This window comes from Leucoraja erinacea, chromosome 12, assembly GCF_028641065.1.
Source record: "Leucoraja erinacea ecotype New England chromosome 12, Leri_hhj_1, whole genome shotgun sequence".
NCBI lineage: Eukaryota > Metazoa > Chordata > Chondrichthyes > Rajiformes > Rajidae > Leucoraja > Leucoraja erinaceus.
In genome coordinates this window covers 55,781,010-55,925,188 of record NC_073388.1, presented here as the reverse complement: position 1 = coordinate 55,925,188, position 144,179 = coordinate 55,781,010, and the positions used below count along the sequence as shown (strand labels likewise).

The window sequence follows — 144,179 nt, the reverse complement described above, 5'->3', positions numbered from 1 at the left end:
TTTATATCTTCTGCCCAACAGGAAAGGGGATAAGAGAGAATGACTAGGGTGTGAATCATCCTTGAATATATTGGCTGCTTTTCTGATCCAGTCTCGATTGTCTGTGTTGGACTGGACTGCATCCACAGCTCTCTGCAACTTCATGGGGTCTCAGGAAGAAACCACAATAAATTGTTGCCGAGATTAATAGATCAATAGTTGTTGAGATAGCAAGGGATTTGATAGATCTGCGATTTGTGCAGGAAAATGGCTCTGAGCTGGATGATCAGGGCTGATTTCATTTAATCAGGAAGCAGCAGCTTTGCCTGAAACAGCTTTTTTATCTAATGCTCTGAGATGTTCACTGGTCCATCAATGACATAGAAACATAGAAAATAGGTGCAGGAGGAGGCCCTTCGGCCCTTCGAGCTAGCACTGCCATTCATTGGAATCATTGCCTGCCTTCTCCCCATATCCCTTGACTCCACTAGCCCCTAGAGCTCTATCTAACTCTCTCTTAAATCCATCCAGTGACTTGGCCTTCACTGCCCTCTGTGGCAGGGAATTCCATAAATTCACAATTCTCTGGGTGAAAAAGTTTTTTCTCACCTCAGTCTTAAATGACCTCCCCTGTATTCTAAGACTGTGGCTCCTGGTTCTGGACTCGCCCAACATTGGGAACATTTTTCCTGCATGTAGCTTGTCCAGTCCTTTTATAATTTTATATGTTTCTATAAGATCTCCCCTCATCCTTCTAAACTCCAGTGAAGACAAACCTAGTCTTTTCAATCTTTCCTCATATGACAGTCCCGCCATCCCAGGGATCAATCTCGTGAACCTACACTGCACTGCCTCAATCACAAGGATGTCCTTCCTCAAATTAGGAGACCAAAACTGTACACAATACCCCAGATGTGGTCTCGCCAGAGCCCAATACAACTGCAGAAGAACCTCTTTACTCCTGTACTGAAATCCTCTTGTTGTGAAGGTCAACATTCCATTAGCTTTCTTCACTGCCTGCTGTACCTGCACGCCAACTTTCAGTGATCGATGTACAAGGACGCCCAGTTCTCGCTGCACCTCCCCCTTACCTAACCTAACCCCATTGAGATAATAATCTGCCCCCTTGTTTTTGCCGCCAAAGTGGATAACCTCACATTTATCTATATTATACTGCATCTGCCACGCATCTGCACACTCACTCAACCTGTCCAGGGCACCCTGCAATCTCCTAACATCCTCTTCACAGTTCACACTGCCACCCAGCTTTGTGTCATCCGCAAACTTGCTAGTATTGCTCCTAATTCCCTCTTCCAAATCATTAATATATATGGTAAACAGTTACGCCACTGCCTGCCATTCTGAAAAGGACCCGTTCACTCCTACTCTTTGCTTCTGATCTGCCAACCAATTTTCAATCCACGTCAACACCCTACCCCCAATACCTGTCAATGACCTGTCAATGGGAATTGCTCCCTCCAATTTCCCTCTCTAAACCTACAAAGATCTCGCCCATCTCTGCTCTCCTCTTCCATTGCTCCAAGAAGAACTGCCTCAACTTCTATGTTTAACCCAGCAGCTGAAGTCCCTCACATAGACCACTGTCGACTCACCAGTCAACATTGCTATAAGCTGGAGACACAAGGAACTACAGATGCTGGTTAACAAAAAAAAAAACAGTTCTGGAGTAACTCAGAGGGCGGCATGGTGGCGCAGGGTTGGGTTGCTTCTTTACAGCGCAAGAGACCCAGGTTCGATCCTGACTACGGGTGCTGTCAGTACAGAGTTTGTATGCTCTCCCTGTGACTGCGTGGGTTTTCTCCGAGTGCTCAGGTTTCCTCCCACATTCCAAAGATGTACAAGGTTGTAACTTAATTGGCTTTAGTAAAAAAAATTGTATATTGTCCCTAGTGGTAGTGCTTGCTGGTCGGCGTGGACTCGGTGGGCTGAAGGGCCTGTTTCCGAGCTGTATCTCTAAATTCTAACGGGTCAGACAGCATCTCTGGAGAACTTGAATAGGTGACGTTTCAGTTTGGGACCCTCGGGTTTGACGAAGGGTCCCGACCTGAAACATCACGTCAACTATTCGCTGTTTATAAGCAGCAATGGTTTAATGATTATTTTTTCACTCTGAACGTTTTCAAATGCTGTACAATGTTGTCAAATATTACTCTGATTTCAATGGCATGAAAACTGAGCAGATTGCATATCATAGGCATTCTGATCTTTTAGTGCTACTCATTTGAATTCATTCCTTTGATGCATTAACAACGGAACACATGCCTCTGCAGACTAAAGAGCTTAAATCTGAAGCTCAGCATCAAATGACTTTATTATGATTCAGCTCATTCTGTTCACCAACCTTTACTGCTCAATCTGACATCGCCAACTATAAAGTAAAATGTCCCTGGGCACCATTTACTTGTTACCAAACAAAACTTACCTTCCAGCCACATAGATTATATGAGGGCAGGTGATCATAAGCTAAATAAAAGAGTCATACAGCATGTAAACAGGCCCCACGGCCCAATATTCATGCCAACTGAGATGCCCTATCTAAACTAGCTCCACGTGCACATTTGTCTCATATCACTCTAAATCCTTCTGATAATAGACAATAGACAATAGGTGCAGGAGTAGGCCATTCAGCCCTTTGAGCCAGCACCGCCATTCAATGTGATCATGGCTGATCATCCCCAATCAGTACCCTGTTCCTGCCTTCTCCCCATATCCCCTGACTCCACTATTTTTAAGAGCCTTATCTAGCTCTCTCTTGAAAGCATCCAGAGAACCTGCCTCCACTGCCCTCTGAGGCAGAGAATTCCACAGACTTACCACTCTCTGTGAGAAAAAGTGTTTCCTCGTCTCCGTTCTAAATGGCTTACTCCTTACCTCCTTACCAATCTACAAACCTGGCCAAGCGTCTTTTAAATGCTGCTGTAATACCTGCTTCAACTACCTCCTCTGGCAGCTCGTTCCATATATCCACCATCCTCTGAGTGAAAAAGTTGCCCCTCAGTTTTGTGTTAAATCTTGCCCCTCTCACCTGAAACATATCTCCTCTTATTTTTTTCTCCCACTCACTGGGTCAAAGACTCCGTGCATTCACCCTGTGAATTCCCCTTGTGATTTTATACACCTCTATAAGATCCCTCCCTCAGCCTCTTGCTTTCCAAGGAATAAAGTTCTAGCCTGCGCAACTTCAGCCCGTCAAATCTTGGTAACATAAATCGTCTCCGTATTCTTCACAACTCCTTCCCAGAACAGTGTCCAAAATTGAACACAATACTCCAAATATGGCCTCATCAACGTCTTATATAAATATCACGTTTGTCCCAACCTCTATACTCAATACTCTGACTGATGAAAGTCATTGAATCGAAAGTCTTCTTTACTACCATACCATCCTGTGATGTGACTTTCAAAGAGACTATGCTCTCCAATGCACCCCAGAGCCCTGACATTCACTGTGAAGGTTCTGCCCTGGTTTAACTTCCAAAAATGTAACACCTCGCACTTACCTGCATTGGACTCCATTACATCGAGTGATACAGCATGGAAACAGCTGTTGTCCACACTACCAATCAACCACCCAATTTACATCCTACAATGATCACATTTTATCCCTCCCAACATTCTCATGAACACGCTGCAAGATTCTACCACTCACCTACATACGATGGGTAACACACTGGTAAGAATCATTAGGAAACATCATTCGTAGGGCGGCACAGTGGCGCAATTGTAAGCTGCTGCCTCACTGCACCAGAGACCTGGGTTCAATCCTGACCTCGGGTGCTGTCTGGGTGGGGTATGCGCATACTCTCTGTGACAGGGTAGGTTTCCTCCAGGTGCTCCCGTTTCCTCCCATATCCCAAAGACGTGCAGGTTTGTAGGTTAATTGTTTTTTTTTTAAATTTGCTCCTAGTATGTAGGGAGCAAGGTACATTGAACTCATGTGAATGGGTGATGGTCGGCATGGACTAAGTGGGCTGAATGGCCTGTTTCCATGCTGTATCCCTAAACTAATCTAAACTAGGCATTTTTCCATAATCTCAAGATCACTTCTTGGTGAAGGTAGATATTGATGATAAAATTCATCCCTGCTTTTAATGCATTAGTTGAGAAACAGGGTACTTGGAGATCACAACTTCAGACCTGGTGCTGAAACTTATGATCTGCCTCTCTGCCCTCCTGTAAGCTTCTGAGACCATGACTACCTCAGGCATACCAATTACTAGGTCTTTAATTGTGTAGGCGATGCCGCCTTTCGGGTAGGTGGCGTTTCGACAGAGCGGCCATTCGGTAGTTTGCTTTTAGGTTACGCAGCTTTTCGGTTTGTTTGCTTTTAGGCGTCCGGCCCTTTCTGTTAGTTTGCATTTAGGCGTCCCATCCTTTCGGTTAGTAGGCGTTTCGTTTCCGTACTCTTTCGGTTTACTGGCGTTTCGGCCTTGTTTCCATTCGGTTCTTTGGCTTTGACTTCTTTGCTTCGGCCTCTCGTCTGTCGGCACCACGTCTGGGTACCGCTAAATATAAGCTGATCTTGCACTCAAGAAAAAATATTTTCAGTCATCAACAAACTAGAGAAGATGCATTACTTTGTTTTGGAAGAACTACAAATCATACCAATAATTGTTCCAAAGAAGTGTACACAGTCTCTCCTCATAACTTTATTTCTCCAAGCCCGGTAAAGCCTTGATAAATTGTGCCCTCTCCTGTGCTGCATGGCCCTGTGGTGCAACATAATGACCACCACTCTTCACAGTACACTGGTTGTGGCCTGAATAATGCCTGACTAACATCCGAGATCTGTGTTTCATCATGCTGGTTATCATCAGTACACAGTTTTTTTTTGTTTTGTTTTTTTTAAATCAAAAAATGCATTCAATTATTAAACAATAATATTTACACTACAATAAAACAAGCCAGAACCCACCACCATAAATACAATACAAACATACATCCATAATAAACTATTATACAATTATGATACAATCCTTATTGAGGATACATTCAACACCCTGTGGAGCCCAGCGGTCCCGGAACTCCCTCATGGTGCCCACCATCAGTACACAGTGGCTGTCTTAATTCTAAGGGACTGTATGATTCCTATCCAGATGAGCCAGATGTTTGATTTCAGCATGAGAGTACAAGATGACCATTGATCTTGTTTTGAGCTGTTGGTACTGTGATGGCCGTTTTGCTTTTGATGGAGTAAGTAGTGGTAAACTCTGAGGTTGGGGGGGTGGGGTGGAGACACAAATTGATGGGAATGTGGAGAGGATAAAATAGGTGTAGTCCGAATGGGTGCTTGATGCTCAGCATGGACTTTACAGAAGGCAATGTTCAGGCTAGCAGAGAAGCGGGTGAAAGACCAATTCCCCCTTTATGGACACAATACCACCTGATGTAGTACTTTAGACTTTAGACATACAGTGCAACAGACAACAGCTGTGTCTACCTTTAATTTAAACCAGCATCTGCAGTTATTTCCTACACACAGGGAAGAAATGGTTGACTCCATCGATCTCTCAACCTATTCACCAACAACATGGCTACAATGTTGAAGAAAATAATCACCGACCCGACTGGTACTCTTGAACAGATATTGCTCACTTCGCTGTATCACTGAATTACACTGAAGAGGTGAAAGGATGAACGAGGCATGGTGCGGGTGAATGTACACTATCTTTATCCCAGGGCTGGAGAATCAAGAAGTAACGGTTCAAGGTGATGCGGCGGTACATTGTGAGGGCCAAAGGGGATGTTGCTGTACTGCATGACTGCATGACTCCATGACTCAGAGACTGCTGCTGTCCTTTTATCGGTGCTCCATTGAGAGCATCCTAACATACTGTGTATGCGTGTGGTACACCAGCTGCACAGCGGCTCAGAGGAAAGCGCTCCAGAGGGCCATTGACAACGCCCAGAGGATTGTCGGCTGCCCTCTCCTTACCTTGGAGGACTTACACAGTTCCCGCTGCACCAAAAAAACCCAGAGTATCATAAAGGACATTTCCCACCCCGGACACTCCCTGTTTGAACTGTTGCCGTCAGGCAGACGGTACAGATCTACAAGGACAAGGACGAACAGACTAAAAAACAGTTTTTACCCCACTGCTATAAAGGCACTAAATGTAACCGCCAAGGAACGCAGGGGCGATACAGACTAAGGGACTGTGGTACACGGTGAAATCGACAGAAGGATGGAGGGTTGGGTGTGTATGCGTGCTTTGTTCGTGATATTTATTTAGTTGTTTATCTTTATTATTTTACCGTGTATGTATCGTTAGCTTTTAGAAATGTTTGAATGCTGCACTGACTGGCTGACATTTTAAATTTCGTTGTACATGGTCCATGTTACAATGACAATAAAGAAACTATTCTATTCTATTCTATTCTCTAACTCTATATGGCTGTGTAGTGAAGTCTTATTCTGCTTAATTACTCTGTTACAGATGGCTTTACAGTACTTAATGGGCACTGTGAAGAGTTTTACTCCATGTCTAATATGCATGAGAGTGTCTGGTGATGACCGTAGCCTAGAAATTACAATCCATTTGTTAACTGAATGTTGCTTAAGCATCAAGCTCATTAATCAATCATTTTGTCATTTATAGAAGTGCAGTAAAACTTGTGCTTTTAATGTCACTCAACAGACATCCAGTGAAACAGCTCATTTACTGGCTTGGATTTTTACTTGCGCTCTCCTGGCTGTGTGGCTGCCAGGCCCTTCATTCATGTGTGTTTGGTTGCCCATTAAAACTGGCAGGACATCTGACCATAGTTCCTAGACGGACTGGATGCACCCAAAGACACAATACAACCCTGGAGTTAAGCTTCTCCATTTAGATTTAATGTAAAATATAGCATTCACAAACAGATTTTTCACTTATTTGTACAGATGCTGCATGGTAACAGGTCCTATGGCTCACCAAGTCCGCACTGACCAGCGATCACCCATTCACACTACGTCAGAGGAAAGGTCCCGACCCGAAACGTCACGTCCATTTTCACCAGAGATGCTGCCTGACCTGCTGAGTTACTGCAGCTTTTTGTGTCTTTCACATTAAATATATGCTATCTTACTTTCTCATTCACTCCGTATACACCAGGGCCATTTACAGAGACCAATTAACCTACGAAGCCACATTTCAGGACGGTGGGGGGGGGGGGGGGGGGGCTGCGTGACGGCTGCCTTGCCAGCAGCATGTCCGTTATTTCTACTTTTTGGGGTTTTTTAGTGTCCAAATGTTTGTTTTCATGTCTCTCGGTGTGTCTTGGGTGGGGAGTGGTTAGGGGGGGGGGGGAGGCAAGGGGGGGAACCGCTTTTGGTCATCTCCTCCACGGAGAGGCAACTTTTTCCATGTCGCCTCCCTTGCGGCCTAATACAATGGATTAGAGCGGCCTTTCCCGGAGTCGGGCCCGGGTTTCAGCAGGCTATGGAGGGCTCCACAAAGACCATCGCTCCCAAGCATCTTTCTTGCAAATGGCCGGTCACTCACCAACAAGCTGGATGAGGTGAGGCTGTGGATCAACACCCAGCGATCCCTGAAAGACTGCTGTGTGCTGATCTTCATGGAGACCTGGCTCAGCGCGCTGGTTCCCGATGGGGCTGTGGACCTGACCAACCGGTCACTGCATCGTGCTGATAGAACAAAGGACCCCGGTAAGAGCAAGGGCGGCGGGCTCTGTATCTATATCAACAATGACTGGTGCACCAACCACACTGCAATAAAGAGCTACTATTCCACAGACCTGGAATACCTAGTGATTAAATGTGGGCCGTTTTACCTGCCTCTGTGGTTATCATCATGGCCATATACATCCCACCACAGGCTAATGCTAACCTAGCGCTAGCACAGCTGCACTCGGCCATCAGTAAGCAGCAGGATGCTCACCCCGACGGTGCCTTCATTGTTGCAGGGGACTTTAATCAGGTCGACCTACAAGCTGCTCGCCGCAAATTCCACCAGCATGTTCAGTGCCCTACCAGGGGCTCAAACACGCTGGATAAAGTGTACACCAACATCAAGGACGCTCACAGAGTTCTCCCCTGCCCATCCCTGGGACAATCCGATCACCTCTCACTGTTTCTACTGCCTGCATACAAACCCCTCATCCGCAAGACCAAACCTGCAATAAGGATGGTCAAAATATGGCCCGAGGACGGCACCCTACAACTCCAGGACTGCTTTGATCACACCGACTGGGACTTGTTTGTACAACAGGCTACCAGTGGTACAGAGGTAGACTTGGAGGAGTACACATCCACTGTGCTCTCTTACATCAACTGCTGTGTGGAGACTGTCACAGTGGACAAGCAAATAAAGATGTTCCCAAACCGGAAACCCTGGATGAACAAGGAGGTTCGGAAACTGCTAAGGGCACGCAACAATGCCATTAAATCCAGGGACACTTCTGCCTACAGTGCTGCCAGGTCAAACCTGGACAAAGGTATAAAAAAGGCCAAAGACATCCACAGGCAAAGGGTGGAAGACCACTTCAATACCGCGGACACCAGAAGCATGTGGCAGGGTGTCAGGGACATCACTGACTACAAGAGCAGCCCCGCCTGCCCCCACGGTGATATCACACTGGCCAACGAATTAAACACCTTCTTTGCCCGCTTCGAAACTGGCAACATCACCAGGAGTGGAATGACCATGGCCATGGTGGAGGGACAGGCCTTATCACTGAGCACTCAGGAGGTACAGTGCGCTCTGTGTAGGATCAATCCACGCAGAGTCAAAAGAGATGGGGGAGATATTGAACAATTTATTTTCTTCGGTATTCGCCAAGGAGAAGGATATTGAATTATGTGAGGTAAGGGAAACGAGTAGAGTAGCTATGGGTACTATGAGTTTCAAAGTAAAAGAACTACTGACACTTTTGAAAAATATAAAAGTGGATAAGTCTCCAGGTCCTGACAGGATATTCCCTAGGACATTGAGGGAAGTTAGTGTAGAAATAGCCGGGGCTATGACAGAAATATTTCAAATGTCATTAGAAACGGGAATAGTCCCCAAGGATTGGCGTACTGCGCATGTTGTTCCATTGTTTAAAAAGGGTTCTAAGAGTAAACCTAGCAATTATAGACCTGTTAGTTTGACTTCAGTGGTGGGCAAATTAATGGAAAAGATACTTAGAGATAATATATATAAGCATCTGGATAAACAGGGTCTGATTAGGAACAGTCAACATGGATTTGTGCCTGGAAGGTCATGTTTGACTAATCTTCTTGAATTTTTTGAAGAGGTTACTAGGGAAATTGACGAGGGTAAAGCAGTGGATGTTGTCTATATGGACTTTAGTAAGGCCTTTGACAAGGTTCCTCATGGAAGGTTGGTTAAGAAGGTTCAACTGTTGGGTATAAATGCAGGAGTAGCAAGATGGATTCAACAGGGGCTGAATGGGAGAAGCCAGAGAGTAATGGTGGATGGCTGTTTGTCGGGTTGGAGGCCGGTGACTAGTGGGGTGCCTCAGGGATCTGTGTTGGGTCCTTTGTTGTTTGTCATGTACATCAATGATCTGGATGAAGCGGTGGTAAATTGGATTAGTAAGTATGCAGATGATACCAAGATGTTGTGTTGTGTTGTGTTGTGGATAATGCAGAGGATTTCCAAAGTCTACAGAGCGATTTAGGCCATTTGGAAGAATGGGCTGAAAGATGGCAGATGGAGTTTAATGCTGATAAATGTGAGGTGCTACAGCTTGGCAGGACAAATCAAAATAGGACGTACATGGTAAATGGTAGGGAATTGAAGAATACAGTTGAACAGAGTGAGGGATCTGGGAATAACCGCTTAAATAGAGTTTCCATACACATCTAGAAGACTTCCAAATGCAAGAAAACTTACTGACTTTGTTTCATGGGTTGTTCAATTAATAATAATGAAAGCATGAATTCAAGATATATTGTTACACACAAGATGCATTAAGGGCCTGTCCCATTAATTGACTTTTTTGGCGACTTGCCGGCACCCATCATAGTCGCAGCAGGTCGGTGAAAAATTTCAAAATGTTGAAAATCCAGCGGCGACCAGCAAAACGTACGACTCTTTGGGCGACTACTCACGACCATACAGGCGTCACCCCGCGACATGTCCATACAGACAGCATCCGTAGTCAGGATTGAACCCTGGTCTCTGTTGCTCTCAGGCAGCAACTCCACTGCTGTGCCACTGTGCCGCCCGTATGGTCTAGTAGGAAGTAGTACAGTAATAGGAAGATGACGTGACTTAAAATATTCTCTGCAGGTCTTTATACAGAAAGAGCAAACAATCAAAACCTTAGTGGGGGATGTACATCAATCACTATTGCTGATTTGATCCATGTCTGGTTTTGCTATTTAGGACCCGATCCCTAATCCATGTTGGGTTTCCATCATGCCATCCTGTGGAATATAAGCAACCATACTTCCAGTTTAGAGCTATGACTTTGAGCCGACAGTACCTGGTGTTATGGTCTCAGTATGTATTCTAATTATTATGAAGTTCTATTGACTCAGTGTTAACAGTACTTTACACAGGGGAAATAATAGAGACCATTGATCGATTGAAAACTAGAAAGGAATAAGATCTGAAAATGCTGATTATGTTTAATATTAACGAGACACTTCATGGAGAAGGGATGCATCTCAGGTCATTGACAAACTTGGGGTTGAGAAGGCAGGAAAACTGACTTAATCTTCCAGTGTTTCCAAACTTTGAGGTAGGTGCCACAGCCTACAGATAGAGTGCTCAAAAGGAGATATAAGAATATACACATCTAACAACCTTAGGCTTTTACCTACAGCGCTGCTGATGCTCTTGGAAAGAAAAATCATGGAAAGAGAATAAGAGGCACTTAGAGGTGAAGTTTATTAGAGGGCTTTTAGGATACAATAATCAGAATGCACCAATGCTACAGTACAAAGTCAGCAGCACATTCAACCTGTTGTGTTTATGTCCCACCTGATCTTCCACGCTGTTAGCTTTGATGAAGATAGTGGTGACCAAGGGACACTGTGTGATTTGCGCTGCAACTCACGGTGAATTAGTGAAACTCAACCAGTAAAAGCTATTTTTAAAGAGAAGAAAGGAAAAGAATGACAGTAGCAAATTTCTTAAAGAAACGATTAATTGGGATCTTTGATGGAATTTTTTTCCACACAGAATGGTTGGAATCTGGAATGTGCTGGCCAAGTAAATGGAGGAAGCAGACACTACCATGGCTTTTAAGAAGCATCTAAACAAGTACTTGAATTGCAAAGGCACAGAAGACTATAGGACAAATGCTGGTAAATGGGACTAGTACAATACTATCTGCTGTTGGGTCTGGTTGTGGAGGGACAGGGACAGGCAATGTTTCGGATCAAGATCCTTCTTCATTCTGTCTATTTCCCTCCACTGATGCTGCCTGACCCACTGAGTTCCCCCAACGATTTGCTTTTTACTTAAGACATCTGCAGTCTCTTGGTGTCTCCAGATAAGTACAATGTTCAGTCTGAACATGGTGGGCAATTTCTGCAGTGCATGGTTCACCAGAGAAAACTGAATGCAGAGCACATTTCCATTTAAATCTGTTGAAAACTGTTTTCAACCACTTGGGTCTAATTTGTAGCAGCATTGAGCATTCTACACATATGTTTGGAAGATGCAGAGCAAACCTAGCCCTGAATATAATCTGTGCTACCTGGGTATATTTGATTAGACAACACTGAATTACTAGCAACCTTGCATCTGACCCAAGAGTGATTGATGGTAAAGAAGTGTGGGAAATAGGCGGGCTGCTTCCTCACCGTAATTCTTATGTCTTTTATTTCAGTTGGAGTAAAATAAGGCTTGGGGGCAGAGACTGAACCTAATACATTACAAACAGGACCCTTGCATCTAGCAGCCAGACTTTCATCCCATGAAGTCTGCAGTCTGGTCCCAGTGGTTTTAATGTTCCCTGAAACCAGATTAAAAAGCACTGCTGCAGAACTTCACAAATCTGTGCCAGCCTGTTACTGAATAAAACAAATAGGCTGATGGTGAAAGATGCACGACTGAAAGAAAGGAAAACTGCTCCTTATTTAAACAGCACATTTTGCACGTGCTGTCGAAGGAGTGATATGGTAAAAATCATTCATTATGCAAACATTGAGCACCAAAGAGATCAATGTTAGATCACTGAATCAAAGCCAAGAGGGCAAAGCGAGGGGAATGCTGGTACATTACAATGTGTTCAGATGCCATAGGAATGCCAAATAGTTTGGATATACCCTTATGTCTTGTGTGTGCATAACCTTCATTTTAAAAAATAGTACGGAACTATAGGCCAGTGAGCTTAACAGCTGTAGTTGGAAAGTTACCAGAGAGTATTCTGAGGGATAGGTTATACAGGCATTTGGATGGGCAAGGGCTGATCGGGGATAGTCAGCATGGTTTTGTACGTGGGAGATCGTATCTCACAAATCTGATTGAGTTTTTTGAAGACGTGACCAAAAAGGTTAATAAGGGCAGAGCTGTAGATGTTGAATACATGGACTTCAGTAAGGTGTTCAACAAGGTTCCGCATGGTAGGCTGCTCTGGAAGGTTAGATCGCATGGGATCCATGGAGAGGGCTGAATGGATAGCAAATTGGCTCCATGGAAGGAAGCAGAGGGCGATGGTGGAAGGTTGCTTCTCGGCCAGGAGGCCTGTGAATAGTGATGTGCCTCAGGGTTCAGTGTGACTGTTTGTCATCTACATCAATGGTTTGGATGAAAACATACAGGGCAAGATTAGCAAGTTTGCTGATGATACAAAAGTGGGTGGTTTTGCAGATAGTGAAGATGGTTGTGAAAGATTGCAGCAGGATCTTGATCGATTGGCCAGGTGGGCTGAGGAATGGTTGATGGAATTTAATACAGAGAGGTGTGAGGTGTTGCATTTTGGGATGTCTAACAAGGGCAGGACCTACACAATGAATGGTCGGCCTCTGGGAGGTGTTGCAGAGCAGAGGGATCTAGGAGTACAGGTGCATGGTTCCTTGAGTCGCAGGTAGATAAGGTGGTCAAAAAGGCTTTTGGCACATTGGCCTTCATCAGTCAGAGTATTGAGTGTAGAAGGTGGGAGGTCATGTTGCAGTTGTATAAGACGTTGGTGAGACCATATTTAGAGTATTGTGTTCAGTTCTGGGTACCATGTTAACCATATAACCATATAACAATTACAGCATGGAAACAGGCCATCTCGGCCCTACAAGTCCGTGCCGAACAATTATTTTCCCTTAGTCCCACCTGCCTGTACTCATACCATAACCCTCCATTCCCTTCTCATCCATATGCCTATCCAATTTATTTTTAAATGATACCAACGAACCTGCCTCCAACACTTCCACTGGAAGCTCATTCCACACCGCTACCACTCTCTGAGTAAAGAAGTTATAGGAAATATATTGTCAAGCTTGAAAGGGTTCAGAGAAGATTTACGAGAATGTTGTCAGAACGAGAGGGTGTGAGCTATAGGGAGAGGTTGATAGGCTGAGTCTCTATTCCTTGGAGCGCAGGAGGATGAGGGGTAATCTTATAGAGGTGTATAAAATCATGAGAAGAATAAATCGGGTAGATGTACAGAATCTCTTGCCCAGAGTAGGGGAATCGAGGACCATTGGACATAGGTTCAAGGTGAAGGGGAAAAGTTTTAATAGGAATCTGAGGAACATTTTCACACAAAGGGTGGTGGGTGGCTGGAACAAGCTGCCAGAGGAGGTTGTTGAGTCTAGTTAGACAGGTTTGGAGGGATATGGACCAAGCGCAGACAGGTGGGACTGGTGTAGCTGGGACATGTTGGCCGGTGTTGGTAATTTGGGCCGAAGGTCCTGTTTCCACACTGTACCACTCTATGACTCTATTCACAAATTTGGGACTTGGATCTATTGGGACCAGACCCTATAAGAACTCATCCTTAGTTATTTCATTAGTCTGCTTGCCTGTCTGCATAAACAGGCAGCATTGATCTGTAAAATGATATTTTGCTATATAATAAAAATGGATTTCACACACTTAAAAGGGACGGTGCTCTAGTGCAGATTTCATGCCAGTTTCAGTAGTGCATATCTCCCACAATAAGCACATCTTCTGTTCAGATTCAGATTCAGATTCAATTTTAATTGTCATTGTCAGTGTACAGTACAGAGACAACAAAGTGCATTTAGCATCTCCCTGGAAGAGCGACATAGCAATAGTCAATAGTCAATTTAATTGTCATTTGGACCCCTTGAGGTCCAAACGAAATGCTGTTTCTGCAGCCATACATTACAAACAAATAGACCCCAGACACAACATAATTTACATTTTACATAAACATCCATCACATTGCATGGAAGGCCAAAAAAAACGTATCTCTCCACTGCACTCTCCCCCCCCCCCGATGACAGAGTCAAAGTCAAAGCCCCCGGCTGGCGATGGCGATTGTCCCGCGGCCATTAAAGCCACGCCGGGTGGTGCGAGGTCGCACACCGGGTCTTGGTGTTAGAGCCCCCGGCGTGCGCTCGCAGAGTCCCGCGGCCATTCCAAGCCGCGCGTGATGTTAGGCCCCGCTCCAGGAGCTCTTCGACCCCGCAACTCGGGCGGGAGAAGTCGCCGTTGCAGGAGCCCTGAAAAGCGGTCTCCCTCCAGGGACCCGCGGGCTCCCGGTGCCGCCGTCCGCAGACCCGCAGTTGCAGCCTCCGAATCAGCAGCAGAAGCAGCAGCAGCAGCAGCAGCAGCAGCGCTCCACCACCGCTCCACCCGCTCCGGATTCGGCCAGCTCCGCGACGGTGAGGTGAGTCGGCACCAGAGTCCCCGGCTTCTTCTGTTGGAGGCCGCTCCTCATTGCAGCCCCAACGACAACTGAGACCCGACAAGAAAAGGTCGGGTCTCCAGTGCAGGGAGAGATTTAAAAATTACCCCCCCTCCCTCCCCCCCACCCCCACCCCCCCACACACACACACCCCAACAAAAAATAACAAAAACTACATAGAAACATAGACAAAAAATAATAAAAACGCGGACGGGCTGGAGAGGCCGCTGTTGACGAGTCGCGCCGCCTACCGGGAACAATCCTGACCTCGGGTGCTGTCCATGTGGAGCTTGTACTTTCTCCATGTGATAGCGTTAATTTTTCCTCTGTGTGCACATGATTTGAATAAATAATAATAAGTGTCCGGGGGGGGGGTGGTGATTGGCAGTCACCGAGGTACGTTGTTGAGTAGAGTGACAGCTGCCGGGAAGAAGCTGTTCCTCGACCTGCTGGTTCGGCAACGGAGAGACCTGTAGCGCCTCCCGGATGGTAGGAGGGTAAACAGTCCATGGTTGGGGTGAGAGCAGTCCTTGGCGATGCTGAGCGCCCTCCGCAGACAGCGCTTGCTTTGGACAGACTCAATGGAGTGGAGCGAGGAACCGGTGATGCATTGGGCAATTTTTACCACCCTCTGCAATTCTGTTAAGTTTAGTTTAGGGATACAGCATGGAAGTAGGCTGAGTCCATGCCAACCGTTAACCACCTGTTCACGATAGTTCTAGTAAACGTATTTCACATCTACTCATCTATAAACGAGGGGCAATTTAGAGAGATCAATTAACTTACAAAGCCACATGTATTTGGGATGTTGGAGGAAAATGGAGCACACAGAGGAAAAATTAACGCTATCACATGGAGAAAGTACAAGCTCCACACGGACAGCACCAGAGGTCAGGATTGTTCCCGATTGCTCCCGATGTTGGGGGAGCCCAGCATCAGGGGCCACAGTTTAAGAATAAGGAGTAAGCCATTTAGAACGGAGACGAGGAAACACTTTTTCTCACAGAGATTTGTGAGTCTGTGGAATTCTTTGCCTCAGAGCGGTGGAGGCCGGTTCTCTGGATACTTTCAAGAGAGAGCTAGATCGGGCTCTTAAAGATGGCGGAGTCAGGGGATATGGGGAGGAGGCAGGAACGGGGTACTGATTGGGGATGATCAGCCATGATCACATTGAATGGCGGTGCTGGCTCGAAGGGCCGAATGGCCTACTCCTGCACCTATTGTCTATTGAACTTGGGTCTCTGGTGCTGTGAGGCAAATGGCAAGCTGCTAAATGGTGAGCCATCTTACCATTTCAGTGCAACATTAAAGTCCCACTCTGTTTATTTACCATTGGTATGGTAAAGATGCATCCTCAACATTCTGCCATTAACTCAAATATTCCCCGAAAACAGTGAGACATGCTGAAAAACAAAAGGCAGAAAGAAAGGAACGTGAGACAGAGGGCAGTTTGGAGGGCACATGTATTGTAACCTTGAAAATTATTACACGCGATATTACAATTGGTATAAATGATCCTCTCCATTGATAATAATTTATGTGTGTTAAAACATTCAATTAAAAATATATAATATTAATCCAGAAAGTTCTAACCAAGCAAGCAAGAATGTAACTAAGCTAAAACAAGATAAAGTCCAAGGTAAATGAAAATCTAAAATAACCTGTAGTTGGTGGAAATCTGAACCAAATATAGAAAATATCTTTAGGCAGCATTTTTCATGGTCTTCAAAGTGATTTGTAACCACGATTCTCTTTCCACGGATGCTGCATAAGAGTTCCCAGCAACAATATCTTAATTACAAGGATAGAGTAAATGAAAATAAGACAGAAATGAGATGGAGATGGAGATATATTTTATGCAAGCAATTGACAAGAGATGACAGTCAAGGGAGTCAGGGTGAGAAGAAAATCTTTAGGTGTATTTTCATGCACTGTGTTTGTTGTTGACCTCACAGGTGACACAGTTTCCAAATGTTAATTTGGTCCCTGAGCATAAATGCATAAGATTTGCAGGAAGCCTATATATATATCAAATACGTAGAAGGTTGATGCATGATATTGACTTGAAATGTCAGGCCTCCTCTTCAGATTGTAGGTGGGCAAAACCTGAACACTTGTATTCAGTCCACCAAGACCTACTGAATCTCCCAGTTGCTAATCATTTTAACTCCTCTTCCTTTTCTGAGCTTGATGACCTGGGCCTCCTCCATTGCCAAAGCGAGGCCACACTCAAACTAGAGGAACAACACTTCGCATTCCACTCGGGCAGTTTAGAAACATAGAAACATAGAAACATAAAAAATAGGTGCAGGAGTAGGCCATTCGGCCCTTCGAGCCTGCACCGCCATTTGATATGATCATGGCTGATCATCCAACTCAGTATCCCATCCCATTTACAAACCAAAGGTTTTGTTTTAGTTTAGGGATACACCACGGAAACAGGCCCTTCAGCCCACTGAGTCTGCACTGACCAGCGATCACCCAGTACACCAACACTATCCTACACCCACTAGGAACAATTTTCAATTTTACCAATCCAATTAGCCTACAAACCTCAAGTCAAGTCAAGTCAAGTCAAGTTTATTTGTCACATACACATACGAGATGTGCAGTGAAATGAAAGTGGCAATGCTCGCGGACCTTTGTGCAAAAGACAAACAACAAAACAACCAAACAAATTATAAACACAATCATAACACACATATTCTTTTACATAATAAATAATAGAAGGAAAAACGTTCTGTAGAGTTAGAGAACCTTAGAGATCTTAGAGAACCTGTACATCTTTGGAGTGTGGGAGGAGACGGGAGCACCCGAAACATCACCTATTCTCCCCACAGGTCACGGGGAGAACGTGCAAACTCTGATAGGACAGCACCGCGTCAGGATTAAACCCAGGTCTCTGGTGCTGTAAGGCAGCAACTCTACCACTGTACCTGCTGGTATGAGCATTGAATTCTGCAATGTTAGGTAACAAAATCTCCTCCCTTTCTTCCTCCTCGCCTCCCTACCCTCCCTTTCCTCTTCCCCACCTGGCAACTATTTCTTCCCCCTCCTCCTCCCCTTCCACCTTCATTCCTTCCTCTCACTTCACAATTTGCAATTTTTCAATCTTTCAGTCTTTTCATCTCCAGCCTTTTCAACCATCTTCCTATCAAGAACTCTCCTCACATGCATCAACCTATTTCCTGCCAGGCTTTGGCCTGCTCTTTCTATCTTCCAGCTTTCTCCCCTCATCCCCTACAATCAATCTGAAGAAGGGTCCCGACCCGAAACATCACCTATTCACATTCTCCAGAGATGCTGCCTGACAGTTGAGTTACTGTTTTTTTCTGCCATATTTTCTATGAATTCCTGGAAATGCATGCTTCACTAGCAAGACCAAAATTAAATGGACAATAACATTATTGCAGAATATTCCTCTTGACTGCCATTCTTCCTTCTCCTCCCTTCCTTATCCACCCACCATGTTGGTGGATCTGAAGTCACAGATAGGTCAGGTCATGTAAGAATGCAGATATGCTTCCTCGAAGGACCTCGGTGAAGGAGATATGTTTTTGCAACAAGCCACTGTTACTGAGACCAGTTTTATTTGATTTCTTCAGGTTTTGTCCCAATTACTTTAACTTAAATCTCAAGCACATCAATGAGATATAGACTTAAGTCTTTGAATCAATGGTCCAGAACTGTGCTTGTCTGGCGACTAAAGGATGGATGTAGGTTCAACACCAGAGGTGAATCTCCACCTGTGGCCCACCAGATTAGATAAGAAGGGAGTCAGCAAGTTTTGGAGATCAGACATTTCTTCGATCTAGGTGTCCCTTCCCATAATATTGTAAAGCAGCTGGTGAAAGGGGCTGGAAATGATTACAGTCCCATTTCTGGAGGCTCACGCACATTGTGAGCCATGGAAACAATGTTCGGAAGAGAAAAGGAAAGCCTTATTCACTTCACCACTCAGACATGCGATTTGGCAAATTCTGAGAAGACCTGGATTGCTTCAACACTATTAAAAACGTCTCCATGAAAAAAAAAACAGGAAACCAGTGAAGCATTTATTGGAAACATGCTGAACATTTTGAAATGAACTTGGGGGAAAATCAGTACATAACTTTCATTTTGAGTCCAGGAGGCTCTGCGAGTGATACATGTTAGCAGCAGTCTGTGATATAATACGTGTCAAGACTTTTTGTAAATAGTGTGAAAGAGCATTGTATCTTCAGTATCTTGGTAAACAATTCCACCAATATTTATTTCCCAGTTACTATACAGTAATGATTTGTGGGTGACAAAAATAACTCAGCCGTTCTCTCTTTCATGTCCATAAACCCTAAGCCAAGGTAAAAATATGCTGAACTAAACTTGAAGGAACAAAACTATTTTTCTTCCAGCTTTGCTCTAACATGCCACGATGAATAAAACAAAAAGCTTGCCCTTATACACGGAGCTGAGACATGCAAAGTTAGTTAGCCACCAATGAAGTACTCTGCAAGTGTGGTCATTATTGAAATGCAGTCACTACTGTTAGTAACAGTCCCACAAACAGCCATGTGATTAAAATGTGGATTCAACATTCCAGGGATGTGACTTAAGGGATACAGATGACAGGGGTTATGGGGAGAAGGCAGGCACATGGGGTTAGGAGGAAGAGATAGATCAGCCATGATTGAAAGGTGGGGTAGACTTAATGGCCTGAATGGCCTAATTCTACTATTCTTTCTGATAAATATTTGTTAAGTCAAGTTTATTTGTCACATACATATACAAGATGTGCAGTGAAATGAAAGTGGCAATGCCAGCGGATTGTGCAAAAACTACAGAACAGAATAGAACAGAATCAGTGTTTACATATTAGAAACAAAAACAGCAATTTTAAAAAGACACCACACAACAGTAAATTAGTAAATTAGGCCCTGGTGAGATAAGAGTTTACAGTCCTGATGGCCTGTGGGAAGAAACTCCGTCTCAACTTCTCCGTTTTCACAGTGTGACAGCGGAGGTGCTTGCCTGATAGTAGCAGCTGGAACAGTCCGTTGCTGGGGGGGTAGGGGTCCCCCATAATGTTGCTGGCACTGGATCTGCACCATCTAATGTATAGTTCCTGCAGGGGGGCGAGTGACTCTGCAGAACGCACTACTGTCAGCAGAGCCTTCTTGTCCTAGCCAGAGCAATTCCCAAACCAGATGGTAATATTGCCGGCCAAGATGCTTTCCACAGCCCCTGAGTAGAAGCACTGGAGGATCCTCAGAGACACTGAATTTCCTCAATTGCCTGAGGTGGTAAAGGCGCTGTCTTGCCTTACTCACCAGTGCGGCAGTGTGTGATGTCCATGTCAGATCCTCTGTGATGTGGACTCCCAGGTATTTAAAGCAGCTCACCCTATCCACAATAGCTCCATTTATCTCCAGTGGCGTATACGTCCTCGGATGATGTGCCCATCTAAAGTTCACGATCGGTTCCTTAGTGTTTATGACATTCAAGAGGAGGCTGGTGTCCTGACACCAGAGTGCCAGATCAGCCACCTCCTCCCGGTAGGCCTTCTCAGGCCCACCACCACGGTGTCATCAGAAAACTTGATTATAGAGTTGGAGCTGAACCTAGCCACACAGTCATGTGTGTACAGGGAGTATTATTGGGGGCTGAGGACGCAACCCTGGGGCGATCCTGTGCTCAGGGTGAGGGTGTTCGATGTATTTCCTCCCATCATGACTACCTGGGGCCTGGCGGTGAGAAAGTCCAGGACCCAGGCACACAGGGGAGTGTTCAGTCCCAATTCCGGAAACTTCTCGGCCAGTCTGGTGGGGACTATCGTGTTGAAGGCTGAACTGAAGTCTATGAACAGCATCCTCACATAGCCCCCCTTCTGGCTGTCAAGGTGAGAGAGAGCGGTGTGCAGAACCTGGGAGACGGCATCGTCCGTGAATCTGTTCGGACGGTATGCGAATTGCTGCGGGTCCATGTTGCGAGGGAGGAAGGCACAGATGTGGTTCTTGATCAGCCTCTCGAAGTATTTCATGACTACCGAGGTGAGGGCCACCGGACAGTAGTCATTCAAACAAGCGGGAGAGGCATTTTTTGGTACCGGTACAATGATGGATTTTTTGAAGCAGGCAGGGACCACGGACTTGTCCAGGGAGAGGTTGAATATTGTAGTGAGCACCGGAGCTAGCTGCGTAGCACAAGACTTAAGTACTCGCCCCGAGATACCCGAGCTTTCCTCGTGTTCACCCGTGTCAGGGCCCTCCTCACGTTGTGCTCGGACAATGAGAATGTGTGCACATCCCCAGCGATGGACCTCCCTCCAGCTTCGTTAGCCTGTTTACTCGCCCCCCTGCAGGAACTATACATCAGATTGTGCAGATCCAGAGCCAGCAACATTATGGGCAAACCCTACCCCCCCAGCAACGGACTGTTCCAGCTGCTACAGTCACGCAAGCACGTCCGCTGTTACGCCGCGAAAACAGAGAGGTTGAGACGGAGTTTCTTCCCACAGGCCATCAGGACTGTAAACTCTTATCTCACCAGGGCCTAATTTACTAATTTACTGTTGTGTGGTGTCTTTTTTAAATTGCTGTTTTTGTTTCTAATATGTAAATACTGATTCTGTTCTATTCTGTTCTGTAGTTTTTGCACAAACCGCAGGCATTGTCACTTTCATTTCACTGCACATCTTGTATGTGTATGTGACAAATAAACAAATATGTGACAAGGTGGTGTCGTCGTTAGTCGGCAGACCTGGGGTGATGTTGCCCGTTTAGAATCGTGCGTAGAAAGAGTTCAGGTCATCAGCTAGGGAAGTGCCGGCACTTCCGGTTGAGGGGGGGGCTGCTCCGGTAGTTAGTTATAGTCCATAGCCCCTGCCACAGGCGTCTGGTGTCCTGCTGCTCCATCTGTGACTCCATCTTGTCCCTGTAGCTCCTTTTTGTGTCCTTCACCGCCCTTCGCAGTCGGTAGGACTCTACCTTGTAGATGTCCATATTTACGGATGCCAGGCCCGAGTTGTAAGCAGTGGTGCGAGCATTCAAGGCCACACGAATGGACCTGTCTACCCATGGTTTTTGATTGGGAAAGATGCTTACCCTTACCGTGGGGACAATGTTATCAGTTATTGTTGCATTGAAGTCTGTGACCGCTTCCGTGAACTCACTGACGTCACTTGAACTTGCTTGGAACATATTCCAGTCGACATCGCTCAGTGCATCTAGTAGCATGGCCTATGACTGGTCGGACCACCGCTTTACATCCCTCGTCACTGCCTCTTCCCGAACTATCTGTTGTTTATACTCCGGCAGCAGGAAAATGGCAGCGTGGTCAGATTTTCCAAAAGAATTGAGTGAAACAGCTTTGTAGGCTTTCCTGAACGGCGTGTAGCAGTGGTCCAAAGTTCTCTCCCCCCTGGTGGCACACGTGATGTGTTGGTAGAAGTTAGGCATGAGCTTTTTGAGATTTGATTTATTAAAATCTCCAGCCACCACCATAGCCGCTTCAGGGTTCTTGTTTTGGTGCCGAAATAACACATCGTGTAGGACCAATAGTGCCACGTCGGTGTCCGCATGCAGTAGAATGTAGACGGCTGTGATGATCATTGTAGATTGGTTATTGCATATGAACCAATCAGAGTAGTGTAGCATCATTAACTCCACCTTACTGTACACTTTATAACTTTACATTAGTCAGTCATGTTGGCGGTAGCAATGAAATAACAACCTACTTGTACAGCGGGCAGCGCTGGATTTGGAGCGCCGCGGAGCCTGGGATCGAGTTCGCCGGGGTCGGAGCCCCAACCGGCGCGGCCTGAGGACAACGAGTGCCCCGGTCTCCGGGCTCCGGGGAGGAGGCACCCGCTCCAGACTTTCCAAGCCGCTGAGGAATGTTTCACCTGACGCTGGAGTTCCATCTTCACGGCAAGAGGGCCCTGAAAATTATCGGATTGACTGCAAGGCCACAAATGGGCCCCGACCTCGGGTGTTTCACAGAGGAAGAGGACTTAACTCTCTGGTGCCTTTCCCCACAGTGGACATTTTTGATTCTGTTGTGGGGGGACGTTTGTGTTGAACTCTATAATGTGTTGTGTCCATTAATTTACTTTTTTAACCTTTTTCTATGGTTTGTATGAAAACTTATTATTTATTTTATGTAAAGCACTTTGGTGTCAATGCGAGTTGACTTAAAACGTGCTATATAAATAAAACTTACTTACTTACTTATTTAATGTACCGCTGCACTATATTTTATGATTAAAGATGATTTGAACTCCAGACCTGTGTCTGTTTAGTCATTTACAATCACTAAGCTGGACTCACAGGGAAGGTAGAATGGACAGCATGAGATTGTCAGATGCAAAACACCCAGGATTAAATCTCAATCAGTCTGAAGAAGGGTCTCGACCCGAAACGTCACCCATTCCTTCTCTCCAGAGATGCTGCCAGTCCCGCAGAGTTACTCCAACATTTTGTGTCCATCTTCGATTTAAACCAGCGTCTGCAGTTCCTTCCTGCACATTTTTCCCGCCTGTCCTGACTCACATGCTTTTCTCACTAAACCTCACAGTACTTGATGTGAATTAAGAGTGGAGATACCAACCAGCTTATCTCCTGCAATTCACTGTAACACCATATTCATTTGTAGGCATGATAATTCGGGTCAGCTAATTCAGCAAAAATCAGACACTGCATTCAGCTCATATGATTCAGTTGCACACTGATAAGTGGGTTTAGCAATTGTACAATCAAGGGAGAGCTATTAGCATCTAGTTTGGCAACTGATGGATATTTTCATATTGAGCTATTCTGAACTATTCTGAACCACCTGTCTGCAAAAGGCGTTCAGAAGTTAATGGACAACAACTAATTCACTCCATCACCCTGACCTATTACATGTTATCTGCTAAAGTTTATTGTAAAAGCAATTCAGGTTCCTGCGCTTGTTTTCACTTGGAAGAAACTGACAGGAAATTGGAAAGTGATTTATAAGAAGTACATTGAATAGAATGGCACAGATTGTAAAGAAAATGATATGATACTGATTATGAACTGTTTTGGGCTCTGGTGAGAGAACATCTGGAGTATTGTGTTCAAGAAGGAACTGCAGATGCTAGAAAATCGAAGGTACACAAAAAACTTGGAGAAACTCAGCGGGTGCAGCAGCATCTATGGAGCGAAGGAAAAAGTCAACGTTTCGGGCCGAAACCCTTCTTCAGACTGATGGGGGGGTGGGGCCGGGGAGAAGAAAGGAAAAAGGAGGAGGAGCCCGAAGGCTGGGGGGTGAGAGGAGACAGCAGGGAGACTGAGGAAGGGGAGGAGCCAGCAAGGACTAACAAAATTGGGAGAAATCAATGTTCATGCCCCCAGGATGCAGACTCCCCAAGCAGAATATGAAGTGCTGTTCCTCCAATTTCCGGTGTTGCTCGCTCTGGCCATGGAGGAGACCCAGGACAGAGAGGTCGGATTCGGAGTGAGAGGGGGAGTTGAAGTGCTAAGGAGTATTCTGGAGTATTGTGTACAGTTTTGGTCTCCTAATTTGAGGAAGGACATCTTTGTGATTGAGGCAGTGCAGCGTAGGTTCACGAGATTGATCCCTGGGATGGCTACCGTCATATGAGGAAAGATTGAAAAGACTACGCTTGTATTCACTGGAGTTTAGAAGGATGGGGGGGAACTTATAGAAACATATAAAATTATAAAACGACTGGACAAGCTAGATGCAGGAAAAAATTTCCCAATGTTGGGCGAGTCCAGAACCAGGGTCCACGCTTAGAATAAAGGGGAGGTCATTTAAGACAGAGGTGAGAAAAAACGTTTTCACCCAGAGAGTTGTGAATTTATGGAATTCCCTGCCACTGAGGGCAGTGGAGGCCAAATCACTGGATGGGTTTAAGATAGAGTTAGATAGAGCTCTAGGGGCTAGTGGAGTCAAGAGATATGGGGAAAAGGCAGGCACGGGTTATTGATAGGGGACGATCAGCCATGATCACAACGAATGGCGGTGCTGGCTCGAAGGGCCGAATGGCCTCCTATTTTCTATGTTTCTATGGATCTGGAAGGGCCTTCCAGACCAGGAAGAATCTGGAAAGATTATGAAGTTATCACTGCTGCAATCTGCGCTGGGTTGATGTGCCAATATTCTTGCAGTCTTATTTACCGAACAGAGTATAATTTTTGTGATGAAGTGCTCAACAAATGTTGTATGTTGTTTGCAAGCACATATTGACGCAAATCACATCAAAGTGAACAGCATCAAGTCACTTGTATTTAACCACAGCTAGTCTCCCAGCCCCGTTCCAAATCTCTGCTACTGCTATAAATAAGTAATGCATCAATCCTGATGCCCCAGTCACCCTACTCCTTTCCCCTCCTTTGTACACTCATCTCCCATCCAGGGTCTCCAATTTCTCTTTACTCCCCCCTTTCCACTCCCCCTGTCCCTTTCTAACTTATGCTTTACATTTCATTCCTCCACTTCTCTCCTTATCCAACATCCTTTTGTCTCCTTTTCATCTCCAGCCTTTGTCACTTATTCCACCCAACTGCTCATCATCCCCCAGCCACACCCAATGTATCTACCTATCGCTTGTCCTGGCTTTGTCCTGCATTATCTTGGGCTGGCACGGTAGTGCAGCTGGTAGAGCTGCTGCCTCACAGCATCAGAGACCTGGGTTCAATCCTGACCTCAGGTGCTGTCTGCGTGTGGCTTGCACGCTCTCCCTATGACCGCTGGGTTTCCTCTGGGTGCTCCAGTATCCTCCAACACCTCAAAGATATGTTGTTTAGTAGGTCCTTGTGTGGAGGGAGTGGATGAAAAATTGGGATAACATATAACTAGTATGAATAGATCATTGATGGTTGGTGTGGACTTCATGGGCCATGGGGCCTGTTTCCATGTGATGTCTAAACTAGACTAAATTTCTGATGAACTGTTCAGGAGATGAAATGTTATTTTTTTTCTTTTAACACAGATACTGCCTGACCTCCTGAGTGTTTCCAGCATTTTCTGTTTTTGTTTCAGATTTTCTTCAGCTTTTTTAAATGATTTTCATTTGTAATCTGCAAAGTCATACCTGTTGTTCCTCCTGGTCTCTAATCTAATTTGTTTTTAATTGATTTTATGATCATGCCTCATCTTTCTAGATCCTGAAACCTCTGGCAAAATTTGCTTTTATTTACTTTGGCAAATGTCATCATTTTACACATCAGAATAACTCACGTTCAACCTTAATTAATTATCACCTACTTTAAACTTTGCACTGCCAGTCCTGACAATAGTTACTCATGATTTCATCCCACAGGGTTGAAACTATAGGGATAGTCAATACTTTTGTTAGCATCTTCCAAAATTATTTCTGCAGATTGGAAGGTTGAAAATATAACCGTAGTATTTAAGAATGTACGAAGAGGAGTTGTAGATTGGTTAGCCAAATGCCAGTGGTGGGGAAGTGCTGGAGTCTTTAATTAGTTAAGTTTAGTTTCATTTAAAAATACAGTGTAGAAACTGGCCCTTCAGCCTACCCAGTCCACACTGACCAACGAACCCCGTACACCAGCACTATCCTACACATTAGGGACAATTTGTTAGTTTTACCAAAGTCAAATTAACATACAAACCTGTACGTGTTTGGAGTGTGGGAGGAAACCAGAGCACCCGGGGAAAACCCATGTGGTCACGGGGAGAACGTACAAACTCTGTACAGACATAGAAACATAGAAAATAGGTGCAGGAGGAGGCCATTCGGCCCCTTGAGCCAGCACCGCCATTCATTGTGATCATGGCTGATCGTCCCCTATCAATAACCCGTGCCTGCCTTCTCCCCATATCCCTTGACTCCACTAGCCCCTAGAGCTCTATCTAACTCTCTCTTAAATCCATCCATGTGACAGTAAAAGACCTTTGAAACCTTTGACACTCATAATCAGGATTGAACCCGGGTTTCTAGCACTAAGGCAGGAGCTCTACCATGCTTTAATGAAGGGTACAACATCAGAACACCTTGAAAAGAGTCATAGGATTGAACAGTGTCTGTATGGATTTATGAAAGGAAACTCATGTTTGACTTACTGGAGCTTTTTTGGGGGATGTGACCTTTGAAACATGTAATGAGGTGGATGTGGTATGATTAGTAAACTTGTGATATGACACGATAACTGGTGGTATGGATAGTTGCCTGAGGCTACAAGTAAGATATCGATCAGAATGAAAACTGGGCAGAGCATTGGAAGATGGAATTTAAAGTGGAAAAGTGCTAGGTGAAAGATAGGATAGGACATATACAGTAAAGGGTATTGAGGAATGTTGCTGAACAGAGAGACTAGGCAGCCTAAAGGGCCTGTCCCACTTAGGCGATTTTGTAGACGACTGCCGCCGACTGTCATCGTCATAGCAGGTCGCCGTAAAACCAGCGACTGGACCCCAACTACGATAATGGCGATGACAAGCTACAACAACCTACTACCTAGTCGACGTCAAGCTACGGCAAGCTACCGACAACCGGCAACCCATTAGGACGTCCACCTACGACCACACAGGCGACAACCTACGACAACCTACGTCCATCCGCGACAAGCTACGACAAGCTACGACAAGCTACGACCCTGTCGGCGACAACTGAAGACAATTCCGTCACTGGTACTTGTTGCTGGTTAACGTAGGTAGTTGCCAATGGAATTCACCAAAGTCAGCAACAGCGACAACTTACGTCACCTAGTGACAACCTACGTCAGGAGAAGTCAAGCTACGCTCATTGGCGTCAACCCACTGTTGCCGAAAATATTTGAACATGTTGAAAATTCAGCGGCGACCAGAAAGACACTACGACTCTTTGAGTGACTGAGGAGACGACTCACGACCCTTACAGGCGACACCCCGGCGACCATGTGGCGACAGCCTAGTCGCCTGTAGTCGCCTAAAAATAGCCTAAATAGCAGTCAGATAAAAAGTGAGATAGGCCCTGAAAGTTACAACACAGGTTGATAAGACGGTGGTCTAGACATACACTAGTCGTTTTTTTGACACAGACAAGTGTTGGGATTTACCTAGCCATTTTATAAACCACTGGTTAGGCTGAGAGTATTGTGTATAGTGCTGGTCGCCACTCTATAGGAAGGATATGATTTTACTGGAGAGAATGCAGAGAAGAATCACTGGATCTTTGTCTGGATTGGGGGACTTCAGTTATGGAGAGAGGAGATTGGATGAACTAGGCTGGGATTCCCTGTAGCAGAGGAGGCTGGGTGGTGATCTGATAGACTTATGTAAGATCAGGAGAGTCATAGATAGGGAGGATAGTCAACATCTGTTTCCCATGATAGGTGTTGTGTATTTGGGTGCATTTGGGTGTATTTGTGTATTTGGGTATCAGGTTTAAGGTGAGCAGAATGAACTTTCTAAGGGATCCAAGAGAAATTGTTCAACATAAGAGTTGGTGATATCTGGAACATGTCGCCAGAGGAGATAGTGGAATTTTACTTCGGAGTCACGTGAGTGACTACGTGAAGAACCCACCTCAGCACGCATGCGCGGCATTACGTTTCAGCAGGCAACAACGGCAGGCGGGAGTTAGGCTCTCCCGCTACAACCCTGAAAGGAAGCTAGGTAAGTCTTACCTTCAGGTCAACAGCGACTTGCATCTGTTTGTTGCTCCAGGAGGAGCAAAGCAGCAGAAGAAGCGGCCCCCGTTGGGCTCCGGGGAAGGAGTGTTCCGTTTCACGGAAGGGGGAGAGACGCCACCAGGACCGCACACGCTGCGGTCCACAGACAGGGAGCTGCACCGGGTTCCAGTCCAGACGCAAGCGACCCCCGTTGGACTCCGGGGAAGGAGTGTTCCGTTCGCGGAAAGGGGGAAAGATGCCACCAGGACCGCACGCGCTGTGGTCCACAGACAGGGAGCTGTGCCGGGTTCCAGTCCAGAGAACAACGGGAGTCAAGCGCTCCCGCTAAAGAACGGACCATCAGGTAAGTCTAATCTGAGGTCGGTTTAACTGGCAAAGGAGAGTTCTTTGCTTGTTCCAACAGCCAAGAAGAAAGAACAGAACAAGACTCTCCAAGAAACCTGTCCCCAGCTCGGCTCCAGCAGACAGGCGTCTCATCACAGGGGGACAGAGGGCGGTAGGACCGCCAACCCAGCGCTCCGCCATCCCCGACACCGAGCCGAGCCCAGTTCCACTAGCGCCTGAGCAGCGGTTCCAAAAAACCTTTCCAAGACAGGTAGCCATGAGGCGTTGGATTTATCACGCCACCCCTAAATTGCATTTACCCAAAGTGCCCGCCATTATTGGGGGATACATTGAGCAGCGCATTTAACCTAAATGTTTTTAAAAATGCATTTGATACCTTATGTCGGCTATCATGTCCACCTGCTCATTCCAGAAGGGCAGGGTAGTATGGCAAAACACCTGACCCTAATGTTCAACGGTATACCCCATAACTTCTCTAGTGAAGTCACAAACCTGCCCTCAATCTATGAAATTAATAGGATTATGAGAATGCCGACCTCGCAAGCACAGATCCTGCTACCAGGCATTTTCCAAATCAGCCCTAAAAAACTGGACGAAGTGTTCAAACTATTCGGCACAAGAGGGCAGAGTCTGGAATGAGCACCACACAGAATACCAGACAGCAGTACCTCTCCGCGTCCACCAGCGGCGTCTACCCCAAGGTACTGGTGAAAGCTCGGGGCCTGCATGCCAAACCCGTAGGTTTTAGGCCACGGCCCAGAGCAGGCCCCAGGGAAAATGCGCCACCCCCCAACAAACATCATCCCTACAAGAATAAGGAACCAGAAACCAAAGAAAACAGCAATAAAGACAGATAAGTATTGTTCCTACCATCACATAAAGGTGAAGGGTTGTACTAACAAGGGGTGGGTGAATCACGCCTGGTTAGGAAGCTATCACTTTGGTAGTTATATACAATATCTTGCCCCCAATTTAGCAAGCACCCCAAGGGGTCTACCCTCCCGCGATGGTGAATGTCACACCATCATTGATAAACCACTTGAGTATTCACCAGGTATACCCATTCATGGGATTTGTAACTACTACCATGGAACCAAGGATACTTTATGGTAGACATCAACCTTGAAGATACATACTATTCAGTACCTTCTCATATAAGTTTCGGACACCGCAATTACCTAGTGTTATCATGGTATTATCGGCAGGAAGGATTATGGTTGTACTCTTCCACCTGTTTTGAGTAACATCTTATGTGTCCTGATGTGTTACTGAGCTTGTAATACTTAGTGCCAATGCAAATTGACTTAAACGTGTTATATATTAACTTACTTAATTCTAGTGAAGCATTTGCTCAGTAATCCACCAAATTTGCATGTTCGTTTATAAGTTAACAACATCACAGTGGTGGCATATACCAAACCACTTGGGCAGGGAACATCGATATTAGATGACAATTTATTAACAATTGGTAACCGTATGTCATCAAACATATTTGACCATCAGTAACCTCACCTATCAGGTGAGCTAAATACTGTAAACATACATTTAAACCAAAAATATTTGCTGAAATTATTAAGCAATATGGACACCAGATATCGATTCCTTATATCCACTCAAATCACTACGTATAAACTTACGTCACACGAAACCAATTCAAGGCAGCGGCAATGGAGACATTCCCACGTATTTAGGGGTGGGGGAAATCTAATCTCTAAATTCTCCTTTCCTTCTACCTCTTCAATAGGTACTACGGCTTCATCAGTCGGGTACTACGCAAATTACAGTGGACCAAGTCCACAGGCATGGTTCCCAGTGATCCTCGATATGGTCATTAAAAGAATTGCAAAATTGGGAAGACCACTGCTGTGTTTGGATCAGCAGCGCTATCAACCTGATGACAGCATTCCGTCGCATATCCTAAGGAATACCTGAGGAGCATCAAGAAATGGGACACTGTTTTTCCAAAACAGGAATTACACATTCAACTACAACAAAACTGTACTGGAGCTCCTGGCAGGTCTTCACCACAATGAAGGAAATGTTCTGTCAGCCTACTCAACTTGGGTACCGCTCACTGGTGATCAGATACAGGAGAGGTATATTCAATCCATTCCCCAGAAATAGGTACACCCAAATTGGGATGTCAGTGAAATCCTGACGTACCTTAGGGGATGATTACCAGCCAGGTCACTCACCCTGGAACAGCCTACCCTGAAGATGGACATGCTGGTGGCCTTACATCAACACAAAGAGCCAGTTCTCCCATCTACTGCGATGGGACAACATGGTTATGACACCAGATAGTGTCACATTCCCATTCAAGGGTTGGTCAAACAGAACAGACCAGGAACATCAGGTCCAGTCATGAAATTCCGGGCATACCCACCTGAACCACATTTTATGTGTCATGACCCACTCAGAGATCTACATCGACACAATAAGGAATACCGAGGGAGAAGAAAAAAGCCTTATGGGTCAGCCACAATAAACCTCTTGGTCGGGTGACGAGCTAAACTATCTCTAGTGGCTCAAGCAGGTACTGGGAGTTGCTGGAGAAAATAGTGACGTGTATAAGTCTTATTCCACCAGGACGGCTCCCACGTCAGTGACTAAGAGAATGGAAGAGCCTATGGACCTCATCCTGGCTACTGCAGGTTGGTCCAGGGAGTGTACATTCCAAACGTTTTTTAACAAACCACTGACAGAACCTGTATCGTTTGCAGAAAAAGAATCTGCAAAAAAATATATAATTTAAGCCCGGGGGAGCAATTGATCTTGTTGTTGTTAATAACACCATTATTGTTTTAAAAACAGATTCATGGTTGATCACGATAACACACTTCCTCCCTCGAATGACTTCGGCAGTGAGTGAAGTATGAACTGTGACACGGTTTGAAATCACAGAGCTTTGAAGTCTTCATGTAGTCACTCACGTGACTCCGAAGTAAAATAGTAAGATTAAACGAGAACTTACCAGTTCGAAGTTTGATCTGTATTTTATGAGGAGTTACGATGAGGGATTATGTGCCCTCCGTTCCCATCCTCATTATATAGATCAAACTAGCAAACTGATGTCTCCTTGTCTTTACTATGTTTACTTCAAATAACTGTGTCTATCTGTGATTCCACACCGCTGCTTTGAAGTATGCCGCGCATGCGCACTGAGGCGGGTTCTTCACGTAATCCCTCGTCGTAACTCCTCATAAAATACAGATCAAACTTCAAACTGGTAAGTTCTCGTTTAATCTTACTATTATTTATAATGATTACGTTCCAGAGGATTTTAGATAGACACATAAAAGTCATAGTGATACTGCACAGAAGCAGACACTTTGGCTGAAGGCAATTGACATGCTGGTTTTCTTCAGACTGAAGAAGGGTCTCGACCCAAAACGTCACCGATTCCTTCGCTCCATAGATGCTGCTTCACCCGCTGAGTTTCTCCAGCATTTTTATCTACCTTCGATTTTTTCAGCATCTGCATTTCCTTCTTAAACCCTCCATGTGATGGTACCTTTTAGATTTCTCACCTCTCATCCTTAGATTTTCATTCCCCTTCCCTGGGAAAAAACACTTTGTGTATTCACCTTATCTAAACCCCTCTTAATTTTGTACTGCTTTGTGAGATCGCCCCCTCAATCTCCTACTAAGTAACGACGTCTTAGCCTGCCCATCCTCTCCCTATAATTCAGGTCCATTGAGTCCTGGTGACATTCTTGTAAATATTTTCAGCTTTTTTCCCCAACAAAACTGCACAATAATCCAATGTGTCCTCTTGTAACATATTGTCCCAATGCCTGTACTCAATGCACTCATTGATGAAAATCAGCATGCCAGTTGCCTTCTTCACCACCCTGTCCACCTGTGGTGCCACCTTCAGGGAAGCATGTGCCTGTACTTCTAGGTCCTTCTGTTCAACAACCGAAGAACAGAACAGTCTTCCTCTGGTTTGACTTCGTAGAATGCAACACCTTTCATGTTGTTAAATTGTGCGCCATTTGCCATTCTTTGGCCCACTTATCCAACTGATCAAGATCCCACTGCAATAGACACAAAATGCTGGAGTAACTCAGCAGAACAGGCAGCATCTCCGGTAGGGTCGAGACCCTTCTTCAGACTGTAATTGTTTATTGCCTTCTTCAATGCCTATGATACCACCTGCTTCATTGTTACCTGCAAATCTACTAACCATGCCTTGTGCATTCTCACCTAAATAGTTGTTACAAATGGCGAGCAACAATGGGTCAGCTGAGAGCACACTGACTGGTGCTTCGAGGCTGGATTTGGCCCCCAGCAACGAAGAAGATAACAAAAAGTGGGGAACACTGGTAAATCCCAGGTAAAGCTTATGTCAATATTTCTGAAAGGGCCTCTAATGTCTTGCATAGCGTCCCACGATGTCCAAGGATATACTTTTAGTTTAGAGGTACAGCGCGGAAACAGGCCCTTCGGCCCACACCGACCAGCAATCTCCGCACATCAACACTATCCTATACACACTAGGGACAATTTACATTTATACCAAAGCAATTCACAAACAAACCTGTACGTCTTTGGAGTGTAGGAGGAAACTGAAGATCTCAGGAAAAACCCACGCAGGTCACAGGGAGAATATACAAATGCCGTACAGAGAGCACCCGTAGTCAGGATTGAACCCGGGCCTCTGGTGCTGTAAGGCAGCAGCTCTACCGCTGCACCACAGTACTGCCCTAAGCTACTTGGCCATGTCCTGGAGAATTATCTACCTCAATATGTATCATTTCTATATGGTTCAAGAAATCACAACTTATTTGCCTCAATTAATTAGTTTCCATGATCATCTTCTGGGTAAAACCTGATGAGAAGTATTCATCTTCCCTTAAAGCTGCAGCAGGTAGGAATGTTGTTGTTTGTCCCAGTGCATATGCCGATTAATCATAGGGAAATAAAGAACTGCAGATGCCGGCTTATACCAAACATGGACACAAAGTGCTCAAGTAACTCCAGTCTGTAGAAGGATCTCAACCTGAAACGTCACCCATCCTTTTTCTCCGGAGATGCTGCCTGACCCGCTGAGTTATTCCAGCACTTTGTGTCTACATTTAACAATTAATCATGTCTGAAGTCTGAAGAAGGGTTTCGGCCCGAAACGTGGCCTATTTTCTTCGCTCCATAGATGCTGCTGCACCCGCTGAATTTCTCCAGCAATTTTGTGTACCTTCGATCTTCCAGCATCTGCAGTTCTTTCTTGAACACTTTGTCCACTGCGATATCTCCTCAAGGTATGCCTACTTTGAAGAAGTTCTCCTCCTCTCTCCGGAGACAGTTTCACAACCTCCTCTCTAACTGCACACCCTCTGTGTTTGCTAGCGCTTGCTGTCTCCTCCCCTTCCTTAACCCTCGAGCATCTGCCCCGCCCTCGGGTCTCCTCCTCCCCTTTTTCCTTCCTTCTCCCCTCCCACCCCCCATCAGTCTGAAGAAGGGTTTCGGCCCGAAACGTTGCCTATTTTCTTCACTCCATAGATGCTGCTGCACCCGCTGAGTTTCTCCAGCAATTTTGTGTACCTAACAATTAATCATGTTTGTCGCTTCACTGTCTCTGGACAGGAATAATCTCACCCATCTCGACACATTGATGGCCATTTAATCTTTAAATCTATTCTCTCCCTAACTACATTTTATTCTAAATATACCAATAGAATCTCTTGTAATATTATTTTGCCTTGCCTGTCATATCCATCTCAAGTCCTCATTCTACCCTCCTGATTTCCCTCTTAAATGTCCCACTACACTTCTTATACTCAGCAAGGGATTTGCTTGGGCCTGACTGCCTAAATCTGATGTATACCGTCTTTTGTTTCCGAACCAGACCCCAACATATTCCACTAACCCTAAACGTGCCTTCACTCTAACAGGAACATGCTGTCTCTGCTAATGCTCGGAGTCAATCGATCTCTGCAAGTTCCCACCTCATGTCTCTAAAATTGCCCTAACCTGATGTAGGACCTTAACTTGTGGACCAATTTGATATGAATCTATTGGTGTTTAAAACTAGCCCAGGGATTAAAGCTTACAGTCTGAATGTGGGAAAAATGAATCAGCGTAGATAGGCAAAATGATTGGCATGGACTTGGAGCGCTGAAGGGTCTGTTGGGTTGTTATACGACTCAATGACTATAAGCTGTTACTGGTACATGTAGTGTACATGGATATGCAGAAGGCTTGTGATGAGGCCCTCAGCAAGGTAATAGCATGCAGAACTGGGGATGATATCTTGACGTGGAGAAGGAATTGGTTATATCTGACGAAAAGTAAAGAGATGGAATGTGGATTCTTTGCGTACTAGGTTGTGACTGGAGTGTTTCCGCAGGATCAGTGCTTTGACCCAGTATTGACTTTAGAGATTACAGTGTGGAAACAGGTCCTTCAGCGCACTGAGTCCATGCCGACCAGCGGTCACCCCTTACACCAGCACTATCCTACACACTGGGGACAATTTACAATTTACAGAAGCCAATTAACCTACAAACCTGTACGTCTTTGGAGTGTATGGAGGAATCTGGAGTACCTGGAGACAACCCAAGGGGTACCAGGGAGAACGTATAAACTCCATACAGACAGCAACACCCGTAGTCAGGATGGAACCCGGGTCTCTGGAACTACAGGGCAGCAACTCTTCCATTGACCACTGTGCTGCCCCAGTTATTCACAATATATATTGGCAATTTGACTGAAGGGACGAAACATAACATTTCCAAGTTTGCTGATTATACAGAAGTGGTTGGAATGATGAGAAGCAAGGAAGCTGATTAGGGGCTTAAAGAGATGATAGACAGGTTGAGTGTGTGTGTGTGGGGGAAGAACATGGAAGGTGCAACATAATGTGGAACAGTACAACGTTATATATACTTTTAATATATATAACAACAGAGTATTTTTTAAATGCCTACCCTCTTGAATGTAAAGTCCAGCACACTGTTGTTCTTCACAACATCCTGGCCAATTATTTGTGGTCTGCCATTAAAACCACTTTAACTGCTCACTATCATATCATTCGTGAGCCTTCCTGGACACGAATTAGGTATCATGGTCCACAAAACGACTTTACTTCAAGGTGAGGAAAGATTTAAGATGGTTTTCGGGCACGTTGAGGATAGTCTACATCTGTACCAGACTGCGGGACAAAGCTATAAAAGTGGATACAACTACAACTTGTGGAAGACATTTGGACAAATATATGGATTGGGGTTTAGAGGGCATTTGTGTCAAATGCAGGCAAACAGGACTAGCCCAAATGCAAACTTGGAGGTGAGTTGAAGTACCTGTTTCCATGCTGTATAGTTCTGCGACTATATATCTTCAAAAACATATTGCTGGATTTAAGCCACTTTTGAGGTTGGGAAAGTGCTACAGAAGTGTATCAGTGAAGAATACTCTAGTGACACAACTGATAAGAGCTGCTGCCTCACAGCGCCAGAGGCCCGGGTTTCGTCCTGACCTCGGGGTGCTGTCTGTGTGGAGTTTGCATTCTCCCCATGACTTTCCTCTGGGTGCACTGTTTTCCTCGCACGTGGTTTGTAAGTTAGATGGCAATGTGAGTGTCAGAAGTTGGTACCGAACGGGGAAATGCGCAGTGTAGAATTTGGGTCGGTGCAGACGGTCATGAAAGGGTTAAAGGAGGGTTTCTCACTGTTCAGCCAGGAGAAGGGGCGGGGAGATTTACATGCAAGCACTCAGGAATAACACAAGCCCCGGCTCCAATAATTGCACGGTTCCTGGACTGAATGGCTACACTATCCTGCAAACTGAAAGGTAAATTAAAAACTAGGAGCTAATGCACATCTCACTGCCGAATGAAAGAAACAGTGATTCAGTACAAATATATATATGGTTAAATATTTCACTTGTTACCTGGCAGGGAGGTTAAACAAGCAAACACGCAGAACTAAGAGAGACCCTCTTTTGATGGAAGTTTTGCACAGGTATATAAATATTATTTCTTCAAGTTACGAAATTTTATTTTTTTGTGAAGTAATTCCGAGATAGCGGCCTGGATGGACAAGCCCGGGCATGTTGGAAATGGTGCAAGTGCACGCATCCTAACTTATTCCTGATGCACTTTAGTAACTGTCCAGCAGCACAGTCTGCAGATTGGCAAGATTTAAAAAAATGGAATATACCATTAATCTCTCGCTGTTTTGCATAGCCGTGTGGTTTGTTAAATGACACAGGAGGTGTTGGTTTAATCCCCCCCACCCCCCTCCCCTTCACTTTTCCACGAGTGCGGTGGACAAGTCAGGACATGTCCCAAGACAGGGAGGGCAAAGCTCGTCGCTTATCTCACAGGCTTCAGGCGCTGAGATGCAATTGATGTGCCGCGTTGTGGCTTCAATATTTCTGAAAACTTGGGTCGAGCCACTGGATACCGCTTGGAGAAGAGTGGAGCAGGTTCTACTTGACCCAACTCCTTCCAGTAAATGTATGTAACTCCTTTCATTGAGCCGCACAGCAGCATCCTTGCACATTCTTTGGCAAGTGGTGTTTTACCCAGTTTGGTCTTTAAAATGATGTGGCTTTTCCCCTCTGCTCAAGTGTTGCCAATCTGTTTTTCATTTGTATAACAGCTAGCAATTATGTAGCATCTGTAACCTGGTGAAAGGTTTGGATGGAGGCTCTTGACAGCAGCTTTGGCAGGCAAAGTTTGATGCCAAAATGCATTAAGGGTCGCTAACTGAGGTGATCAAGAGTCTGACCAGATGCCAAGATGGTTGGTTTAGAGGGGCAATTTCACTGATTTTAAGGCTGATGTGAATTAGGTGAGTAATTCATCCGTTTCACATCACAATAGTAACTCCATCTCTGGAGACACAAGGGATTGTAGATGATGGACAGGTGAAGTTTCGGGTTGGGACAGATTGTGGTGGGGGTGGGGGTGGGGGAAGAGAAGGTTGGAAGAAAGGTGGGGCAGGACAAAGCCTGGTGAGTGATGGGTGGAAACAGGTGAAGTATGTTTTTGATAGATGGTTGAAAGAAGGCCTAAAGCCACATGGTGAAAGATAACAGTGGAGGCAAGTGCTGAGGACGCACAGGTGGCTGTGATAGTGAGTGTGGGTCAGAACACGGGCATAGAGCAGGAGAGTAGCAGGTATCACAGGAGGAGGAGGAGGTGGTTGGTGGGTTGGTGTCTCAGAACTCCCAGCAAAGAGAGGAGAGCTTTGAACTTTTGTCAACCAGCACCTGCAGTTCCTTGCAACTGCTTTTTACTGCTCCTGCAATTCCTTGTATTTGCTTCACTGCTCCACTGCGAAATCTCCTCAAGCTATGCTTACTTTGAAGTTGGCATACCTTGAGGAGATCTTGCAGTGGAGCAGTCAAGCATGGATGCAAGATATTTGCAGGTGCTGGTTGACAAACAAAAGTCACAAAGACAGACAGCCAGACAGACTGATTCCTGTGATGTCAGGACTGTCTTATGAAGAAAGACTGGATAGACTTGGTTTATACTCTCTAGAATTTAGGAGATTGAGAGGGGATCTTATAGAAACTTACAAAATTCTTAAGGGGTTGGACAGGCTAGATGCAGGAAGATTGTTCCTGATGTTAGGGAAGTCCAGGACAAGCGGTCACAGCTTAAGGATAAGGGGGAAATCCTTTAAAGCCGAGATGAGGAGAACTTTTTTCACACAGAGAGTGGTGAATCTCTGGAACTCTCTGCCACAGAGGGTAGTTGAGGCCAGTTCATTGGCTATATTTAAGAGGGAGTTAGATGTGGCTAAGGGGATCAGGGGGTATGGAGAGAAGGCAGGTACGGGATACTGAGTTGGATGATCAGCCATGATCATATTGAATGGCGGTGCAGGCTCGAAGGGCCGAATGGCCTACTCCTGCACCTAATTTCTATGTTTCTATGTTTCTAAAGTACTGGAGTAACTCGGTGGGTCTGGCAGCACCTCTGGAGACCATTGATTGACTGCCTATCAAATCCCTCCCTTCCTCCGTCACCTGTAGTTACTCCAACTATTTGTGACTTTTTTTCCATCTGTGGAGATCAAGTCTCCCAGTCAAACCTTACAAGGAAATGCAAAGGGTGAGTGGGAGCAGTATTTCGGGATGCAGGAGCCTGCAGCCATGATCCCAAGAGAACTGTTGCTGGGACTCGCAAGTACTGGCTTACTAACTGGTGATTAGCAGGAAACTTTGCTGTGATATCCTGTGGGATTCAGGGGAGGGACCTTGCTGCTCATAACTTGGGAGGAAACCCGAAAATAAAAAGTTGATATTTTCTTGGCTTTCTTGATTGTTATCTGACTATCAACTAGTCAGACATTTGAGTTTGGAGATGCAAGGGACAGCAGATGCTGGAATCATACCTGGGACACAAAGTGGTGGAGTAAATCAGGTCGTCTGAAGAAGGGTCCCGACCCAAAACCTTGCCTAAGCATGTCCCCCAGAGATGCTGCCTGATGCGCTGAGTTACTCCAGCGCTTTGTGACCCATGATTTTAATTTCTTGCTCTGTCACATCAGGCAGGTAGGGTTATAATTGACCAGTCTGACAGAGGAAAGGAACATTGGTTGGAATGCAATGATGCTTGTTATTAAATTCCATTAAAGACCATAATCCATGAAATAGCTAAGCCAAGAAAACACAACTGGTATCTGTGTAGAAAGTGTGCACCAAAACACATTCAAATGATGCAATACTTTGAAACCTCTTTTTAGACTTTTTATTTTGGCTTCATTTCTAAGTTTATGTATTGCTAGTTAACTGAAGCTAGTTCTCAGATATTTAACACAATGGGATTGTTTCCACTGGAGCAGACAAGAGCGTAATCAGCGTTAACATTCTTTTTGGGAACATCCAAGTAGATATTTTTTGTTTTGCATTTTCAATTACTCCAGGTGTATGTTTAAATATTGAGAACATTTCAAAAATGTTCAAACTGCATCAATTTTCAATCTCATGAAAGCTCGACAATCAAAATAGGTAATAACAATGATCGCAGGCTAAAGTGTGGTGCTTAAATTACTGGATCTGTAAATGAGAGACTTGCATTTGCAGTACAGAGACCCGAGTTGAAATCCCATCATAGCAGATGTGGAATTTTAAATTGGGTTTATAATGTGGTATTAAAAACAAACGTAGTTAATAGTAACGACAATCGGAAAACTACAAAAGTTTAGAAAGAAACGCCTTTCAAGAATGGAAATTGTCCATCATTCCTTAGGCCTAAATGGGCCTGCAGACCTATCAAAGACACTTAAAACTCCAAGTAAGCGAGGACAATTAGAATTGCCAATGCTTTCTGGTCTTACCATTGATGCTCAGGAACTAAAAGATGAATACGTTTGTACCTGACCTTAATTATTTCTTCAGCCAAATCCTCATTTTGGTTCATGTACATCGTGCTTCTAGTTCCTATCTGCCTGCCCTTTTACCCCCCCTTTTTTTACCATTACTACCTCACTGGCCAATGGAATGTATAAGACCCAATCTGTATGAGCATTTTGAGAGTTACATGCTGCATGTTAAAGCAAAATTAATGAAAATGCAAACTGAATAAATGAAAATTGAGTAATCAGCATGGAAACAGGCCCTTCAGCCCAACCCGTCCATGCTGATCAAGATACCCCATCAATGCTAATTCTATTTGCCCACATTTGGCCCATATCCCGCTATATCTTTTCCATCCATGTTCCTGTCCAAGTGTATCTGCCTCAACTACCTTCTCTGACAGCTCGTTTCATATACCTACCACCCTCTGAGTGAAAAAAAAAACCCCATCAGGTTTGCATTAAATCCTGCCCCTCTTATCTTGTTTTTGATTCACCCACCCTGGATAAAAGACTGTGCAGTCACCCTAAATATTCCCCTCATGGTTTTATGCACCTCTATACGATTCCCCCTCAGAATCCTGTGCTCCAAAGAATAAAGTCCTAGCCTCGCCAACCTCTCCCTATAGGTCAGGTCCTCAACTCCTGGTAACACCCCCCCAAAACATCCATGCACTCTTTCCAGATTCATGCCATCATTCCTACAGCATGGGTGATCAAAATTGAACACAGTACTCCACATTTGGCCTCACCAATGTCAATAGCTGTAACCCAATATCCAAATCAGTGCTGTGACTGATGAAGGCCAATGTACCAAAAGCCTTCTTGATCACCCTACTTGTGATACCACTTTCAGGGAACAATGTGCCAGTGCTCATAGATCCCTTTGCTCTACAACACTCCCTAGGGTCCTATCATTCACTGTGAAGAATAGTCCTTCCCTGGTTTGACTTCCCAAAATCCAACACCTGGCACTTATCTGCATTAAACTCCATGAGCCATTTCTCGGCACACTGACTCAGCTGATCAAGAACCAGCTGAAATGTTTGATAACTATCTTCACTGTCTACTATATCACCAGCTTTAGTGGTAGCAGTAAACATGCCAATCATGCCTTATACATCCTCATCCAAACCTCTCCCATCAGGCAAGATATACAGAAGTTTGAAAATAAATACCTCCAGTTCCGGGGACAATTTCTTCCCAGATATTAACAGGGAATTAAACTGTTCTCACCAACTGGAGAGTGGTCCTGTCCTCCCATCTACTCATTGGAGATCTTCAAACTATCTTTTATCGGATTTTACTGGACTTTGTTTTGTGCTAAAAGTTACACCCTTTAAACTGTATCTGATCACCAACTAGAGCAAAGTCCTCACCGACCATCTTTTGAGACCTCAGACTATTTATTTGCACTTTACTGGACTTTATCTTGCACTAAATGTTATTCTCTTTATCCTGTATCTGTACACTGTGGATGTCTTGATTGTAATCATGTATGTGTAGGAAAGAACTGCAGGTGATGGCTTAAATTGAAGGTAGACACAAAATAGTGGAGTAACTCAGTGGGGCAGGCAGTATTTCTGGAGAGAAGGAATGGGTGATGTTTCGGGTCAGTCTGAAGAAGAGTCTCGTCCCGAAATGTCACCCATTCCTTCTCTCCAGAGATTAGGGTTGCCAACTTTCTCACTCCCAAATAAGGGACAAAAAAAAAAGTCAAAATAAGGGACAAATTCCCGATGGCAATATGTTGGCCGACTCGGCTGTGGCTGGGTGAATGATAAGTGGGCCCCGGGTGCTGGACTGCACATAAAGCCCAGGTGGCAGGCCAGCTGAGGAGTTTTGGCCCAGGCCGCGTGCAAAATCTGGCACCCCGTCTAACTCATGAACCGATGTTCGGCCATGAGAAGGAGGGGTGGTGGGGTCAGCAGTAAGCGAAGGTCCAAAGGTCGGACAGCTGGCCGGGCTGCCGACCAATGGGGCCACGGGCGAGGCTGCGGCACTCCATGGGCTGCACTACGTCAGGACGGGCGAGACGGGGTCGGACGCGGCGCTCTGATCCGACAGTCCCCTCAGCCCGGGTAGTAGCAGTCAAATATGGGACAAGGGCGGTCCCGTATGGGACAAACCAATTTAGCCCAATATATGGGAAGTCCCAGCTAATACGGAACAGTTGGCAACCCTACCAGAGATGCTGCCTGTCCTGCTGAGTCACTCCAGCATTATGTGTCTACCTTGTAATCATGTATAGTCTTTTCGCTGACTGGATAGCACGAACCAAAAGCTTTTCACTGTACCTCAGTACATGTGACAATAATCCAAATGCCAATATATCGTGTCCATAAGAGTCCTCTCCAGTAACTTGCCTACCACAGACGTTCGGCTCACTGATCCATACTTCCTTGGGTTATCCTTGTAATCCTTCTTAAATAGAGGCGCAACATTAGCCATCTTCCCGTCATCCGCCACCTCACTTTTGACAATATGGAAAAATTGTGAGCAAAACAATTTTCTAGGTTGCCCTTTGGGTGAAATGATTCAGCTTTTATTGGTTTCGAGCAACATTTCCAGGTCCTCGGTATTTGTGGAGGTAAATAAGATTTTTTTAGATTGATTTAGGTGATGGCAAATTATCAATTCAATATTTTCATTGAGTACAAGGGAATGTTTTAGGAGGAATTTCCTTAAACAGCAGTTTGTTGAGGCAAGGGATTACTTCGCTACACAGCGTGGTTAAGGCTGTGTGATCCGCTTCTTAAGGGAAAATTAGATAAATATTGAAAACGGGAACAAACAGCATGGGAAAAGAGACCAAGGTGTATGTTAGTTTTGGAATGCTCTAGTTCTGTGTGAGAACTGACCAATGGATTAAAGGGCTTTTCCTTAGGAAATTCTTTGCAACCCCAATGTTTGTAAACCTAAATCTGTGCCGTGGGCTAAAAATAAATGATCTGAGGATACGTTTAGTTTGGGGAATCAGTGACAAATAATTTTTAAAAAGAACAGACTGGGAAGAGCTGATTTTAAGTAAGTTGGCAGTGTTTTTTTTCTTTTCTAACCATGGTTGGCACAGTGGCTCAGCTGATAGAGCTGCTGCCACACAGCACAAGCGACCTGGTTTCAATCCTGGCCTTGGGTGGTGCTGTCTGTGTGGAGTTTGCACGTTCCCTCCTGCACTGCAAAGACGTGCGGGTTTGTAGGTTAATTGGCCACTGTAACTTGATCCTCAGGAGTAGATGAAAAATGTGGAACCAGTGTGAGCGGGCGCTTGATGGTCAGCATGGATTTAGTGGGTCGAAGGGCCTGTTTCTATGCAGTATCTCCAGACGACACCATATTTTATGTACTACATTTAATTCAATTGGCAGCCATGTTCACCTGTAACAAATCTGCACAGAAAATGTACTTGAGTTTTCCTTTTGTCATGGGATTGAGTACTGTGGGTTAAATTCTACAGTGATGAATTTCTTTAGAAACGCCCAAAACAATGAAGTTTGCTTTCAAAATGTGTAGTTTGCAAAAGTATTGTATTTCCTTGTAGCCCTTCAAACGATGCCGTCATCCATCATCCACTCTATAGCAGATGTTATTCTCTCCATCCTCTCCCCTTCTCTGCAAATTTAACCACGCTTCATTTCCTGTTCTGAAGAATGGTCTTTGAGCTGAAATGTTAATTCTATTTCTCTGTTTCCAGCGTTTTCATTTCTTTTTATCAGCTGCGGTTGATTGTATTATCTGTTCTTGTCAGAGTAGCTCGGGTGGTCGAGATTTCCCCTCTGAATGATTTATCCTTTCCCTATTTCAGAGGCTTGTGCAGAAAAAACCATGTAAGGTTCTGAAGGAATTTTGCCCCCCCTGTCAGAGGTGATGCAAACCTATATTCTCTGTCCTCCCTTTATCTTTCAGCAATGTTGACTAAGAACCAGAGTAGAAATCTGTCTAGGAATCAAGAACTGGAGGACATAGGTTTAAGGTGAGAGGGGAAAGGTTCAATGGGCCAAAGGGCCATATATATTTACACAAAGGGTGGTGGTTATATGGAATGAGCTACCGAGCTAGTTGAGGCAGGTACTATCATAACGTTTAAAAAGCATTTGGATAGGATAGATCTAGAGGGATATATATGGGCCAAATGCAGGCAGGTGGAACTAGCTTTGATGGGGCATGTTGATCAACATTGGCAAGTTGGGCTGAAGTGCCTGTTTCCATAGAGTATGAATCTATGACTAAGTTGAACTTTCTTTTCTTGTGATCTTTTTATTCAACATTCAGGGGGGACCACATTTTACAACCCCACCCCTTTTCTCTGTGGGAGTGAGCCTCAAATAACCTCCATGATGGATTCCCAATGCTTGCACATTAATTTGTGCTGGAGCAGGTGTTTCCAGTCTATCCTGTCGGGCAAGGGCTTCCTTGCAACAATTTGGAAGCTTTAACTATTTCATCTGTCCTTTTCCAAAACTAACCTCAACTGTGCAATTATACTCAGTGCAATAATAATTAACTGAATTATAACCACTACCTGAAAGGTATTCTCCCACTGGTATTCCGTTTAGTAGCCCTGATTCATTTGGAGATACTGAATGCAGAATCCCTCACTCAGTTTCTTGACCCACACAACTTACTGCATAGAACATAGAGTGCAGGACAAACTCAGTGAGTGAGGTAGCAATGGTGGAGGGATTGGACGCTTTGGGATGTCGGGTTCCTTCTTCATATCATGTTGCAATTCTCTGCCATCTATGTATTTTGCATTGGTTAATATTAATGTAATTAAAATATCCCCACTCAGATAGAGACCTGGATATGTAGTGAATGGAGGGATGTGGATCATATGCAGGCAGAGGTGATTAGTTGAACTTGGCATCATTTTTGGCATGGTCTAGTGGGCCAAAGGGCCTGTTGCTGTGCTGCATTATTTTGTGTTCTGTATTACAATATGTTGTTTTGTGTGGAGGGGATTTATCCACAGTTTTTCTCTTTTTTCTCTCCTGTTTTGAGACACAGTACAGTCCTTGAGTGTCACAGACCGTCTTTTCTTTCTTCTATTCAATTCATAAAGCCTCACACTTCACTGAACGATCCTTCTGACTATCATTTTGTGCAGCAACTCTCATACTTTTTAACCAATATTGCCGTTTAATCCCCTTTTGTCTGAAAACTCTGTAATCAAGCTGGTTGTGTAGCTCTTCCTTCCCCACTTGAAATCATTATTCCATGAAGATTAAGAAATCTCCTTATAACTTATCTGTCAGTGCCTTCAGCTCATCTTCCTAATACACTATTCACTTTGCACAGACTCTAGTTTTCTAGTTGGTTTGATTTGCTTCACAAAATCGCAGGGCAGCAAAGGTTCTTCCATTGAATTTATTTCCTAAATCCCTGAAGTTTGCCTGGACTATGACCTTTGGTTGTTGACCCTTTCATGAGGATGAAATAGGGAGGGGGGGGGTGAGTGTAATTCATTGGATTGATCTGAGAGCTGTCATAGACTTGATAAGCTGAATATCATGATAACCTCACAATAAAGTTCTATATCATGAGACAATGGGAGAATAATATGAGAAGAATATTCTGCAACTGCTCAGTGATAAGTTCATGTCATGGGAGCAGAATTTGGCCATTTGGCCCATCAAGTCTACTCCGCCATTCAATCATGCCTGGTCTATCTTTCCATCTCAATCTCATTCTCCTGCTTTCTTCCCAAAATCTTCATTATTAAAGAACCTGCCAATCTCCGCTTTAAATATACTTGGGCATATAACAAGTGCTGGAGGAGCTCAGAAGGTCAGGTAGCATCTATGGAGGGATTGGACAGGTGACCCAAATACCTAATGATCTCCTTGACTCTGGCAGTTTGGAGGCACAAGCCATCCTGGAATCATGCTAGCTGTTGTGGAAATGCAAACCCCTCTTTCGCAATTGCCTTCAGTAATTCAATGAAAGAATCTTCTTTACCTTTTTAAGGTTGAACTTTTCATGATGAATCTGCTCTATGATCAATAACGACTAAAAATGTGTTTTGAAGATTATAGTGGAATCCTGGCTTACACAGTACAGGTATCCAGACTTCACTTAACTATTATGATCACTGATACTAGTGCGTGTCCACGATGCTCTTGGTAGATTAATGCTTGGCTATTACTGGGTGTGTACGTATATATGTACAAAAAAGTTCAATAACCCGGTGAAGGAGGGAAATAATCCAGTCAGCATCACAATACACCAAGGCTTCAAAGTTCTCCAATTATACATGAATAAAGAAATACCTGCTTAATACCAGGACACATTACAATGCTTTAGTGTATTACAATGCTTCATTTCCAATTCCAGATAAAACAATAATTGTGCTTGATTTGCAGGTTGAAAGACATAGAGATCAGGAAGGAGAGTTGGAAATGGGTCTGCTGTTCGAACTCCTTGTTTTCCTCAGTCTGGTATGTATTTGTAGTGTGCATATACCTCCACCAACAGTGGGTATCAAAAGGTGCGAAAATGGTCATGATGGAAGATGGTGATTCACATGGGTGCAGATCACTGGTTAACGGGTTGCAACAATCATGGACAGTTGTTCCGAGTGATGAAAGAATGGGTCGACTGGGCTTATATTCACTGGATTTTCGAAGGATGAGAGGATATCTTTTAGAAACATATAACATTTTTAAGGGATTGGACAGGCTAGATGCAGGAAAAATGTTCATGATGCTGGAAGAGTCCAGAACCAGGAGATCACAGTTTAAGAATAAGGGGGAGGCCATTTAGGACTAAGCTGAGAAAAAACGTTCTCACCCAAAGAGTTGTGAATCTGTGGAACTCTCTGCCACAGAAGGCAGTGGAGGCCAATTCACTGTACGTTTTCAAGAGAGAGTTATATTTAATGTTTTAGGGCTAACGGAATCAAGGGATATGGGGGGGAAAAGCCAGAACGGTTTATAGCCAGCCATGATTATAGTGAATGGTGGTGCTGGCACAAATGGCTGAATGGCCTACCCCTGCAACTATTTTCTATGATTCCATTAGTAAGTTTCAAAACCATGTCCACTCTGCAAGTTGATGGGATTCTGCAATGCATCAGATGACTAATACACATTTCACTGGCATTGTCCTTCAATATGACAGTGGCTAATCATCTGCACAGTCTTTGGCACCCCTTCAACTTATATGGTATGGAGTTTGCATTTGACTGGGAGCTTGCTTTTTATTGTCAGTTGGACCAAGATTCCTCTAAGTTGCAGATGGTGGAAAAACTGTGCAAATTGGAATAGAAAGGGATCTTGGTCATGTTCCAAAATGATTGACCAAATCCATTGGTTATGGTCCCAAAAACATACAGTCCAGGATAGAAAGAAATGTGATTAAGTAGGGAGAATGATTAGCTTGAAAAAAAAGCTGACAGCATTATCAGTTTCCCAAATTGGATTTATTTGCAGGCTTGGCAAATAAATTTGACAGTTCAGCAAACTATCTGTAATTAATCCCCACGCACTGGAACTCAAGACTACCAGACCATGAATACGTACATGGCACTGTATGCTTGACACCAAGTTAGAAAGTCAGCCCTGAAGATGGGCTGGCACTGTGAGTGGCACAGCGGTAGAGATGTTGCCTTACAATGCCATGGGCACAGGTTTGATCCTAACGATATAATATAACCATATAACAATATAACACTTACAGCACGGAAACAGGCCATCTCGGCCCTACAGGTCCGTGCCGAATGATAGGGGCTGTCTGTGCAGAGTTTGTGCATTCTCCTTGTGATCGCATTGGTTTTCTTTCAGGTATCCTACATTCCAAAGACTTGCAGGTTTCTAGGTAAATTAGCTTCTGTAAAATTGTCCCTAGTGTGTAGGATAGAATTAGTGGACGGGTGATCATTGGTCAGCGTGGACTCAGAAAGCCAAAGGGCCTGTTTCCACATTGTACCTCTTTAACTAAGCTAAAAGATCTTTCCGTCCTCATTGAGAAAATGACTTGAGTAAAGGTGTCTCCATATTCAAGCGGATATCCTTTTCAACAAAGAGACCACATATTGGGAAATTGCTCAGTATGTTCCAGAGCCCAATACATAGCTGAAATGGAATGTACATACATTTATGCAGCTCATTGTTGTCTATCTGGGATTCAGATCTAATCAATTACTTCTCTCTTATAGGGAAAGGTCAGTTCCAAGCTGCCCACGGTTGGATGTGACCAGCTCGTCAGTCTACCTGGTGAATGTTCACCTGCAGTTGGGAATAGACCTCTTCCCCCTGCTGATTGATAGCCATTTGGCGTAATAGGAGAGGGTTAAGAGGGAAAGTGGCACAGGTGGTAGAGCTGCTGCCTCACAGCGCCAGAGATGTGAGCTCCATCCTGACCTTGGGTACTGTCTGTGTGGAGTTTGCATATTCTCTCTGTGGTCAGATGGGTTTCTTCTGGATGCTCTGGTTTCCTCCCACATCCCAAAGTAGGTTAATTGGCCATGGAAAAATTGCCCCCAGCGTGTAGAGAGTGGTTGAGAAAACGGGTGATCAGTGGTCGATGTAGACTGGGTGTGCCGCAAGTCCTGTCTCCATGCTGTATCTCTAAAATTAAAACTAAGGTGTTGTCCTTTGTGTCATACTGAGTGGATAGACCATAGAATAGCACAGGTAGGCGCAAAATGCCAGAGTAACGGCGGGACAGGCGGCATCCGTGGAGAGAGGGTGACATTTCGGGTCGAGTCCCTTCTTCAGACTCAATAGCACAGCATAGAGCATGCCCTCCAGCCCACAACATCTAGGCTGAACTAGATGCTAACTTAAACTAATCTCTGCCTGCATGTGATCCATATCTCTCCAGTTGCTACACATCCATGTGCCTATCTAAAAATCTCATGCTATTATCGTGCCTACTCCACCATCAGCCCTGGCCCTCTAAGTACCCACCTTGTGTTTTAAAGAAAAAACGTACCCGCACATCTCATAGAGTGTTACAGTGTGGACACAGGCCCTTCAACCCAACTTGCCCACACCAGCCAACATGTCCCACCTGCCTACATTTGGCCCATTTCTCTCTAAGCCTGTCCTATCTATGTACCTGTCTAAATGTTTCTTAAACTTTGCGATAGTACCTGCCTCCTCTGGCAGCTTGTTCTGTACACCTGCCACCTGCATAGAAAAATTACCCCTCTGGTTCCTATCAAATCTTTTCCCCCTCACCTTAAACCTATGGTTTTCGATTTTACACTACATTGGGCGAGACACTCTGTGTCTGTGCATCTATTCGATCTATTCCTCTCATGATTTTGTGCTACATCTCTGTAAGATCACCCCTCATCCTCCTGTGCTCCAAGGAATAGAGTCCGAGACCTCTCAACCTCTCCCTATAGTTCAGTCCAGGCAACATCGTTGTAAATCTTCACTGCACCCTTTCCATCTTGCCAACATTTTTCCTATAACATGGTGCCCAGAACTGAACACAATACTCTAAATATGGCCTCACCAATGTCTCACACAACTGCAACATGACCTCCTAACTTCTACACTCAAAGCCTTTTTGACCACCGTATCTACCTGTGATGCCTCTTTCAAGGAACTAGACCTGTATTCCTAGATTCATGTGTTCTACAACACTTCTCTGGGCCTACCATTCACTGTGTAGATTCTGCCCACGTTAGAGTTCCCAAACTATAACACCGCACATTTCACTGTATTAGATTCCAACAACCATTCCTCGGCCCACCTGTCCAACCGATCAAGATCCGGCTGCAATCTTCACTAACTACAGTACTGCCCACCATACCATTCCTTTAAACTTTGCAACTCTCACCTTAGAGTTATATCCTAGACACTTTCTCCATGGGGAAATGCTTCTGACTGTATACCCTATCTATGCCTCTCATCATTTTATATACTTCTATCCCGTCTCTCCTCTACATTTAACATTCCATCGGAAAAATATATATATTTGTCCAACGTTTCCATGAGGTAGGTAACACGCCCTGGTCCAGGCAGCATTCTGGTAAACCTCCACTGCACCCTCTCCAAAGCATCCATATCCTTCGTGTAATGGGGCAACCGGAGCTGCACGCTATGGATTGTAAATGCTGTGTGGTCAGCTTTCTCAACCCTTGAGGAAGTGATTTTCGAGTGCTCCTCAACTCAGGAAACACAGTTTGTCATATTCCTCTATTACATAGAAACATAGAAAATAGGTGCAGGAGGAGGCCCCTTGAGCCTGCACTGCCAATTATTGTGATCATGGTTGATCATCCACAATTAGTGACCCGTGCCTGCCTTCTCCCCCTATCCCTTTATTCCGCTAGCCCCGAGAGCTCTATCTAGCTCTACTGTGGCAGAGAATTCCACAAATTCATAACCCTCTGGGTGAAAATGTTTTTTCTCATCTCAGTTTTAAATGGCCTCCCCTTTATTCTTAGTCTGGTCCCTGGTTCTGGACTCCCCAATCATTGGGAACATTTTTCATGCATCTATCTTGTCCAGTCCTTTTATAATTTTATACGTTTCTATAAGATCTCTCATCCTTCTAAATACCAGTGAATACAAGCCCAATTTTTCCAATCTTTCCTCATATGACAGTCCCGCCATCCCAGGGATCAATCTCGTGAACCTACGCTGCACTGCCTTAATCACAAGGATGTCCTTCCTCAAATTAGGAGACTCAAACGGCACACAATACTCTTGATGTGGTCTCACCAGGAGAACTGTTAGATTCTAACAGAATCTAACAGTTTTATACCCCACATACTATTGAGTCTCATAGGAAGGTTGAATGATTGGTCCATGTTGTGAAATGGCTATGATAACTGATGCTCTACAATACTGCACTATATTCTGCACTCTGTATCTTCCCCTTAGCTTAATCTTTTGTGCTTGAGCCTCACTTTTTTGTATTTATGTTTCCTATTATCGGATTTGATAGCTTTCAAAACAAAGCGTTTCACTGTATCCTGGTACATGTGACTATAATAAGCCCAAAGATAGCACCAGTGCCACCAGAGCTGAGAATACCGAGTGCAAAAGTCACTCAATGGGTCAAGCAGCATCTCTAGAGGACATGGATCAGCAGTGTTTTGGATATCCTTGTCCTCCAGAGATGCTGCCTGACCCGCTGAGTTAGATTAGCACTTTGTGTTGTCCAGATTCCAGCATCTTCAATTTAACCATATAACCATATAACAATTACAGCACGGAAACAGGCCATCTCGACCCTTCTAGTCCGTGCCGAACACATAATCTCCCCTAGTCCCATATACCTGCGCTCAGACCATAACCCTCCATTCCCTTCCCATCCATATAACTATCCAATTTATTTTTAAATGATAAAAACAAACCTGCCTCCACCACCTTCACTGGAAGCTCATTCCACACAGCTACCACTCTCTGAGTAAAGAAGTTCCCCCTCATGTTACCCCTAAACTTCAGTCCCTTAATTCTCATGTCATGTCCCCTTGTTTGAATCTTCCCTACTCTCAGTGGGAAAAGCTTTTCCACGTCAACTCTGTCTATCCCTCTCATCATTTTAAAAACCTCTATCAAGTCCCCCCTTAACCTTCTGCGCTCCAAAGAAAAAATTTCTTGTATCTCTTGGTCGGGAATGGCATTCCAAGTATTCCCCAGCCACGTTACACCCAGGCCTCATTTTATTCTACATGCACTATATCCTACTAGTGATAAGGTTTAGCAATGGAACACATTCCACAAAGTTTAAATGTAGACAAGGACTGGCTCCAGCATCTGAGACAAGTGTGCTGGATGACCCCAAACAGCCAGGATTTAAAATGGGGAGAACAGATGGGTTGTAAACTCACGATCCCAGGAGTGAAATCAGACTGTAAGCACTAAACGAGAAGATGTTCCATAAAGCATAAAACCGTGAAGAGAGCAAAAGATGGGATACTGAGTGCCAATTCTTCTTAGTAAATCATCAGTAAGGTTTGCTCAAAAAGGTTTACAGTGGTGTAAAACACAAATAACCTTGAACAACTGCCCAGTAACAGCTGGGGCCAGACTTTGTCTACATTTAAACGCTGTGGATTGTATCCCATTGCTAAGTCATAGCACCAGTAGGATATAGTGCAGGTAAAACAGATGTGGCCTGGGTGTAAATTTGCTGGGAATACCTGAAAACGCACACCTCCAGATTTATGAACAGTTTCTTCTCGGCTGTTATCGGGTAATTGATCCATCCTACCACAACTAGAGAGCAGTCCTAAACTACTATCTACCTCATTGAAGACCCTCTGAGCATTTTCCATCGGACTTTACTGGACTTTATCTTGCACTAAACATCATTCAAGTTATTCCCCTTATCATGTATCTGTACACTGTGGGTGGCTCGATTGTAATCATGTATTGTCTTTCCACTGACTGGTTAGCAGACAACAAAAGCTTTTCACTGTGCCTCGGTACACGTGCCAATAAACTAAACTAAAACTAAAAACTAACATTAGTATTTGCAGAGACAGTGCCAGTCGGTCCACAAGCTGAATGATAACCCTTCCAGCCCACTATAATACAGTCAATAGCATGAACTAGTCTTTGTAGAACAATACTGCAGTGTCTGTAAGCCTATTCATGTTGTTGCTTGCAAAGACAAATAACAAAGGGAGAGCTAGCAACGGGACATTCTTCATTGACGGTAGTAACTCCCAACCAAGCAGCAGTGTCTAATACAACAATGTATCATGCCAAACACAACACAAAAAGCTAGAGTAACTCAGTGGATCAGGCAGTATCTCTGGAGTAAAGGAATAGGTGATGTTGCGGGTCGAGACCCTTCTTCAGACTGAGAGTCAGAGTCAATTGTTATATGGTTATTTGGTTATATGAGAGGGAACCGAGAGATATGAAAAGGTACATACGTAGAACAAATTAATGACATGCAAAAAGACGGATGAAAGCCAGCAACCGTGATCAAGGAAAGGTGGAGCCCACAGTGGTCTATTGTTGGCTGTGGGAAAGGTGATAGCGAGTAATACAAACAGTGGAACTCAGCAGGACGACAGTGAAACAAGTACAACGACTAGGTGGAGGAGGGACGGAGAGAGAGGGGAATGCAAGGGTTACTTGAGGCTAGAGAATTCAATATTCATACCGCTGGCCAAAGTAAATATGAGGTGCTGTTCCTCCAATTTGTATTTGGCCTCATTCCTGACAGTGGAGGAGGCCCAGGACAGAAAGGTCCATGTGGGAATGGGGGGAGTTAAAGTGTTTGGCAACTGGGAGATTTGCGGTGGCCAAGGTACATGCTCTTCAAAATACCCCATATACCCTTCACTGCTTCCATTTTCGAAGGAACCAAATCCACTCAAACCATGAATAATTTCAACCAGTATAATGTGCGACATCTCATGTATACACTGTTGAAATGGGTTTCTTCCAAGATTTACTCAACCGCAATGGTGGACGAGTAATGGAATTCGCTATGGAAGCTTTCAATTCTGGGACATCACCTCCTCTTGTAGGCTGTGATCTACTCAGTGAGAGTTCCCCAGTGCCTCCCAACCAGCAATGACTGTATGTCAGAACCAATGGTACACAGTAAATAGACACAAAAAGCTGGAGTAACTCAGCAGGTCAGGCAAAATATCTGGAGAAAAGGAATAGGTGACGTTTTGGGTCGAGACCCTTCTTCAGTAAATTCTGTTTTTCCAGAACATGTTCTTGATTGCCATCTTCATGAGAGTCGGGCACACAAGTTGGGAGGTCATGTTGCAGTTGTACAAGACATTGGGGAGGCCACATGTAGAGTATTGTTCAATCTTGGTCCTGTTATGGGAAAGACCAAGAAGGGGAGGGGGTGCCGAGAAGATTTACGAGGATGTTGCCAGGAGTCTCTAGGGCGAGGTTGAGCAGACTGGGACTTTATCCCTTGGAGTGCAGGAGGATGATGGGTGATCTTATAGCGTTGTATAAGATCACAAGAGGAATATATTGGGTAAACGCCCAATCTTTTACCCAGATTAAGGGAATCAAGAACCAGAGGATATATGTTTAAGGTCGGGGGGGGAGGGGGGGGGGGGGGGGGGGGGGGGGGGGGGGGAAGATTTAATAGGAATCCGAGGGGCAACTTTTTTACACAAAGGGCGATGGGTATATGGAACAAGCTGCCAGAGGAATCGTTAACTACCACAATGTCATTAAAAATATATATTTGGATAGGTACATAGATATGATAGGTTTAAAGAGATATGGGTCAAACACATGCAGGTGAGACTAGTGTAGATGGGGCATGCTAGTCAATGTGGTCAAGTTGGGCCAAAGATCCTGTATCTGTGCGGTATGACTCTTAAGTTAAATGGTCCACATAAATCTTTTTGCTTCTGTTGTCCCAACTCATAATGTAGTTCCCAGCTCCCGGTTCTTCTACTATAGCTCCACGCTGTCATGTTGATGGTGCTGCATACTGAGGTGATGACAGCACACTCACAGTGTCTCCCCATCATCGCCATTTTTCCCAACCCGGTAACCTGAGCCACCTCTTCTGGCTTGTTTTCCTTCTCCAATCCTTCTGTATTGGACCTACCCACAGGCATCAACCCAGCTGCCCATCAGTAGGGGCAAATTGTGCAGTGAAGTTTGATCTTGTACATTAACAATGCCACGGACAGTTTGGACCCCTATAGGTGTAGGTTTATTATTGTCATGTGTTCCGAGGAAAGCCTTGCTTTGCCTGCTATCCAAACGGATCAGCTGTGCTACTGTTGCCGCCAGTAAATCTGGTCCTGGGCCCAATCTAAGCAAAGGAATGCCTCGTGTTAGTTTAGTGTCCCACACAATCGTTAGGTTTAGGTTTATTACTTTTTTTGTGTACAGTCTTGGGTAGAGCAGTTCCCAAAATAAGCTCTGATACAACCTGTCAGTATGCCTACTATGGTGCATCTGAAGAGGCTTGCAAAAGTCGGTGAAGACATGCCGATTTTCCTCAGTCTCCCAAGGAAGAAGAGGTGTTGGTCGGCCTTCCCGGCTGTTGTATCATTGTGGTTTGTCCATGACAGATTGTTAATATTAATGCTGAGGAACTTGAAACTTTTAACCATTTTCACTTCAGCATCATTGATGCTGACCGGGGCATGTACTCCACCATGCTTGAAGTCGTTAACTAGTTCCTTCATCTTGCTAATATTGATGGAGTGGTTATTGGCCTGATGGTGTTATTAGTTCTCTCTCTCCCCCTGTAGTCTGTCTTGTCATTGTTTGTGATCTGGTCCACTACAGTGGTGTAGTTTGCAAACTTGTAGATTGAGTCAGAGCCAAATTGGGCCCTATAGTTGTAAATGTAAAAGGAGTATAGAAGGGAACTGAGAACACATCCTTGTGGGGCATTGGGAATTATTGTGTTATCACCTTTCCTCGCTGACTGTGTTCTTTAGGTCAGAAAGTTGACGATCCAGTGGCTGAGGGACCTGCTGGTTCCTACGTCCAGGAGTTTGGAGATGAGTTTGGATGTGATTATGCAAGATAACCCTGGAGCCTGATCAGTCTCTGTGTGGTCTTCCCAAAGAAGAATCTGCTAAAATGTTATTTCCAGCATATTGCTCATTTATTTTTCATGCCCAGGATGGTGATTATTGCAACCTAGCTGGAATTGAGTTGGGAGTGATGAGCAGTAGATCCCTAAATGTATATGCTTAAGAGTTGGGTCACAATCATTCTAAATGTATAATGTGTTGGCTGTGCATTGAACCGGTGAATCACAAAATCCATGCCTGAAACAACTTCTCCCATGTGTTGAGGTCAGGTATTACAGAGGAGACTGAATATGTATCTGCTGAGTAAAAGTACAAAACAATCTGTGACCCATGACTCTCAAAATGTAAACTGACATTTATAAAGGAAGGAACAAGCACAATTTTATTGATCCTTTTGATGACATGGGAGAGGACTTCAATATATTGTCCATCTCTGGTCATCTCTGAACTGAGGAGGCTGATTAAGAGTTACGCACATTGGTGGGACTGGATCACGGGTCTGGCTGCGGAAGGGCAGCAGATATCCTTTCCTGAAGGACATCATTGAGCTAGATGGATTTTAATGCCAACCCCAGAGGTCCGTGCTTTGCAATACATGCATCCCCCACCTCGCATAATAGGTGATGCGCAAAAGTACACATGTGTAGGGCAATTAGTTTAGTTTAGAGATAGAGCGTGGAAACGGGCACTTCGGCCTGCTGAGTCTGCACTGACCAGTGATCCTTGCACTGTCCTACACACACTAGGGACAATTTACATTTATACCAGGCCAATTGACCTACAAACCTGTACATCTTTGGAGTGTGGGAGGAAACTTCAGATCTTGGGGAAAACCCACATAGGTCACGGGGTGAACGAACAGACAAGCACCTGTAGTCGGGATCGAACCCGGTTCTCTGGTGGTGTGAGGCAGTAGCTCTGTGTCGCCACTGTGCCGCCCTAATTCTTTAAGCTCACTGCTTTATTTTCGAGTTATACATCCCAGTAGTCTCGACAACTGTGCGCTACTGCCTATGCAGCCGTTTCCAAAGACCAGTCAGCTGTTCGTGTGCGTTTCCACGTCAGAGCTCCCACATGGTCTGCACACTTCACTACTTGAATTGAATTCCCTCCGTTACAATTGGTGGGACACGCAGTCCTTTATCTGGATCAATGGTCTAGAACTTGGCCGGTAGTCCATGAGCTATTCCTCTGTGTTATAAATGGAGCTGTCATCACTGGTCTTGACCTGCGATTGAATGTGGCAGGATTGGGGCAGGGGGCTGTTGTTTTGTGATGACAGAGACACATCGACATCTGGTTGTCATTTTGATCTTCCTGGTGCACAGAGTTCCTGTTAAGCACATAAATTTAAAATTGGATCATGAGTTTCATTAAATTCTCAACCTTGCCAAAATATCCTATTGGAGCTGGAAATGTATGCATCATGCTAGGTCCAGGCCTGAATTGATAGATTTCCCCAAATTGATCGATAGGACAGCTATATTTGAGTCCGTCCAGAATATTTAGTTAGACTTTTACTTAAGAAACTTTATTCCATTGAGGTCTTGTCAGTATTGTTTATATTTTCCTCACAGTATCAAAACAGCCAGTATTTCTCTATATTTCTCTAATTGGACCTGTCATCATCTCAAAGAATTGTTTCGATTTTTTTATATATAGTTCCAGTGAAAAATGTTAAAACAACATTTTAAAAGAAAAAACAAAGAAACAATCAGACTCTTGCCTCAGGAGTACTCACTGTGTGCCAAGGAAGTACCTATACAACTGTAGAAAGTCATGCATCCATAATTTATCTTTTCTGACTTCTCCTTCAGCGACTCAATATCTTTGCCAGCGCGAGGGATTGTCGGGAGAATGAGTTTCTGGATGCCGACGGAAACTGCAAGTTCTGCAAAGAGTGTGGACCTGGACTGGAACTGACGAAGGTACGCAACTGTGGAGGGTGCCAGCAGTCAGTCCACTCTGCAAGGGACACAAAAAAACACTGCAGAAACTGGAAGTCTAAAACAAAGGACAGAAAATGCCAGACATGCTCACAGGGTCAGACAGCAAGTGGAGCGAGATAAACAGTGAAAGATTCAGGTCAACTATTTCAAATGTTTGCTGTTATCAATTCTAGTAAAAGGTCATTAGCTCGAACTGTTAACTCTATTTCTGTCTCTGAAGCCTGAATGATGGATACTGAGAGAATCCCTTGGAGGTAATCTTCTGTCTTTTAGTGCTTTGAGCTGAAGAATTCTAAAGCTTTTCTAAGAGCATATAATATAAATTGGTGACACGAGCAACTTCAGATGCTGGTTTGGAAAAAAAATGACACAAAGTGATGGTGTAACTCAGTGGGTCGGATGGCATCATGTTCTCTGACCCAATATAAACTGGTGCCTTGGCAGAATATCCTTGCAGCGGCTAGAGGTTTGCCTATGTTATGGAGGTGCTGCAATAAGAATTTCCTTGGTGTGTCTTGGTGCGTGGCCATATAATAACTCATCTATAAACAAAATGAGAGAAAACTTTTTCACACAAAGGGTGATGAGTGTATGGAACGAGCTGCCAGAGGAGGTAGTTGAGGCTGGGACTTTCCCCTCATTTAAGAAACTGTTAAACGGGTACATGGATAGGACGGGTTTGGAGCAATATCGACAAACGCAGGCAGGTTTGACTAGTGTAGCTGGGACATGTTGGCTGATGTGGGCAAGTTTGGCCAAGGGTTTCCACTCTATGACTGTACATTAAGTGAAACTTGCTTCTCTCCCCCATCAATAGACAATAGGTGCAGGAGTAGGCCATTCTGCCCTTCGAGCCAGCACCGCCATTCAATGTGATCATGGCTGATCATCCCCAATCAGTACCCCGTTCCTGCCTTTACCCCGTATCCCCTGACTGCTATCTTTAAGAGCCCTATCCAGCTCTCTTGAAAGCATCCAGAGAACCTGCCTCCACCGCCCTCTGAGGCAGAGAATTCCACACACTCAACAACTCTCTGTGAGAAAAAGTGTTTCCTAGTCTCCGTTCTAAATGGCTTACCCCTTATTCTTAAACTGTGGCCCCTGGTTCTGGACTCCCCCAACATCGGGAACATATTTCCTGTCTCCAGCGTGTCCAAACCCTTAACAATCTTATATATTTCAATAAGATATCCTCTCATCCTTCTAAACTCCAGAGTGTACAAGCGCAGCCGTTCCATTCACTCAGCATATGACAGTCCCTCCATCCCGGGAATTAACCTTGTAAACCTACGCTGCACTCCCTCAATAGCAAGAATGTTCTTCCTCAAATTAGGGGACCAAAACTGCACACAATACACCAGGTCTAGTCTCACTAGGGCTCTGTACAACTGCAGAAGGACCTCTTTACTCCTATACTCGACTCCTCTTGTTATAAAGGCCAACATGCTATTCGCTTTCTACACTTCCTGCTGTACCTCCATGTCCCCTCCATGTACTGGTGTTGCTGACTTTGCAACCATTGAACCAGGTGTGTGTGTGCGCTGGGTTTGAAGGAAATTTGTGCTTCACAGTTGAAAATTGGGGCACAGCACTTGGCTGCGGAAAAGGTTAAAATATCTTCAACTGCACATATGTTTACTTGTATCGCAAACTCACTCACAGCTGAGGAGGTAAATAACGGCAACTAATATAAATAGTTGACACAAAGAACTGCAGGTGCTAGTTTAGTGCTGGAGTAGTTTAGCGGGTCAGGCAGCATCAATATGAACTGGTGCATTAGCTTAGAATCTCCTTGAAGCGGCTTGGTGCTTGCTGTGTTGTGGAGGTGCTGCAATGAGAATTTTCTTGAAGCATTTTGGTGTGTGGCCATGTTGTAGAGATGTTGGATGAACATCTTGAGGAGAGAAAGCAATGACTTGACCAGTGAGATCATGTGAAGTAGGGGCCATCTGATTGTAGATCCCTCACTGATAGGTGTTGCTGACTTTGCAACTGTTGAATCTGTGCTCTGTGGGAAAGTGGTGGTACATTGCATGTTTTGAGCAATGTGCAGAGTATTGCCAGAATCCTAATGCCACCCAGATGCAACTTGCAAATATTAACTTGACACTTGCTTCTGTTTTACAACAGTGCAAATGGCCTGATGGTATCTGCAGCACGTTTGTAAGGATTATGACTTGAGCACCAAATGATTGCTTTTGTGTTTTAATGGGATGCTGTGCTTATTGAGAGCATGGGCCCGGGAAGAAAGGGCCTTCCTTTCTCTCTATGTTGAAGTGCAATGAATGCAAATTATGTACAATCATCCTAGAAGGATGGAATCCAACCAGAAGTCTGCTACTAATCAACACTTCTTCAATTGCTGCCTTCTCTGTGAGAGTGTGGATTTCCTCAAGTTCCAGACCTTCTGATTTGCTTGCCAAGTTTACTTTAGGAAAAACTTTTCTTTAGGGAGTCACAGTGGCGCAGCGGTAGAGTTGCTACCTTACAGCGCCTGAGACCTGGGTTCAATCCTGACCTCGGGTGCTATCTGTATGGAATTTGTACGTTCTCCCTGTGACCGTGTGGGTTTTCTTTGGGTGCTCTGTTTCCTCCCACACTCCAAAGACATGTAGGTTTGTAGGTTAATTGACTTTGGTAAAAATAGTAATTGTCCCTAGTGTGTAGGATTGTGCTGGTGTACAAGGTGATTGATGGCCGATGTTGACTCGGTGGGTCGAAGGGCCTATTTCTACTCTGTATATCGAAACTAAACTCTTGGAGGCCTCGGAGAGGGTGCAGAAAAGATTTATTAGAATTATTTCAGGGAGGAAGAACTTATTTATGTAGTTAGATTGGAAAAAGTTGGCTTATTCTCCATCGAACAGAGGTAGGAAGCAGATCTAATCAAGGGATTTAAAGTCATGAAGAGTCAAGGGAGAGTAGATTGGGAGAAAACACAAGGATCAAAAACCAGAGGATACGGAATGAATGCAATCGGCAAAGGAACCATAAAATATATGAGATTGAATTTTTTGATGCAATGAGCACTTGGGGTATTGAAAGAAGTAACAGCGGGTCAAGCAGCATCCCTGGAGAACATAGGATTGGTGGCATTTTGGGTCAGGACCCCTCATCAGACTAGTCTGAAGAAGATTCTTAAACTGAAACGTCACCTATCCATGTTCTGCAGGGATGCTGCCTGACCTGCTGAGTTACTCCAGTATTTGGTGACTTTCTAGCACCTGCAGTTCCTTGTTTCCTAGGATATAGAAGACACTGGGAGGGGGCGTAGGGGAGCTGATGCATTTCTGGAATTCAATAATGGATCCGTATTTGAAAAGAGAAAAAAATTAATTGCAGAGTTGCGAGGCGAGTGTGGGGAGTGGGACAAGAGCTGAGCCAACACGGGTCAATGGGCTGAATGACCACAAGACCATCGGTTAGCAAAGGTTTTGAGGGCTGTGGGTCAAACACAGATAGATGGGTCTAGCTTAAGTTGGGCATCTTGGTCTCCATGAACAAGTTGACGGATGGCCCTGTCCACTGTGCTCTATGACCTTGACCCATGTTATAACCTTTCCACGATTGTCGACCACGTGTGAATTGCACCGTATCTATTGTTGCAGGACTGCGGTTTTGGAGTTGGGGCTGATGCCGAGTGCCTGCCCTGCAGATCCAACAGGTACAAGGATGCTTGGGGACCACAGAAATGCAAGCGGTGTCTCGTTTGCCCCCTGGTGAATCGGTTTCGGGAAATGAATTGCACCGTGTCTAGCAATGCTGTGTGCGGGAAATGCTTGCCAGGGTAAGTGTAAGCACAGTGGCAATCTATCATGCCATTCCTTGAAATTCATGTTGCCTGGGTCACTAATGTTGGCAAAACATTTCTCAAAAGTAGATAGTAAGAGTTCAAGACCAGCATGTTCCAGTGAGGGGTTCTCATGCTTGGGGCTTCAACACTGACCTGCTCCACATTATTCATATGACCAACCTGAACTCACTATCTACAATGTCCTCCCCCTTGATGAATAGAGATAAAGAAGTATCCATTTTGGACCTTGTCCACATTAACTCCACACTTAGATTATTCATTTGGTGTCTAAAGGGCCTGTCCCACTTCCACAACCAAATTCACGACCTTTTTTACTTGTGGACATTTTTCATCATGCTAGAAAAACGCCCCGACCTACTTAGAAACATAGAAAATAGGTGCAGGTGGAGGCCATTCGGCCCTTCGAGCCAGCAGTGCCATTCATTGTGATCATGGCTGATCGTCTCCAATCAATAACCCGTGCCTGCCTTGATTCCACCAGCTCTTAGAGCTCTATCTAACTCTCTCTTAATTCCATCCAGTGATTTGGCCTCCACTGCCCTCTTGATGCCACGAGTACCTACGACTAGCATCACGGCCTACTACGACCTCCCTATGACCTCCTACGACCTCGTGACGACCATGCTGCGTGTATGAGTCAAGGGCAAACTCGGCAGAGGTTGTGAAAGTGGGACAGGCCCTTAAGGAAACCCAGTCATTCCTTGGTTACCTTCTTATTCCTGATTTTCCTTAATCTTACATACTAAAGACATTTTGCGTCTCTTTGCCCTTCAAAATTCTTTAAGTTCTCCATTACACTCCACTTTCCGCAAAAGATTCCCTTGATCCTCGTTAGCTTTGTGCACCGTACAATTATATTTTCTTCCCGATTGCAATCTTTGGGGCCCTGGATGAGTCGGGTCGATTAAACTCTGTGCAACAAGAAATTATTAATTTTACATCTTTAATAGGCAGACATTGCCTACTCCTACAGTGGGAATCTCTGAGCCCACCCTCTGTGTCACAGTGGCTCAAAGATGTGGGGTTTTATTAAACTTGAGAAAATTAAATATCCATTGAGGGGATGTACTGATACATTTTTTTCATAAATGGCAACATTTTTTAAAAATCATATTTTACCAACTTGCAGGTTCTGCCAGACTAAGGGTTTGTTAAATGTTGTTATGTGTAGGTGCACTCTTCATTCTTAATTAGCCAGGTGGGTGGGTGTGTGACATGGTATGGTTGTATTATATACATTTATTATTTTTTTATTATTTCTTTTATGTTTCTGTATATTTTTGTATTTTTCCTTTTGTGTTGTATTTGAGTGTTTCTTATTAAAATGTCCTTTTTTTTTGTGTTGATGTATTTAAAATGAAAAAATATTTTTAAAAATATATATTTTCTTCCTGAGAACCTTCAACATCCATTATCGTTCAAGGTTCTCTGACCTTGTCAGCTTTGCCTTTCGCCCTTATTCAAACATGTGTGATGGTAGATGTTGAGATGTTTCCACTTGCTGACCAGCGATCACCCCGTACACCAGTTAACCGACAAACCTGTATGCCTTGGGATTGTGGGAGGAAACCAAAGCACCTGGAGAAAACTCATACGGTCACGGGGAGAACGTACAAACTCTGTACAGACAGCACCCGTAGTCAGGATTGAACCTGGGTCTGTAAGGCAGCAAATCTACATATTAAATGGCAGGACAGGCTTGAAGGGCGGAGTGGTCCAGTCCTGTTCATATTTACTGATGCCCTTGTGTTTTCCTTGAAGTGTAGGTGTAGAGGTTTACAACATCATAAAAGGCACAGTGGGCAGATAATCAGAATCTTTTCACATGCTAGTGATATCAAAAACAAGAGGGGGTAGGTTTAAGGTAAGGAACTTAGTTTTAAAGGGGATAAGAGTTTTAACACAGATTAATTGATAACTGGAACTTAGTCAGCATGGACATGGTGGGCCGAAGGGACTATTTCTGTGCTTGCTACGATTCTGAGGATTATATGGGTTAAAATATCATTATTTTATTGGGAACAAAATTACAGATAACAAATAGCAGATGTACACATCGTGATCAGTGAATTTCATCAGGTGTTTATGCACATTGGAGATGATCAATCTTTACTCAAAGCCTGTTGCAAGACAGCTATTGCATGGGATATATATGTTGATGGCTATCCTGGTGTGGAATGCCTTTCCTGTAGGATTTTATCTTTGGACATGCAGTCTCTGTGTTCAGTTCTTTCCCAGGATCAGGTTGCTACTGGGTACTCCTGGCTGTGGATTAGCTAAATCATAAATGTTTTTTTATTGGAGCTGCTTTTAGATTGCTGGTTGGTGTCATGTATTCATAATTCCTCTTGTGTTTTCTTCTGCAGTCCCTTTTTGATATAGGGCTTTCGAAGGTCCCTCAATAAAACTTTGTCTTAAACGACAGAAGCACAAGGTAGAAGGGAGATAAGAAAGACAAACCTGAAAGCTTTGTGCCTTAATGCGAGGAGCATTCATAATAACGTGGATGAATTGAATGCGCAGTTAGTAGTTAAGGAATATGATATAGTTGGAATTACGGAGACATGGCTCCAGGGTGACCAAGGCTGGGAGATGAACATGCAGGGGTATTCAATATTCAGGAAGGATGGACAGAAAGAAAGAGGAGGTGGGGTGGCATTGCTGGTTAATGCAATAGCAAGGAGAGACATTAGCTTGGATGCTGTAGAATCGGTATGGGTAGAACTGCGAAATAGCCAAGGGCAGAAAACGCTTGTTGGAGTTGTATACAGACCACCAAACAGCAGTAGGGAGGTTGGGGATAGCATCAAGCAGGAAATTAGGGATGCATGTAGCAAAGGTACAGCAGTTATCATGGGTGACTTTAATCTACATATAGATGGAGCCAACCAAATTGGTTACAGTGCTGAGGAGGAGGATTTCCTGGAATGTATACGGGATGGGTTTTTAAACCAATATGTAGAGGAATCGACTAGAGGGCAGGCCATCCTAGACTGGGTATTGTGTAATGAGGAAGGATTAGTTAGTGATCTTGTGCAAGGCCCCTTGGGCAACAGTGACCATAATATGGTGGAATTCTGCATTAGGATGGAAAGTGACACGGTTAATTCAAAAACTAGGGTCCTGAACTTAAAGAAAGGAAACTTTGAAGGTATGAGACGGGAATTGGCTCGGATAGACGGGCAAATTATACTTAAAGGGTTGACAGTGAAAATGCAACGGCGAAGACTTCAAAAATTGGTCATCCCTGTGGCAAAAAAATAAAACGGGGAAGGCGGCTCAACGTGGCTAATGAGGGAAATCAACGATAGTGTTAAATTCAGGGAAAAGGCACATAAATTGGCCAGAGGAAACAGCAAACTGAAGGAGAAATTTAGAACAGAGGGGGACAGAGGTGTTAATTAAGAGGGGAAAAAGAACATGAAAGAAAGCTGGCAGGGGAATACAAAAACTGAGTGTAAAAGCTTCTGTAGATATGTAAAAAGGAAAAGATCAGTGACGACAAATGTAGATCCCTTACAGTCAGACAGGTGAATTTATAATGAGAAACAAGGAAATGGCAGAACGGTTAAACGAGTACTTTGGTTCTGTCTTCACTAAGGAAGACAGAACCAATCTCCCAGAAATGCTAGCGGACCGAGGATCTAGTGGGAGGGAAGAACTGAAGGGAATCCACATTAGTCAGAAAATGGTGTTAGGTAAACTGTTGGGACTGAAGGCAGATAAATCCCCAGGGCCTGATGGTCCTGCACCCCAGAGTACTCAAGGAGGTGACCATAGAAATCATCGATGCATTGGTCATCATGTTCCAATGTTCTCTCGACTTTGGATCAGTTCCTGTGGACTGGAGGGTAGCCAATTTTTAACAAAGGAGGGAGAGAGAAAACGGGGAATTATAGACCAGTTAGCCTGACATCAGTAGTGGAGAGGATGCTGGAGTCGATTATTAAAGTTGTTATAGCAGTGCATTTGGAAAGCAGTGACGGGATCGGTCAAAGTCACCATGGATTTATGAAGGGGAAATCATGCTTAATTAATCTGGAATTTTTTGAGGATGTAACAAGTAGAATGGATAAGGGTGAGCCAGTGGATGTGTATCTGGCTTTTCAAAAAGCCTTTGACAAGGTCCCACCCAAGAGATTAGTGTGCAATATTAGAGTACATGGTATTGGTGGCAGGGTAATGACATGGATATAGAACTGGTTGGCAGACAGGAAGCAAAGAGTAGGAATTAACAGGTCCTTTTCAGAATGGCAGGCAGTAACTCCTGGGGTGCCGCAAGGCTTGATGCTGGGATCCCAGTTATTTACAATATATATTAACGATTTAGACAAGGGAATTAGTTTGCGGATGACACAAAGCTGGGTGGCCGTGTGAGCTGTGATGAGGATGCTATGAGGCTGCCGGGTGATTTGGATAAGTTGGGTGAGTGAGCAGTAGCATGGCTGTTGCAGTATAATGTGGATAAATGTGAGGTTATCCACTTTGGTAGCTAGAACAGGAAGGCAGATTATTATCTGAATGGTGTCAGATTAGGATAAGGGGAGATGCAACGAGACCTGGGTGTGCTTGTACATCAGTCACTGAAAGCAAGCATGCGAGTGCAGCAGGCAGTGAAGAAAGCTAATGGCATGTTGGCCTTCATTGCAAGAGGATTTGTTTCGGAACAAGGGGGTCGTACTGCATTTGTACAGGGCCCTGATGAGACAACAAATGGAGTATTATGTGCAATTTTGGTCTCCTAATTTGAGGAAAGACATTATTGCTATTGAGGAAGTGCAGCGTAGGTTCACCAGGTTAATTCCTGGGATGGCGGGACTGACGTCTAATGAAAGAATGAGTTGACTGTGCTTGTATTCACTGGAATTTAGAAGGATGAGAGGAGATCTTATAGAAACATATAAAATTCTTAAAGGATTGGACAGGTTAGATGCAGGGAATATGTTCCCAATATATTGGGGGAGTTTAGAACCAGGGGTCACAGTTTAAGAGTAAGCGGTAGACAATTTAGGACTGAGATGAGGAAAAACCTTTTCATCCAGAGTTGTGAATCTGCGGAATTCTCTGCCACAGAAGGCAGTGGAGGCCGATTCACTGGATATTTTCAAGAGGTAGTTAGATTTAGCTCTTACGGCTAAAGGAATCGAGGGATATGGGGGAAAAGCAGGAACGGGGTACTGATTTTAGATAATCAGCCATGATCCTATTGAATGGCAGGGCTGACTCGAAGGGCCGAATGGCCTACTACTGCACCTATTTTTCTATGTTTCTGTCTTTTTTCTTTCAGATTCTACAGGAAGACCCGACTTGGAGGAATACTGGACATGGAGTGTATTCCCTGCAGTGATCCAGTGGGCCCCAATCAATCCCAGTGTAAGTGCCGGCTCCTCTCCACATTTTATACAGGATTGACAATGTGCATAGACCTTAGAGTTTAGTTCAGAGATACAGCGCGCAAACAGGCCATTCGGCCCTCCAAGTCTGCGCCGACGAGCGATACCCGCGCACTAACGCTGCCCTACACAAGCTAAGGACATTTTTTCATTTATACCAAGCCAATTAACCTACAAACCAGTACGTCTTTGGAGTGTGGGAGGAAACTAAGATCTCGGGGAAAACCCACGCAGGTCACGGGGAGAACGTACAAACTCCATTCAGACATGCATCCATAGTCAGGATTGAACCCATGTCTCTGGCTTTGTAAGGCAGTAGCTCTACCACTGCACCACCATGCTGGCCTGGATCACCCGTTCATATTAGTTCTATGTTATCCTGCTTTCTCATCCTCTCCTTTCACACTACGGGCAATTTACAGAGGCCAATTAACCTACAAACCTGCACATCTTTGGGATGTGGGAGGAAACTGGAGCACCCGGAGGAAACCCATACAGTCACAGGGAGAACATGCAAGCTCCACACAGAGTGCTGACAAAATCAAGCGACTCTTTGCGTGCTGGACCTAGAAATTATTCTGCTATCATTCATTATAATTGCTCCACTCTTTTAAAGCTTTGTTTTCCTTTTTCCGAAATCTGAACACGGTGAACGGCTTGACTTTGCTGACTGGATAGCACGCAACAAAAAAGCTTTTCACTTTTCAAGCCAGCACTCGAAGTCAGGATCGAACCCGGGTCTCTGATGTACGAGGCAGCAGCGCTACCAGCTGCGCTACTGGGCCGCACTTAAAAAGGAGTAAGCAAGTGATTGGCACCTGGTATTTCCACAAATTCTCCCATCCAGCTACTGAGCAAACCTCAGCCTGCTTAACTTCCGGGATCATGTTACGAAGCAATGTGTTGCCTCTGCCTCCGTGCCTCTCTGCCTCCGTGCCTCTCCCCCGCTGTCCGCTCTCTCCCTGCTCTCCGCCCTCTCCTCCGCTCTCTCCTTCGCCGCTCTCTGCTCTCTCCCTGCTCTCCGCTCTCTCCCCCGCTCTCCGCTCTCTCCCCCGCTCTCCGCTCTCGAAAACTCGATGATGTATTTTGGGAGGTATTTTGGAGAAAGGAGATGCATTAAATGAGCACATTGATAAAATCAGGGTTCAGATATACAAACCTTCAAAAGCAAATGATATGCTACATTTTCAAATGCGAAATAATGCTTAAGAAGCTAATAGAAACCTTGTATAAATCATTGGTTGTGCCATAGTTAGAATATTGTGTTCATTTTTTCTGGAACGATATTTCCTTCAGCTAACAAAAATAATGAATAATTAGTCTGAGTTAGTCAATTAGTTAATGATGCAGTAACGCTTGGCTAGCAGTCACTGTTGAATGGTATTCGATAAACTAGTTTAGAGGGAGATGGATGAGTCAGAAAACAAGGCTGTAAATGTAAGTAAACTTTGGGAAAGTGAGGCAGAAGAGTAGACTATACAGAGCATTGACAAACAATGTGAAATGTTCCAAGATCTTCTTGGTAATAGACCTGTACATTTTGAATTGAATTGAAATTATTTGTCATTCAAAAAAGAATGAAAATAAATGAATGTTATCCCTAATAACCAAGTTCAGGTAGACAGTAACATGGATAAGGGAGAGCCAGTGGATGTAGTGTACCTGGACTTTCAGAAAGCCTTTGATAAGGTCCCACACAGGAGATTAGTGGGCAAAATCAGAGCACATGGTATTGGGGGTAGGGTATTGACATGGATAGAAAATTGGTTGGCAGACAGGAAACAAAGAGAAGGAATTAACGGTTCCCTTTCAGAATGGCAGGCAGCGACTAGTGGGGTACCTCAAGGTTCGATGCTGGGACCGCAGCTATTCACAATATATATTAATGATTTAGATGAAGGAATTAAAAGTAACATTAGCAAATTTGCAGATGACACAAAGCTGGATGGCAGTATGAACTGTGAAGAGGATGCTATGAGGGTGCAGGGTGACTTGGATAGGTTGGGTGAGTGGGAAGATGCATGGCAGATGCAGTATAATGTGGAGAAATGTGAGGTTATCCACTTTAGTGGTAAGAACAAGAAGCAGATTATCATCTGAAAGGCAGGTAGCCACAATGCTGGAGTAACTCAGCGGGTCAGGCAGCATTTCTGGAGTAAAGGAATGGGTGACGTTTTGGGTCAAGATCGTTCTTCTGTATGGTGTCAGATTAGGAAAAGGGGAAGTGCAACAATACCTGGATGTACTTGTACATCAGTTACCGAAAGTAAGCATGCAAGAAACAGCACACAATGAAGAAAACTAATGGCATGTTGGCCTTCATAATGATAGGATTTGAGTATAGGAGCAAAGAGGTCCTTCTGCAGTTGTACACTGCCCTGGTGAGACCACACCTGGAGTATTGTATGCAATTTTGGTCTCCTAATTTGAGGAAGGACATTCTTGCTATTGAGAGAGTGCAACGTAGGTTCACAAGGTTAATTCCCGGGATGGCAGAAATGTCATATGATGAAAGAATGGAACGACAGGGCTTGTATCCAATGGAATTTAGAAGGATGATCTTATAGAAATATAAAATTGTTAAGGGATTGGACACGCTAGATGCAGGAAATATGGTCCTGATGTTGGAGGAGTTAGGAACCAAGGGCCACAGTTTAAGAATACGGGGTAGGCCATTTAGAACTGAGATGAGGAAAAACCTTTTCACCCAGAGTGTTGTGAATTTGTGGAATTATCTGCCTCAGAAGGCAGTGGAGGCCGACTCATTGGATGCATTCAAAAGAGAGTTAGATAGAGCTCTTAGGGCTAGTGGAATCAAGGGATATGGGGAGAAGGCGGGAATGGGGTACTGATTGTGGATGATCAGCCATGATCACATTAAATGGCTCAAAGGGCTGAATGGCTTACTCCTGTACCTATGTTTCTATATATCTATGCAAAATGCTGGAATAACTCAATGGAACAGACAGCATCTCTGGAGAGAAGGAATGGGTGACATTTCGGGTCAAGACCCTTTTTCATACTGATGTCAGGGGTGAGTGGGACAGAGATAGAATGCAGTCGGAGACAGTAAGACTGGTAGGAGAACTGGGAAGGGGGAGGGGATGGAGAGAGGGAAAGCAAGGGCTATTTGAAGTTAGTTCAATGTTCATACAACTGGGGTGCAAGCTACCCAAGCCAAATATGAGGTGCTGTTCCTCCAATTTGCGCTGGGCCTCACTCTGACAATGGAGGAGGCCCAGAACAAAAAGGTCAGATTGGGAATGGAAGGGGAATGGCGTGAATTCGCAGCTTTATCCTGCGCTACTTTATCCAAGGGCGAGCGGACAGAAGGACGAAAGCAACGATCATAGTGGAATAGATGACATTTCGGGTCAAGACCCTTCTTCAGACTGAGTCAGGGGAAAGCGGAACAAGAGATATAGACGGTACTAAGGACAAATGAATGGAAGATATGACTATATCACCCATTTCCCTTTCCCTTGACTGTCAGTCTGAAGAAGGGTCTCGACCCGAAATGTCATCTATTCCACCTATGATCATTGCTTTCGTCTGTCTGAGAGAGAGCCTGATGCAAGAAAGCAGCTATGACATATAATACACAATAAACTATATTATAAATACACAATAAACAAGTTATGCATTCTTGTACTGGGTATGACTGCACATAAAACCTCCTTCCTTCCCAATCCCAGCTTCAAGGACCTAAAGGGCCTGTCCCACTTACGTGTCCTTGGCATGCAAATTACGCGACCTCATGGTCGCGTTGAGGTGCACGGGCATGGTATGGCTGCGTGGAACCGTTCCCACATAGAAGCGCGGAGAGGTATGTAGTTGTGCGCGACATTGCGCGGGGCTCCGAAATTTTTGTAGTGAACGAAATCTTCACACGCCAACGGCCTGTCGCGGAACTGACGGCCAAAGTGGGACAGGCCCAAGACCCTGGCGTGACGCAACTTCTCATCTTCAACAGCAGCAGAAGCAGGCAAACGATCGCCGAACCCGGCCTGGGGCTCACGGCCATTGCGGTCCGGATCCGCCCCCACTTCTATTCCCAGAGCGGGGCCAAGAAAATTGAAGATAGACACAAAATGCAGGAGTAACTCAGCGGGACCGGCAACATCTCTGGAGAGAAGCAATGGGTGATGTTTCGGGTCAAGACCCTTCTTTTAAAACTGAAGAAGAGTCTCGACACGAAACATCACCCATTGCTTCTCTCCAGAGATGCTGCCGGTCCCGCTGAGTTACTCCAGCTTTGTGTCCATCTTCAAATGACTCCAGACGGCTGTGCGTACGCATGTAATCACGCCCGACCTTCGCGGAACCATCGCGGCTCAACGCGACCACAAGGTCGTGTAATTTGCTCTGCCAAGGACACGTAAGTGGGACAGGCCCTTTAGAGTACCCCTAGTTCCAAAAACCCATTTCCATCACTGCAACAATCCCATATAAAATGAGTTGTGATCTGATCTCCAATATTTTCATACCTTATGAGTAGCATTGGCTGGTGTACCTGCTGCCTCACAGTGCCAGAGACTCGCATTCAAGCCTGACTCAGGTGCTGTCTATGTGGAGTTTGCACGTTCTCCCTGTTCCACATGTGTTTGCTCCGGTTTCCTTCCACAACACAATGACGTGCGGAGTTGTAGATTAACTGACCTCTGTCAGTTGCCCACAGTATGTAGGGTGGATGAGAAAGTGGGATAACATGGAACTGGTGGTTGGTGTGGGCTCAGTGGGCTGAAGGGCTTGTTTCCATGGTGTATGTTTATGCAGAACTCTTACCTTGGTACATGAGTATGACCGAGTCATATACAAGTAGAACATGTAGCGCAGAGAGTAAAATATCAGAGTGCAGAAGAAAGTGTGTCGTGTTTTATTGCCATATGGCCCAGGTAGAACAATGAAATTCTTACTTGCAGCAGCACAACTGAATATGTAATCATACTACACTGTAAATAAAATAATAATGAGAGAGTAAAAACTAAGCTCAGTGTGTGTATATATACACGTACTAACACACACACACACACACGTAGAAATAAATATATTTAAAAATTAGAGTTTAAAAAATAATGTTACAGTTGCAGAGAAAGTGCTAATAGGTGTAAGGTCTACAATGAGATAGGTTGGAACATCGGGACTGCGGCCTGCATAAATTGTCAAAAAGTAGAGGAAAGGAAATAAAAGGAATGAATGTGCTCCTGTGTGGCTGGCTGTAGTATCATGGGGAATTCATCTTGGAACACTTGGAGACTTTAGACGAGACTTGGCAGCCATGCCCGGTGGCATCATCTGCTGGGAGACATAGTCTGGATGATGGAAGAGTGGAACACGGGATCAGAGTCTACAGTTGCCCCCTACCCATCTGCCTTCTGATGTCAGTACTTATTTTAGGGAAGTGTGAAGCACAGGTCAGGTCGTAACCCTCTAGGCTGGAGCTGAAAATCGCTATCATATGTTTCACCAATGACTATTAATAGAAAGGTATTGGCAGAGGCCTGGGAACAGGTTGTACAGTCACTCTCCCAGCCAGAGATAATATGTGACAGTGGAAGAGAAAAAAATATATATGTAAAGTAGATAATACCCAGACAGACAGCAAATATTGAAGGCTGTTATCATTGAGGATCATTTTTGCCAAAATTGAAGCTCTAGTTTTTTTTAGTTTAGAGATACACCGCGAAAACAGGCCCTTTGGCCCACCGAGTCCGTGCTGACCAGTGATCCCCGCACATTAACACTATCCTGAACCCACTAGGGACAATCTTTACATTTACCAAGCCAATATACGTACTTATCTGTGCGTCTTAATGGAGTGCGGGAGGAAACTGAAGATCTCGGGAGAAAATCCACGCAGGTCACGGGGAGAATGTACAAACTCCGTACAGACAGCACCCGTAGTTGGGATAGAACCCGGGTCTCCAGCACTGCATTCGCTGTAAGGCAGCAACTCTATCGCTGTGCCACCGTGATCGTGTTGGGATCGTGTTGCTTCTGAACCATATTGTCGAGGTGCGGAAAGTCCAGTGCACTGCCAGGGGTGGAGTGGAAGGGTTTAATGTGACGGGATAATGACAGTTTTGCTTGGGAAGGCGTGCAGTGTGATTCTCTCTGCCCAGTCATACGTGTTGAGAGGGTGAGGCTGGCATATCACAGAAAACAGATGATGAGCGGTGGGATTGGAGGCTGGGCCAGTTGGTGTGATGAGCGTGGCTGATCTGGGGCGGCACGGTGGTGCAGAGACCCGGGTTCGATCCTGGCTACGGGTGCTGTCTGTACGGACTCGGTAGGCCGAAGGGCCTGTTTCCGCGCTGTATCTCTAAACTAAACTAAAGAACACTAATCTGGGAGACGGGGCCTGTCTGACAATGAGAGATGAGGGTAAGGAGTGGACATTGGGCAATGGTTACTCAAACCTTTCAATGGTTCTTTATTATTACATGTACAGATAGATATAGAGTGAAATTATTTTTGTGCATACTCTATTGCCATTCCTAACCATGTTCCCGATTAAATCAAAGTGTACACACTAATAGACTTTGTACTAATGCAAGCGTAGCAGCTTTGGAGCCATTTTCAAAAATGCTAGGCCTTGTGGAGTGGTGCCTGATGCAGGCGAGCCCCAGGATGCTGCAGGGCCTCCAGCCATCACCTACATCCAGATTGTCCAGTGAACCGTCGCCCCCCCTTGTCCGGCCTCCCTCAGACTTCGTATCCCTGGAACGCCTCCCGCAGCCAACATTCAGGGCACGGGATGTAAGACCCAGGATCGCTAGTCCTTGCTCTTGCGTCTGCCTTTGCTGGCTTGCTCCATCCTCCTCTCCGGTTCCCTGGGGCGAGCAGGAGCCGGTCCTTCCCTTCCACCAGCGCAGCCCACCGGTCGGTCCTTCTGCCTCTCGATCCAGTATGGTCCAGGTTACCCCGGATCGTGACATAGGGTATGGAGAATGGCCTGGCCCTGGCTGGGTGTGAACTGTCCCGTTTACACTAGCCTCACCTCTCTCAGATGCCTCTGAAAACCATCCTCCTGCACCATTTCATTGTCTCATTCCTTCTGCCTCCACAACCTGATGCTGAGACTAGCCCAGAGATACATACCTTTTGAGGTTCTTATCTCCTAACTGCCTATGGTTCAGCTTGCAGGATCTCATCCCACCTTTCTCCTGCATGGTTGGTACCACCATGTATCATGACCATGGACATTCAACCTCTCCTTCCACAAGGCCAGCAAATGCACCCTGCCATTCTGGCCTCGGCACCAGAAAGTGAACACACTGTCCCTGAGGCAGGGTTGTAGCTGGAGAATCACCTATTGGTTCCCTTTAGACTGGAGACTCCTTGATACTGCGATACTCCCACTCTTCATCCTCCCCACCTGTGCAGCTCAACCACCTGTGGTGTTGCAGACTTGGCTCCTGATCCACTCTCCTCGGAAGCGATCTCCCTCAATAAGGCCGAGAGCAGAAGATCTATTTGAGAGGGGGGGGGGGATGTGCTACAGTTCAGTACAAGTAACAAGATACATATGAGCACTTAGATTCATTTTAGAACAGCATCTCAACTACAGTACATGTGTGTAGCAGTAGTACACTGAGACAGTACACAGAGTCACTAGTTTGGCCCCATTTTCAAGTCCCAGTTGTTATAACTGCAGGGTTCTTGATCTGACCATGAAGGCCTGTTGTCCTGGTGGCTTTACAGGGTCGGCCTGGCCAAAAGTAGTTGTTGGTGTTCTCCGCTGCTCCATGGGATGTCCTACACTCTGCTAACGTCTGCTCTGCCCTGCGGTCTCCTGTTCCATAAGGTCATAAATAATAGGAGTAGAATTAGGCCATTCGGCCCATTAAATCTACTCCACCATTCAATCATGTCTGATCTATTTCTCCCTCCCTACCCCCCATTCTCCTGCCTTCTCCCCACAACCTCTGACACCCGTACTAATCAAGAAGTCATGGGAGAAGTTCCCTTTCTCCCTGCACATCTCAATTACCTCTCCAGAAGTGACATAATTGAAGACCTGAGCAGCACAGCTACATTTGATCATACATTGACTCCATCTCTAAACTATAGACTCTGCATCTGCAGCCGAAAACTCTTCCCGCATTCATGTTCACCCTGGACATGAGAAGCATCCCTGGCTTCCTGTGTTGCACAGAGAGCATTCAGTCCTGTGTTGCACAGAGAGCATTCAGTCCTGTGTTGCACAGATAGCATTCAGTCCTGTGTTGCACAGAGAGCATTCAGTCTTGTGTTGCACAGAGAGCATTCAGGACTGTGCTGCAGTAACGTCCCTTTTATTTCTTCCTTTTCTCTAAATTAGACTATTTAAACTCTGGCAGTACTTTCTTCAATCAAGCATCTTTTAACTATCAAGCCTTTGTAATATTGGAGATACTTATCTGATGCTGTTTACCAACTAAACTGCCTCTCCTTCTACATAATTATTTGCAGCCTGGCATCCACCCTGGAACTCCAGGTGCAGTCACGGGCAAGGTTGAGTTGAGTTTAAAGATACAACATGGCACCAGGCCCTTCAGCCCACACTGACCATTGATCACCATTCACTCCAGCTTTCTCAACCACTCCCTGCACACTAGAAGCAATTTACAGAAGCCAATTAACCTACAAACCCACATGTCTTTGGGATGTGGTGGGGGAGTGGGGGGGGGGGGGGAAGGAAAATGGAGCACCCGAATGAAAACCATGTGGTCACAGGGAGCAGGTGTAAACTCCTCACAGAAAGCACCCGAGGTCAGGATCGACCCTGGATCTCTGTCTCTGTGAGGCAGTGGCTCTACCAGCTGTGCCACTGTGTCATTCATCTGCTGTGCAGATTCGTTAAGCATTCTCTGCGCTTTATTAACCCGCCACCATCTTACTCAATTCCCTCACTTCCCATTTCCCGGACTGGGTGCAAAGTTACAGTCGATTTGGAGCTGATTCTTCCAGCTTCTGTCCACACTGTTTTTAAATGCTTGGTTGTGGTTTATTGTCCTGCATACCACACTACAATGAAAAACGTTTTGGGCCTCTGCTCTGAATTTTCCATATAGCACAATAGGAAAATGGCAGTGCATGGAAAATGGGAAATTTGTTTTTTCAATTGCATGACCACGAAAATAATGCATTGTGCAAATGAATTCTTAACCAATAGAAATTCATGCCATGACATAAGCCAGTGAGCCTCTGTATCCATGAAAGACTAAAATATCCCATTTCCCAGCTTTTATGATATGATGCCCATCAAGTGCACCTTGCAGGTATATTTTAACTGGGAAGAGAAACTGCCTCCAAATACCTGTTAATACTTGAATGAAACTGTGTTCTCTCTACTCCTTTAAGGAGAGAGAATGGTGTAAAAATCTGAGTGAGATTATAGAAAGCACAATGATTTGTGGTGTGTTGTGCTGGCTCACCTATAAATAATGATCAGATCATAATAAAGGTTACTTCACCGCATAATCATGCACTGTGTTCTACCTCGCTGCTGCTGTTTACTGAAGCTTACCAGTTCCTAACAAAAACACAAAACACTTCGGACGTAGCTTCTGTGAGTTTTTTTGCTTTTCGCTCCAGAACTTGGTTGCGTGACTCAGACTGTCAGGGAGAATATTCATGTGACCTCGCGTATGTTTACATGATGTTTCCAGGATGAAATTGTGGGCATAATGAGAGCTCTGCTGTTCTTAGACTATAGTATCAATTACAGTTCTTTTTACATGCTGTCAGCTGTAGTTCATTTAATCTCGCATTCACTTTAGGTTCTGGCTGTGAGATCCTGCTTGAGATTTGAGCATGTCATCCCAGGTTCGCATTCGGGGAATGCTGCATAAGATCATGTGATAGGAGCAGATTTAGGCCATTCCGCCCATCACATCTACACCGCCATTCAATCTGGGCTGATCTATCTCCCCCTCCTAACCCCACCCTTCTGCCTTCTCTCTTTAACCTGTGACATCTGTTCTAATCAGAAATCTATGTATCTCTGCCTTAAACATAACCATATAACCATATAACAATTACAGCACGGAAACAGGCCATCTCGGCCCTACAAGTCCGTGCCGAACAATTATTTTCCCTTAGTCCCACCTGCCTGCACTCATACCATAGCTCTCCATTCCGTTCTCATCCATATGCCTATCCAATTTATTTTTAAATGATACCAACGAACCTGCCACCACCACTTCCACTGGAAGCTCATTCCACACCGCTACCACTCTCTGAGTAAAGAAGTTCCCCCTCATGTTACCCTTAAACTTCTGTCCCTTAATTCTGAAGTCATGTCCTCTTGTTTGAATCTTCCCTTAAGTCCCCCCTTAACCTTCTGCGCTCCAGAGAATAAAGACCTAACTTATTCAACCTATCTCTGTAACTTAGTTGTTGAAACCCAGGCAACATTCTAGTAAATCTCCTCTGTACTCTCTTAATTTTGTTGACATCCTTCCTATAATTGGGCGAGCAAAATTGTACACCATACTCCAGATTTGGTCTCACCAATGCCTTGTACAATTTTAACATTACATCCCAGCTTCTATACTCAATGCTCTGATTTATAAAGGCTAGCATACCAAAAGCTTTCTTTACTACCCTATCTATATGAGATTCCACCTTCAAGGAACTATGCACGGTTATTCCCAGATCCCTCTGTTTAACTGTATTCTTCAATTCCCTACCATTTACCATGTACGTCCTATTTTGATTTGTCCTGCCAAGGTGTAGCACCTCACATTTATCAGCAGTAAACTCCATCTGCCATCTTTCAGCCCATTTTTCCAAATGGCCTAAATCACTCTGTAGACTTTGGAAATCCTCTTCATTATCCACAACACCTCCTATCTTGGTATCATCTGCATACTTACTAATCCAATTTACCACCCCTTCATCCAGATCATTGATGTACATGACAAACAACAAAGGACCCAACACAGATCCCTGAGGCACCCCACTAGTCACCTGCCTCCAACCCGACAAACAGCCATCCACCATTACCCTCTGGCTTCTCCCATTCAGCCACTGTTGAATCCATCTTGCTATTCCTGCATTTATACCCAACATTTAACCTTCTTAACCAACCTTCCATGAGGAACCTTGTCAAAGGCCTTACAAAAGTCCATATAGACAACATCCACTGCTTTACCCTCGTCAATTTCCCTAGTAACCTCTTCAAAAAATTCAAGAAGATTAGTCAAACATGACCTTCCAGGCACAAATCCATATTGACTGTTCCTAATCAGACCCTGTTTATCCAGATGCTTATATATATTATCTCTAAGTATCTTTTCCATTAATTTGCCCACCACTGAAGTTAAACTAACAGGTCTATAATTGCTAGGTTTACTCTTAGAACCCTTTTTAAACAATTGAACAACATGCGCAGTACGCCAATCCTCGGGGACTATTCCCGTTTCTAATGACATTTGAAATATTTCTCATAGCCCTGGCTATTTCTACACTAACTTCCCTCAATGTCCTAGGGAATATCCTGTCAGGACCTGGAGACTTATCCGCTTTTATATTTTTCAAAAGTGTCAGTACTTTTTTTACTTTGAAACTCATAGTATCCATAGCTACTCTACTCGTTTCCCTTACCTCACATAATTCAATATCCTTCTCCTTGGTGAATACCGAAGAAAAGAAATTGTTCAATATCTCCCCCATCTCTTTTGGCTCTGCAGATAGCTGTCCACTCTGTCTCTCCAATGGACCAATTTTATCCATTGTTATCCTTCTGCTATTAATATAGCTGTAGAAACCCTTTGGATTTAAAAGCAACCTCATATCTACTTTTAGCTTTTCTAATTTATTTCTTAAGATTCTTTTTACATTCCTTATACTCCTCAAGCACCTCATTTACTTCATGCTGCCTATAATTATTGTAGATCTCCCTCTTTTTCCGAACAAGATGTCCAATTTCCCTTGAAAACCAGGGCTCTTTCCAATTTTTACTGTTTCCTTTTAACCGAACAGGAACATAAAGATTCTATACTCTTAAAATTTCCCCTTTAAATGTCCTCCATTTCTCTTCTACATCTTCTACGTCCAGCACTGCCCCTCCTCTAGTAGGCACCTCTATGTATTGCTGCAAAAAACTATCCTACACACATTTTACAAACTCCAAACCATCCCGCCCATTTACAAAATGTGTTTCCCAGTCTATGTGTGGAAAGTTGAAATCTCCCACAATCAGTACCTTGTGCTTACTACTAATATCTGCTATCTCCTCACATATTATACATATATCCACTAGCTTGGCCTCCACAGCCTTCTGTGACAATGAATTCCTGTATGGTAGGTCATCTTTTTGGTAGGTGGTGGAGGTTAGCTGATAAAATGATTCCTTGTCAGTTCTCTCTGGTAAACGTAAAGTATTTCTAAGAACAAATGTTGTTATGTGTGTTGTGGCCAATATTTAACTCCTCAACCGTGAGTTAAGGACTGCACAGTGGTGCAATGGTAGTGATGCTACCTATAGCGCCAGAGACCCGGGTTTAACCCTGTTTACGGGTGACCTCATCATGGAGAACATTGTATGTTCTCCCTGTGTCTACGTAGGTTTTCTTTGGGTTCTCTGATTTCCTCCCACACTCCAAAGATGTGCAAGTTTCATATGTTAATTGGCCTCGAAAATCACCCCTCGTGTGTAGGAAGCAAAAGTGGGATAACAGAACTCGTGCAAGCCTGATCCATGGTTGGGGAAAACATTGTAAATTGGCCGTAGTGTAGGATAGAGCTAGTGTATGGGGATTGTTGGTCAGTGTAGACTCGGAGGGCAAAGGGCCTGTTTCTGTGCTGTATCCCTGAACTAATCTAAAACAACTAAACTAAACACTGAGTCATTTCTGTGACTCGTACTTCAGTTGCAAAAGCTCCAGTCTCGTGAACTTTACCCGTGTGCCACTAGACACCCTGTTAATCCTGGCTAAATTGGAGTAGCCATGGAATTAAAATTGAGTAAGGGCTGATTTAGTGCTAGGCCATTTTGGTCAAGTTAAATGTGCCTCTAACCCTCCGACCACACTCCATTGGTACTCTGAAACGATATCATGTTTAAATTTAGAAAAACTCAGGAGTGACATTGTTGAACCCTTGGTTAAATTTGATAAGACTTGGAGAAGATTTATTCAACATTTTCACACAACATAATTTGTCCCCTCTCCAACCATTATAAAAATAATTTTACCTTTATACAGTGGAACGGACTTGACGACAAACAGGGACTTAAATTGTTGAAATTCTTTACAGCCCAGATTCTGTTTTGCTTTTTTTTTTCTAGTTTTGGGGGTTTTGTTTTTTCCTTTTTCTCTTTTTTTCTTTTTTTTCTTTTTATCTTTTTGATTTTTTTAATATATATGTTTTCTTTTAAACATTTAACTATATTTACATAGAGACCTGGAGGTCTATATTCAATGTGCGTTTTGATACCTGGTTATATCTGTTATTAATGTAATCCTGATCCCTATGTATCAATATCATTGTTATGTTTATCATTATGTTTTTTGTTTTGTTTTTGTTTTTGGAAAAAAAAAGCTAATAAAAAGATTTTAAAAGAAAGAAATGTGCCTTTGCAGAACTGGGACAAACTGCTGAAGGGTGCCAGTTTGTCTGTGGCCTAGATAAGAGCTGCAGAGAAAGAATGGAACATCTGCAGAAGTCTTACGATGAGGTGTAAAATGCATTGAACTGATTGGGTCAATGAAACGCAGATATGCATAGTTTAAATAATGTTGCAAAGCCTTATTTGGATAGTTGTTGATTGGTTGAAATGTTAAACTTTGTCTGGGTTGCCTGAATCTCAGGGCACATGTTGCATTATTCATCTGTTAACTTCTTTCTAGAAGCTCCTTTCGAATACGATGTATTAGTTACTATGTTAATGGATGGGTTGGGGAACTGTCCATCATGTACTGTTGTAATCGCTATGTGTTATTGGACTGTACAGAGATTACCCCTATTTGGTTCAGCCCCTCAAAGTTCGGGGACCTATAAAAGGTAGTTATGATGTCGATCTTCTGGAAAACGCTTGGGACTGCGTGACCTTTTGCAGTGTCTCTGCTGGCACGAGGCTGAATGGGCTTTGCCAAGCAGATACAAGGATCGAACCCGCGATGGTTACGTATTGTATAGGGGAACTATTACTATGTTATCCAAAATAAAGTGTAGTTGCTCAAGTGCTTGATTCAGTATTTTATTGACTGAAACTACACTGGGTGGAGCTTAGAAGGGGCTATTTACATTGGGGGCTTGTCCGGGATCTCAACGGACCCCCAACCACAAGTTTGCGATCAAGGGTGTTGAGCTGTCCCGATAGCGAGTGCAGAAATCGGCGCCACGGTGCGGTTCTTGCATTGATTTTCGGCACTTCGCTAATCGGAGCAGATCAATCATTCACGCGCTTGGGAAAGGGACCCAACGAGATCGTAGAACAGAGTCTAGGAAGCACGGGGGAGTGATAGCACTCCTTTGGGTTAGAGGCCCTTAAAACTAAGGTAGGGTTAGAAGCCCTACTACTTAGTTGTAGTTGGTAGACTGCAGCTGCTGGCAAAGCCAAGATAACGCGCAGATTTGTGTTTGAAACACTACCCAGAATTGGTATCTGATTGGCGGGATATTGAAAACAAGTCTGGTTTACGTGCTAAGCGATGAAGCATTTGACCTGTCGTTGCTGCGAGCGCTGATTGGAAAGGTGCTTTCTGAAAATTGGCATCGACTGCCAGCGTGAAGAGGCTAGGCGCTGACACTTGGTGCCAAGCAGGTGAGAGTGAAATCCTTTTGAAGAGGTAAAACCTAGGTTTGTTAGAGGCCACGCCTGTGTGAAGATATTCAAATCCCTCCCTGAATTAACGGAGGAGGACTCTCGCAAAGGCACCGTGCTCAGTGGCTAGAGTATAGATTGGCTGGGAATAATTTAGTCCATTCGAGATTTCATTGTTTGAGTCGATTTGAATTTGAACTCGCGTACGTTGAGTGGTACGCACCAAAACTGATTGGTCCGAACAAAGTGAACTTAAATTTGAAGAATTAAAGTATCTAAATACAAAAGTTCATATTTGAATTCTGTGTATATAGAATTTCTGAGTTTGTATCGCGTGTTTGAGATCATTCCCGAGTAGCAGCTGATCAACCAGGAGTTCGTACCCCCTCTGATCGATCGATTGTTGATTAGTACCTGATAGCGAAGAGTAACTGAGAGAAGGGAAACTGATTTTCTTTGGTGAAAAGTACCCAGACGGGAAAGAGTACCCCTAATTCTGAGAACTTAGAGTGGAGGGATAGAGGTCCCCCAATAGAAGCCCAGTCTTAGCAGGAGGAAAAGTATCTGAAGGAGGAAAAGTAGTCAATTAAGAAGTAGTACCCCTCAGCAAAGAGTACCCTAGGAAAGGGAGGTCATTTAAGACTGAGGTGAGAAAAAACTTTTTCACCCAGAGAGTTGTGAATTTATGGAATGTCCTGCCACAGAGGGCAGTGGAGGCCAAGCCACTGGATGGATTTAAGAGAGAGTTAGATAGTGCTCTAGGGGCTAGTGGAGTCAAGGGTTATGGGGAGAAGGCAGGCACGGGTTATTGATAGGGGACGATCAGCCATGATCACAATGAATGGCGGTGCTGGCCCGAAGGGCCGAATGGCCTCCTGCACCTATTTTCTATGTTTCTATGAAGGGGAAAATCTTCTGTTTCAGAGGAAGAGGCTCACTGGTTGATAACAGTACGATGTGGAATTGAAATCAAGTGTTTGTGAATTGTGCGCTAGTGTGTTGTGACTATAGTGTATTGTAAATTTCCAGTGCATATCTTTATCGGATCCGAACTGTATAAATATTTTGTGATGTGTAAAATATATTGGGAATGTGTTCAGGTCGCGAACCGCTACTTGTATTGGCTGTGTGGGTGCTTAATGATTTTGGGTGTTGGATAATTGGGATAAAAGTGCCTTTAAACTGAATATATGGGATTTGTTTAAATTGGGATTGTCAGTATTGTTGGGCTCCGATTTGTGGTGGTTCGATCAGGGTTCGTTTTCTTTCGATCGCTGTGTCGGGGGATGGATCGTTCCGTTGACCGAGCACACCACGAGAAGGGATTAAAATATACTGCGATTTAATTTTGAGACTGCATAAAGAAGTAATGCGAGGCTGTGAAAGCTTCGGAGCCGTTAGCCACGGTTCAAGAGTGAGCTTGATAACTTTAGGGATTAAAAGAAAGGAGTGAAGGAATTAGGAATTCCAAATCGGTTGTTCGGAGGCATGGGGAACAGCATAGACCAAGATATGACAGAAGATGTTAGGAGCCCATTGCAAATAATGTGCAATTAGTTCCATCACAAGGCAGAGAAATTAAGAGATTTGTCAGGAGCGGTAAATTAAAAATTAGGAAACAAGCTATGGCTGCCGGGGGGCATTAGAACGGTAAAAGGGATAAAGTACATAGAGTGAATCATTTGGCAGCTTTGTAATAATGAGAGTGCAAAGGAATTAATGGTATTATGGAAGAAATATTATGAGGAACGAAAGACGAATAAAGAGGTTAGGAGGATGGCGAGTTGGGAAAAAGCTTTTTCTAAACTTGGAATAGAACTGAAAGAAGGTGAAGTAGATCGACCGTACACAAAATTGCTGGAGAAACTCAGCGGGTGCAGCAGCATCTATGGAGCGAAGGAAATAGGCGACGTTTCGGGCCGAAACCCTTCTTCAGAAGAAGCGTTTCGGCCCGAAACGTCACCTATTTTCTTCGCTCCATAGATGCTGCTGCACCCGCTGAGTTTCTCCAGCAATTTTGTGTACCTTCGATCTTCCAGCATCTGCAGTTCCTTCTTGAACCTGAAGTAGATCGACCTCCAGGCAGTAGGAGTGGAGATGAAGAAAGAAACATGGAAAAGGGAAGAGGTAGATATCTTGGGGGGAAACTATTCCCTGTAAATTTAAAGTTTAGGGATCCGATGGTTGGTGTTGACTTCGAGGGGGGAGGGGATGAATATTGGGAGGAATGGACAAATGTTAACGTCAGTGGAAATTCACAGCTCCCACCATATTCCTTTGGCGTTTCCCAGTCTTCACTTCATCCTTGTATGACTTGTGTCCATAATAAATATTTTAGGTCTGCAGAATCTATAACAACTCCTGCAGATTCTACAACTGAGCATACTCTACCGATGGCAAAGACTGGGGTGCCAGATTCTTTGACTCTATCCACTCCATCATTAATAGATCGTCCAGTAGCTTATGGCACCCGGAGTAGAACAAAAAGGTTAGCCCTGGTATTTAAAGAAAAGGAAGGTAGGATATAGTACAACTGCCAGATTATTTATGTGAGCCACAACCTAGACAGATTATACGAGCAGTGAGAAAGAGGAACGACTTATTTGTACCGTATCGAGAACCTAGTGAATGGGAAGATTCATCTGAGGGTGAGACAGTGATTGAAGATACCGAGATAAGTTTTGATGTAACCGAAAGTTTACAAATTGAACAGATATCCCATAGACAGTTCCCAGTGAGGGAAGTGCTGAGTACAGCCGTTGATTCGACCAGCGCAGTAGGTATAAACAATCCCCGTACCACAGATGTCCATACCCCGTGGAAGCCCCATGAAATAATGGCAGTACTAAACAAAATCCCTGGTAGAAAGAAGTGACCTGCTGCTTTTATAGATTATTTACGGACCACAATGCGTGTATATCATGCAGGTATATCATCCAACACATGATTACTACAGCTGAAAACACCAAATTTCTAGTAGCCCTAGGACATCCAACATATGAAGCCTTGGCAAACATAATAGTGGATGATAGTGCAAGAGAAGAGGCTGTTTTAACAGCCCTTGCAAACACTTTTCAAAAGCCAAATGATTTAACACAGATTCTGGAGACAACCAGAAAAGGGAGAAGGAGCAGATTAATTTTTAGAATGATTCTCAAAATTATACATGGACCAATCAGGTGACTTAAACTATCAAAATGGAGCAAGTTCCCCGCAGTATTGTGCCATCTTATTGAATTTTCTCCCCACTACAGTAGCTGGCACAATTAAGACTGGTAACAGGGACTGGTCTGAGAACTGCACCAGTCAAATGGCCAGAGCTGTGAGGCACCATTGGAAGGATGGTAGGAAACAGGAAGATTATCCTGTAACTAAAAGAGAAACTGAATTATGGTCAAGAAGGAGGAACCAAGCTCTGGCTCAGGACCATGGAACCCCCAAATGTTAGCAAGGAATGGAATGGGAGAAATTAGTGTTCCAGACTACCCAGATTATTATTACAAATATACTCCCAATTTCGAACCCATTCCACTGGAACTAAGGGGTAGAAGAAACTCACCTAATCAATGTTACACTTGTGGGGGAGAATGGGACACTGGGGTCGAGCCTGTGAATACGGAGAGGGCTGATTAGTGTTGTTCCAAGGGTAGGAAAGATTAATAGAATAGCGATAGTAAATAGAAAAAGGGCTTATGAATGACAGAATAGTAATGTATGGGAAAGCATTAGTGCATGAATGGTAACTTGCTTTGTCAAGTTTTTCAGGAATTATAGGTTATAGGTTCAATCATGGATAGAGTACAGAGGGATTGACAACGCAGATGGATGGGATTTGCGCCCACAAAAACTCGGGAGGTGAAGACTCATCAGACGGAAATTGTGAAGCTACACCAACAGAAACTCGGGAAGCTTGATGAGATTCTGGGAAGAGACATCATCTTGTCGTTGTTAATAGATTGATAATTCAATAGTCACCCATGTGTATCTGATTATCTAAATATTGGGTTATCATAAATGATGGTTTATCATATATGATAAAAGGAAGGAATGTTAATCCTGGCTAAATTGGAGCAGCCATGGTATTAAAATTGAGCAAGGGCTGATGTACTGCTAGGCAATTTTGGTCAAGTTAAATGTGCCTTTGCAGAACTCAGACAAGCTGTTGAAGGGTGCCAGTTTGTCTGTGCCCTAGATAAGAGCTGCAGAGAAAGAATGGAACATCTGCAGAAGTCTTACAATGAGGTGTAAAATGCATTGAACTGATTGGTTCAATGCAAACCAGATATACATAGTTTAAATAATGTTGCAAAGCCTTATTTGGATAGTTGATTGGTTAAAATGTTAAGGGCCTGTCCCACCAGCATGTGATTGCATGCGTCTAGCGCGACCGAACAGAAGCGGAGTTCGCGCTAAGTTTGCGGTAAGTACGCACAAAGTTCGCGCGTGATGTAATTTACGTCAAACCAATCAGCTGGGCAGGAGGCGGGCCGACTGAATTTGGACGTCACACGGCGTCGGGCGGTAACGTCATCGCGCAGCGGCACGCCAGGCGGTGACGTCATCGCGCAACGCCACGCGCTAGGCGTATGCCGTCAAGACGCTGCGTACGACGTCCAGACGCTGCATACGAAGTCGAGACGCTGTGAACATCCTCAATTCGGCTGCGGGCCGACAGGCCGTTGGCGCGCGGAATTTTCGAACAGTGCAAGATTTTTGGGGTCCCGCGCGATGTCGGGACCAGGCCCACACAACTCCATATGCCTCCGCCGATGGAAGTGGGACCGGCCCCGAGAAGCCGTATGCCTCAAGCGACCACGTTTGGTCGCGCTAGACGCATGCTGGTGGGACAGGCCCTTTAAGCTTTGTCTGGGTTGCCTGAATCTCAGGGCACATGTTGCATTATTCATCTGTGTTAGCTTATTTCTAGAAGCTCCTTTCGAATACAATGTATTAGTTACTATGTTATTGGGTTGGGGTACTGTCCATCATGTACTGTTGTAATCGTATGTGTTATTGGACTGTACTGAGACCACCCCCATTTAGTTCGGCCCCTCAAGTTTCGGGGACCTTAAAAAGGTAGTTCCCACTAGGTCCTTTGGAAATGTCGATCTTCTGGAAAACGCTTGGGACTGTGTGACCTTTTGGAGTGTCTCTGCTTGCACAAGGCTGAAAGGGCTTGGCCAAGCAGATACAAGGATCGAACCCACGGTGGTTAGGTATTGTATAGGGGAAATGTTACTGTGTTTTCCAAAATAAAGTGTAGTTGCTGAAGTGCTTGACTCAGTATTTTATTGACTGAAACTAGACTGGGGCGAGCTTAGAACGAGCTATTTATAACCCTAAAAGGGTCCAGTTTGTTAGGAATACACCTCCCGCTGTTCCATGAGCAAGGTAGTGGAAGAGCTGGTGAACTGCTCACTGGCTGTGCTGAGATGGATCGCCATCCAGGAATAAAATGCCTGCAGTGTATTCCTTTCTCCGTCTTACAATTTCCTCTTATTCCGTTTGCTTTACAGGTATCTCCAGAACAAATATGGTGCGTGTTCCGAGCACTGACGCTCCTGCAGTCGACACTGCGCTTGTAGCCGTCATCTGCAGTGCCCTGACAACAATCCTACTGGCCGTCCTTCTTCTCTGTTTCATCCACTGCAAACGGCTGATTGCAGAAAAGCAGAGCAATGGTAATGCTGGATAGTTGCCTGTACTGCTGTAATGCCTTATCTGATCTGGCATTAGCTGCTTGCATCTTGCTGCTGCATCCATCTCGGGAACAGTAGAGTACACCACCAGGCTGCCCCACCACTCAATATCATCACGGCTGATCTATGCTGAACTCAACTCCTCTTCTCTGCCTGTCCTTGCCGCCCTCAATTCCTCTATCTTTCATCTTTCTCCTCCATGTATATTTCCGCCCTCCACCCCTCAAGAAAATTCTAGAGATTTATTTCCCGCTGTGAGAACAAATTTTCTCCACATCCCAGTTTCACATCTGATGCGTTCTCTCATTGCAGAGTGGGCTCTCTGCTGATGTTCATTTCTAATGTACATCTTCCTTAGACAGAGATGCAGCCAATCCTTCTTCCCACCACCTATAATGTAGAGGCTATTAAAAGTCAGCCTCACACTACTCATTGTTTGTATATTTAATCTTGTTTTCGGCTACCTTGAGCGGTTTATGGCCAGAGCAGCCACTATATTTCAAATATATCTTATTACGAGGAACGCAATAGAACTGTCAGGTGTGGCGTAGGCATTTTATATATGGGTGGTCATTTCTCCTTTATAAAACATTAAACTTCACTTAAGCTTCTTAAAGTTAACGTAAAGTAATTAAAACAAAAATAATAACTTTCCCTTTCAGTTTGTGCATATTGAAGTTTCCACTGAATCCATCTTAGCAATGTCCCTCCTGAAATAGAATCCATTCATTCCGATTTCTCCTTTTAGGACACCAGAGGCCTCCAGTGAATGAGAGAGTCAGAGTGGACTCTTCATCTTCAGCGGGACAAATGGGTGACACAAGCACAGAAGCTTTGATGAAATACAGCCGGAATATCAATGTTGTGAATAATTCAGCACAGCCTTCAGGTAAGAGGGACCTGAATGAAAAAAACATGACTGCAATGGCACAAGAAAGTGACCTACATCATCTTAAGGGGGTGGGAAAGAGAGGAACAATGAATGTTGATTTTTTTCCAACATTGCTCAAATCCACCCCACTCTGCAACAAAATGTGAAATTCTTTTTATTTTATAAAAGGTTGAAAAGTTATGACGTTTTCAGCCTGCTGCCCATTCACTAAAATAATGGATGATGGCCTTGTCCAATTTTCTGCCCAATTCCCAGACCCCTTTATCCACAAGATAAATCTCTGCCTTGAATAAGCTCAATGACGGAGGATTGTATTGTAGAGAATTCTAAAGCTTCACCACACTATAGGTGTAGAAGTGTCCCTTCAAGCCCTGATTCGGTAATGGGGCTGTCCCACTGTACGAGCTAATTCAAGAGTTCTCCCGAGTTTCCCCTGATTCGAACTCGGAGAATTACGGTAATAGCCGCTCGTAGGTACTCGGGGCTCTCGTGGTCGTTTTTCAACATGTTGAAAAATCTTCACAAGTCTTCATGAGCTTACCGCGTTTCCCCGAGTACCTGCCATTAGCGTTACGAGCCGCTAAGAGACTTCCCGAGCTCCGACGTAGCCGCTGCGTACATTCTACGTGCTTACCACGAGTCCGATTTTTTTTTTTTTTTTTTACTCGGGAGAGCTCTTGAATTACCTCGTACAGTGGGACAGGCCCTTAACTCTGATCCCAGGTTTTTGCCTTTCCAGCAGAGAAACGACTATTGGCATGTACACTGTCAAGCCTTTTTAGAATCTTGTACAATGAAATCATTTATTGATAGAAATGTATTTTTACACAGGATGAATGGGAATTTATATTCAATGAGGCACAATAACATTCTGTGTGGTTATTATGCTTGAACTATCACTGGAGACGTACATATATTTCGAATAACATGCAAACAGAAGAAATAATTTAGCATTTATCCGATCTAGGTTGTCATGCATTTCTCAACTGCTGGCCTGCACCCAAACAGATACTATGTTTAAACTGTGTGCAGTGTTGTCCTAATTAATAGAAAATTAAGTGAATGGTCAGCTAATTCCTCTTTACCTGCTTTTCTTTAGCGTGGAAACAGGCCCATCGACCTACCAAATCCGCGCCAACCAATGATCACCCCCGTACACTAGCACTATCCTACACAATAGGGGCAATTTACAATCTACAGAAGCCATTAAACCTACAAATCTGTCTTTGGAAGGTGGGAGGAAACCGGAGCACCCGGTGAAAATTCACAGTCACAGGGAGAATGTACTATCTCCGCACAGACTGCGGCCACAGTCAGGATCGAACCCGTGTCTCTGGCGCTGTAAGGCAGCATCTCTACTGCTGCGCCACTGGGCTGCCCTTAATCTGTTCTTGAAGGAAGATGGTTTTTGATTAGTACTTGAGAAATATCCACTGTCATCGAGTAATGTTACAGGGTCTTAATATTCCTTGGAAGCTTAATTGAACATTTTGTTCTATGGCTGGCACCTCCAAACTGCAGCACCTCTTGCTACACTAAATAACAGGATCTAAGGCTGGGGTCTGGTCCTGAGTACCTCAAGTACAATTATTTGCACCAGATGATGAAATGCACTCTCAGATGAACCAAACTAATCATGGACGTTACAATGAAACATACAAAATAGATGCAGGAGGAGGCCATTCGGCCCTTCGAGCCAGCACCGTCATTCATTGTGATCATGGCTGATCATCCTCAATCAATAACCCGTGCCTGCCTTCCCCCCATATCCCTTGACTCCACTAGCCCCTAGAGCTCTATCTAACTCTCTCTTAAATCCATCCAGTGACTTGGCCTCCACTGCCCTCTGTGGCAGAGAATTCCACAAATTCACAACTCTCTGGGTGAAAACATTTTTTCTCACCTCAGTCTTAAATGGCCTCCCCTTTATTCTAAGACTGTGACCCCTGGTTCTGGACTTGCCCAACATTGAGAACATTTTTCCTGCATCTAGCTTGTCCAGTCCTTTTATAATTTTATGTTTCTATAAGATTTCCCCCTCATCCTTCTAAACTCCAGTGAATACAAGCCCAGTCTTTTCAATCTTTCCTTATATGACAGTCCCGCCATCCCAGGGATCAATTTCGTGAACCTACGCTACACTCACTCAACCTGTCCAGGTCACCCTGCAACCTCCGAACATCCTCTTCACAGTTCACACTGCCACCCAGCTTTGTGTCATCCACAAACTTGCTAATGTTTCTCCTAATTCCCTCTTCCAAATCATTAATATATATGGGAAACAGTTGTGGCCCCAACACCGAGCCTTGCGGCACTCCACTCGCCACTGCCTACCATTCTGAAAAGGACCCGTTCACTCCTGCTCTTTGTTTCCTGTCTGCCAACCAATTTTCTATCCATGTCAACCCCCTACCCCCAATACCATGTGCTCTCATTTTAGTCACCAGTCTCCCATGAGGGACCTTATCAAAGGCTTTCTGAAAGTCTAGATACACTACATCCACTGGCACCACTTCATCCATTTTACTTGTCACATCCTCAAAAAATTCCAGAAGATTAGTCAAGCATGATTTTCCTTTCATGAATCCATGCTGACTTGGACTAATCCTTTTACTGCTATCCAAATGCCGCATTATTACCTCTTTAATTATTGACTCCAGCATCTTTCCCACCACCCAAGTCAGGCTAACTGGTCTGTAATTCCCCGTTTTCTCTCGCTCCTTTCTTGAAGAGTGGGATAACATTAGCTATCCTCCAATCCACAGGAACTGATCCTGAATCTATTGAACATTGGAAAATGATCACCAATGTGTCCACTATTTCTAGAGCCACCTCCCTGAGGACCCTGGGATGCAGACCATCAGGCCCAGGGGATTTATCATCCTTCAGTCCCATTAGCCTACTTCTCGGCTAATGAAAATGTCTTTCAGTTCCTCTACCCCCTTAGATCCTCTGTCCTCCAGTACTTCTGGTAGATTGTTTGTGTCTTAGTGACGACAGATTTGAAGAACCTATTCAACTCTTCTGCCATTTCCTTGTTCCCCATAATAATTTCACCCGTGTCTGCCTTCAAGGGACCCACATTTGACTTTGCTATTCTTTTTCCCTTAACATATCTAAATAAGCTTTTCCTGTCCTTTATATTCCTGGCCAGCTTCCCCTCGTACTTCATCTTTTCAGCCCGTATTGCCCGTTTTGTTTCCTTCTGTTGTCCTATGAAAGTTTCCTAATCCTCTGTCTTCCGGCTATTCTTTGCTGTGTTATACATCTTTTCTTTTAGTTTTATTCTATCCCTAACTTCTCTTGTCAGCCACAGTTGCCTCCTACTCTCCTTAGAATCTTTCTTCCTTTTTGGATTGAAATGATCCTGCGTCTTCCGGATTATGCCCAGAAATTCCTGCCATTGCTGCTCCACTGTCGTCATTCCTGCTAGGATCCCTTTCCAGTCTACATTGGCCAGCTCCCCTCTCATGCCTTCATAGTCCCCTTTGTTCAACTGCATCACTGACACTTCCGATTTAACGTTCTCCTACTCAAAATGCAGATTAAAACAAATCATATTATGATCACAACCTCCAAGCAGTTTCTTTACCTCGAGTTCCCTTATCAAATCTGGTTCTTTGGACAACACTAAATCCAAAATTGCCTTTTCTCTGGTCGGCTCCATTACATGCTGCTCTAAGAATCCATCTCGGAGGCATTCTACAAACTCTCTTTCTTGGGGTCCTGAACCAACCTGATTTTCCCAGTCTACCTGCATATTGAAATCCCCCATCACCACAGTGGCATTACCTTTGTTACATGCCAGTTTCAACTCCTGCTGCAACTTACACCCTACATCCGGGCTACTATTTGAGGGTCTGTAGATAACACCAATTAGTGTCTTCTTGCCTGTGCAATTCATCAACTCAATCCACATTGACTCTACCTCGTCAGTCCCTATGTCTTCCCTTGCAAGGGACTGAATTCCATCCCTCACCAGCAGAGCTCCTCTGCCCACCTGCCTGTCCTTTCTATAGGATGTATAACCCTGAATATTAAGTTCACAGGCCCGATCCTCCTGCAGCCACGTCTCAGTAATCCCCACAATATCATATCTACCAACCTCTAACTGAGCCTCAAGCTCATCTACTTTACTTCTTATACTTCGAGCATTCATATACAATACTTTTAATTCCTTACGCATCTCACCTTTCACATCAATCCCTATTACACTTGGCCATACTCTCCTATCCCTTTATGAGCTTCCTTTCCCGTTAATTCTGGGGTCATTAACCATCCCTTTACTCTCTTTCCCTTTAACTTCGTCCTTGACTATCCCATTTGACACCCCACCCCCCTTATTCAGTTTAAACCCACCCGTGTAGCAGTGGAAAACCTGCCTGCCAGAATGCTGGTCCCACACCTGTTAAGGTGCTATCTGTCCCTTTTGTACAGTTCCCCCTTACTCCAAAACAGATCCCAGTGGTCTAAGAATCTAAATCCCTGCCCCCTGCACCAGTTCCTCAGCCACACATTCAGGTCCCGTATCTCCCTGTTCCTGCTCTCGCCAGCACGAGGAACTGGAAGCAAACCGGATATAACAACCCTGGATGTCCTGCTTTTCAGTACTTTTCTGAGCTCTCTAAAGTCACGCTTCAGAATATTCATCCCCTTCTTTCCGACATCGTTTGTGCCAACTACCACTTCCGGATGTTTACCTTCGCCCTTGAGGATTTTCTGCACTCTGTCCGTGATATCCTGGATCCTGGCACCAGGAAGGCAGCACACCATCCTCGCATCCCGTCTGTTGCCGCAGAAACCCCTGTCCGTACCTCTCACAATGGAGTCTCCCACTACAATGGCGTTGCCTGACGTCGGCCTCTTTGGTTTTGGCTCAACAACACTTTTTGCTTCGCAAGCCAGTGCGCTGCTCTGTGCGTCAACGTCTTCTGTCCCGACAGCTTCTAAGTGGGTGAACCTGTTCACAAGAGGTACAACACCCGGGGACGTTGGCATTCCATGTGTCCAACCCTTTCTCACCGTCACTCACCTTCTCTCTTCCAGTACCTTAGGTGTAACAATCTTACTGTGGGACTTGTCGAGGAACGACTCAGTTTCTCGTACGAACCCGAGGTCATCCACTTGCTTCTCCAGTTCCCCAACACGGTCCTTCAGGAGCTCTACCTGGATGCACTTGTCACATTTGTAGCAGCCAGAGGCACCAGTGGTGTCCTTGACCTCCCACATACTGCAAGCATCACACTGAATCAGCTCCCCGTACAGCGTTTTGCGTAGCCTCCTCAGCCAAGACTCTCGAGCCAAAGACTCACACCTCCCTCACAAGACCGTTCCCTCACAAGGCCGCTCTCTTAAACCCCTGTCCCACTGTACAAGTTCATTCCAAGAGTTCTCCCAAGTTTGCCCTGATTCGAACTCAGAGATTTACGGTAATGGCCACTCGTCGGTACTCGGGGCTCTCGTGGAAATTTTTCATCATGTTGAAAAATCTTCACGAGTCTTCCCGTGCTTACCTGCCATTAGCGAGTCTTCCCGAGTACCTGCCGTTAGCTTTACGAGCCGCTAAGAGAAGTCCCTGAACTCCGAAGTACCCGCTATGTTCATTCTCCGTGCTTACCACGAGTTTGATTTTTTTTTAACTCGGAGAACACTTGGAATGATCTCGTACGGTGGGACAGGGCTATTAGGTCAGCCTTGCTTATATTGACCTGATAAATTGCCTAATTTACCAATTTACAAACCAAATTCCTCAGTTTTAAACTGTTTTTTCTTCTGTGACTTACTCACCTTTCCCAAGGGCTTCAGCCAATCAGTTCTTCTCCCTGCTTCTCTTTGTTGCTGCTCGTTCAAAATCCACGTAAGCTCTGGGCTAAGGAAAGTCAAAAGTAAGTTTGATACTCTGTGCCCTATCATTTAGTAGTATGTCTGAGATGTTGGAGTATGCTGTATCATTCTGAAACTAGAGGCCCAAACTCCGAGCTTTGTACCACTGAACGGGAATAAAAATCGGATAATCACCGTGAAGGTCAGAATGTCTGAGCGGAGCAGTGGCGCAGTGTTAAGGGCGTGTCCCACGGGCATGCGACCTGCATGTGGCAAGCGCAACCTAAAAGGCCGGTCCCAGCAGCATGCGCCTGCATGCGGCAATGCGACCTAACGAGGTCGCTTGAGCCATACGGCCTCACGGGGCCGGTCCCACTTCGATCGCAGGAGCCGTATAGAGTTGTGCGGAGCTGGTCCCGACATCGCGCGGGGCTCCGAAAAACTGATCGTGTTTAAAAATTCCGCGCGGCAACGGCCTGCCGGCCCGCAGCCACCTCGACACCGTGTCTCTCACTTGACCTCCGCTTCTGGTTTGGTCACACTTGCCGCATGCCGTACGGCTCAAGTGCCCACGTTAGGTCACGCTTGCCGCATGCAGGCGCATGCCCATGGGATAGGCCCTATAGAGTTGCTGCCTTACGCATCACAGAACCGAGTTCAATCCTGACTATGGGTGCAGTCTGTATGGAGTTTGTACATTCTCCCTGTGACAGCGTGGATTTTCACTGGGTGCTCCGATGTCCACCCACCTCCTCTTCACACAAAGACGTGAAGATTAACTAGCTTTTATAAATTGTCCCTAGTGTGTAGGATCGAACTAGTTTGTAAGGATCGTTGGTTGCCATGAACATGGTGGGCTGAATGGTCTGTTTCCATGCTGTAGTTCTAATCTAAACTTAAACTAAAGCATACTCCAACATCTCATACATACTACTGAATGATAGGGCGCATTCTTGTCAAGCTGGAAAGGGGGCATAGAACATTTATGAGGATGTTGCCAGGACACGAGGGCCTAAGCTACAGGGAGAGTTTGAGCAGATTAGGGTTTCATTTTTTGGAGCACAGGAGGATGAGGTGTGATCTTATAGAGGCATATAAAATCATGAGAGGAATAGAACTGGTAAACGCACAGTCTTTTGGCCAGAATAGGGGAATTGAGAACCCGAGGACATAGGTTTGAGGAGGGAACGATTAGGTAGGAACCTGAGGGGTAACTTTTTTAGCAAAGGGTGGTGGGTATATGGAATAAGCTGCCAGAGGTTATACTTGAGGCAGATTTATCACAACATCTAAGAAAACATTTGAACAGATACAAGAATAGGATAGGTTTAGAGGGATATATAAGCCAAACATAGGCAGGTGCGACTAGTGTAGATGGGACATGTTGATCGACGTTGGCAAGCTGGATTGCAGGGCTAGTTTCCACGCTGTATGACACTCTGACTAAACTAAACATTTAATTGATGGTCCTTTCCCTTTTCGGACTATTAAAAATAAACTTCTAAAACATCAAACATCAAAGTATAAATATCAATACATAGAAAAAAAAAATCTTTATATTTTAAAAAGTTCCCTGAAAGCAACAGCATGGTATTAGATAGGAAAATGGATCTGGTGAGATACTGCAGCACTTTGTGATTGGCTCAAGATGCCCAGCATCTGCAGTTCCATGAGACCTATGCAAATGGATGTTGGCATTTATTGTAAGGACCTGGAGAATGAAACTCAAGATTTTTTGCTGTGACTGTCTAGGGCTTGGGTGTAAACAAACCCAGAGTGTTGTGGTTGCTTTGAGTTTGTTATTCAAGGGAGGCTGCATGTGACTTGGAGGCACAGCAGAGGAGGCTCACTGCATGATTCCTAGAATTAAGGTAAGGCCAACTTTGAGGGTATGAGAGAAGGTCTCGCTCAAGTTGACTGCAGCAGGTTATTAGAGTGGAAAGGAACATTGGCCAAGTGGGATGTTTTTAAAAGTGTACTGAAGAAAGCTCAGGATGTGTATGTCCCCGTTAGAATGAAGGGCAAAGCAAGTAAATGTAAAGAAGTTTGGCTGACGAGGGAAATTGAGACATTTGTCAAAAACAAGAAGAATGCAAAGGACAGGTATAGGCAGCTGGGATCAAGAGCATCCATGGAGGAGTTTCGGGAACTAAGGAGTAAACTAAAAAAGGAAATCTGAAAGGGAAAATGGGGCCAGGAGATAGCATGAAGGGCAATCCCAAAATATTTTATAAATATATACGGGGGAAAAAGGGTGAGAGAGAGTGGAGACCTCTCAGGAATCAAAACAGTCACCTCAGTGCAGAAGCCACAGGAGATGGGCAAGGTCCTGAATGAGTATTTCTCCTCTGCATTTACCGAGGAGAAAGAAAAAGTAGAATGGAGGAAATTGGAGCAGGCACTGGAAGTGTCTTGAGAGCAGTGAGGGTTACTGTGGAAGAAGTACTGAAGGTACTGTACTCGTGTTTGAAGGTAGACAAATCTCCAGGGCCTGATCAGATATATCCGAGGACATTGTGGAAAACTAGAGAGGAAATTGCGGGAACCCTGGTTGAAATTCACGAGTCGTCATTAAATACAGGAGAGATGCTGGAAGACTGGAGGGTGGCAAATGTTGTACCTCTGTTCACGAAGGGGTGCAGGGAAAATGCTGGGAACTATAGGCCGGTGAGCTTAACAGCTGTAGTTGGTAAGTTACTGGAGAGTATTCTGAAGGATAGGATATACAGACATTTGGTTGGGCAAGGGCTGATTAGGGACAGTCAGCATGGTTTTGTACATGGGAGCTCGTGTCTCACATATCTGATTGATTTTTTTTTTGAAGACGTGACCAAAACAGTTGATGAAGGCAGAGCTGTAGATGTTGTGTACATGGACTTCAGTAAGGTGTTCGACATGGTACCGCATGGTAGGCTGCTCTGGAAGGTTAGATTGCATGGGATCCAATGGAAGACAGCTGAATGGATAGCAAATTGGCTCCATGGAAGGAAGCAGAGGGTGATGGTGGAAGGTTGCTTTTCATACTGGAGGCCTGTGAATAGTATTGTGCCTCAGGGTTTGGTGCTGGGCCCATTACTGTTTGGCATCTACATCAATGATTTAGATGAGAACATACATGGCAAGATTAGCAAATTTGCTGATTATACAAAAGTGGGTGGTTTTGCAGATAGTGAAGATGGTTGTGAAAGATGGCAGCAGGACCTGGGTCGATTGGCCAGGTGGGCGGAAGAATGGTTGATGGAATACCTTTGAGAATAGGGAAGATTCAAACAAGAGGACATGACTTCAGAATTAAGGGACAGAAGTTTAGGGGTAATATGAGGAGGAACTTCTTTACTCAGAGAGTGGTAGCGGTGTGGAATGAGCTTCCAGTGGAAGTGGTGGAGGCAGGTTCATTGGTATCATTTAAAAATAAATTGGATAGGCATATGGATGAGAAGGGAATGGAGGGTTATGGTATGAGTGCAGGCAGGTGGGACTAAGGGGAAAAAAAAATTTGTTCGGCACGGACATGTAGGGCCGAGATGGCCTGTTTCCGTGCTGTAATTGTTATATGGTTATAGGTGTGGGGTGTTGCATTTTGAATGTCAAACATGGGCAGGACCTATACAGTAAATGGTAGGCCTCTGGTAGTGTTGTCGAGCAGAGGGATCTAAGAATACAGATGCATGGTTCCTTGAAAGTTGAGTTGCAGCTAGATAAGGTGGTCAAAAAAGTATTTTGGCACTTTGGCCTTCATCAGTCAGAGTATTGAGTATAGATGTTGGGAGGCCATGTTGCAGTTGTATAAGATGTTGGTGAGACCACATTTAGAATATTGTGTTCAGTTCTGGGCACCATGTTGTAGGAAAGATACTGTCAAGCTTGAAAGGGTTCAGGAAAGATTTACGAGGATGTTGCCAGGACTGAAAGTGTGAGCTGTAGAGAGAGGTTGAGTAGGCTGTGTGTCTATTCCATGGAGGACGAGGGGAGGTATTATAGGGGTATACAAAATCATGAGAGAAATAGATCGGGTAGTTGCATAGTCTTTTGCCCAGAGTAGGGGAATCGAGGACCAGAGGACATAGATTCAAGGTGAAGGGGAAAAGATTTAATAGGAATCCGAGGGGTAACATTTTCACACAAAGGGCGGTGGATGTACGGAACAAGCTGCCAGATGAGGTAGTTGAGGCTGGGACTATGCCATCGTTTAAGAAACAGACAGGCACATGGATAGGACAGGTTTGGAGGGATATGGATCAAGCGCAGGCAAGTGTGAATAGTGTAGGTGGGAAATTGTTGGCCGGTGTGGGCGAGTTGGGCCGAAGGGCCTGTTTCCACACTGTATCACTATGATTCTATGACTCTAAGGGTTGTTGTCTGAGGAAGGACGAAGGAAATTAATCTATGATCTCTCAAACAGAAGAATGAAAGGTGACCTCACTAAAATAAGATGTCTGAGCAGGATGGAATCTGTGTGGATGTTTCCTTCATGGAGGAGTGTCCATCATTGGGACATTGTCTCTGGATGAATGAACAGTTGTTTAAGACTGCGATGAAGAGGAAATTATTTTGGGGTTGTAAATCTTTGAAATTCTCTTACCTAGAGAGCTTAGGATACCGAGTGATTGAGATATATCAATGTTGATAGATAGATTTTAGTCTTCAGTGGAGTTCACAAGTTATAGGAGTAAAGTTAAGCCATTCGGCCCATCAAGTCTACTCTGCCATCCAATCATGGTTGATCTCTGCCTCCTAATCCCATTTTCCTGCCTTCTCCCCATGACCTTTGACACCCGTTCTGTTCAAGAATTTGTCTATCCCTGCCTTAAAAATATCCACTGCCTTGGCCTCCACCCTCTCTGGCTATGAGTTCCACAGATTAACTACCGTTCCTCCTCACCTTTCTAAAAGAGCACTCTATGCCCTCTGGTCTTACACTCTCCCACCAGTGTCAGCATCCTTTCCACACCCACTCGATCTACGCTTTTCATTATTCTGTAAGTTTCAATGAGATCCCCCCCCCTCAACCTTCTAAACTCCAGCGAGTACAGGCCCAGTGCTGTCAAGTTGGGAGTAAACAGGAAAGTAGAAACTGACACCAAACATGAGACTGGGTGACATGATGATGCAGCGGCGGAGCTGCTGCCTTACAGCGCCAGAGACCAGGGTACGATCCTGACAACTGGTGCTGTTTGTGCAGAGTTTGTACCGTCTTCACGTGACTGCGTGGGTTTTCTCCAGGATCTTCGGTTTCCTCCCACACCCCAAAGACAGACAGGCATGTACAAGAACGGAACTCACTACCAAAACATGGAGGGGACGGGGGACACCATTTTTTGGCGGCCGCGCGCGCATGCGCACACTCACACACACGCGCGGGGCTTCCGAGGCTCAATCCAGCGCAAAAAACGGTGATTTTAAAATCGGGATCACAAAAACTTGGGGGGGATGTCCCCCACCTCTCAAAACATGGGGGGACGTGTCCCCTCTGCCTCCCCCGGGTTTTCCGCCCCAGGGCATGTAGGGTTAATTGGCTTGGTATAAATGTAAATTGTCTCTCGTGTGTGTAGGGTAGTGTTAGTGTGCTGGGATCGCTGGTCAGTTACGACTCAGTGGGCCGAAGAGTCTGTTTCTGCGCTGTATCTCTAAACTAAACAAAAAATCTTATTTGATTGCAGAACTGGATTGAGGGGCAATAGAGGCTGCTTCTATTTCTTATGCTCTGTGGTAGAAATGTTCTTGAATGTAAAATCTTGCTTTAAATCAGCACTGTCCTCAACAAGTTTCTTGCAAAGCTCTGGGCAAAATGATATTTTAATGCACATAATGCATGATGCATTATGAATACTAAAATGATGAGCTGGGACCTTCTGTGTGAAATCATGCTTGCAGAACATTTGCAGCATCATGTCTCGCTGTGGTGCGAGATCTTAAAGTAGCAGTTTCCTTTGAAACCAACACTTAAATTAGTGGTGCTTCTTTGGTACAGATTTGGCTTCATGTGGTAGATTGTAATAGAAATGGGCAGCAGGCACCTCCAATGGCTAGTGGGGTGTTGGTTATCAGGAGAAGCTAAATCACCTCTTTGTACCAGGAGTTGGAATGTCCCTCTCAGTAGTGCAGTCATGTAGATGGCGTATCCTTCCGTTGTCATGGGCCATGCCAGTCTTTAAGTGTGTTTATGCCGTATAATTTCACAATAGTAATGCAGTGCAGGATACATCTATCAATATTGTTCCAATAAACTTAGTGGCCACCACATATTACTGGATTGTACCTACAAGGAGCAGTTGTAATCTTTTCCAAAACACCTTTCGCCTAAATGGAATTTCCATTCACACTCAGTAAACAGTTTCCAGATTATAGTCCATTGTAACATGGTTGAAAATATGGCACTATAGTATAAAAATTCTAATCCGGGGGAAATTTTCAGGGGGGAATTTAAAAAGTTTACTTTCTTGTGAAAATAAACAAAAATAAATGGTGTCAGTGGTTACCAGAAGCAGATAAAACCACACAGACTTCACCTTCACAAGCCCTTGTGTTCTGTTCTTACATTTAGGTTCAACAGATGTGGTTCAGCCGAAAGAAGCACCATTTACATTAAGATCTTGTTTTGTAACCTATCTGTGTCCCTCAGGATTTGATGACCAGGACAGAAGGTAAGCTTGGGAAAGTTCATTTGCCTTTTAATAGGTATCAGAGTGGTCACATTATATGTGTAGGGATCAGTGGCAATGTTGTGAACCAAGGTGGATGGTGGAATATCATCGTATTCCATTCAAGGAGGGAGGCGGTGATAAATGACATTTCAAAAGCTTTGTTTGCCCAGTTAGACAAGTGGCATGATAACATTTCTAAAAAATATTTCTCAGGTTATTGGAGTGCTAATCTTCCAGTGTTACTTTTATTATGTCATTCTAGCAATAAATAGCTGGTTTAGTGCTAAGTAAATTATTAAATTTAGTGATAATTGATTGTACCGCTGCTGCAAAATTCATTTCACTTTATTGTGTATGTGATGAATAAATTGATTGATTGATTGAATTACTTTGTGATGCGTCTCATTGTACATGCATTCTGGCATGTGATGGACTCTGATGGTGTGTGGTTTGGTATCGCTATGGTATAGTTGTCTTCTACCAGAAGCTCCTGTAAGTTACTGATGGAGAGCAGGAGGAAACCTCTTTACAACAGACTCCCCCCTCCCCCCTCTCTTGTCTTGTAAGCGACAGAACCTGGCCTTTCAGGTCATGTATTTTCAGGTCACGTATGTTCAAGGGGAAAGAGCTGGTTCCACAATTTCCAGTGACGGGCACACTCATCTCAGCACTTCTTGGCATGTTCATGGAGGGTAGACACATAGTGCTAGAGCAGTGGTTCCCAACGTGGGGCGTACGCCCCACAGGGGGTCAATTTGATTTTTAAGGGGGGCAATTGAGCGCGACTGAGGAGGTCTGGGTCCAAATTTTCGATTTTTATTTTTTTGGATTTTCCATCAGGTAAACATTTGTAGTTTATGTTTCAGGTGTTATTTTGAGTAAATCATTTTTTTGGGGTGAGAACGGTCTTTATTGTGTAGTTATAATTTTCTCTCTCTTTATTACCTGTGGATACTCTTTTATTATCATATTTATCATTATTATTATTTTAATACCACCTAATGTTTTTTTTTTACCTTTTTTAGTAATGTCTTGCTCAGAACTTTAACTGTCTTTTGTTTATTTCATTTTTCTTTTTCATGGATGCCATGTTCTTTTGAAGCTTGTTTAAACCAAGGTATTGGCGTTTTAAGCTTCTTCAGCTGAAACGGAGTTCACTTTTTAAATGATAAGAATTATATATCACCACATGGGGGGGGGGGGGGGGGGGGGGGGGGGCATCAGGATTTTAGAGGTGATTAGGTGGGGAATGGCCAATAAAAGGTTGGGAACCACTGTGCTAGAGTAACTCAACGTGTCAGGCTTCTTCAGGCTAGAGAAAATTACAGACCCGAAATGTCGCCCATCCTTTTTCTCCAGAGATGCCGCCTGACCCATCGAGTTACTCCAGCACTCTGTGTCTATCTTTGGTATAAAGCAGCATCTGCAGTTCCTTCCTACACACGTTCATGGAGGATGTTGTATGAAGTGTAGGGAGATGGATACCAGCCTCGCAGTGCAGCAGCTGGGTGAAGCCATTCCTTTTGTAGAACTGCAGATGAGAATGACGTTGGGAAGCCTTGAGATACCCTCTTCAGAAGGCAGGTGGAGGCTGAAGTTTACACTACAAGGTCACTGTGTGTGTGTGTATACAGCATTGTCCCGCCAATTCTGATCTGATGTCTCTCACTGACCACAGATTATGCTGAGATTAGCACTGGAAGATAACCATGTGAGTAGTTGCCGTTATTGTCAAGATCGCATTCTGAAGAGTTCTGCCTCCATATTTTAGCTCAATGTTCACCAGCAAGTTTTGTTTCTTACTGAAGGCACTAACTCAGTTTGTGATCGAGGTTCTGTTGATCAGTCATCCTCGAGCATTAGAGGTGAACTTGAATATCAAAACGTGGGTGAGCTTGGTTTAGTTTATTGATACAGTGGAATTCCCAATACCCTCCCACCTTGACTCCGTCCATGGACCCCAACAGTATTTTCAGGTGAGGCAAAGGTTCAGTGGCACCTCCTCCAACCTCATCTACCGCATCCGCTGTTCCAGGTGTGGACTCCTATATATCGGCCAGACCAAACGCAGGCTCGGCGATCGTTTCGCTGAACACCTCCACTCAGTCCGCCTAAACCCACCTGATCTCCCGGTTGCAAAACACTTTGACTCCCCCTCCCATTCCCACACTGACCTTTCTGTCCTGAGCCTCCAAATTGGAGGAACAATACCTCATTTCGCTTGGGCAGCTTACACCCCAACGGTATGAATATTGACTTATCTAAGTTCAAATGACCCTTGCATTCCCTCTCTCTCCATCCCACCCGCCCTTCCCAGTTCTCCGACGTCTGACTGTCCTTGATTATATTGAATCTCTGCTTTGTCATTGCCTTCTCCCAGCTAACAATGATCTATTCCACATGTTCTTTGATCTCCACCCCCTTTGTCTCGTTTTTACACCTCACACTTGCTTATCTCTATCTCCCTCTCTCCCGAGAGTCTGAAGAAGGGTCTCAACCCGAAACGTCACCCATTCCTCCTATCCAGTGATGCTGCCTGTCCCGCTGAGTTACTCCAGCATTTTTTGTCTATCTTCAGTGAAATTCCTGATCTGCATGCTACCCGGTGAAAATATTGTACCCAACATGGGTGCAACAGATCCTCTTCTGAAGCACATGCAGACAGCCTCCATATTCCGACACCATATTGCAACTTCCAGGTCTCTATAATGTCCAGTCTTGATGCGAAGAAATATGCGATTTATTTCATTCATTCATACTTAAGATCCAGTGTCCTGGCGACATTGATTCAATGAAAGTATGGGGCATCACTGCTGAATACAATCACTTACCTGCTGACCCATATGCAGAGTCCATCCGGAACAATTTACACCGTGCTTTCATATGGTCATTGTCATTGTCACCATTTTGCCACTTAGCTAAAGGTGATGGCAGCCCCCCATTATGTTAACCTCTTAGAATAGGAAGAATGGATCGACTGGGCTTATATTTACTGGAATTTAGAATGAGAGGGGAACTTCTTGAAACATATAAAATTCTTAAGGACAGGCTAGATGCAGGAATAATGTTCCCGATGTTGGGGGAGTCCAGAACCAGAGGTCACAGTTTAAGAATAAGGGGAAGGCCATTTAGGACTGAGATGAGGAAAAACGTTTTCTGCCAGAGAGTTGTGAATCTGCCTAATTTTCTGCCACAGAAAGCAATGGAGACCAATTCACTGGATGTATTCACGAGAGAGTTCAGGGGCTGTCCCACTTGGGCAACCGAATCCGCGAGTTCTGGCCAGTTTGCCCTCGACTCATACTGGCAGCATGGCCGACACGAGGTCGTAGGAGGTCTTTGTAACTCTCCTTCATGCTCGAGAGTAGTCCCCGCGTACTCGAGGCCTCAGCTAGGTGAAAAATGTGTTGAAAAATGCCCGCGAATAAAAAAAGGTCGCCATGGAAAAAAAATCAATACTTTTTTTACTCGTAGGTTTACTCGTGGTAGGTCGGCATGTTAGTCATAGGTAATTAAGGGTAGTCGAAGGTAGTCATAGATAGTCTGCATCATAATCAAAGGGAGATCGAAGGAGAGATCGAAGGAGGTTGTCTTCACTCTCCACTATTCGGTGTCCAATTTTCCCGAAGTTAGTTGTAGCTAGTTGTAGTTAGTCGAAGCTGGTCTTCAACATAGACGAAGGAGGTCGACGGAGGTCTTCTTCATAGTTGAACGAGGTCTTCAACCTTCTTTTCAAACTCCTAAACTCTTCTAAACTCGCCAATTAAGTCACCCAAGTGGGATTGCCCCTTTAGATATCACTCTTAGAGCTAATTAAGTCAAATGATATGGGGGGAAAAGCAGGAACAGGGGACTGATGCTGGATGATCAACCATGATCATATTGAATGGCAGTGCTGGCTCAAAGGGCTGAATGGCCTACTCCTGCACCTACATTCTATGTTTCTGTTTCTGAAGCTTGGAAGAGTTACTTCAGCAATCATGGAATTTGTGGAGCTCCCTATATTGTTATAGGTCATCAGGGCAAACCAGGAAGAAAGGATTTTTCTATTGAAGAGACCTAGATGGAGTCACACAACATTGCAACAGGCCATTCAGCCCACCTTTTCATGCTAACCATCAAATACCCATATACAAACCCCAATAATCAACACTAAGTCCCTATCCTTCTATGTCTTCGTGATTCTTCATTAAAACAAGAATGAAGTTGACCTACTTCTGGACATTGTTTTCAGATATGTCACAAAAGCCACGAAGAATTAACAGGTGGAATTTACCTTTTGATTAACTTCAATCAAACAGACACTGGCAATAAATATTCAGGTTGTTTCATCAGACGGAATGAAACTATTGTTGACCTTTGGTTGCCCTGCTTTAAATGTTATTCAACAACAGATTAACTGGTCTGAGCATGTGGTTAATAGAATGTTCCTTTTGTGTGTAACCTCGGGATACTTAATACAGATACGATGTGAACCTTTTGGAATGTCCAGCCCCTTGGGTTCTGGCCATCATCTTAGAACCTGTTCTCATCTAAAATAATGTTTTCCTAGTAGTCGCCTAATGCTGTACTGCAGGTACAGAGAGCAAATGCATAGTGTTAGCTCAACGGAGCAATCCATGATGCCACGGTTGTTTTTAATGATATTGCAATATCATAACTCCGCAACTGTATCTTTCCGAGCTTCAGATTCATTGTCTTAAATACTACTTGCCTCACTTTAGTGGAACCAAGATTTTTTTTCCAAATCTCCTTTGGAATCTTAAAATGGTGGATGGCCACTTGTGTTCCAGGCAACATGCATATCCTTGATAGAATGGAGGTGATTTTAACCACCTAATTTTATGACGACCCATTTCCCACCCCCGCCGTGTCTTAACATTTTCTTTCAAATGTAGGATCAATGGAAGGGAAATGTAAACTGGCTAACCCACACATTGCAATGGTGATCAGATCTTCCATTTGCTGGATGTCTGTTGAAGGAGCAACATTGGCCAGGATAAATCTGCTGTTGCTCTTTGAAACACATCTGTCAGTCTTGGAGATGAGGACTTCTCCATGATGCGTTCAGTTTAGAGATACTGCATGGAAATGGGCCCCTCAGCTCAATGAGTCCATGCTGACCATTGATCACCCATACACTAGTTCTATGTTAAAGAAGGAACTGCAGATGCTGGAACAATCAAAGGTAGACAAAAATGTTGGAGAAACTCAGCGGGTGAATCTATGGAGCGAAGGAATGGGTGACGTTTCGGGTCTGGACCTTTCTTCAGACCGTTCTAGTTCTATGTTATCTCGCATACGCAACCTACACACTAGGAGCAACTTGCAGAAGCCAATTAACCTACAAACCAGCACGTTCTTGGAATGAGGGAGGAAACTGGAGGCCCAGGAGAAAACACATGTGTCCCAGAGAGAATGTACAAAATCCACACAGCCAGCACCCCTAGCCAGGATTGAACCCAGGTCTCTGTCACTGTGAAGCAGCAGCTGTGCCACTGTTTTAACCAGGTACAAATTCCCTTTAGAAATTTCCTCAGTAATGAATTTAATCTCTTGCAAAGGTAGACAAGAATGCTGGAGAAACTCAGCGGGTGAGGCAGCATCTATGGAGCGAAAGAATAGGTGACGTTTCGAGTCGAGATTTTTCTTCAGACTGATGTAGGGGTGGGGGATGGGAAGAAGAAAGGAAGAGGCGGAGACAGTAGACTGTGGGAGGGGGGGGGGGGGGGGGGGTGGGGGGGGGGGGAGGGGGGGGGGGGGGGGGGGGGGGGGGGGAGGAGGGAGAAAGCAAGGACTACCTGAAAATCAATGGTCATACCTCTGGGGTGTAAACTACCCAAGCAAAATATGAGGTGCAGCTCCTCCAAGTTGCGGTGGGCCTCGCTCTGGCCATGGAGGAGGCCCAGGACAGAAAGGTCGGATTCGGAATGGGAGAGGGAGTTGCTGTGCTGAGCCACCGGTGGATCAGGTTGGTTATTGCGAACTGAGCGGAGGTGTTGGGCGAAGCGATCGCCAAGCCTGCGCCTCGTCTCACCGATGTAGAGCAGTTGACACTGAGAGGTTGGAGGAGGTGCAGGTGAACCTCTGCCGCACCTGGAAAGACTGCATGGGTCCTTGGATGGAGTCAATGGGGGAGGTAGAGCGACAAGTGTAGCATTTCCTGCGGTCGCAAGGGAAAGTACCAGGGGAGGGGGTGGTTTGGGTGGGATGGGATGAATTGACCAGGGAGTTACGGAGGGAGTGGTCTCTGTGGAAAGCCTAACGGGGAGGAGATTGGGAAGATGTGGCAAATGGTGGGATCCCGTTGGAGGTGGCGAAAATGTTGGAGGATTATCAGTTGTATGTGACGGCTGGAAGGGTGGAAGGTGAGGACAAGGGGGACTCTGTCCTTGTTACGTGTGGGGGGATGGGGAGTGAGAGCCCCCTACGGGGTACAGAGGAGACCCTGGTGAGAGCCTCGATGAGGGGAACCCACGTTTCCTAAAGAATGAGGACATCTCCGATGCCCTGGTTTAGAACACCTCATCCTGGGAGCAGATGCGGTGTAGATGGAGGAATTGGGAGTAGGGGATGGAGTCCTTGCAGGCAGCAGGGTGGGAAGAAGTGCAGTCCAGATAGCCATGGGAGTCAGTGGGTTTATAGTGGATGTCAGTCAGTAGTCTGTTACCTGCAATGGAGATAGTGAGTCCCACCGTAAATGGAGGAGCAGCACCTCATATTTTGCTTGGGTAGTTTACATTGTCTTCCCCAATTTCAGGTAGTCCTCGCATTCTCCCCTTCCCAGCTCTCCCACAGCCTACTGTCTCCACCTCTTCCTTTCTTCTTCCCGCCCCACCCCTGACCCCCACATCAGTCTGAAAAAGGGTCTCGACCTGAAACGTCACCTATTCCTTCGCTCCATAGATGCTGCTTCACCCGCTGAGTTTCTCCAGCATTTTTGTCTACCTTCAATTTTTCCAGCATCTGCAGTTCCTTCTTAAACATTTAATCTTTTGCAAAGGTTCTTCACTCCATAGCCTTTTGCTTCAGGGGTAAGTGCACTGCCACTAAGCCACACCTGATACCGGTACATGGTCAAGTTAGGAAAGATTCATTGATTTATGCCACTTCCTTCATTTTTTATCAAAGTTGATGGATTTTGCAGTCTTGGTGGTTCCTTTAGATATCTGGCCACTGAACCTCCAACCGAAGATCAGATTCAATGCCAAACACGAATATGTCAATGCACTGTAAAATTTCCATTGCTTGATTGTGACAGGTAACTCGGTTTAACCGGAATGGCTTTAATAGATGACTTTAGGTAGGTTAATTGATTAGTTATGGGCCTGTCCCGCTTAGGCGACTCTTTAGGCGACTTCCAGGGACTAATTTTAATGGAATCCACCTACAGCACCTGGCAACAACATCCGACAACCTACGCCAACCTCCGCCAACCTACGACCGCAAAATTGTTGCCATTGTCATCTGTCGAAAATTTTGCGGAAGTCACCTGTAGTCGCCCAAAAAAATCGCCTAAGTGGGACAGGGCCCATAAAGGTGTCGGGTGTAATGGGGAGAAGGCAGGAGAATGGGGTTGGAAGGGAAAGATAGATCAGCCATGATTGAATTGCGAAGTAGACTTGATGGGCTAAATGGCCCAATTCTGCTCCTGGAACTTATGAATTAACAAACAAGTGATTGTCCTTGCGCCTGTGCAGTATTTTTCCCATCAGATAGAAGAAAATCTCAATTAGAGTGCAGCAGTAAATTGATCTTCAATTGCTTAATTAGTAAATTACTGTTTGCATAAATATGATCTAAAAATAACATTCAGTGTGACAAATTATGTTCATCATTTTCTAAAGATAAATCACTTAAGATTAGACATGGGTGTCGGAAATTTCGAAATTCTGAAATATGAAATATTTTGGGTTGGGGAGGTTTGCCAGTCTTGGATTTTCTTCTCTGGAATGCCGGAGGATGAGGAAAGAACTGACAGAAGTATATAAAATTATAAAAGCATTGATTGGGTAGACAGACAAAACCTTATTTACCAGGATGGAAATATCAAATAGTCGAGGGCATAGCTTTAAGCTGAGAAGGGCATAGTTTAAAGGTGAGGGGCGTTTTTTTTACAGAGGGTAGTGGGTGCCTGGATTGCGTTTCCAGGTGTGGTGGTGGAGGTAGATACAATCAAAGACCCTAGAGGAGCAAGATAGACCACTCCTCCGAAATCCAATGGGCTGACGTGTAGTACGTGATGGAACGTCACGGCCGCCATTTGTTTATGCCTCCCGCTGTGCACTCCGCTCTATCATCTGGTGTCATCAGTGTTGTAGGGAACAGTGTTTGATTTAGCGCATCTATCACATCACATATTTTAGTTAATTTTATTGTCAATGTTTTCCTCCTGTTCCCCCATCTTTCCTCCCCAGCCGCCACCTTTGCATAGTTCCCCTTGCATTGTATTGTGCAGTTTCCCTTCTATTGCTTTAACACACACTGTGCACAAAATGAAATTTAACATATATATATTTATATGAATGTGTGCGCCTGTGTGTGAGAGGAAAGTTACGGGTCTGTCCCACCAGCATGCGATTGCATGCGTCTAACGAGACCAAACGTGGCGACCGCCGCCGCCGTCGCCGAACCCCCCGGCCCACCATTGCACCCAAAGATGATAGAGCAGAGTTGTATAATCTTTGACTGCACACTTCTTCAGGGCGGGCTTGTGATCTTTGCTTGTGATGTCTCGACAATTCGAGGGACATAACGGGTTACAGCCACCGCCTTCCTTCCCGGACACGAATCTGAGCTCGAAAAATCTCCTGGTCACTGGGCCTAATGTGTCCCGCGGGCCATATTTTGGAGACCAATCCCTTACAAGATCAAAACCAAAAACGTACAGAAGTGTTAAAATTATTGTCTTTATTATTGTGGTGAGTAAAGATCTATTAAAAATAAGTCTAATAACTTTCTAATGTACCGACAAGCCTAGTTTCCCAATGGCCGTTGAGGGGAGAACAGATAATAACATTTTCACAACAGAATATCGACTGAAAATAATAATAATAATTTCTCACCTTTTGTTTTTATTGGGGAACCTAAAGAATGACAGGTCGGGTTGTCTACATTTACGATTAGAACAATTGATAGCAGAGCAGTGAGATGAAGATTTAGATAAGGACGCCATGACAGTGTGCGGGATGCCCAATAAAATGGCGTCGACGATCACACACGTCATACTACGCGTTTTTCGAGGAGTGGTCTATCTTGCTCCTCTATAATCTTTGTATACAATAGTGACATTTAAGAACCTGTTGGATAGCACATTGATTTGCAGGGAATGGAGGGATATGGATTATGTGCGGGCAGATAAGAGTTGTTCTTGGCATCATGTTCAGCACAGACATTGTGGGCTGAAGGGCTTTTTCCTGTGCTGCAATACATAGAAACATGGAAACATAGAAAATAGCTGCAGGAGGAGGCCATTCGGCCATTCGAGCCAGCATCGCCATTCATTGTGATCATGGCTGACCGTTCCCTATCAATAACCCGTGCCTGCCTTCTCCCCATATCCCTTGACTCCACTAGTCCTTAGAGCCTATCTAACTCTCTCTTAAATCCATCCAGTGACTTGGCCTCCACTGCCCTCTGTGGCAGGGAATTCCATAAATTCACAACTCTCTGGGTGAAAAAGTTTTTTCTCACCTCAGTCTTAAATGACCTCCCCATTTATTCTAAGACTGTGGCCCCTGGTTTCCTCCCTCATTCCAACATTGGGAACATTTTTCCTGCATCAAGCTTGTCCAGTCCTTTTATAATTTTATATGTTTCTAAACTCCAGTGAATCCAAGCCTAGTCTTTTCAATCTTTCCTCATATGACAGTCCCGCCATCCCAGGGATCAATCGCGTGAACCTACGCTGCAATGTTTCAATCACAAGATGTCCTTCCTCAAATTAGGAGATCAAAACTGTATACAATGTTGTATGTTCTATGAAGTGATGCTTGATGTACAATTCTGGAAGTAATTCTTTACTAATTGTAATACATTCTGTTTCTTCCAGCACTGTTACCTGCCCTGCATTTCCCAGCTCCCTTCCACGTGGCTCCACTGAGTGCCAACCACTAGTTCAAGCAATTGGCTGCAGTGATTGCTCAAATCCGAGTTCTTCGGAGGGTGGAACGGGGGGCAAGCTCCTTGGGGATTGTGGTGAATGTGCCCGCGTTGTGCCAGGAGGAGATCCCTGCAACGCCGCCATGGTGCACTGCGCCTCGGGCTGCCAGCGCAGACCGCAACACCTTCCCATTGAGTGCACCGAGCTGGACCTGGAAGGGTATCTGTCGGATGTGCAGTCTGATTGCATTGTCATGGCCCAGGAGACGGCAGCACACTACCAACCCTCAAGACCACAAGAAAGGCCAGCTCTAACGTCCGGTAGTGTTGGACCTGATGCTTGTGGAAAGCAGTCATGGATGAGGGAACATGTAGAGGGCAGATCAGAGGAATGCCACTGCATTAGATGTGGTAATGCTCAGCTTTACAATCAACCCACTGTGAATCAGTGGGTAAACAATTGCTTCCATTAAAATGAAAATGATGTGCTATTTGATGTCTCTAGCACATTTGGAAATAATTGGAAACTTGTTTCTTTAGGTCCTTTAATCTTCCCTTTTAACAGGCATCATTCTACGATGAGAAATTGGTACATTGTATTTGGTTCTCATAGCCATGGGGGTAGGAGTACAGACAAAATAACTTCACTGGTGCCATTAAGGTCCTCTCCGATGTGGCCAGTACAAATAAAAACAAATATGCTATGTTCAAAAAGCATTAATATGCATTAATAGCACATTAAAACATTTTAAAACCTCAAAGGAGAAGGGGCACTAGTTGATTAGCATTTTGGCATTCTTAACAGCAAATTACCACTATAAAATACAAAATTTGATTAGCTAGAGACAAGACAGTATGTTGTGGTTGCTGATATGAGACAGCATGGGATGTGCATGTAGGAATAAATCTGCATGCATTTCCACACTTGCATTTATAATGGCATGCTGAATGCTTCAGAAAGCCGTATGAGAGGGAGTACAACTCTTCCAAGTGTTTGGATCAACAGTTAACGAAGTGGCAATAACAAGGACTGAGTGTAATCACCATTTATTTTTGATAGGTTTTATTTATTGTGGGTTTCTCCTTTCTCCAATGAAGCATCTACCTTTCCCCTTGCACATATCTCCCCCATTACTACGACCAGAGTGAGTCTGCTCTTCATTGATCATGTTTCCACAGTCGAGTTTCTATAGTTGTTTCGGCATGTAGAGGACATGATAGTAGCGGACCTGGTCTGAGATAAATTACAAACCTACTGGCTCCCTTAGCTACCTGAACTACACTTCTTCCCACCCTGCTTCCTGTAAAGACTCTATCCTGTACTCCCAATTCCTCTACCTACGCCGCATCTGCGCCCAGGATGAGGTGTTCTATACATTAGAGATGTCTTCATTCCTTAGGAAACGGGGGTCCCCCTGTTCCATTATAGATGAGGCTCTCACTTGGGTCTCCTCCACATCCTGCAGCTCCGCACTTACGCCCCCTCCCCCCCATTCATAACAAGGACAGAGTCCCCATTGTCCTCTCCTTCCACCCCTTCAGCCGTTATAATCCACCAACATTTTCACCACCTCCAACGGGATCCCACTACTCGCCACATCTTCCCATCTCCACCCCTTTCTGCTTTACGCAGATATGTTCCCTCCACAACTCCCTGGTCAACTCGTCCCTTCCCACCCAAACCACCCCTCCCCAGGTACTTTCCCCTGCAACAGCAGGAGATGCATCACCTGTCCCTTTAGCTCCCCCCTCGACTCCATCCAAGGACCCAAACTATAATTCCAGGTGAGGCAGAGGTTCACTTGCATCTCCTCCAACCTCATCTACTGTATCCGCTGTTTCATGTGTCAACTTCTCTACATTGGTGAGACCAAGCGCAGGCTCGGCGATCGTTTCACTGAACACCTCTGCTCAGCCTGTCTTAACCTACCTAATTTCCCGGTTGCTCAGCACTTCAACTCCCTCTCCCATTCTTAATCTGACCTTTCCGTCCTGGGCCTCCTCCATTGCCGGAGTGAGGCCCAGCGCAAATTGGAGGAACAGCACCTCATATTGGGTAGTTTACACTCCAGCAGTATGAACATTGACTTCTCTAACTTCAGATAGCCCTTGCTTTCTCTCTCCATCCCCTTCCCAGTTCTTCTACTGGTCTTACTGTCTCCGCCTACATACTCTCTTTGTCCCGCCCCCTCTCCTGACATCAGTCTCGACCCGAAACGCCGCCCATTCCTTCTCTCCAGAGATGCTGCCTCACCCGCTGAGTTACTCCAGCAGTTTGTGTCTACCTGATAGTAACACATTGATCTCAGACAAATTTATCATTAAATGGAATATTTATTTGTTGGCTAAGCAATCCTACCACACCGTTCAACCAATGGTCCTTATCTTCACCAGTAGATGATTTCTTGCTATGGAAAGATCTTTACTTAAAGTCAGCTAATGGTGGAGCAATCAACTCCTTTAATAAGGAGTTACTCCAGTACTATGTGTCTTCTTATGTAAACCCGCATTTGCAGTTCCTTTTGTCTCTAGTTATTTTATAACTAAGGCCATTGGTTAATGGTCCATCAAATAAACTGAAGTTTACAGAAAGTGCCAATTATTAGGATGATTAAATATGGAGAGGCTATTTTTAAGGGGACAAAGAAGAAGATCAAATTACATGAAAATTTGCTACTTGGGAAACAACTTTCCCTGATTCTAGTTATTTATAATAAGACACAAAGCGCTGGAGTAAGTCAGTGGGTCAGGCAGCATGTCAGGATCTGAAACGTCACCTATCCACGTTCTCCAGACATGAAACATTGCCTATCCATGTTCCCCAGTGATGCTATTTCACCCGCTGAGTTACTCCTGCACTGTGTGTCTTTTGTAAACCAGCATCTGCAGTTCCTTGTGTCTCCAGTTATTTATAACATTGTTTAATGGTTAATTCAAAGATTTAACACAAAGAAACTGAGTTTAGAGTAATTCTTGTTTTGATGATTACTTGCTGTGATTTTTGTTCTCTCTGGAAGGGCTGTATCTCAATTGGCTTTGAGAATATCAATTAAATATAGAGCTCAGTTTATTCCTATTTTATTTGGAACATAAAAACATCATTTGAAGTGTTCAATGGAACAGGATCAAATGGTGTTACTTAAAGACCCTTGAGTATAATGCTCTGTTGCTTAAGATTAATTCTGGGTTTTCTTTTCTTGGCTTGGTTACCTGAAGTAAGATAGCCAATGACAACCCCCAACTGGTTCAATTTGAAAAACAATGTTTTATAACTTTGTTCTTATATGTTGCACCTGGATACAGTACTCCCCGTAATGTTTGGGACAAAGACCCATCATTTAATTTATTTGCTTCTGTACTTCACAATTTGAGAATTGTAATAGAAAAAAATCACACATGGTTAAAGTGCACATTGTAATATTTTATTACAGGGTATTTTTATACATTTTGGTGTCACCATGTAGAAATTACAGTTGTGTTTGTACATCGTCCCCCCCATTTCAGGGCACCAGAATGTTTGGAACACATGGCTTCACAGTGTTTGTAATTGCACAGTTGTGTTTAATTGCCTCCTTAATGCAGGTGTAAGAGAGCTCTCAGCACCTAGTCTTTCCTCCAGTCTTTCCATCACCTTCTGAAACTTTTATTGCTGTTTATCAACATGAGGACCAAAGTTGTGCCAATGAAAGTCAAAGAAGCCATTGTGAGACTGAGAAACAAGAATAAAACTGTTAGAGGCATCAGCCAAACATTAGGCTTACCAAAATCAATTGTTTGGAACATCATTAAGAAGAAAGAGAGCACTGGTGAGCTTACTAATAGCAAAGGGACTGGCAGGCCATGGAAGACCTCTACAGCTTATGACAGAATAATTTCTCCATAATAAAGAAAAGTCCCCAAACACCCCAGATAGATCAGAGACACTCTTCAGGAGTCTGGTGTGATTTGTCAATGACCATTGTCCGCGGAAGAATTCATGAAAAGAAATACAGAGGCCACAGTGCAAGATGCAAACCATTGGTTAGCCGCAAAAAAAAGGATGGCCAGGTTACAGTTTGCCAAGAAGTACGTAAAAGAACAACCACAGTTCAGGAAAAAGGTCTTGTGGACAGATGAGACGAAGATTAACTTATCAGAGTGATGACAAGAGCAAAGTATGGAGGAGCGAAGGAACTGCTCAAGATCGAAAGCATACCACCTCATCTGTGAAACACGGTGGGCGGGGGTGTTATGGCCTGGGCATGTATGGCTGCTGAAGGTACTGGCTCACTCATCTTCATTGATGATACAACTGCTGATGGTAGTAGCATAATGAATTCTGAAGTGTGTAGACATATCCTATCTGCTCAAGTTCAAACAAATGCCTCAAAACTCATTCTACAACAAGACAGTGACCCCAAACATATTGGTAAAGCAATAAAGGAGTTTTTCAAAGCTAAAAAATGATCAATCCTCCTTGATCATTGGCCATGTCAATCACCCGATCTGAACCCAGATGCGCATGCCTTTTATATGCTGAAGAGGAAACAGAAGGGGACTAGCCCCCAAAACAAGCATAAGCTAAAGATGGCTGCAATACAGGCCTGGCAGAGCATCACCAGAGAAGACACCCAGCAACTGGTGATGTCCATGAATCGCAGACTTCAAGCAGTCATTGCATTCAAAGGATATGCAACAAAATACTAAACATTACTACTTTCATTTACGTGGCATTGCTGTGTCCCAAACATTATGGTGCCCTGAAATAAGGGGGGACTATGTATAAACACTGCTGTAATTTCTACATGGTGAAAGCAAAATGTATAAAAATGGCCTTTATTAAAATCTGACAATGTGCACTTTAACCACATGTGATTTTTTACTATTATAAATCTCAAATTGTGAAGTACAGATGCAAATAAATAAATGATGGGTGTTTGCCCGAAAGATCATGGAGGGCACTGTAGGATGTTTCGTTTCACATAGTCCTTTGTCCTTGCCGTGCTCTGAGTCATGCTACCATGAAACTTGGTTGACAGCCCAAACTTGTTACATTAGGAAACTGTTGATCGGGAGATTTATGTTCAGTAGGGGTGGTACTCATTCCAAGCCCTTCAAAGTATATGGAACTGAACTCGTTGTTGGCAGTGACCTGTGCTGAGAGTAAAAATAAGACAAACTGGCTTTGTGTGTGATATATGGGTGATCAGCAAAAGTCATGCCCTTGTCGGCGTCAGAGTGACTAGACATTGCCAATCATCATCCAGTGGGAAAACATACAAGCAAAAACCTGCTAATTGAGAGTTCTCTCCCCTCCGACTATAATTTTTTTTTTTTTCTCTTTCATTATTTCCTTTTTATTTTCACAGTTTTATTTAACTGACTGCTACAATCATTGTTTCTCTGATTTTAGTTTGTGTTTCTCGCCATCTTAACTACTGGACGGCCGGGACATTTTGAGCCTTCTGATTCTTACTTCTAGTCCACGGTAGTTGTGGCACGGCTTTCTCTTGTGTTCCTTGATGTGCACTGGGTGGACTCTACACCTCGGCAAGGCCACCAACATCATCGACGAGTCGCACCCCCCGGTCACTCCCACTTATCTCCTCTCCCATCAGACAAAAGGTATAGAAGTGAGAAAAGTCCACATTCGGGGACAGTTTCTTCCCAGCAGTTATCAGGCAACTGAATCATCCCACCAACAACTAGAGAGCAGTCCTGAGCTACAATGCACTTCATTGAAGACCCTTGGACTATCTTTGATCAGATTTTACTGGACTTTATCTTGCACTAAACATAGTTCACATTATTCCCTTTATGTATCTGTACAATGTAAACGGCTCGATTGTAATCATGTATTGTCTTTCCGCTGACTGGTTAGCACACAACAAAGGTTTTTCACTGTACCTTCGGTACACGTGACACTAAACTAAACTGGGCTAAAATGCGGTTGAGACAGGCCCTATCCAAGAATATCCCACCTTCCCCAAGCTCACCATTCTAACAGGCTGCCTTTCCATTCCAACAGCTGGTTAGAATGATTGCAGATGTGCAGCTTGGAATATAGCCATTGACTTCATCAATTTCTGCTCCCACTTTGAGTCAGTGAGTTTTCTTTATAAACACCGCCTGGTCATGAATTATTTATTTGCGGGGTTGTTTTCACTATTTGTTTCAACATCAGTGCAGTAACAAACTTGTTTTATTTTACCCAATTAGTTACTTCTGCAGAATTTCAAAAGTTTTGCGTGAGAATCTGTCACTTTGTCTTCTGCAGTATATCATTTTGTATTGCTCTTGCTCCTAGTTTCTCGGCTCTCCTGTTATAAGCCACTAGTTGTAGATGTTGAAAGAGATTGTCATGCTTTTGACATCGGGGGATGCTAAAGTGCTTTATCAGCATTTAAGCATCTCCGAAGTATAGACACTCTGGGAGCAAGGTAGCTAAATGTTCACAGTAAGGCTCCACAAATACAAAGGTGTTAAACATCAGGCGGGCTGTTATTTAAGATTATTTGAACATTAAGTATCAGCCTGGATGCTGAACAGAATGTCCCTATTAGTAATAAAGTGTGAATATATTGCTCCCAATGGATCTACTGACTTTAATGGAACCAAATGTGTGGAGCTGGATGAACCAACAAACAAAATCTAGGCAAGCATTCAATGCTGGAAACAGAAAGGATTTTTCTTTCTTAACAGTGAAGCTCACAAATAGAATTGCAAATCTTCCTGAATTCTGCCCTCTGGATCTTCCCTTTTCTTCTACACATTGTACTCTAATTTGACTGAATTTGTATTTATGTAGAGTATTATCTGATATGATTAGATAGCATGCAAAACAAAGCTGTACTACTGTGCATGTGACAATAATATACCTAAACCTAATTGATTGAATTAGGCACTTGAGGATATTAATTCATCCGCTTTCTCTTAAACCACAAGGTAACATTTATTTTCTTAGATTAGGCCCAGAACCAAGGTGATGAACAAAGATCCTGGGTATATCAGCCTCATCTTCTGCTGTTTCTCGGGCATTAGACGCTAGTTTGGAGCTCATATTAATGTGTTGCTTTAGGATTCCATTCTTCTGCTCAGCCATCACCTGGGCTAAAGATAGAGTCACTTTGTGCTGCCCACTGGCGGCTCTAGAATATTTCGGGATGTCGTGGCGCAGCGGTCGAGTTACTGCCTTACAGCGTCAGAGACCCGGTTTTGGTCCTAGCTACGACTGCTGTCTGCACAGAGTTTGTACATTCTCCCTGTGACTGTGATGCTGCGGTTTCCTCCCATGCTCCAAAGATGTACAGGTTTGTCAGTTAATTGGCTTCGGTAAAATTACAAATTGGCTCAAGTGTGCAGGATAGCGCTGGCGTGCGGGATGATCGCTGGTCGGTGTGGACTCGGTGGGCCGAAGGGCCTGTTTCTGCTCTGCATCTCTAAAGTCTAAATTATAGATTGTGCACGTGCATCCTTTTGTCACCCATTGCCATCTGATTAGTGCATGGAGCTAGATGAACCTGCATTTTAAACTAATTTACTGTATATCTTTCTGTATCAGGTTCCTGAGTTGAAAAAAACCCAGTCACAGAAGCCTGTGAATCAACTCAAGGTCGTTTTTTTTTTCTCCATCCCCATTCCCCCAACACCACCACCACTTTTGACCTCTTGGGTGGATTCCTTTCTGAACTGATAGTTTTGCAAGTCAACAGAGGGAACTATTAGAGACTGCTGCCTGCACAAAATACAATGTGCATTTGCTTTTTACTACCAATGAACTATGCTGAGTCCCTAGCATGGTTGGTGCTGTCACATTTAATTGAGGTCGGATGGTTAATCTCCTCTTCATGGCCCTTCATTTCTCCCACATCCATAAAAATAATGACCACCATTTCACTGGCGGTATGAGCAGACGTGACCTACAAGCCACTTTGAGGCAGCCGTTTGCTGTGCTGCTATTGAAGGTTGATATTGCTTTACCTGAATTATTATTCCTTATACCTAATTACTGGAAGCACACCACTTCATCCCCCATCACACCATTCTTGCCCTCACACAAATTTCACCCACCTCGTTGTCCAAGTTTTCAGAATCTTCGCGATCGATTCTCTGACCTTCTATCCTAGTCAGGTTGAACTTTGCTCACTTCCACCAACCTAACAATGCCTCACTCTGCCCGTAACTCAGCCTGTCTAGACCTGAAAAGTTTAATCCAGACGTTTTGTTTGTTCTAGAAGTAAATTACATCAACAATCGCCTGGCCAGCACCCATCCTCAGTCCAAAGTAAACTTCACTCCATTCAAAATGCTACTGGTTGTGTCTTGCATCACACAAGCCCCACACATCCATCATTCCTGTCATCCCGGAATATTTTTCTTTATGTTTAAAATTCCTCACAGATACTGTTTAACCTCCATCTTATTCTGGATGTGCTTTCAACTCTCTGACAACATACTCTATACTTCCTTCTCCAGACTGCTTTGTTTTTCCACTTCCCTTTGTTCCATTATGACATTTCTTAAAACCACCACTTCTCCCAACTTTTGATCTATTGTCTTTCATCCTTAAATGAAAGCTACTTTCATTAAATCAAGAGGCGTGTAATGTGTGCAGTATTCATGCAGAACTCCTCCTTACTTGAGCAATGAGAGTTTTCAGTAAGATTTATTGTTACTTGGTGATGTATATGTCACACAAAACTTAATAGGGTATTTTCAATTGCTCCTGACTTTTATGTTGAAACACCATATGAATTAAATGTCCGACACGTAATGAATTATTGGTTTAGAATCAAGTAATTTCATATTAATTTCTACGTGAACCAGTGAAACAGGATTGTTTTAAAATATTTTCTGTAAAACTGAACATCCCAGTTCTGTGTTGGAATGTCAATCTAACTTGAGTTCAAATCCTGAAAGTAATATCAATGATCATATTTATATTTGTGGTTATGTTTTGGTGAGCCTTGTCCCAGCACACCCAGGAAACATGTCAGGGCAACACCACTTTGGGTAGAGATTTGGGCCAGTTTAATGAGGCCTCCATGAGAACTTGCATGATGGAGTACATGGTACCATGCACCAAATGTAGGCTTTGCACATATGCTGCCCTATCTATCATGCATGATACATTGCACTTCATTTAGTTTTGTTCAGTTTAGTTTATTGACACGTGTACCGAGGTACAGTAAAAAGCTTTCGTATAAAATGCATGTTCCACTTGACTCGTGCCATCAAACTTCATTACTTGTGCTCAACAACCTCCCTGTATGTGGTCTGAATATACATTTAAAACATTCTATTAATGAGCACATCGATTCATTGCCCAATGGCAAATGACTGCCTGCTCCTAGCAGAGTCAGATTGATATACTTTAGCATTACATATTGTAAAATATTTCTAAATCAAGCTGCACTGACACCCACAGCGTTAATTATTTAATTCGTGATCTTTTCCAGAAGCAGCTCTGGTTCAGTTGACCTTACATAAGTGACAATGGGCAAGTGGTTTGACATGAAAATATCTCTGGGCGATTTTCACAATGGTAGTTATTAGAGCTGGTGCAGGAGATGGGAGGAAGGAAACAGTGGTAGCAGAGGCAGAATGTATGTGGCAAAGGCCGCCACTGTTAAAGTGGGAGTGACCAAATGAGACGTAGTCAATGAAACACAAAGAAAGTAATAAGAAGGAACTGCAGATGCTGGTTTACACCAAAGATGGATGCAAAACGCTGCAGTAGCTCAGCTAGTCAGGCAGCATCTCTGGAGAACATGAAGATGTTTTCGGCAAAGGAAGGATGGTTGCCGCATTCCAGTGTCAGGACAACAAGATCAGATTACATTTGATTATATTACTTTATGCTCCTCTTTATTATTGTGTTTATTATTTCTGAATCTCTATCCCTAGTGTAAATTTATCACCATGTTTCTGTTGTTGCAGGTGTGCACATTTAGCTCCTGCAGAACCAGTGGGAAGCTTGGACATTAGAGTTGGATTTCTCCCCACTGAGCGAGCAGGGAAAGGGGCATTTAGAAAATGGTAGTTGTGCACAGATGGAGGATGACAGGAAGATTTGAAACTACCTTGGCTTTTGTACCTTAACATTGGTGCAATCAGCCAGTGCGGTGATTTGATGTCGTGAGCCATCGTGGAATTCCCATCAGTGGAAAAGCTAGTCGAATTTATGGCGTGATGGACATGGATAACAAACAATTAATCTTTTGCATTCAGGGCTTGAGTGAAACTATTCTCTGGTATGTTCGGGTAATGGGTTTTGGGACCAATTGATGCTAAGGGAATCAAAAACATGTTGGTGTCTTAAATTACAAGGGTCATGCTGACCATTTAAGCAATCTGATTTTGTTACAGAGGAACATATTTTGCCTGTTCAATTCCTGTGATATTTTCAGTAATGGGTTTCCCCTGTGGGAGATGCAGAACTTCAGTTCTCTGCATATTGCTGATATCCATTATCAGTAGCTCAGTGGTATTACATTATGTGTAACTGTCAATGCAGCAGCTAAGCAAGGGCTCAAGAAACAATCAAAGTGCCACCAGAATACTATTATTCCCACTAGCCTTAAGGTGACAATGCATGATGTGATATCTTCTAGGGGAAATTGTGAAGAACACTCTCCATTAATGCAGATATCTGAAATATCTGGCCGTGCACTCAGGCAGCAGTGAACTTAATACTGTGAGTTTAAACCTGTGGAATTTTATATTCTGTCATTTTCTCTGTTTTTGGGATTAATTTGTTAGCATTGAATTTTTGTAAATTATGTTTGTAACTTTATGCTAACATTTAAGATTTTAAAAAATCTCATGTGGTTGTTAATTCAACATTTTAAATAAACTATAATTGGTGATGCCTCCAAGAGGAAGATATTTAATGTGTTTTAATTTTCTTGTAAGCGAAGAAAAGGGAGGCTGAAGAATCAGCCACAAGGAAGAACCAACTGCTTAATAAAGTTTTCAGCACGTAATATCGTGCTTCTGAAAAGTGTGAAAAGTCTAAGAAATTTGGCACATCAAGGAATACTCAAACACATTTCTACAGATGCACTGCATAACAGGGAACTGCATATGCTGATTTACAAAAAAAAACTGCTGGAGTAGCTCAACAGGTCAGGCAGCATCTCTGGAGAACATGTATAGGTGACGTTATTGGTTGTGACCTAAAACGTCATCTATCCACTGGGTCCCTGTCACACAGGAAGCTTGGGCCTCCAAAGCAATATTCCACCACTCACCCATAGCCCCCAACTGCACAAGCACGGCTCATTTCCCCTCATTCCTAACACTCTCTCCCCTCTCCTCTCCACCCTCCCTCTTCGTTCCCCTCTCCTTCTCCCCCTCCCCCTATCCCTCCCTCACCTCTCTCTCCCTCTCCTTTCCCCACCCCTCACTCCCCCCCCCCCCCCCCCACTATCCCTATTCACTTCCTCCACTGCCATCCTCTCCCTCTACTCCCCCCCCCCCCCTCCTCACCGTTTCCCTCTCCTACCCTCCCCCAATCCCTCCCTCATCTCTCCTTTCCCCTACATGCAGTCACTCGCTCTATAACTCTTCTCCCCTCCCTACTCCCCCACTCCCCCTCCCCAGGATCTCGAGGTTGCCGCTCCTCTCCCTTCTTGCGTTCCCCGCCATCAGCGCCCTTAGAGCCAGGCCTCAGATCCTCGGCTCGGCCTGGAAGTACCAGCGGCTACAGGCGGGCCGGCATGTGGGGGGGGGAGAGCTCGGAGAAAAGACGAGGGAAGAAACATAGGGGCGAGGGGGGTATCACGGAGGAAGGGGCTGGAGCTGCAGGGCATTGCGATGGCAGTGCGTTTGGGACTCACAGCGGGCGCTGGACGCTCTCCGCCGCTGGGGTCAAACTCTCCGCTTTTCGTTTGGCGACAACTCCGACTCCGGGCCGGGCCACTTCCGGTCCCTCCGAAAATTGCGTCCGGTTGGAGACTTCAGCCGGCCACCCACAACGTCCCTCAGCTCCAGTAAAGGCGCGATGGCGCAGGAAGGGGCGGACTTTCCCGGGGAGTGACAGGGGAAGAGACCAATCCGCGCGGCGCTGACTGGCAGGAGAGGAGGTCGATCTGCGCAGGTTTTTACGATTTTTAAACCTTGCTAACTTTTACAATATACTACCAATCGAAACAAAACTTCTTGCACTCGCAGCACAGGAGAATGGTGAATGAGCTGGCAAAAAAATCATAGCGCTATAACATACTGTTTTTGCTCAAATAGAAAAACTCTGCAAACTGGAAGAGCACAAGATCAGAGTTTTAGTTATGGATAGATGGATGAATGGATGTATGTATGTTCTCAAGAGATGCTGCCTGACCCACTATGTTACTCCAGCACTTTGTGTCTTTGTTTACTGTACATCATGGCTATGACCTGGATTATTGGAATTGCAGGTTAATGACTGGAATATTTAAATGCAAGTGGATCAGATTTTTTGCAAATAAAGATCACGTCAGTGAATGGCAACTGTGAAATAAAAAGAAAAGTGAATGGCCTGGATAGAGTGAATGCAGAGAGGATGTTTCCATTTGTGGTAGAGACTAGGATCAGAGGCCATACCCTCATAATAAAAGGATGTACCTTTAGAAAGAAGAATTTATTTAGCCAGAGGGTGGTGAATCTGTGGAATCCATTGCTCTGGAGGCCGTCAATAGATATTTTTAAAGCGGAGATTGAAAAATTCTTGATTAGTACGGGTGTTGGGGCTTATGGGGTGAAGACAGGAGAACGGGGTTGAGAGGGAAAGATAGATCAGCCATGATTGAATGGCGGAGTAGACTTGATGGGCTGAATGGCCTAATTCTGCTCCTTGGACCTATGAACATGACCGGTTTGGTGTAAAATAAATGACTCCAGAGCCGCCATAGACAAGTAGCAGTCTATCTCATTGGAGTCTCTTCCGTCATTTATTCACACCAATTTCACAGTTTCCATTCACTGATATGACCTTTATTTTGAAAATAAAAATCAGATTTCAGGAAATGGCCACAGATGTTGGTATTAATGGCAATACCCACATCCCTTAAATAAGTACTTTAAAAGTTATTTTTTTTAAATTGATTCAAAAAGCAAATAGCTGTTTCTCATCAGTAAGCTTGGATGGCGTGAGAGGAGAGAAATTAGTTCAGTCATTAAGCATCCATAGAAATGAACTCAATCCTCTTCTGGACTAATATCTGCACAGATGTAGGTCCATATGTGCACAGCTTCAAGAGGGTAACTTGCTTCATGTTTCCACTTCTGACACTTAGCCATATAAATGCTCAGCCAAACCAGAGATCAAATCCAAACACTGTGGCGTGCTACTGAACAATAATTTTCCATTGTGACATTTGTATTCTTTTGAGCATATGTGAAGACCAAAGTGGTTTCCTGCAATTGCTATATATTTTTTTAATTGTCAACCCAATTCACTAGAATGTAAACCATGGACATCTTGAAATAGGCAGATATATATGGATTTCCTAGATAGGATCAAACTAAAATCTTAACTATTGTTTATCTTGTAATCACTTCTCAATTTTGTTAACTTTGTAAGTCTTTATAATCCAATATGGTCCTGAAAATATGATTAACACTTTGAACAGTTGACAGCACCATAAAATGTTATGAATTCATTGTACACTCTTGACTTGACTCTTGCCACTGGATTACACATTTTAGTAAGTCTGCTGCCCACAAATAAATAAATAAGCTTGCTCAGGATGTTTTAAAGTTGTAAGATTTTGCAAATTCAAAGGATGATGCGATCCTGAATTCACAAGTTCACAAGTTATAGGAGTAGAATTAGGCCATTCAGCCCATTGAGTCCACTCCGCCATTCATGGCTGATCTCTGCCTCCTAGTCCCATTTTCCTGCCTTCTCCCCATAACCGTTGACACCCGTTCTAATCAAGAATTGGTAACAAACTATATTTGCAGAAGTTCTTCTCTGAAAGCAATTGTCGACAGTAGTCTAGGTCTGTGAGAAGGAGTGTCTTGGTTGTATTTTACCATGTTGACCATGCATCGGGTACAAACCAAGAGTCTGGAGGATAAAGTAAATGAGTTGATAATGGAAAGCATCTTAGATCAGCCAGAATTCGCCCCCGCCTGGCTGATTTTATTTCATTTCTTGAGGGATGAAACGTATTATTGCACATCAATTGTCTCTGGAGCCGATAACTGTTAATCCAGGTCCTGACTGAAATAGCTGTGAAGCACAATAGTTGTTTGATCTTCGCAACAAGTTCTTCAGCAGATTTGCACCTTCTCCCATTCCTGAGTTTCCACTTAATTACCTTCTGATGAGGACTTAATTCTATCTGATCAGCATTCTAAGCTGTTGTGCACTTAGACCGATTTCTCCTTGGAATTGAAGTTCCTGAAACACACAGCTGTCTAAAACTATTGGACTAATGCTATTCTGTGAAACCTTGCTTGACCAATGTATAAGTAGATTAAACAAAACTCTGGAAATGCTTAGCAGGTCAGGTAGCATCTGTGAAGGATTAATGTTTCAGCACCGAGTGTTACCTCAGTTAGTCTCTCTGCAGATGCTGTCTGGCCTTTTGAGAATTTCCAGCAAACCTTGGATTACTAGCGTTTCTAAGTATTGCATCTGCTGCATATTTGCTCCATCAAATGTCTGGTAGCATTGGGTATAATGAAACCGTGTACAAATTAAATGAGTATCAGGATGTACCAGGATGATTGGATTACCTTTTTTTCTCTGCAGATCGGTTAGATTAACCTGTGACACAAGGAAGATGTCAGAAATTGTTAATCAAGATTTTGTAATGTGGTACTTAGAAAAATTCAAGCTATTCGGGCATAGTCAACATGGTTTAGTGATGACGGCATCATGTTTGAATAATTTATTGGCAATCTTTGAAATAATACCGTGCTTGTAGATAAAGGTGAACTGGTGCTTATACCATATTTTGATTACCAGAAAGTCTTTGAAAGGTGTTACATTGACCCGACACAGCCACATTTGTCGCACATCGACCCGACACAGACCAATTTGCACTTTAGACTGTTTTACTGTTCTTTTTATAAATCATGTTTCTCGGGGTATCTAAATCTAAATGTTATTAGTTATTTAAGTTATGACATCGGATGGAAGCTGCATACCAAATCTCATTATAAAATATATTATTATTATTATTATCTAAGTTTGCTGCAGAGAACAAAAGTGTATGATTTAAGGGGTAACACGTGTTGGTGCGGATAGATGATTAATTGTCTGACAGGAGTCAGCGAGTGGGCATAATTGCTTCATTTTATGGTTGTTGCCATGTTAGCAGAGGTGAGATGTAGGAATGAATGCTGGGGCCTCCACATTTTGAAATGTATAATTACCTATGTGAAGCACAGAAGATATGATTGCTAAATTAGTTGATGATATGTAGGGAAGCATGCCATGAAATGAATATAAGGAGGCAACAAGGGAACATGGTTTGGTTAGGTGTATATGGAACTAGAGTGGATGGGTGTCATGATCAACATGGATGAGAGATCAGCGGATCTACTGTGTATAACTGTTTTAAAGTCAGTGAACGAAGATGTGTGAAATTAAGTAAAATGTGGAAAAAAAATAAATGGTTTGTTTTGGAAAGGAAAAATGGAAAAAAAATCAAATTATTTAAATAATGAGACAATGTGGAGTTTTGAGATACAGAAGGTTCGAAGTATCAGAATATCTGATTTCCCAAAGGTTAGTACACATGTAGGGAAATGAATAAGAAAAGGGAGGAGTTGGAAGAGTGAACAGTGTCAGTCTCGTTCGGTATGGAGTCGTGTTCATGAGCTGGAAGCATTTTAGAGAAGGTTTACCAGCTTGGTGTCAGAAATGTTATATGACAGTAGACAATATGAAAATAGATTTGCCTCTGCTGGTGTCCAGAGGGATGAGAGTGAAATTCATTGCATACAGACAGAGAGATCTAGGAGTACACATCTCTGAAAGTGACAGTTTAGTGAAGAAGATGTTTGGTGCCCTTGTCTTCACTAGCAACTATAGTTGGGACATCATAATAATACAAGTCATTGATGAGACCACATTACGAGTGCCTTGTGCAATTCCAATCACCCAGCTTGACCTTAGACTTTACTTTAGACTTTGGAGATACAGCGCGGAAACAGTACATCTCTGGAGTATGGGAGGAAACTGGAGCCCCTGGGGAAAGCCCATGTGGTCGCAGAGAGAACATGGCAATGGCCAAGAAAGCACACCATTGCCTCGTTTCCCTGAGAAGGCTTAGGAAGTTCGGTATGTCCCCACCAATCCTCATCAATTTTAGCAAACGTGCCTTAGAAAGCATCTTATCAAGATGATTCACAGCATGGTTTGGGAACAGCTCCATCCAAGATCGCAAGAAATTGCAGAGAATTCTGGACGCAGCCCAGATCATCGCACAAACTATCCTCCCTCCCATTGACTCCATCTACACTTCACGCTGCCTCAGCAAGGCCACCAGCATAATCAGGGATGAGTCTCATCTGGCCACTCACTCTCTCCCCTCAATCATCAGGCAAGAGGGACAGAAGTGTGAAAACACACAGCTGCAGATTCAGGGACCGTTTTTTCCCCAGCTGTTATCAGGCAACTGAATCATCCTATCAAGAGAGCAGTCCTGAGCTACTTTCCACCTCACTGGAGACCCTTAGACCATATTTAATCAGACTTGACTGGAATTTCTCTTGCTCTAAAAGCTATTCCCTTTATCATGTATATGCTGTGAGTTGTCTGAGTGTACGGGCCTGTGATGCTGCTGCAAGATTTTCATTGTACCTCATTCCAATAAGCTTGACTAGAAAACAACAAAATGAAAGGAAGGATTTAATTAACAGACAATTACAGGGCAATGTGTGAAACTTCATGGAAATGGGGCATAGGATTGCTCGTGTAAACGTAATGGGCTGAATGTCCTCTGTGCTGCAACTTGCTTCTAAGAAAGCTTCATTGGATGTGGTCTCAAACTGCGGAGCATCCTGGACAATACAGCTCACCCCCTCCAAGACACACTGGTCAACCTGAGTAGCACCTTCAGCAACAGACTGGCTCCACCAAGGTGCACCACAGAACACCACAGGGGATCTGTGCAATAACTGGTCACTTGAATGTCATTATTGTTATGATACACATAACACTTTCAATGCCTTGTAACTTTATCTTTTGACTGGTGGCAGGCCAAATTCTTTCTGGGATAAATAAAGTTGTATCGTATCATATTGTATCGTATGAAAGACATCATGTATAGTTTTTCCGCTGATTGATTAGCAGCAACAAAAGCTTTTCACTGTACCTCGGTACAACATGACACTACACTAAATGTACAAACTCCGTACTGACAACACTCATAGTCAGGATCGAACCCAGGTCTCTGGTGCTGTTACATTATACTTATGGGCACCTCTCAAAGACACTTTACAAAATTTAGTAAGCAGATTACAAAACCTATAAGCGGAATGAAACAAAACCAAAAAAATGAGTAAGGAAATCAACAAAACTCAATTCAAAGAGAGAGCAGCGGTAGCTAATCACGCCAGCGTTCACTCTCCCTTCCGGCAGCCATCTTGAAAACGGAACAAGCAAAACACATTTTAACATTGAACAACCACCACAGTGACTCCTACACACTCCTCACTGTGGTGGAAGGTGAAATAAAGTTAATTTCCTTCCCCTAGCTCTTCCTCGGTCATTGGCCTCGAGCCCCCGTTGACGGGATGGTCTTGACTCCTGTAGCCGGCGTTCGGGCCCTCAGCGTCGAGGCGATCCACTCCCACATCGGGAGGATGTCAGCTCCCTCGGCCGGGCGATCGTACCTCACGTCAGGGCTAGTCTATAGGAAAGATGTAATTAGATTGGGAAGAGTTTAGAAGAGATCCACTTACTGTTTTCTGGGCTTGCATTATAGGGAGGCACTGGATAGGCTACACTTTTTCCTTTGGAGAGTAAGAGGCCGATGGTTGACTTTTTGAAGTGTACAAAATCATGAGGTGCATGGATGAAGTGAACACTCAGTCTTTTCCCCAGACTAGAGAATACTTAAACTCAAAGCCATGGGCTTAAAGTGAGAGAGGTGAGATTTACGAGGGTCCTCGGGGGCAACTTTTCACTCTGAGGGTAGTCCGTATCTGGAACAAGCTAACAGAGGAATTATAGAAGCAGATACAATTACAGCTTGCAAAAGTAATTTGGACAGATAGATGGATAGGAAGGGATTAGAGAGGAATTGACCAAATGCAAGCAAATGGGACCAGCCCAGAATGCTAACTTTGTCAGCATAGACATAAGTTGAAGGGCCGATTACTATGTTGTACAGCTTTATGACTATACTAGACCAACTGGGACCCGTTGGGTCCCTGTCACACGGGACACCTGGTCCCCCAACGCAACCCGTTCCCAAGCGCAATATTCCACCACTCACCCGTTCCCCCATATTCCACCACTCACCCATAGCCCACAACTGTGCAGGACTGAGTGTTGCTCGATTGCAACTTTGTTACAAGCTGGGCCATCAAGGAACTATATGACTATATGAGGTGTAGCATTGTTTTCTCCCAGCAGGTTGTTGGCTTTTGGTACATTCCACCTCAAAAATAGGGTCTTTGGATATTATTAAGAGAGGTAGATAGATTCTTGAAATGCAAGTGGTGAATGTTTACCACAGTTTGTAAGGAATTGAACTTTGGTTTTGATCAGAGCAGACATGATTTGATTAAACGGTGAATTAAACTTGAGGGGGCAGGGTCTATCGCTGCTTCTAATTCCTATGCGTGTGTGCTCAAGTATTGCTTATACTAACAAAAAACATGGATTGTAGCAAAAGCCTTTCCACCTGTCGATGGTGTCCATGATCCCAGGAGCCAAGTCATTACATTCTACTTAACATTTGATATCTGCACTTGTTCTTGTAAACCGCAGCCCTGCCCCAAACCAGAAATTCACCCAGGCCTATTTTTAAAGGTGCTAATTGACAGAGATGTAACCAATTCATCGACTGTGGACAAAATCTGTTGCTTGAAACATTAGAGTCCGTTAATTCTGAACCTACCGCCCAATCTGCGGTGAACAAATCAGTTCATGCATATCTTTTAATTTTTTTCCCCAGTTAAAAAAAAATCAGAAACAGGCTTTTTTTCCCATTAAAAAGAAGCTCAGTTCTACAATTCTCTATTGATATTATCAGTATTAAGATGTGTGATGGTTTGCTCTTGGATCTTTTTCAGCACATGTTTTTTTTTCTAGAAAAGCAGAGAAATGCTGATGATTCTGGCTGGTAAAGTATGCGTGAGCTGGCTTTGTTTGCAATGATGAATTAATGTGTGCAGTAAAAAAAATGGGCTGCCAAATCGATTCTGACAGTCTAACTTGTACTTTGGATAAACATGCATTAATTTTGGAAAGTAGATAGGGTTTTTTGTTCACAAAGGTGCTGCCTATGTCTATCAGCCTTGAGGGCACCACTAGATGTCTTCAGATTCACTCTGAGAGATGTCAAATAGGAGAACACGGCTTCATATAAATGCCTTTCATACGATACAATACGATACGATACAACTTTATTTATCCCAGAGAGAATTTGGTCTGCCACCAGTCAAAAGGTAAAGTTACAAGGCATTGAAAGTGTTGTGCATCATAATAAAAATGAAATTTAAAAGACCAGTTATTGCACAGCACATATGTAATATTGCACAAACATGAAATTAAATTATTGAGTGGAAAAGTCCAGGATGAGAGATGTGTAAAGATGGGGGGGGGGGGGGGGGGGGTCAGTCAGTCTACCACAAGCCAGAGTGGGAGCAGTTGTACAGTTTGATAGCCACAGGGGAAAGGGTCCTCCTGTGGCATTCTGTGGTGCACCTTGGTGGGGCCAGTCTGTTGCTGAAGGTGCTCCTCAGGTTGACCAGTGTGTCATGGAAGGGATGAGCTGTATTGTCCAGGATGCTCCGCAGTTTGAGGAGTATCCTCCTTTCCGAGACCACATCCAATGAAGCTTTCACAGAAGCAAATTTCAACACAAAACTACATTCAGCCAATTAGGTTTACAGTGATTCATACGAGCAATCCTATGTCCCATTTCCATGAAGTTTCACACATTGCCCTATAATTGTCTGTTAATTAAACCCTTCCTTCCATTTTGTTGTTTTCTAGTCAAGATTATTGGCATATGAGGTACAATGAAAATCTTGCAACAGCATCACAGGCATATACACTTAGACAACTCACCGAATATAATTTATACATAAATTCTGCAAGACTGTGCAAAAGTAAGAGCACAAAAATACACAATTAGAAAACATATCCATGGTCACACAATATGTGGTCTGCAGTGTTCCATTGCAGAGATAGGATTAGTATTGTGCAGGTCTGGTCAACAATTTGATGCTTATAGGAAAATAACTGTTCCTGAACCTGGTAGTGAGGGACTTCAGGCTTCTGTTGATGGTAGCAGTGAGAAGAGGGTACTAGCCAAGCAGTTCAATGATGCTTTTATTGTCATGTGTACAGACACACGGTGAAATTATTTTCTTACGTACAGTCCAATACAGTACTTCCAAGCCTAAGCACATTGTTGAGTAGCAAGTGTATGCAGGAATAGTCAACTGAGCCTGCAGGCATGAGGCACTACGCTTTAGTGCCATTTTGGGGATGGTGGGGATCCTTGGTGTTTGATGCCAACTTCTCAAGGCAGCATCTCATGTTGATACTTGTGATGGTAGGGAGGACTATGCCAGTGATGGACAGGGAGCGCTATGGCAGTGATGAACCAGGCTGAGTCCACCACTTTCTGCAGCCTCTAGCATTGGAATTGCCATACCAGACCAGATCAGGATAATTTCTTCAGTGTAATCCGTGGTCATTTGTTAGAGTATTCGGTGACATGCCAAACCTCTTTTAACTTCTGAAAAAGTACTGCAGATAAAATGTACTGCTGATTTGATCTCTAGCAATGATTGTAAGCCAAGGACACACCAGAGGGATCTGTACACAACAGATCTGCAAGTTGGATCGCAGAAGCTACAAGTGTCCATCCTGCAACTCCGCTGCCTGGGAGGACCAAAATAACTGGTCCACAGAGGCACCGCTAAATACGACCCTGACCAGAGCATTGCTTTCTGACTTGGCATTGTTACTTCATCGAACTGCGGGCGCTGAAAATCTGAATTTAAAGCAGAGAATGTCTGAAATGCTCGACAACTTGGGCAGGGGTCTGACTCAAAAGCAGAGAAGTTGCTAGGTGAGAGGAGAAAGGGAGAACCTCAAGTAGACACAAAATGCTGGAGTTACTCAGCTGGCCAGGCAGCATCTCTAGAGAAAATGGATACTGACATTTAGGGTCACGACCCTTCTTCAAACAGAAGAATGGTCCCAACCTGAAACATCAACTATCAACTTTGGTATAAACCAGCATCTGCAGTTCCTTGTTATTACATAAGGAGAAACTTATCTCCTCTCACCTAGAGCAATAATAAGGTTCCTCTTATCCTCATCTTCCACCAATCCAACTTCCACATTCATTATGTAAATTCCTTCAGCTTCAGTGAGAAGCCACGATTAGGTATATCTTGCCCATCCAAATGGACCATTGCTTGTGTGACTGTCTCATATACTCTTCATATTGCCAGCATCACTGCAACTGCAGGAGATACAATCCCATCCAGTCCAGGATCTCTCCCATTGCCACCACCCAGTGACCTGAGCGATCCTGCCATGAAGGAATAATTTACCTGGTTTGGTGTACTGCATTCCGCGCAAAAAATCTGTTCTCCTCCACAATGGAGATTAAAAAAAAGGTTGATTGGTTGAGTGGTTTACTGTCTACCTCTGTTCAATATGCAAGGGTGAACATGGACTTCCTGGGGCCTATCACTTACATTCTCCATCCCGCACTCTGATCTCTCTGCCCTTGATATCTTACACTCTTGCAATGAAGAACAATGGAAGTCTTAGAAATGCATCTTGTCTTCCCCTCTGCTGTTCTGCTTTCATTCATCTTGTTGTTTACAACATAAACCATCAATATTTGATGCAGGAATTGGCCAATCAGCCCTTTAAACCTATTATTCACCTATTCCTTCGCTCCATAGATGCTGCCTCACCCGCTGAGTATATCTACTTTCGATTTTACCAGCATCTGCAGTTCCTTTTTAAACCTGTTGTGTCATTTGATAAGTTTGCGCCTGTTGCGACTGTAACTTCAACCCCACATTCTCATGTTATGTGGTTAAATTCCTTTGCAATAAATGCTGACATTCTGTTAGCGTTCCTCCTGGTTTGCAGCACTGCATACTAATGTGAGCCATGCATTGCGTTCCCCCACAACCTCTTAATCCCCAATCTCTGATCATTGACATAATATCGTGTTTTTTTATGTTGCTCCCCAAAATAAATGATTTCACATTTGCTGTAATTACTAAACCTTTAGCCCCCTTCCACAGCTGATGCTAGACTCCGCCAGCTCTTGTATAGTTAAAACTGCAGTCATCAACAACCCATCACAGTTAATCCCTTTGTTCTCTCCAACCCTCCCACATCTGCAATTTAAAATAACATTGATTTCTATCTCTTTTCAATCATGAACAGAAGTCTTCGACACGAAACATCAATGCTATTTCTCTATTCACAGACGTTATATGACCAGCTGAGTATTGGCAGTATTTTTATTTTTTATTTTTGTTTCCATTTATTTGCTGAACTCCCAAGCCATCCACACTGCAGATGTACCCACCACAAAAGACAGGCTCGACGGACATGTGTCTCTTTGCTGACTCTCGATCGCAGCCCACTAAAGATTAAGGTGAACCAGTTTGGTTCTACAGACAGTTGCCCATATGAGCCCTTAGTTAGAAGTTTGAAAATGCCGTGGATGTCACTGTCTTAACCTTTGGTTTGCGTTTCAGGTGTTCCAACTGTTTCCCCATTATACCCAGAGACAGTAAACTGGTGTTGAATGAAGTAGTGCATGTGCCAGCAGGCTTTCCAATTGTTAGCTGAAGTGATTGTTATTTGTGTTTGCAAAGTGAGTGAAATGAAGTCACTTCACTGTGAATGCATTGCAACAAACCCTGTAGTTGCTGTTTCTGACATCCTTAGGCATTCTCGCTAACATTGAGGTGTAGGGACTTACTCAAATGTAGACCTATCAGTTGGTTCCATCTTTCATTTGCCATTAGTTAACCTGGCAGTCACGGTGGCGCAGCGGCAGAGTTGTTGCCTTACAGCGAATGCAGCGCCAGAGATCCGGGTTCGATCCTGACTACGGGTGCTGTCTGTACGGAGTTTGTACGTTCTCCCCGTGATCTGAGTGGGTTTTCTCTGAGATCTTCGGTTTCCTCCCACACTCCAAAGACGTACAGGTTTGTAGGTTAATTGGCTTGGTAAATGTAAAAGAAAAAAAAAAGAATCCCTAGTGGGTGTAGGATGGTGTTAATGTGCGGGGATCAATAGTCGGCACGGACCTGGTGGGCCGAAGGGCATGTTTCCGCGCTGTATATCTAAGCTAAACTAAACTAAACTAAACTAATCATGGAATTTTAGCAATCTTTACAAGTGTGTGAGAACTGTATGAGCTAAATCACTGTTGAAGTTTATCATTTAACACTTTTTCAGGTTTTTTTTTGTTAGGTGGGTCCACATTGGATGATAGTGTAATTTTGCAAATGTGCATTCTTTGCAGCACCTCATTATAAAGGAACTGAAGTGGCAACACTTAACAAGTCTTCCATCTGCCAGAAAGCCCTGGAACTAAGCTAACATAGTTCAGGTGCCAAGTACAATCCAGATGGAATTGCCATTCCAGAAGGTTACGATATACAAACACTCTAATTTCATCCAATTTGATTATTAAATATTTTATTATTTCTCTTGAAAAAAAAAATCACTTGGTAGTAAGGAGAATTTCGCTTTCTCTCTGAAATATCCCGAGGACATTGATTCTCACAGTGAAGCAATGAAGTGATCGTTCGCAGAGGACTACTTGCAGTTGGATAATGGGAAATGTGTTCATCAGAGCACAGTGACAAATGGTACAATATAGTTGCTGCTGTTCCTTGAAGGCTCAATGCTAAGTGTACTTGGCTACACGTGATGGACATCTCCAGACCAGTTTTGTTTCTCAGGTAATAATTGGTGTTGTGAGGGTTTAGGGGTGAGTGAAGTTTTCTATCCCTAGATCTTCTAGGGACGAGTTGGATGTTTAAACTCTACTGGGTGGATAGCTGTTTAACCAACAAACTTGCTTCTAACTTCTTGACTTCCACTGTTTCCTATTATAACCTGCTGAGTTAAAGATGTCCTCTGGACCCTTTCTAACTTTGCAGGTTAGAGGCCAATGATACCTGGTCCTGATTGCAATTCTAACTTTGGTCTGAGCAGCCAAGAGAATCAAAAAGTAGAAGCCTGCTTAGTGGGTTTATTACTGGAAGTGGAGGACTGCTTCTTCTGCACCAAAATAAAACGCTGATTTACTACGAAGGTCTACCTTTCCCACAATCAAACGTGATTGCTCCTTGATTTAATCCCTTGTCCAATTGAAAGACATTCCTATCCACGAATCCATCCATAGTTTTTTGTTTTCCTGGCAAATCCATCTTACATATAACAAGCTAAATGTTAGCTTTGGTTCAATCTCAGTACAATCAATAGAACAACTGAGAGCTTGTGCTGGTGACTGAGTGATTGCAAGCTTGTGGATGTACAAGATATATCATCCTTTTTGTTTTGAAGTGCAGCCTCTAATGTAGTAAGTGGCAAATTTAAATGTACTTCTCTGGCTCAAGAGTTGGTTAACACATCATAAGAATGCTCAAAGTGGCAGGAAAATACCAGCCTATTTTTCTCTAAAGAGGGAAAATGAAAGCTGACATATCCAAAAACAAATGTCTTTTTCTGCTGGACATGATTTCTCAAAACACTGTGTAAATATGGAGTGTATTGATGGGTGCAGTGCAACACAACATATGTTATTATGTTGACCTCATGCTACCTTCTATGAGCTCTGAGTTAGTGCTTTCTGTGTTTGAAGTAAATGTCATAATCATTGCAAAAACATACAGCTTTCTGATATCTGATATAAAATTGGAAATGTAATGTTTGGTAAATTTGTGATAATGCAGTGGGAGATGTTGCTGCCTTACAACACCACGGGTGCTGTCGGTACAGAGTTTGTACGTTCTCCCCGTGACCACGTGGGTTTTCCCTGGGAGCTCTGGTTTCCTCCCACACTCCAGACATACAGGTTTGCAGGTTAATTGCCTTCAGTAAAATTGTAAATTGCCCCTAGTGTGTGTAGGATAGTGTTAGCTTGTGGGGATTGCTGGTCGGTGGGCCGAAGGGCCTGTTTCTGCGCTGTATCTCTAAACTAAACTAAACAAAACTAAAATAAAATCTATACACGGTTTATAGATGTTTATTTTATGAAAATTTAAAGGATCACATTTAGTGTTATGAAAGCGGACGACTTGTTTTTGATCCTTCCAAGTAGCATCTACAGGGCAGCACGGTGGCACAGCAGTACAGCCACTGCCTTACAGCACCAGAGACCCGGGTTCGATCCTGACTACGGGTGCTGTCCGTACAGACCTTGTATGTTCTCCCCGTGACCTGCGTGGGTTTTCTCCAAGACCTTCGGTTTCCTCATACACACTCAAAGACGTACAGGTTTGTAGGTTAATTGGCTTGGTATAAATGTAACAAAAATTGTCTCATGTGTGTGTAGGGTAGTGTTAATGTGCGGGGATCACTGGTCGGTGCCCACTCGGTGGGGCTGTTTCTGCGCTGTATATCTCTAAACTAAACTAAACCAACCCAACGGCCGTGCAATGCCTAAGCATGAATGGTGTCCCTCAGTCCATTTATCACGTTTATTCCAATGTTCTCAGTGGCATCTCAGTTTCTTCCTCACACGAGTGCTCTGCACCTCCAGAAGCACCTCAGTCAATAAAACATCTGTACTCTGAGTGTAGTATCACAGTTAAATTGTCAGACCTTCCCCCTCCTATCTGCTGAGGTATGGCCTGTGAGTATTAGTTAATGGCTTCTTGAAAAATAACATGACTGTTTCACTCAAAATTACTCCTGTATTTTCAATGTCACGATGATTGCCCCATCAGTATAAAATGATAATTTGGAATGAAGGTGACTCCATTCCTTTAGAAAATGTCTTTCTTGGTAACCCGTTGAAATTGTTTCTTAATTAAATTTACTCATGCGAAAATTTAAATGTTCAGGCAACCTGTAGATAGGTTTTGTGCGTATGTATTTATGAGACAATTATCTCTGAGAATAGAAATGGGTGTTTTCAGAAGTCTTTGCAACAATCTACCTACCTTTTAAGGTGCGGGACAGATAATAATTTAGCCTGGGAGAAACATTTTTGTGGTTGATTCCCTGGTAGTAAGACGGACAGAGCTACATGTAGTGCTGAGGCAGAAGATTTTAATTTAGTTTAGTTTAGAGATACACCGTGGAAACAGGCCCATTTCGCCTACTTAGTCCACACTGACCATCGATCCCCGTACATTAGCACTATCCAACCCACTAGGGACAATTTACAATTTTACCAAAGCCAAATAGCCTACAAATCTGTACCTCTTTGTAGTGTGGGTCAGGGAGCGAACATACAAACTCTGTACAGACAGCACCTAAGGTCAGTATAAACTGTGCCGCCAAATAATTTTCTATTCTGTATAACTTTCTATAATCTTGATGAATGACAGGGCAGGCTGGAAGGGCTGAATGGCCTGATATCGCTCCTATTGTTGAGTGTATTTTTAGGTATGTTCACTGTCTCTCTCGCAGGCAGAGTGATGAAGACTGGACTCTTTTGTGGTGAAGGGGTAACGACTTGCCTGTAGTTCAAACGGACTGTTATGAGATGGTACCACGCCAAGTTGTATGGTAACATCCAACCTACTAGTGTCCGTAATCAATGGCGTCAAAGTGGTCTCAATTGTTAAGGAATGTACCGTGCAGTATGTTCTAACCATTTGAAAAGTATCAGTTTTAATTTAGTGCTAAATATGATACCATATTTTTTTAAATGCATGAGCGCTGTGTTGGTGGATCATGCTACAATGGTGCTGCCAAGTTTTTAATGACTCGCAGATATCCTGGAGAGTGCTGGATGAATCCCTGATCCATGAGGAGATTGATCTAGAAATCGGCAAGCGTTAATGTTGTGTAAGAACAAGGTCGACACTACTGGTCCATGGCGTCTAACATGGACTCACGTTGAGCATTGGCACAGAACAGTCAGAACCACTCTTGTTGACACCTTTACTGCTTGCCCAAGATTCAGAATGATTAAAGCCAATGGAAGTGTGATTTGGGTGGGATGTACCACAGGTGATTAATGCAATAACAGTTGACTTGCTTTACTCCAACTGTGCCTAACATATGGTTTGTAGAATTGTCATGAGCTTGTGGGGGATGCCCGGCTAGTTGTGGGCTTTTGCGTAGGGAAGGAACTGCAGATGCTGGTTTGCACCGAGATAGACACAAAATGCTGGTGCACCTGTCGTTGCTGGAAGGTGGGGAAATACATGATGGGGCTGGAAGGTTTGCGATTTGCAGGTATTTGAGAAGTGCTTTTTGTTTGCTGTACATCTGGTGCACTTCAAGTTGTAATGCATCATTACCCTGCAAAAATGCTATATTGTTGCTATGGAGCAAGACTTTGTTCTGCTTTTCTCATTACACTGCTGACGGAAGCAACATTGCCGCCAGGAAAGTAAAGTATTTGTTTTCATAATGGAGAACGATACCTGATAAATTCTGGCAGTGAGGTATGACCCAGAAGAGAAAAGTTCCATGCTGACAATGGTGTTGCATTCTCTCCATGGGAATCTTGCTGGCAGTGGTGGCTGGCTCATATACTGGTTGCAATTGCTCTGGAAGCTAGCTCAAGAGAAAATTCATAGGCACTCCTTTCTCAGAGCTGATCCAATGAAGTGCCAAAGTAAATTAGCATTGCCTTGAGAAAGGTTGTTCAACTTCCCTGGTAACTGCTGCACTGGCACCACCCAGTGGAGACCAACAGGAAGGGTGTGCGTGTGTGTGTGTGTGTGTGTGTGTGTGTGTGTGTGTGTGTGTGTGTGTGTGTGTGTGTGTGTGTGTGTGTGTGTGTGTGTGCGTGTGTGTGTGTGTGTGTGTGTGTGTGTGTGTGTGTGTGTGTGTGTGTGTGTGTGTGTGTGTGTGTGTGCGCATGTATGTATGTTTGTGTGAAACTGTGTGTGTGAGACTGTGTGCATGAACATAGAACATAGATCAATAAAGTGCAGGAACAGACCCTCCAGCCAACCCTGTCTGTGCCAACCACAATGCCAGCCGAACTAATCCCATCAGCCTACGCAATGCCCATATCCCTCTATTACCTGGAATAACTCCACGGGTCAAGTAACATCTCCGAAGAAGAACGCTGTTTTGGGTCAGTTCCATTAATCTGAAGAAGGTCCCCAACTGAAGACATCGATGCTGCCTGTTTCGTTGAGTTACCCCGGCACTTTGTGTCTTTGTTTGTAAACCACTATCTGTAGTTCCTTGTGTCTCCCGCTGTTACCTGCTTCTTCATTTGCCCAAATACCTTTTAAAGATTGGTAACACATATATATTTCTCCCACCTCCCCATGCATCACTTTCTACCACTCTGTTATAAATCTTGCCTGCGCATCAACACCCCAGTTATTCCCTCTTCTCCTCCATCCCAATAAGCAAAAGGTACAAAATCTTGAAAGCAGGTACCCCATCAGATTCTTCCCAACTGTTAGCAGACTATGCAGTGGTCCTCTCATAAGCTAAGGGTGTAGTCCCGATCTCTCAGTCTACCTTATCGCAGTCCTTGCATGTTTTTTAACCTGCATTATCTCTGTAACTGTAACACTATGCATACTGTAACACTATGATAGTGTAGGACCCTGTGAAGTGTTGTAGAGCAGAAGGATGTAAGAGTATAGAACATAGTTCCCTGAAAGTGGTAGATTGGGTGGTACAGACTTTTCATATATTGGCCTTCATCAGTCAGGATATTGAGTATAGAAGTTCAGATGTTATGTTACAATTGTACAAGACATTGGTGATGCCACATTTGGAGTATTGTGTTCAGTTTTGGTCACCCTGATATAGGAAACATGCTATTAAGCCGGAAAGAGTGCAGAGAAGATTTACGAGGATGTTGCCAAGTCTTGAGGGGCTGAGCTATAGGAAGTGATTGGGCAGGATATGACTGTATTCCTTGGAGCACAGGAGGCTGAGGGGTAATCTGAGGGAAATAGATAGGTTGAATGCACAAATGTTTTTATGCAAAGTGTTGGTATCAACAACCACAGGACAAAGGTTAGAGGGGCAAGATTTAACAGGAACCTGAGAGGTAACTAATCCACCCAGAGGGTGGTGGGTATATGGAACAAGCTGACAGAGGAGGTAGTTGAGGCAGGGACTGTAACATTAAGCAGTTAGAACATCCATGGACAGGTACATGGATAGGAAATGATCAGAGGGATATGGGTGAAACACAAGCAAAGAGGAAGAGCTTAACTGGGACACCTTGGTCAGCATGGACAACTTGATCCGAAGGACCTATTTCCATGCTGTATGAGTCACTCTATGACTAACTTCTGCCCTTTGGTATTTCTCTCTTTGCACCATCTGTTGTACGTGTAATGAGTTGAATGCACTCATGCACAGTATAATTTGACTGGATAGCATGCAGATTAAGTTTTGCACTTATCTAGTTTTGTGTGACAATAATAAAGCAACATCAATACCAATATCAAGAACAATAGCAATACCAATCTGCCTTCAACATTCACCAGTGGTCAGGTCGGGGGGGAGCTCCCCCCCGCCACGGGTACCATGTAATCCCGTGCTACCTGCTCCATGGCCGGATAGTCGGCGACTAACCCGTCTCCCCCACCTGGTTCGCCAGGTGAGGAGGGGGCTGTGGACCCCCAGCAGGACCAAAAACAAGACCTGTCAAAGGGCGGATGAGCTCCTAGCGAGTCAACGGCCATCCACACTTCAGTAGAGGTTGCGATCACTGTCGTATGTAGCATTGTAAGGCACCGTGCCCGTTGATGTTTTCAGCGATGTTGATGATGATTCAACATTCCTCCCCTCATCATATGCTTGGCCCTCCTGCTTTTGACATCTCCATACTGCAAAAAATACTCTGATTATCCATACCATCAATGTCTCTCAACATTTACATCTATCACCACTATCACTATTAGCCACCACCTCTCTAGAATAAAAAAACAATCCAAGTTTGCCACATGCACACACAATAATCTCCATAGTCAATATAGCCAATAATATCCAATTCAGGCAGCATCTCGGTGTAATCCTGTTGTAATAGATGTGGAGGCCTTGCAGACAGTGTGTGTGTGTGTGTGTGTGTGTGTGTGTGTGTGTGTGTGTGTGTGTGTGTGTGTGTGTGTGTGTGTGTGTGTGTGTGTGTGTGTGTGTGTGTGTGTGTGTGTGTGTGTGTGTGTGTGTGTGTGTGTGTGTGTGTGTGTGTGTGTGTGTGTGTGTGTGTGTGTGTGTGTGTGTGTGTGTGTGTGTCTGTCTGCGTCTGACCCTGGCTGCACATTCCAGGCACCCACCACTCTCTGTGTAAACTAAAACTTGCCCCGCATATCTCCTTTAGGCTTTCCCTAGGGGTCTGAAATCCTTTAAAAACCGAGATGAGATGAACCTTTTTCACGCAGAGAGTGGTGAATCTCTGGAACTCTCTGCCACAGAGGGTAGTTGGGCCAATTGGCTATATTTAAGAGGGAGTTAGATGTGGCCCTTTGGGCTAAAGGGATCAGAGGGTATGGAGAGAAGGCAGGTACGGGATACTGAGTTGGATGATCAGCCATGATCATATTGAATTGCGGTGCAGGCTCGAAGGGCCGAATGGCCTACTCCTGCACCTAATTTCTATGTTTCTATGTTTCTGTGTTTCCCCCTCTGACCTTAAAATGATGCCCTCTAGTCTTTGATACTTCCACTTTGGAGAATGGGCTTTTCCAAAGATGTTGAAGAGTGTCCAAGAGATTTACAAAAAAAAAATTGTTTTGCCTGAGAAATATTTATCAAAGCTTGATGTTAGTTATTGGAAAACAATACTGATGCAAAATTAGATCAGAACGTTGTACTGAATCAAAGTTGTCTTTTTAAGGGCTGTCTGCTTGTTCTATGCATGGCCCGGAATCAACCAAACCTGGGAAAAATCAACATCGTTCCAGATTGAATCTGGAGTTATTTGCCCTGATCACAGAATATATCTGCAGTGTTTTTACATTACAGTTGCAGCACATTTTTCATCTCTCCTCAGTTGTCAGTCAGTTTTTATTTACATTTTCTTCAGACATTCGTGACTGTGAACAAGTTCCAACTACTAACTCTTAGCTAACATGACCTCCAACATAAAATGTGCTGGAGTAACTCAGCTGGTCAGGCAGCATCTGTGGGGGGAATAGACAGGCAACAGTTCAGTTTGGGACCCTTCCTCAGATTCCTTCTTCAGAGTCTGGTGGTACAATGACCCAGTGGTAGAGTTGCTGCCTTACAGTGCCAGAGACCCGGGTTTGATCCTGATTATGGGTGCTGTTTGTATGTTCTCTCTGTGATTGTGTGGGTTTACTCCATGTGCTCCGGTTTTACCCCACATTCCAAAGATGTACAAATTTGTAGGTTAATTGGCTTTGGAAAAATTGGCCCTAGTGTGTAGGATAATGTTACTGTGCATGGTGATCGCTGGCTGGCATGGACTCGGTGAGCTGAAGGGCCTGTTTCTGTGATGTATCTCTGAAGGGAGGATTTAGGGAGTTGGGAGGAGAGTTAAGGAAAAGGACCAAAAAGGTAACAATCTCAGGATTACTGCCTGTGCCACGCGACAGTGAGAGTAGGAATGGAGCGAGGTGGAGGATAAATGCCTGGCTGAAAGACTGGTGCAGAGGGCAGGGATTCAAGTTTCTGGATCATTGGGACTTCTTTTGGGGAAGGTGGGACCTGTACAGAAAGGATGGGTTGCACTTGAACCCGAGGGGGACCAATATCCTGGCGGGGAAATTTGCAAAGGCCACTGGGGAGACTTTAAACTAGAATGGTTGGGGCGAGGGACTCAAATAGAGAAAGCTAGTAGACAGAATGGGAGGCAGGAAGCAGAAAAGGGAAGCACTCCGACACAAGAGGAGAAAGAAAACAAAGGAAATAAACAGAGAATAAGAGGCGGGGGGTTTCTTAAATGTGCGTATTTTAATGCTAGGAGCATTGTAAGAAAGGTGGATGAGCTTAGAGTCTGGATAGACACCTGGAAGTATGATGTTGTGGCGATCAGTGAAACATGGTTGCAGGAGGGCTGTGATTGGAAACTAATTATTCCAGGATTTCGTTGCTTCAGGTGTGATAGAATTGGAGGGGGAAGAGGTGGAGGTGTTGCATTGCTAGTCAGGGAAGATATTACAGCAGTGCTTTGGCAGGATAGATTAGAGGGCTCATCTAGGGAGGCTATTTGGCTGGAACTGAGAAGTGGGAAAGGTGTAGCAACACTTATAGGGGTGTATTATAGACCGCCAAATGGGGAACGAGAATTGGAAGAGCAAATATATAAGGAGATAGGAGATATTAGTAGTAAGCACAAGGTAGTGATTGTGGGAGATTTCAACTTTCCACACATAGACTGGGAAACACATTCTGTAAATGGGCTGGATGGTTTGGAGTTTGTAAAATGTGTGCAGGATAGTTTTTTGCAGCAATACATAGAGGTACCTACTAGAGGAGGGGCAGTGCTGGACCTCCTGTTAGGAAATGAGACGGGACAGGTGGCGGAGGTATGCGTTGGGGAGCACTTCGGGTCCAGTGATCACAATACCATTAGTTTCAATATAATTATGGAGAGGATCAGAACTGGACCTAGGGTTGAGATTTTTGATTGGAGAAAGGCTAACTTTGATGAGATGTGAAATGATTTAAAAGGAGTGAACTGGGACATTTTTGTTTTATGGGAAGGATGTAGAAGAGAAATGGAGGACATTTGAAGGGGAAATTTTAAGAGTACCGAATCTTTATGTTCCTGTTCGGTTGAAACGAAACAGTAAAAATTGGAAAGAGCCCTGGTTTTCACGGGAAATTGGACATCTTGTTCGGAAAAAGAGGGAGATCTACGATAATTATAGGCAGCATGAAGTAAATGAGGTGCTTGAGGAGTATAAGGAATGTAAAAAGAATCTTAAGAAAGAAATTAGAAAAGCTAAAAGAAGATATGAGGTTGCTTTGGCAAGTAAAGTGAAAGTCAATCCAAAGGGTTTCTACAGCTATATTAATAGCAAAAGGATAACAAGGGATAAAATTGGTCCATTGGAGAGACAGAGTGGACAGCTATATGCAGAGCCAAAAGAGATGGGGGAGATATTAAACAATTTATTTTCTTTGGTATTCACCAAGGAGAAGGATATTGAATGGTGTGAGGTAAGGGAAACTAGTAGAGTAGCTATGGATACTATGAGTTTCAAAGTAAAAGAAGTACTGACACTTTAAAAAAATATAAAAGTGGATAAGTCTCCAGGTCCTGACAGGATATTCCCTAGGACATTGAGGAAGTTAGTATAGAAATAGCTGGGGCTATGACAGAAATATTTCAAATGTCATTAG

The 144,179-nt window shown here is 44.1% G+C and overlaps 1 protein-coding gene across 3 annotated transcripts; it reads left to right on the top strand.

Annotated features, from left to right (window-relative positions):
- Nucleotides 1-36,360: 36,360 nt before the first annotated feature.
- Nucleotides 36,361-121,118, top strand: LOC129702390 (tumor necrosis factor receptor superfamily member 27-like). 3 transcript variants are annotated; one of them, XM_055644167.1, is made up of 10 exons: nt 36,361-36,506; nt 46,390-46,464; nt 57,302-57,412; nt 61,042-61,220; nt 66,535-66,620; nt 86,912-87,076; nt 87,843-87,983; nt 100,354-100,453; nt 110,505-110,875; nt 120,473-121,118. In XM_055644167.1, the coding sequence occupies exons 2-10, from the start codon at nt 46,426-46,428 to the stop codon at nt 120,484-120,486; spliced, it is 1,206 nt and encodes a 401-aa protein (XP_055500142.1). In that variant the 5' UTR covers nt 36,361-36,506; nt 46,390-46,425; the 3' UTR covers nt 120,487-121,118. The 3 variants fall into 3 exon arrangements, with proteins under 3 accessions (XP_055500142.1, XP_055500140.1, XP_055500141.1); XM_055644165.1 differs by having other exon boundaries at nt 110,505-110,965; XM_055644166.1 differs by lacking the exon at nt 36,361-36,506 and adding an exon at nt 36,996-37,173 and having other exon boundaries at nt 110,505-110,965.
- Nucleotides 121,119-144,179: the final 23,061 nt, after the last annotated feature.

Excerpts from the sequence above, each read along its gene's own strand:
- LOC129702390 (XM_055644165.1), top strand. The coding sequence starts at position 46,426 with ATGGGTCTGCTGTTCGAACTCCTTGTTTTCCTCAGTCTG. Across the intron at positions 46,465-57,301 it reads TCCTTGTTTTCCTCAGTCTG|CGACTCAATATCTTTGCCAG; the intron begins GTATGTATTTGT and ends CTTCTCCTTCAG. Across the intron at positions 87,077-87,842 it reads TGCAGAAAAGCAGAGCAATG|GACACCAGAGGCCTCCAGTG; the intron begins GTAATGCTGGAT and ends TTCTCCTTTTAG.